Source organism: Salarias fasciatus, chromosome 12 (assembly GCF_902148845.1).
Source record: "Salarias fasciatus chromosome 12, fSalaFa1.1, whole genome shotgun sequence".
NCBI lineage: Eukaryota > Metazoa > Chordata > Actinopteri > Blenniiformes > Blenniidae > Salarias > Salarias fasciatus.
The window spans coordinates 4,329,217-4,436,986 of record NC_043756.1 but is presented as its reverse complement, the minus strand read 5'-3'; the positions used below and the strand labels follow the sequence as shown (position 1 = coordinate 4,436,986).

At 46.4% G+C, this 107,770-nt stretch overlaps 1 pseudogene; it reads left to right on the top strand.

The window, feature by feature from the left end:
• Positions 1 to 11,682: 11,682 nt before the first annotated feature.
• LOC115398340 (armadillo repeat protein deleted in velo-cardio-facial syndrome homolog) lies at positions 11,683 to 104,971 on the top strand (annotated as a pseudogene).
• Positions 104,972 to 107,770: the final 2,799 nt, after the last annotated feature.

Sequence of the window (107,770 nt, the reverse complement as noted above, 5' to 3'; positions counted from 1 at the left end):
TGAATTATTTTCGGGTTTGCGGACAAAAGACAAGCTGTAAACACTTGTGCATAACTAACTTGCAAATATGTAAGGACAAAGTTTCTTATCTTTAAAAAAAAAAAAGCAAAGCACTTCTTCTGCTTTCTACTCTCGCCTGTGGGCGGGATTATCTTGCTCTTTTTGCTGCTTAATTGCAAACAATATTAACCTGGCTAATCATGAACTGAGTCTCTCTGTGTTCGCTGCCGGCCAAACTGAGTGCAGTGTGAAGGATGTTTCTCAAGTGGTTGAATGGGATGTTTAGAACAAATATGGAGGAAACAAAAGCAGCAAATACAGCAGGAAAATCAAAATGGCAACGGTGTGGGTACTCATTTAATCGGTTCAACTGAATAATCCAGGCAGCCGAAGCCAATCTTAGCTGTTTAACCTCAAAATCATATTTTTAGCATGTGGAGAAAATGGAAATACATGTGCGTGCTCAGGGTTAACATGCAAACTCTCCTTAGAAAAACATTCAAGCTCCACTTGAACACGAAGCCACAGTGCGAAACACCACAGTTAGTTCTTTATCTCTACATTTTCTTTATTTTGCACAAAATGAGATTAAAATTGCTTCAGTGCAGTTGCCTAGGAAGTGTTTCCATCCTAGGGTCTATCTTTCTGTGAGTTCTGTAATTGTCATGCGCGGCCTCGTCTCCGGCGAGGTTCATGTCCACCTTCACCAGGCTTTGCTCATCTCCCAGATATTAATTGCGGCTCCCAAATCGTCTGCCTGCCTCGTCCCAGTACGGCCGAGGAAGCTCTGTTTAATCACCCAGATAGTGCTGAGAGATTCTTTTGGGCTTTGCACAGATTAAGAGGACATTACCTAGAAATGGGAGAGAGAAAATGGTCTATGGGTTTTTAAATACTCGCTGGAGAGCCTCGGACTTAATGGCCTTTTATTTAGGTGATTTTCCTTTTGCCCATATTTATCCATGCTTTGGGTTTGCAGATTCCTTTTCATGACAAAATGTTGACTAGTATTCATGCCTTTGCATGTATTGACACCGGGGATCTCCTGTGCGTTTGAGGTTTAATGCCTTGCTCGAAGGCGTCGCGATGCTGGGTGCTCCTGTTAAATACTTTCAGATGTCAGTATCGTGTCAAAGACACTACAGTGTGCAGTTTTTGATCTTCTGCACCGGCAGACTCCCCTGATGCACGTCTCCTCGTCGTCATGTCGGGGTGTTTTTGTTGACAGGTGTTGAATTCAGGATGAATTTATGTCACGCAGCGAAGATTTTCCTCCTCCAGAGTGTTTCAGGTCTTTCCCCTGCTTTCCCCCACCCTTCCTCTCCACCTCTGGATCCCGTCCCCTCTATAATGATCGCTTGTTTACCGGCACTGATGCGTGTTTGTCACCTGATCGCTATCGCTCAGCAGCGGCCGCACTTTCCAATCCGGCCTGATAAAAGCCACAAAGCACCAGCTAGAACGAGCCACAAAGGAAGGATCCAGATCTTTACAAAGGCCACTCTTTCCAGTAAACACTGTCAACAATAGTCTTTTTGTAAATAAAATGGCCGGTAGTAGTTCTTCACCAGAAAAGGATGGTTTTTTTTTTCCCCTCCAGAGTAGTTAATGGTTCATTCGGGTAAACAGGGATTTAGTTGTCTCACTGGTGAGTCCGGTGTTCGAATCCCTGACGTCTGGTGTTAAATTATAGCTGTAAAACTCTGGGCAACGTTGAGTTGTGTTTTAGTGCCAAGCTGGCGAAGACTACCGGACCTGCTCAACTCGATCTGTACCGAGCCGAGCTGAGGGGTGACGGTTCTACTGATCGCAAAAGAGGTTTTGATTTATACAGAGATGGTTTCTACGTGTTCAGGTGAAAGATGTGAGCAGCTGCAGGTTTTGGTGTGAGACTCCTGTCTGCAGTAAAGGAGTGCAGCTCTACAGTGTAGAGACCTGAGGAGTGATAGATTGAGGTTCTTCGTCTGGAGGAGCGACGGCAGGCGCAGCTTCTGTTCCCCTTTCATCAGCCCAGCGCTCTCTAACCCGGCCTTCCCACTTCCTGCTCCGGCTCCGGCTCGCACATCGTGAAAGGATATCGATGAAATATAAATTACCTCGGCTTTGCCACAGTTTTCAATTCTCCTCCCCTCACTTAACGCCTCCTACCAGACGGAGCTCAGCTCTCCTCGCCGCTGATTCATTAAAGCTGGGAGCCACACTGGAACTGAAGCTGACAGGAGAAATACTGCTTTCAAACTTTAGGCCGCAGATTCTAAAAAGTACTGAATGTAAGACTTTAAACTTACAGAAATGAAATGTGCTTCACAAATGCAGGGACATTTAAGCTTCAGACAGCCTTTCACAGAGGAAATTTAATTAAACTGCAAATAAAAACTGACCTGCAGCTGTCACTTTCACTGCTGTTTGACCGATCTGCTGCCATAAATCAATACAGTCGTCTCAAATTCAACATATAATAATTAAGGTTGAAGAACAGTGTGGATGACAGACATGTTGTGATCTTTTAAAGACATTTTCCCCCAGTGTTTTCACCAAGAAGGTAAAGCGGACTCCAGTTTAATCGACTGGAGTAAAACGCACCTTAAAAAGTCACAGCAGTAGTTTCACTGTAGAAATTGTTCTGTTCATTGTTCTTACAGTGCATAAGGATTTATATCTAAGGTTTTCGGTGGATTACAGACAGAAATGTGCTCGTTACCATCCAGTTGAAAGTAATCCAAATGAAATCTCTGATAGCACCTAAGTTTTTATTAACTGCTGCTTTCTGGAAAAAAAATGTAACTTTGACTGTGAATTTGTGCCCCAAACTGGAAACAGATGGAGGAAGAAAAGCTGAATGGAAGACTTTGTGGATAAAAGTCTGCAGGTCTTATGAGTGGATTTTTCCTCTTTTGCAGGAATAAAAGACTGTTGTGGGTTAGCAGAGTAATCAAACGTGACTGAGAACGAGACAGAGGCCCCTTGTGGCGCGCTGTAGCCGTTGTACCGCCGTGTTCCTGAGGTCTCCAGTGGCCACTTCCACTCCCGTGTTTCTCTACCCAGTACAGGAAACTGGGCCGCGGAAACGTAATCCTAAAAATAGCTGCTTTTTTTTTCTCCCCCCCAAAACCATAATTCTGACGGAGGCTGCTACGATTCAGCTGGATTCCGTTTCCACCTTAATGTGCCGCCATTTCCGTGTTTTGATTGCTTTTGTGTCGGATATGAGAGACGCACGCCGCCAGAGACGGTCGCCATGTTTACAGGGACTGAAAGGAACTGGCTGAATCCATGATGGAGGAACGCCACGGTGAGCGCCGAGGCACCTGTGGTGACCTTCAATAAACACACACACACACACACACACACACACACACACACACACACACACACACAAACAAACACATGCTCATTCAAGCTTCACTTCACATGAATGACTGTGCTTCTCTTCACCAGTTAACTGCAATTAGACTTTGGATTGTCAACAATTAATCCGTTGTTCTCCCCTGGAGTTTTATTTATTTATTTATTTATTTTTTTAATTTGCTCACTACCTCTAACAATATGTCCATCCTAATTGTACGGTCATCTGCAGAGGCACAGTGTTTATTCTTGTGTAACAAACCGTCGCTGGAAGCAAAATAATAATTAAAAAAAAAACACATCAAGGGAAAGAAAAAGCTATCTGCAGGATTGGAGGATGGTGTTTAACCCTCTGAACTCTCACGTGACTCGACGCACGCTTTAATAAAGTAAGATTCATTTAATTTTGTTTTATATAATCTATCTCTTTCACAACTTTTACTCTTATTGATTTTAACAAAAGCCTCTTATCTAAAATTAATTCTTGTTCAAATTCTTTAAAAAAAATGTGTGTTTTAAGCAAGGCAAGACCATTTTAATTGCGTAGCGCTCTTCAGCAGCAGGGCAACGCAGAGTGCTTCGGGTCAACAAATGGTAATGAATGCAGAAAAATAACTTCAAATATGAATAAACACAATGAAATATGAAAATAAAAAAAGCTTCCATTATGCTTTTTGGTAACATTTTGCTCTCAAATTATTTCTTTTATGTTTCTGATGAAAACCAGAAAGAAAGTCATGATGGGAAAAGGCATTGCTGCCGCTCTGCAACCTGAAAACTGTTTCAAACTAAGCAGGGCAGTTTTCAGTCTTTTCCAATCAATACTGTCAGACTGTTATGATTCTTGACAGCATGAAGTCTGCAAAGAGAAGTCCAGTCTGTCAAAGTTGCCGCAAGAAAGGCGATCTTTATGATTATACTTTCAGAATTCATCTGCTTGTTTGATTTTGTCTGATGGTTTTTCTACTAATGTATCATCTTCAACATCCCAGAATATTGTTGGATCACTTCTCATCCTCTCGTACCCCTGATAACATCCTCTGCTGTGTTTGTGTACAGCCGACGCGAGGCGAGTGTTTCACCGGGCCGCAGCGCTGCGCGTTACATAATCGACACATGCAAGGTCGCCCCGGCCGTCAAATCCTCACATTGATCTTCGAGTCAAGCGAGCTGCGCGTTTAGCAGAAGAGGCTGATCCTCCGTGTGTCTCATACAGCGCTGAAGATGGTGGGCTTGAATTCTCAATCCTGCTCACCGCAGTGGACAAGCGCACACACACCTGAAAAATTCTAAAAATCCTTCCTTCCATCCATCCATCCGTCAGTCCAGCTTTAATCAATCACCACTTGAATCTTATCCTTCAATCCTGCTGAAACTGAGATTATCCACGATGTCAGAGTGTTATCATTCAAGGGCTTAACGTAACCGACCGTTCATCAAACTGACAGGATTTGTTTTTCCTCGGTGCAATTAATCATGTTGAAGGGAAACTCGGCAGGTTTCCTTCTTTTTGAACACATTTATAACTGAGGCGGCATGACTTCATTTTCACTCCACCTTCAGCATCAGAATATTATTTTATCCAAGAGGAAAATGACGATGACTCACTTCCTGACTCTGCAGTCAGTCAATAGTCGCGATAAGAGAAGCGGGAACTCCTCCAGGTACCGGCGCTGTTATCACTGTGACTCCCACTCTGTGTCTTCAGTCACGTCTCATTCCAAAATACAGATCTTGAATTTTCTCCCACAGTCCAAAAACAAATGTTTGAGGTTAATTTGTGGCTTGTTTGAGTTTTCCCCGTGATGGACTGGTGATCAGATCGAGCACCCCGTGACCCTCACTGTATAAACGGGTCTACGTTTTTTTTTTTGATCCTGCTGGAAGCGAAAGTGCAAAATCTCACTATTCTAATCAGGCAGTTCAAACGATGGGTCTTTGTCTTTCAGCAGACAGAGTTGTAGCCGTTCCCGTCACAGCGGAGAGAAGTGATACGGTCCAGGTACTAACAGATCTCCTCCTCTGCCAGAAGTCTTATTAACCCTCCTGCACCGACTCCAGCGTCAGCGCTTACCCAGACAGGAAGCAGAGAGGCAGAAAGTTAGCTCTGTACATGGAAGGTTATATTACTTCTACTGCTTCTTTTGGTCACAGTAAGCTGAGCGTGAATTTCTAAGCATGAGGGGAACAGTGCTTTGCTCTATCACCTTCCCTGTTAGAAGACATGCGCTGGAATGAAAAGGTTGAAGAGTGAAAGGATTCAAGTGCACCGAGTGTTTATTGCCGTCTTTAGTGACAGAGTTCGTTGTGGCTAATAGTATGGAGCTGCACAGAAGTCAAAATGCAGAAAGCCAGCGATTAAAATGAGACGCCTGCTGCTGGGAATCTGGAGCGTCTGGAATTGTCGGTGATGTGTTGGCGCGATGCCTGCTCCTGTTGAGTCTCCCGAGTCCGCTAGGAGACTGAAGTGGGCCTTGCTGCAGCTTACAAGAGCAGCTCCGTTCGGGTGTCTACCACACAGAGTGGCTGTCAAACAGCATTCACGAGCAGCTGACGTTTTTATAGAAAAATACTTATTTTTCATTTTAACACGTTAAAGTTCCTGCGGATGTTTCACACGTGGTTACGTTACAAAGGCCGGTCTGCAACATGCTGTGCTCTCAGTTTTTTTTTCTTTGTTTTACTCCTGAAATGCTTGTATGAATTTTCCTCATGAGAATTTTAAGTAGAAAGAATCCAGTAGGGTCTGAAATACAGCTGCGTTTTCTGCCGTTTGGATTTTTTGATGGGTCAGTCTTCATGACAGCTTGATGATCTCCGTAGTGCCGTCAGTCTGCAAGTAATTAAACTCTATCAAATTCAGCTTGGACAGAAACTTGCTGATTTATGTAAGAAATCCTAAAACTGCAGACTCCAAACATGCCTGTCAGTTTCTTCTCCCTCTCTCGATATTCGCCTTCAAAGTTCTGGGCAAGTGCATTCACTTTGTTTCGACAGGAAATCAATTTTCACTGTGAGAGGCTAGTTTTTTTTTTTTTTTTTTTTTTTTTAGTAACTTCTGAAACGCTCTCAGTTTTGATGAGTTAAAATAAGTTTTCGTGCTTTACGCAGGTTCAGCTCTTTTATTTTGGGCCCTAAAACCATAAGTCGTCTTCATTTTTACATAATGCAAGCCTTCCTGTTTGTCCAGATTAACAGTGATGGACCCTGATTTCCATATGGAATACTTAATTAGCTGCTGCTCTTTGCGAACAGTGTATGCGCGCGCGCACACACACACACACACACACACACTGGCAGCACAAAGTGTCTGAGCTCTGCTTTCTGCCAAACAATGTCCTTTGCAATACACAACAGTCCAGGGATTCTGAGGACAGAACCTGAACTCTGAACCAGCAGCGACGCATCGCAGGTTTTCCTCTCTGATGTCTCACAGAAAAATGAAGACGACCTGGAGTACAGACCCCTCCGAACCAGGGGGGCGATGGCAGCCTGGACCCCGGTCTAATCTGCACATTGGGACTTTTCAGTTCACCTAATTCAGCTTTATTTCTAAAGCTGCATTTGCAACGCGGACCTGTCAAAGTGCTGGGAGTCGCATGCAGAATATGCTGGCGGCAGTTTTGTTGCCAGGTCGGTTTGGTCCCGTTGCACATCGGTTTGATGGAGAACCTTCATGCTCAGTGCAATGCATTCAGCATTCTGAACCTGAAAAGATGTCACTTTCCATTTTTAATTCCCTGTTTGTGCCTCGTTGTTATTGTTAACTTTGCTCAGAGCTTTGTCGCTTCCTTCATGCTTTGGGCTTAACTTTCCTCTGTGCGCAGCGTCATACTTTCCCCTCACAGTGCGGCCGCATGAATACAAATCTTTGTTTTGACTGCTCATTCATTTGAATTGTGAAATATTCTGAGTTTGTGCATCTCTTTTCTTTTAACCCAGGCAGAAAATTTGACAACTTTTAGTCATGTTTATTTCATTGAGTTGCTCCTATCCACCCATTATTCCTCTGTACCAATACACCCAGCTCATCACGGACCGTCATACACACTCCTGCAGTTTCAGTGTCAGTTTCTCCACCTAATCTTAAACTCTTGTCTTCGAACTGCGGAAGCAAACCAGAGAAAAATGAGTAAACGACACACAGATAGTAGCCAAGACCAGACTTTAGGGGTCCACTGAAAATAGTTTAGAAATCACTGAGACTTTATTAAACACTGTCTCTTTGAAGATACGAGCCATGCCCAGAATTATCTAAGAACCCGCTTGTGTCAGCTACGATATTTTAAATATTGAGTATCCAAGTATTCAGCGACATTACAGAATAATCCACAGTTACAATAGTGAGACACTATAAATGCTTCTATTTACATTTCAGTTTTCATATTCATGGTTATCAGTCTATAAACATGGCAGCTGTTCACTGCATTTGCAAACAATCTGTACATAGCACTGCAGTTCCTCTGCGTCGCTGCACAAAGGAGCTGGAGCAGCTGAGATAAAGCCTTGATCAGTGCAGACAGACAGACGGACGGACCCTCGCTCCGGCAGGCAGCTCGCCTGCTAACCCTCACTCCACATTCATTATTAATCACAGAATTAGACTGGGGCACTCTCCAAATGATGTGGGTTGAAAGGGACAAGCCGTGATAGAATATGCGATTGTCTGCATAATGCACGGCAGGTGAGATATCAGGTGCAGATATGAGAACTGCGCTCTTATGACTGTCCAGCGGTGGCGGTTGCATCAGGGACAACTGTCCTCATGTTCCACTCTGATTGGGTGTGCTCATTTGGGAGCGTGAGATGTTGTCTTTACTCCTTAGTGCAGCTCACTCCAGACTTTTCCAACCTACAGTACTTGAGTCGGATGTGAGCATTATGTCAAATTTATCCATTTACCAACATCTCTTTATCTGCAGGAGCCCCCAGCCGCCACCCCGGGTGATGGCGGTCTGCCTCGATTAACCTCTGGTCGGCTCCGCAGGATTGGGTGGGAGGTTAAGCATCGTTAGTCGAGGTGCATCAGAAGCGTCGTTCGTTTATTTGTCATCACGGACCGATCAATCTTCCCTTTCCTAAATGAGCTTGTTGTGCCGCTGACCTGCCGCTTACACCGGCGCTGCAGCACACAAGAATCATAAAATGCGTATTAATCAGAGCGATACTGCGAGCTGTGACTGCGCGTGGAGATAATCTCCATTCAGGAGCGTTGTAAGGCCTCCTCCGGAATCCGCAGAGAGAAACGGAGAGAGACGAGGTGATAACTAATGCGGCTGGGCTTAGCTTCACCTTTGATGTTTGTACCAGAAATCCAAGGTGCTCAGAGCCTATCTGTCCTTGAAGTGAACACACCCAGAAATCCCTGGAGAGGGGCAGATATTCTAATCCCACACAGCTAAAACCTAAGGAGGAAAGTTGGCTTTCTATTGATTTTTTTTTTTCTGCATCTCTGAGTCTTCTGATCTTAGTTAATGAAACATTGCATGGCTTCAAAACTCATAAATGCACATTTGCCTGCAGTCACAGCTGCATCTGGAGATACTTAGCATGTGGAAGTCTGGTTCTCTGCCTTTGCATTAAAAGCTTAAAGCACGAGTTCAAATTTCAAATTTTAAGCATGAATTCATGCGGTTTAAACTCATGAGACCTGAGCTGACACTATTTGCTGCTCCAGCTTTTCTCGAGAGTTTTTTTTTTCCCCCCCCGAGTATGGAAAAACTAATCAAACCCTCCAAAAATGCGCTTTTAAATTCTCTATGAAAATAAAGATGTTGCATCAAAACAGCTTTTATTCTTGTACATTTTGTCTACTTTATAGACAGGTTACTCTTTTTCTTTAAATGTGTTTTTTAAGAGTTTATCTGAACCACGCTTGCTTCTGCACACCAGCTATTATTTTAGATGATCTGCTGATGAACTCATTTTGGGAATTGTATTTATTTAAAAGAAATATGCCGATCCAAGTGGAGAGTTTCTTGAAATATGAGGCAATTTTTAAGGAACCATTACATCCTATTAAAGCCGTAGTCTTGTGGTGAATGTGAGCGTGTGTGTGCGTGTGTGTGTGTGTGTGTGTGTGTGTGTGTGTGTTTGGGCACGTTTGATTTCATCATCGGTGGCATCTTCAAGGCTGCAGTCGATCCAGCGGTTCTGCTGCCAGCCTTTTGTTTCCCCGGCCATCAAAGGCAGCGCGGCCCGTGCTCAGGTTGGCGTGTATGGCAGAGTGATTCATCCCTCGGTATGAAGCATCAAATCCAATTTGCAGCGCGGTCTCGGACGCTTGGCCTTTTCCTTTTCTGCGCCTGTGATGTCTCTGTTTCCCCGGCAGTACAGTGTGAATACTAAGGTCAGGCTGACATATTGGTTTGTTGAAAATATTGAGTAAGTGTTGCCTCATTATTAAGAATCAGATAAAGGCCAGGCAGCTGTGTGCCTCAAATATTAAGTGTACAATTGATCATTAGTCAAGTTCTTCATGAGAAGATCCTATCCCACTTGGAGTCCTTCTAATTTCACATTTGCATCATTATTACCCCGTTGTGGTTGTTGTTTATTTTCAGCAAGAATATTTGCGTTCAGATAAATATTGATGACTCTGTTATTATTGGAAAAAGAGCGATGTGTAGCCTCAGCATCTCCGATCCAGAGTTACCAAAATATAGCGCCTCTGGAAAAGAAACAGGACTGCACAGTTATAAGTGATTAAGCCTTAATGGTCATTAGTAAAACTTTGTGTCTAAGAGTGAACAAGTAATCAGCAGAGCATGGCCAAGGTCGCAGCGACCCTGCTTCAATGAGCTGCTGCTGCAGTGTTTTCATGGCAGAACTCTCAGACTGATGTATCCTCTGGTGTTGATGTTTGAATGGAACAGATTCAAACTGTGCTGTTTTTTCATCATGCATTTTCATTCTAATGACGTTTATTGAGGCAACACTAGAGAGGAACCTTGACGCCAGAAGGGTCTAAAACACCAGGAGAGCTTCAGTCTGAACCACAAAACCCAAAAAATGAAGGAAAACAGGTCAACTTACTGTGGTGGTCCTTGAGGAAGTGTCAGTGGCCAGAATGCAGGTTTGAACTTTGCTGCTGAGGTTGTGAAAGAAAACTCTTGAGTAAGGAGGTGTGGGGCTGCGTGTCTTGGAGGAATTGCGGTGGCCTTCCGGAGGTCAGTGTGGAATTGTTGCAGTCCAGAAAGCTGAGGTTGTGAAGAAACTCGCTTGTCTTGGCTCACAGGTCACAAAGCAGAGGTCAGTCAACAAGTCGCCCTCAACCACGGAGTGATGGATCGTTGTGATGAAGGCTGTGCGACGCCTGCAGTATCGCAGAAGAGCTGAAGTCCATTTTTTCTACCCATTTGAAATAAATGTGAGACTTTACACGTGTGAAACTTGGACCCTGACGGACGGGCTGAGCTGATGAAGGAGTCGTTGTCTCAGCCTCGCCTTCCCTCCGGTGCGTCTTCCGGGGCTGATGACAGGACCGTATGTGCTCGACAGGGTGGGAATGGGAACGCCACCTGCCTGATCCTTGAGTGACAGCTCCACTTCCACGGCCATATGATGCAATTCCCCCGCTGGGGAATCCGACCGGCTGGATCGTGAATGCCAACAACCACGAGGGGGTTTCAGGCACCGAAAGGGCAGATCTCTGCGTCATGGTAGCTCACCGCGCATTCAGAGAGACGTTCCAGCCCCCCGCCGGCCGGGGCATCTTCTACCAGGGAGAGCTTGATGAAGAGAGGCATGACCCAACCTTTCAGCACAATGGTTCTCAACCTGGGTCTCTACAGTGGGGCCCATTCTCAGACTGTCAAGATTACATTTGCATGTCAAAAAAGACAAACCAGAAACCTTCCCATGGATTCTGTTGGAAAGATTCTTGCTGTTGTATCTTTGTTAGACTGGATGCGTTTCATGTGGGTTTTGGTGAATTACAGATCAGAGTAGCCTCTCATTGCACTTTCAGGATTACTTCACATCGTCGGACTTTCAGTTTCTATTCTCAGCATGACAGTTGAAAGGATTCCTATTATTGGAGCGTTATTATTTCACAATCGTTGAAATGACAGTTGCATCGTTAAATAATGATAATTCCATGTCCGTATGTGAAAGAATAAACAAAGAGAAAACACACTGATGTGAAACGCCCACCAGGAGGGAGTCTCAGAGGAACTTCTTGGTAGTTTGGCATGAAAAGAGAGTAAAGATGTGTACAGTAAACACGCTTGCATATACAGTGTGTCCATATTGCATAAGAGCCCTTCGTTAACAATGCTCCGTCAGCAGGTTGGATGAATACTAATGCTGCTTGTTGTTTGTTCGCCCCTCAGATTTCCCCTGGCGGACTGAACAAACGAGCCGACGCCGACGGAGACATCCTCACGCTACTTGTGGTCTGACGGCGCTCACCGACATCAAAGGTACTTCCGCCCGTCCCTCTCCACCTCCAGCCTCCTTTAATCACTTTGTTCACTTCATCATTGCAGTAATTACATTCCCTGACAGTCTTTTTTTTCTTTTTTTTTTTTTTACTCGCAAATCCAAGACTTCACTTTCTCTGTTATCTCACCTTAAGGGAGCTTCGCTTCACTTTGTCGCTGCGGTCCCCGGTATGATTTTTATTTCAATACGTTCCCATGACTTTTTTTCTTCTTCTTTTCTTTCTTATTCTTCAGGACATGTGCTCTCATTTCAATAATTCACACAGTTGAATCAGCCGAGGTAAATGTCTGGGAAAAAAAAAAGCAATTTTAGCTCTCTTCACAGATTTCAGAGAGGAAGGTTTTATTCCGGTCCGGTCTGAAGACAGAGTCCACTGTGTAATTGGATGCTTGAAGTGATCCACCTGTTGTTGGATACAACCTGAGACACTTTAATTGCAATTTAGATTTCTGCGAGGAACACGCTCACTTATCCATGCCCTAACTTAAACATCTTTCTTTAAGGGGAAGTTCACAGTGTATTAGAGCTGATTGAAATGCTGACTGATGTTCTTCTCTGTACTTTTTCTCAATCGTTCAGAACAGCCTCGTCGATGCTTCAATAATTCATCTGTTCGCTTTAAATCGCATTAGATTCTAAAGTGCTCGACTCAGATTCTGACACAGCTGGCTTAATGCTCGGAGTGAAGGTCTGCGTGAAGAATCCGATGCAGTGAATCGGCTCAAAAAAACATAGACAAACATTTGAGACAAAAACAAAAATTCTAAACATGTCATTTTCAGTGTTCTGTACAAGAAAGCTTTGGAGACACAACACACATTTCATTGAACTACTTATTGAATCATCTTTAGTACTTTATGCTTCCTCTTGTTTTCTTCTCAGCTGTCAAAATAGAAAATTGAATTAAATACTCAAATGTGTGAGATAATAGTTTTGCCATTCATTGTAGTTGTTGTTAATTATCCAGTTTTTAAGCCCACTTTTATTAAGAAACAGTGAAGTTTATGCAATCCTTGCTCATCTTTTATCGCTTTGATTCTATATTTGGTGCAAACTGGTGCAGAATGGTGTATGACAGATTTGTATGTGTAGAAGCATTAAACAACACCTCAGTCTTCTCTGAAGGGTGAAAGACTAACCAACAAAACATGCATTTCTCTGTATTTTTTACTGTGTTTATGCATTTATCATTGTCTTCAAGCCTGAAATCCTTGACATGGCAAAACTGTTGAAATTAAAAATCTTTAAAACACTGTATGGCTGTTCAACAGCAGCTGGGTTTATATTCATGCATTCATATGTGCCGTTATACAGTCTCCAGTGAACCTCAGATGGATGTTTTGAGGGACGCAGAGGGAGAACATGCAAACACTGAACAGAGCGGTCCTCAGGTGTCTCTGAGCAGAACGAATCGAAGCTGCCGTTATTTCCTCAAAGAGAACTGGACTCGTGGGTCACGGACTGGTAGAAACGGTTTGCTTGGCTGGGTTTTTCCTGAGGAGTCGGCCTGTTTGGAGTGGACTTTAATGGTCTCCAGCAGCAGTTCTGAAGAGTCACAAAACTTACAAAGCTCTCACGTCGGCGAGCAAAAACACTCAGCGCAGCCGATAAATATCTGTCATTATGATGAATCATTTAACGGTCCGTCACTCTCCGTAAGTGCTTTGACATATTGCTCAGTGTAGTGAACGAGGAAAAAAAAAAAAATCTCTTAAGAGAGTGAAAGTAGAGGGTCTGAAGACAGTTTAAGGATGAGCTTTACTCCTGCGTTGCATAATTTGTCTTCTGACTGTATACTCAGAATATATTAACATAAACAGCAGAATGAGATGAAAGACTGCTTCTGCTACTGCTGCCCACACACACACACACACACACACACACACACACACACACACGGTCGGAGGAGGAGCAGGTGTTTTTGAGTACCCAATTGTGCATCTGAGCGCTGCCTCCTCTGTGGGTATCAGATGGGTTTTGGCAAGAAATTAATTTGCGCTGCCTCTGGTACGGGGCAAATTGACGTTCGGGGCAGCAGAGCGACCTCACAACCAGGGAAGGCCCTAATCAGGTGAATGTTTTGAACTCCATGTTGGGCACCAGTGGTCACACTCAATTACTCTCATTGTTTACTTCCCAACCTTCCCCCCATGCGCCCCTGATAGCCCCCCCCCCCCCCCGGCCCAGCTCAGCTCCCTGAAGAGATGCCAGCTTCACAGTCCTCATCCTTCCTGGTAGCTGCAGATCCCATCTGTTTCTGGTTTGATACTCGAAGCATGACGGAAGTTAAATTAAAGCAATATTTGTTGTAACTTTTCAACACAGTATCCATAGAAAGAGCCATTAAATTAGCTGTTAGCTAATTACACGTGACTGTAATCCCAGACTGTGAAATCTGAAACATAAAGGTACATTTATGGATGGCTTTCTTTGCAGAGTGTTTTCTTGTTTGGCTCTTGCTATTATAGTGGAAGGCTGCAGAGCAGGGGGAGGTTAACATCGGGTCCTTGGGTCCATGGAGTTAAATGATAGGCACTTTTTGCAGATGCACTTGGCACTTTTCCACAATGGCTGCCTGAAATGGCATTCACAGATAACTGCTGGAATACGACATCGGCAGCCATAAATCCTGCTCTAAAGTCGTTTGAAGGCCCGGTCATGCCAGCTCAGTTTGACGATGCTTTTCACCCGAGTGAACCCAAGGAGCCAGAGAGACCAAAAGCTGGTCACCCCGGCCTGCCCTGGTCAAGACGTCAAGTCTTTTACAAAGGGAGATTTTAATTTTCATTATCAAAGTTTTTGAGCTAGAAAAAACTATTCAAAATGTCAATCAAACATAAGCAACTCCTTTTAAAACATGTTACAATTCTACAATCTAACCAAAACATGTGAGTTACAAGTTGTACGCCCCCGCCCCCATGCAACATCGTCCGATGCCCTAAACTGTCGTGTCTTTTCGCTGACATCAGCTGAAACGCACGCCGGTTTACGGCAAGTTGCATAATGGGGGTGAGCTTTGTCATTGCAAGATTCCTTTGAGGGGAGTTCGAACTCGGTGCCAAAGATTTATTACCGGATTCTTCTGCAAGCCTTTGAAGCGAGCCGCCACCGCCGCCGCCGCCGCTCTCCTGCCTATCCACACTGAAAATTGAAGCAGCGTGGATGTATTTATTTCCGGGCTATTTTTAGTCCAGAGGGGTTTTTGTGCAGAAATGTGTTTATTGTTGAGGAGGAAAAAAACTGTTCCCACCCCCCAACAAGTGATGCTTCAGTTCCACACATGTAGCAGAGCCTGCTTTTTTTTTTCTTCTTTTAATTAAGGATCCATTCATCTTCCATACTGCGTTATCTAACTTGGGGTCATGAGAGGGCTGGAGCCAATCCCAGCTCACTATAGTGAGGGCAGGGGTCACTCACAGGGCAAACACACAAACAATCACACACGCACACACACTTCTATCGGCAAGTCTGAGGTACCAATCATCCTCTCGTACATGTTTCTGGAGAAAACTCCCTCGTGCACTGACAGAACAGGTAAACTTCACATGGAAAGTCAGTCCCCACATTTCTTTATGGTTCTTAATAAACATTTTATCTGTATTGCTGAATCAGTTTGCCCCGCCGCCCCACGCAAACGTGCAGTTGCATCCTCTGACGGCTCTCCTGCCCTTGGTCTTGTACTGTCTGATGTTTCCGCCACAGACGCGACAGTAACCAGGGCCTGTGTAATTGCAGAGAGGGTTAAACCTGCAGACCTTGACTGTGTTTTCATCCCCTCTGACCCTGGCCATTAGCAAACATCTGCTCAACCCGAGCTTTAAAAAAAAAAAATAAAAAAAACCTGAGCTGTCATGGTGGCAGAGGGGAATTCTTCAGATGCCCCTCCCTGTGCATTCTGGGTTATTTTAAGCAGGGCCAGAAGTTGGTGTTTAATGATAAGCTGCTGGGCGTAGCTGACATGCCTGCCATGTTATTCCCTTTATGACTCAGGAAGCAATGGCTGCGTTGCCCTCGCGACCCTCCGGGGTGTGAATCATTAGGGTCTGTCGGCGGGTTTGTCCAATCAGCACGGCTTATGGAGCGCCACCGCTGTCACTTATCTCAAGTAGCAGATAGCTTTTGAAAATAGAACCAGGTTGCTATTTCGTTCAGAGGTGGTCATTACGTGAAGCACTATTTCCACTGATGATTCACTCTGAACTCACACCAGCCTAAAAGAGCAGCATTTCTCAAAAAGATGAATTGGTTTTTTTTTTTTTTTTGGGAAAAAAAAATAGCATTTGAAAGATTAAATGTTTGAAAAAAAATACAAAAAAAGCTTTCTTTGAAAATGAAAAAAAAAAAAAAAAATCAGGAGTATGGAGTTTACTTTGGGAACAGGCTCCTCGGCGTATCTTGCTTTGAGAGGAAAACTCAGACGAGACTACGGATAAATAAATGATCACCGTGCCGCTAACATCAAAGAGGGATTGTGCGCTTCAAAGGGAATAAGGGCCTCACTCTCACCAGGTCCTGTAAAGACTGAGCAGTTTTCACACACACACACAGACATGTAGACACACACACACACACACGTGTGTGTGTTTCCGTAACGCGATCTGTTTGTGATTCCAGTGGCTCCATCAGCATTGATCACCCCCTGCTGAGCCAAAGCACCTCCTCATTCTCAGTTTCCGCAACACGAACAACAGCAAAATGCTTTGATGCAACTTAAAACCCAATTTAGTGCCATCTCTTGGTTTTGGAGCGGTTGCTTCTTGTTTACATTGCGTAAATGGGCGCATATATCTTCAATTTTATCTAAACTGCCCTGAGGAAAACAGGTTGACCCCTATTTTGTGCCTTTTTTTTTTTTTTTAGCTGACTGTTCGACAAAGCATGTTTTCACGCTCTCACTCTGCAGCGCAGTCCAAGGCCGAAACGTTGCGTTATAACCTCACACAAAGGGACACATTTCCCGTGATGTGTCAATGAAAAGCGTTGCTTGTAAAATGGATTAAAAATGAAAAGTTTTGTCACCGCTTCATGGCCTGACTTCACCTTATGAGGACCTTGGACTTAAAATCCACACCGACACCCAGCTGAACTCTCTGCTCCACCTTTTGTGTGTGTGAAATATTCGACCTTGTACAGGTACATTAAATGCTTACGTATTGACTAACGTACTCCATATAAGTTACAGAAGGTCTCTAAATATGTGTTTGCTGTCTTCTGAACTGTGTGAGCTGCGAGAGGCCAAAGTTTCTGGACGATGGCCAGGGCGACAGAGCAGTGATGTTCTGCTGTAAATGCATTCTAAGTGTAGCCGCGGCACTGTGAGTGCCATGTGCTTATAGGGCAACGCAGGGGAAGGTGATACAGCAGCGCAGAGACACAGCTGCTACACAACACCCCTGTGAGATTCTTCCCATTAGAGGAGGAATACATCACTTTGTACCATTAAATCAAACTTGAGAGACGAACTGGGCCGCGTTCTGTTGGATGCTCGCTGGACGCACTTCACCCAGATATACTGTGTCATGATTATTTCCAGCACGCACACTGAATTTGGACTGTTTCATTACAAGATCATTTCTAACCAAGTTTTATTCTTAGGAATGTTGAAGACTAGGCTGCCCTCACAATGCCTGTTCTGCTGCACAACCCCACAGTCACAGATGACCTCTGTCGAACTGCAGGAAAAACACAACACAGTCGACTGCATAGTTTTTATTCCAATGTATGGCATGTTTGTGTATGTTTTTTGTTGCGCATTACAGTGGAATTCCTTTGTCAGTCCTAAGATCTTGACCTCCATCTCGTGTTAGACGCTTTACTGTCTCACAATCTGAACTGTTTTTAAAATTAAGCTCCAGCTATGCTTCAACCTGACGGACATAAACAGGATGCTTTCTCTGTATTATTGTTTCCCAGTTCTGAATACATTTATTTGAGGTGAACACTTTGAATTATACAACCGAACTATTTTCTTTACTTAATACTTAATTAGTAAAGACAAATGAAGTCCACTAATTGCCCATAGCATTACTGCACAATCCTGTCATTAAACACTATTAACAAGCAGTTTCGGTAGTTTTTGATGTTACTAAAGATACCAGATCAGCCTCATTATTTAATATTGTCACATCTCCACAGTGAACTTGTTTGTCACTTGGCTCATTGAGCCACACTTAAAATAGGCATGTGCTATGAAAATGTGTATTTTTTAAAAGATTTCAAATGGTTATGAATAACTCAACACGAATCCTCTGAATTAATTTTTAATGCAACCATGCCCTGTTTGTTACTTTTGGTTCTGCTTTAATCTCCTTAATTTTCTCTTTTGTCTTCCCCTCTTTTGAATTCCCCTCTCTCCCAGCCTCTCAGTTCTTCTTGCGGTTTCATCCTTCTGCTTCTGTTAGCGTTGGGGGATGTCTGTTTTCTAACACCTCTCAGCCTGCTTATCTCATAGGTCTGTATTGCCATGGATCTGTCTTTTCCAGCCCCATTTGTCTGTGTCGTCGACCCCCTTGATATCACGCCACCATCAGTTATGGATATCAGGGTGTGTGTGTGTGTGTGTGTGTGTGACAGTGGCTGGCTCTGGCTTGCGAATGCAATCTGGAAATCACGATTGTTTATGATCGACACGTGTGTGGGGGGCTGTGGGAGTCTTGCATGTGTTGGAGTTGTGCCTGCAAACAGTGCTTGTGTGTCAGGAGGCATTCTGGCTCCGTGCATGACGCTGAGTGACAGCGCTGCTCCTCCATGCTGGCTGTCGTCGTTCATCTGTGACGCTCATTTGTTTCCATCTCTTCGATTGTCCAGAAACAAAACCTTTGTTTTTTTTTTGTAAGTCTGCACTGTGCTGCTTCATTCCCTTCCGTTGTCTTTTGGAATTTGTGGGTGAAGTTTACGTTTTGCTGCACTGATATTCTTGCAAAACTGTGATGAACTTCATCTGTGGTGCCGGGATGGCATTAATTACAAGAAAGACCTAAACGTCTGAAAGCAAATGCATAATTGGAACCCTGCAGTGTTTCTTCATTGGTCTATTTGCTGTGCTGGACTGGATGATCACACACTTCTCCATGTGCTCACCTCTTTTTTGGGGGGGAGGGCGTTGTGTCCCTCCAGGGCATTGGCTGAAGAAACCACAGTCAGAGTTAAACAGATCTGTCAGACACTGATCGACTCTCTCGCTGTGACAGCGCCCCCCTTCAGTTATCCAGTCAACCACAGTAATCATTCTATCGGAATGTGTCATGTTGGTTTCCGCTAATCAGACTCAGAGTCATTCAGTCCGACGCTTCACGCCAAATCACCAGCATCTCATCTCGGCTTGTGAAGAAGTCCTGTATTTGTCTTTGAACTTGAGGCATGTGTCGGCCTGTTGATGCCGCTCGTCCAGCCCGGCGGCGCAGGGCTGCTTTTATTGATCTGGTGCCCCCTCCTCCTCCTCCTCCTCCTCCTCCTCCTTCCCCCCTTCTCTCCCCTCCCTTCCTCACTCGGAAGATCTGTACGACCTTGACCGACAGTGGACATGGAGGACTATGACGTTCGCTCCGCTGCCAGCATCCTGGCCTCAGTGAAAGAGCAGGAGGCCCGTTTTGAGCAGCTGACCCGGGCCCTGGAGGAGGAGCGTCGCAACGTCACCCTGCAGCTCGAGCGCGCCAACCTGCCTCCCAACCCCCCCCACCAGCCAACCACTGGCATGGCAGCAAGTGGTGATGCAGGTAAACGTTGCCAGCCTGCTGGCTCATCGCCCCCCCGCCTCCCGCCATGTGCCCCTCCAGCCTCCAGCCCCGTCGTTCTCCAGTGACACCGGTCCCTCCTGCTCCCTTACCTTCCATCTGAGCAAACTCATCTCATCGCCATGTTTGCTCACGGTCATTGCTTTTCATCACTGGTGGAACTCGGTAATCTCTCTGTTCAATTTCTCTGTGATTTGGGACACTTGTTCCCATTGTCTGAACCCACTGTCCTGGATGTTGTGCAATAATCTGCTCCGTGGTGACTCATCTTTTAAAAGCCAACTGATGAGATTCAACCTCTCATTCCGCCTTGCTTCGCCCTCTCCGTCTACGCCGCTGCCTGCCATCCAATTCCATCTCCTTTCGCCCACTGGTCTTTCATATCGTCTGGTGGTGCTGCTGATTGGATGTGGCCTTTCGCCCGGCTCTGGCCAGCATCTGGGCCACATTAGAGCCCTGGCCAGGACTTCTATCTGTGCTGGCTGACTCTGCAGGAGCAGGACTGTAAGATGTATAAACGAGGCCGCTGTAATCCCTTAAAAATGTCAGCAGTCACAACAACCACACTGATTTGCATACTTCAGTCTGCTTGCTGCTGAGAGAGCCTTCTCTGTTAATAACTACCATGGTCAGGGAAAACAAATTCTTATTATTTTTGTTATTTTCAATCTTTGAAGGTTTGAGTAATGCGTGTTTTTCTATTGTGCTGGTCCTCTAATGGCACCCCTATCTTGTCTTGTTTTCACTTTTGGGATCACATCTTTGAAGAAACTCTTTCAGACTGTGCACACATTTTTTTGGTTAACTTGTATTCGAAAGCAAAATTCGGAGATTTATCACCTGCGGTGCTGGAATACACTGCCTTTAATCATGATAAAGAAGGCAGTCTTTTGTGAAAATGGCGGACGTGAAGTTTCTCTGCCTCCGTTTGCATTAGCTTGCAGTCACGTTTCGCAAACAGCCAGTGCCAGTGTTCATTTTCAAAGGGCTGGCTGTCAATTTGGCCTCATGAAGCAATAATGAAGAGGATGCAGGAAATGTAAAGCAGGGTGAAATAAACCTGTCAGCCCGTCACCCACTACAAAGGTAATCTACTGCCTTGGGATGTTTGTGTGTAGGAGCGTAATGCCCTCCTCTCCTTGATTTCTCCTGATTTACTGGACGATGTCTAACATGACAGGCCGTGAATTAACATCCAGATATTCTCCTGCCTCGGTTGTTTTGTAAAGTGGGGGGGTCAATTTGTTGTAATGGGGTAGCAGTCGTAGCCACGTCTGTCTTCACGTCAATTTAAAATGTCATTTACGCACTTCGAATTGGACTGTCTGCTTTATTACAAACACCTAAATACCAAATCAGTTTGGATGTGAGCGTTGGAGGACGGGAGGAAGAGTTGATCGCCACGCGAGTCGCTGCCAGCGCCTTTCCCCCTGTCTCATCACACAATATGGACGCCTGTGTGTGTGTCATGAGATCCACTTCCAGGTCATTCTCATCTCCAGACTGCCTTCCCCTCACACACTCACGTGAAATCCTCAGGGTGTGTGATGGATTAAAATGGAGCATGGATCAGTAACAGAATGTTCAGATTCGCAGCCTCAGGGCCGGACTCAGTGAGGCCTGCCATTATTTCAGACTGAGGTCACGAAGGAAAAAACGTGGAGCATGCTTGATTAATGAAATCAGATCCAAGCAGACACCTAATGAGTGTGATAAGCTCCCGATCTCGAACGCAGGCCTCTTCAGGACTCTCACCTTGAAGCAGACTGCGTCTGAACATCAGTGGGCAGCGAGCTCTTTTTCCTGTCTCCATCGTTATTGTGGATATTTTCTCGCAGAGGGCTCAGTAAACATGAGGCAAATTATCATCTGCTCACAGAAATGACTCGGGTAATTTTCAGTGTATCAGAGGAGCACTTTATGATTTCAGACTTCAAACAGTGCAGTGGGATATTCTGCCGATGATTATTTCCTCAAGCACCTAAATCTAGTTTGTAGGCAGGCCTGTTTGAAAACCCAAAGACTTAGAGGAGTCAGGATGATGGTCCGACATCCAACCATCCATCTTCTGTCGCTCTATTCAGCTCCGGGCTGCGGTTTGGGTGAAGCCAGGGTGCAACTTAGGTCGGTCTCAGGTCAAGTTACAGTGACCTGTTGACCTCACATGCAGGGTTTTGGACAGTGGAAGGAAACTAGGAAAACATTCCACACATGGGGAAGCATTCAAACTTCACAAAGAAAGACTGGAATCAGACTCACGTTTAGCTCATGATCTGACATTGATATGTGAAACAAAGGAGGCGCATCCTCTTCAAATGCACAGTCGATGAGTTGATGTTCTGAAAACTTTGGATTACTTTTATTTATTGCCACGAGGTGAGATGTTATTCAGAGTGAGGAAACATGCACACTGACCCAAAGTTCATTACTTTGGAAATCAGCCTTGGCGGCACTATGTTGGCATGCTAACACTGCTACACATTGCTTGAATAGAGTTTATTCTCATTGTAACACTAGAATTAGAAACATTGTTAGCAAGACTATAGACCGCTGACTTTATAGACCCTTTATATTTTCTATTTTAAAAGGAAATGTCAGACTAAACTTATTCAAGAATTCATTGTCATTTTCGTGGCTTAAGATGTGTCCTCTCACTGTTATGTATGATTTATTCATTTCCTACAGAGCATTTAGACGGAATAATAGTCCCAGCGGCCTGCTTTGTAGGAAGCGCGCGCCACTGAATGGAACTGGAGAATATTCTGGTTCAGCTTGTCATCATTTTTCTTTCTTTTTTTTTTTTTCAGCACTGCATGGAATTAACCAAAATGGATTATAAAAAGGTAGATCATCACAAGATGCTTTAACCATTGTATTTTAACAGTAAGTGAGGGAGAGAAACAGCACTGCCCTGTGTCCTAATTGAATTTTAATCCCCGTTCGCCTCAGTGTGACACTTTATGAGGAAGAGAATTGAAGTGTTTAATCCATCCTGTGGTGAAAAAATAATAAAAAATAAAACAACTGAACAATACAGTGGGACACTCCATTCACATGTCTGATGATATTATCAGTGGAGACTCAGTGACACGGAGCAAAATGTGATCCCTCACATGCTAAGACCACACTTGCTTTATTCGGCGCCATGTTTGCCTGTGGTAATTGATTTTGGCCTGAAGGGGCGTTTTGGCCGCGGCTCTGAAAGGTCAAGTGGTGCGCGGCGACAGTCCTCCGATGTTTGTCTGGAGATGAGGGAGGAGGCGACCTCATTTCAGCGAGTATCGCTCCGGCACAAGCGTAGATCCCGTCCTGAGGTGCCTACAGTACCCGGCTTCATTTAAAAGAAAACCCGCTGTAATTTTTTTTGCACCGTGTGGATATCATAAAATGCTGGTGTTTGGTATTCAGATGTTATATTCAGTGGGCTTCTCGCGTTGCAGAGGCATATCATCCCTTTGTGCAAATGTTGTGGGAAGTTTTCAAAGGCTTGTGAGCTTTAGAGAGAGGGAACAGTGCAGCCTTTGATCTGCGCTGCTGTCTGAGCTGAAGATGTACAGACCCTGGCCCTGCGACGGCACCGCGGCTCTCAACCAACAATCACTCCAGCCTCCCTCCACCCACTTTCATCCCCGCAGCCCCCCAGCCCTGTCGAGCCACAATGGATACAAAGGGCTGAGGGTGCTATAGCGACAGAAGATCTATCCTCGCGCTGGCAGGGCCCGGGAGCCCCTGTACCCTCGTAAATCACCTGCCTAACAATGAGGCTCGGTTTGCCCCCTCCCCTCCTCTGTCTTCTTCCCTCGCCGTGCCATCAAGAAACCTTCTTGCCTCCCATAAACAGCCTAATTACCTTGGTGTGAAAGTGCCTCCTTTGTTTATTTTTGTATACCGCACTGTTCCTGTATCCCTCCTACAACACTTTCCTCTCATTACGGGGCAGCCTGCAGAAAAGTCACATTGAAATTCTAACGAGGCCGCCGCTCGTCTCCCCTCGTTTCATATGGAACGCCTGATCATGCTTCACCAGAGTTTAAAGGTAATCTCATCTTCTGGATATGACAGGCGTGAGCTGCAAATGTTATCCTTTCTGTTTTGAATGACATTTTAAGACAGTTGTGAGAGAGACAAAGGTTAATTCATCTGCAGTCTCTCTGCTCGTGGCGCCGTTCCTCCTTACAGCTCTTTAAAGTAGGAAGCACTCACTCTCAAGCTGTGTTCGGTTTCTCAGATGCTTAGCAGCATGACTCCAGAGGGGGGAAAATCTCCAAGCATAACCTGCACAGCAACTAAAATAGTATTTGATAAATGAATCGTCATGAAACCTGACTTGTTTGATGCCGACTGACCTGATCTGATGGTGATTTAGTTTACTAGCAGTGCTTTATATTGTTTGTCCCAGACACCGGAGTTGCTCAACCTTTGTGGGCACCAGTGTCTTTAGTGGCTCTGGGTGAAGCCGCCTGCTGCCACCTGTGAACCTGTGTCAGAAGTTTGAGGAGGAGAGAGTCTGTCTCATCGTGATGCATAACCCCAAGATAAAATTCAGAGTGCGTGTGCCATTAGTGCTCAAGATAATCTTTTATTCACCCCCGCTTCCACATTAGGAGTCAGGTTTGCAGGACTGGCCCATGAATCACGATGCTAACTGCTCAAGGAGGCCGGGTCAGCTCTTTTTGTGTCTCGTCTCGATACAGGAGCTGACATGGAAGGACAGGGATTTTCACTCAAGGTTGGAGGTCGAGCATATTCCTCCTGTTAAGACTATCGGGGAGAGAGAGGCTTGGGGAGGGGGAAATGGAAAAAGCCTTTTGTACTGTGCGCTATTTATATTCCTCTGGGCCGGCTCAAACCGTCATCCTTCAAATCAGCCCCAGCGTTGGTGGACTTAATGCCCGTCCTGGTGCTCCTCCCTGCCATTTGATCACAATCCATTAAACCATTATGCTCCCTAAAAGCACTGAGAGGGGTATCTGAAAACCTGCTCCCATTTCCTTTACCACACGTCTTCACTTTGTGCCACATAGGTGAGCCAACTAAATATATCTGAAGGACACAGCCGAGTCCAAAAGTTCCGGGCGGCGTGTGAGTGTCTACTTATGCACTTGAAGATGTCTAAAGACGGGCTGGCCGGGGCTCGGCCCTCGCATTCAGAGAGTAAACTGTGGCCCATGTGTTTGAAATAAAGCTCTTCCCCTTCGCAGGACCCTGGTGCCATGTGTGGAATGTGACCTTCCCCTTCGCAGTGTCCAGCAGAATAACCAAACAAGGCTGCGACATTGACCTCCTCCACCTGACAACAACAAAATTGAAAACAGCCACAGGACTTTATAGTCGGGCTGTTGGTTCTCTTCAAAGTCCTGATTTAATTATCCCCATGAGTTTACCATACCGATGCGACATTTTTACGACATGAGTTACAAGCATGTAAATGCTGCTCCAACGAGGAACAGAAGTAACGCAGAGTCTTGTTTTGGGAGGTGTGCGGGAGTAAATCCACTCTTTATTGGTCGGAGCAGCCCTCAATGCAAACGGATGGCTTAATGGGCCGGGGACTCGGAGTATCACCCTGCATTCTTTAATAAACGCTGTGAATATTCAGGTTCACTGCCAGAGCAACTGATTTCAGCGAGGCCCCCCGTGGTGTAAACTGCAAACCTGCGCCTCTCGAACTATTTCCACTTTTCAGATCCATACAATTGTACAAACTGCCCCCAGGAGCCAATATTAATTAAACATACAAACGTTGGAATGCCGCAGTTTCCTTGAAAAGCTGTAGAGAGTGGCTTAATCCCTGCATTTAAAAACACAGCCGAAGCAGACAGATCAGCTAATGAAAAAAACACCCGCAAGACCCAGCGACTAAATAGCAGATGAATCCGCTCAGAAGAGGCAAACTTTAACTCTCGGCTGGGTAATTTACCTTGTGTCTGACTGAAACCTCGGCTCCATTTAACGCTAACTGGCACAATCCTCTTGGTATTTTTCTCCTCCCTGCAAAATCATCACTTTTCCACCTGAGTTGTGTGCATCGGAGTCGTCGTCGGCGTGAGGATTCCTCTCGAACGGCGTGCAGAAACCGTTTCGTATAACATCAGATAATAGAATAGCGTCGCAGCTGCCTGTCGCTGCGGTGCACTGAGTGAAGCCAAGGCTCTGCACACATCTGGACGGACCGTGAAACGACTGGACATCGCGGGGATTTGCAGAGCTCCGCTGTCTTCTGTCACAGGTTTACACTCACACGCCTGATCTGAAGCCTATACTTAGTTCTGGAGTCGGACCGGAGGAACCTCTTTATGCGCCACATGCAGGAATGTCAGCTCTCACACCACACGTCCTTTCTCACGCGAAGCTGCACCTCGTGGCTGGAACTTCCACAGTTTCACATTAAATGATGACGTTTTGACTCCTATTAGAGATCCTGAGGCAAACCAACGCTTTATTACAGGTATTCGCACTCACCTCCGATCACATCGTTTTGCACTGTAGCTTTTTAATTTGTCCTTGTTGCTTTTACTTTAAACACTCCAGCAGAGTGTTTATAGAAATTTGACTCTTAAGACTTATTTCATGTGATTTCTCATGAAAATCTACACGAAAGAAATGGGCAAACACTACTCTGTCGGCTCAAACAAACTTTCAGTGAATTTCTCCTCGTTGATTTATTTTTTTGGGCGTGCTGATGTTTCCATCTTGAATGATAAATCTGCATTCACACTGAGTTGTGGATGAAACGTTTGTCTCAACACTTGCTTTTTATTTTAAACCACCTGTTAAAGAGCATCACGTCATTATTCCTAAACCATCTCAGCTTCCCTGTCGGCAACATGAAAGCGCTCCAACTCTAATATCCCATATCCGCAGCCGCTGCGATGCCTTCGCCACTCTAAATATACATTAGCTTTCCTTATCAAGAGCTGTCGCCATCTTTATTTTGTCTCAGCTGTTTTGTTACTGCTGCTGCTGCTTGTTGTCATTAGTTCATAAATCTGTTTATTTCAGGAACAGGCGCTGTGACAAATTCTGCTCGACTGCCGACAAAGCGCATCCCCTTCACAGGAACGCGTGCAGCGGAATACTTATCGAGTTACTCAGAGACACACAGAAAAGCGTGTACAGCAACAGTTGCCTTTCAACTAAATTCATCGTGATTCAATGCGTGGCTCCGTCATGAGAGGGATCAGGAATAATGTGTCACAGTGTAGGTTTCAAAGGTAATGCACGAGTTGCTTTCCCAAGTATCTGGTTATGTTTGTGTTGAATTTTCTTTGATCAAGTATTGATTTTCAGTCGCACAGGTTGAGGCTGCTGATAAATGCACTTTATTTATATAGTAGTGCATTTGGTTTGTACTGCTAGTCCCGTTCATTCACACACCAGTGGTGACGGCTCCAACTCAAGGTGATCGTATTCCTCTAAGAGCAGCTTTAGTTCGGCTCCGTTTACATGAAAATGTTTGAAGTGAAAAGCTGTTCAGGGGGTCTGTTTACACGACGAACAGAGTCGCTGAAAATACAACTTTTTGAAAACCACTCCAGGGTGGAACTTTTCAAAAACGTTTTGACACTGTCTCCGTGTAAACGGGGAAAACACAACTTTACTGAACCGCTGCGACTGTGCATGCGCACCACGGCCATCGTCAATAGCTCCTCTGCACATGTGTGAGTAGAAACCAGGCCTCCATCCAGAGTCTCCTGATTTGGTAGTTTTATAGGACAGAGTCGCTAGTCACAACACTCCAACATGGTCGTCTGTCAATACGAATGTCCGTGTTCTCCTGTTGTTTATGTTTATAGTGATAGTGTGATTTTTTTTTTTTACAAAAACAGACAGCCTCAACTAATAGCTTTGTATTTGTTTCGGCATGAGGAAAATTTGAAGTAGTTTGTGTAATGTCCAGTCCTCTTTCTTCACAGATCCTATTCTGTGCTAAACTAACCTCGTGTTCTAGACGGCTTCATCTCATCTTCGTCTTATCTGCTGTTTCGCAATGAGCAGAATTATGTTGTCTAATGCACCACTGGAAAATATCTCTATCACTGTGGATAATGGGACAACATATATAACATAACGAACACAACCTGTTGTTTATGAAAAGAATCATATATTAATAAATCAAATAACTTTGAAAAGTGACCCCTTTGTGAAAAGATGCGACGGTAGAGGAATCTGCTGGTGAGTCGTGGACTCTGATAGACTGCTTACCTGTCCAGGTGTATCTGAATCCAGCCCTCTCGAGACCCTCCAGCTGCAGCAGACGGATGGGATTCTGGCAGAAAACGGTCAAAAGGACACTGAGCGCGGATTCCCCTGCATCATGTGTAGAGACTCCTTTGAGCAGCCATTATAACGGCTCCCAAACATACACACAAGGCGTTTTCAAACCGCATGAAGACGACGGGGGGGGGGGGGATGTTTTTAGGTGTAAAAGTTGATTAGCGGCATCCTAACCTCCCACTGGTTTAGATTCTGATGTTTGTGCCTCATTCTGTGTCCCAATTACGCACGGCAAGATAGAAACAAGGAAAAAGCCTAATCCTGTTATAGTTGTATTGCACATCTTTCCGTGCAATTACACTATTCCAACAAAAAAAGCAAAGAAGCAAACAGAAAATAGAACCTTTTGATCTGAAGTGATGTCATTTAAGCAGAGCTTTATTTTCCCCAAATGAAGGGAAAATTGCCTTTTTGCAAGACAAAAGCCCCCAATAGATTGGACTCTAATCCTCTGCATCGCTGACTCGCCATTTTTCAAGGGGGAAATAAAACATGGTAGTAAAAGTCATTAGATAAGGATTTTTTTGCAAGCCGTGCATTGTCAGAGTAAACAGCCGCCTGCCTTTGGCAGAGCAGACTCTCACGCATACGCTTCCCTTCGTCGTCACGACCCAGACACGGGCACGCGATCGCAACGAGGAACGCAGGGCAGCCCAGCAGGATTATTTTTAATAATCACTTAAAAAAAGAAGAAGAAGAAGAAGAAGAAAAGAGAACCTGCTTTGTACGGAGTCGAATATTTAGTTGAACTCACTCACCTCTCCAGTAAATTTTGAAGGTCAAGTACTGTTTTTCCATGAAAGTATCCTTGGCTGCATACAAAAGAACTCAAAATTAATATCATTAAAATCTCCTTTGAAACCGAAGACTGTGAAAACACAATTTTTTCCTAATGAAGCATGACATATACCCCCCCCCCCCCCCACCCCCCCCTTCACTCCCACCCCCAGCCTCTCTACTGTATCTGGTTCTCCTCCTCCACTGTTCCCCGTGTTCCTTCCACGCCTGCCATCGTGAATAGACGCGAAAAGCGTGATTTTTACAGATGCAGCGTCGTCGGAGGCGTCTGGCTGTCAAAGCGCGCCTTGCTCGCTGTACATTAACCTTTCTACACCATCTGTTTCGCAGCCGTGCGTCCTGACAGACTGAAGCTGACTCCAGGAGCTTTGATTACAACTCGTGGATTATTCAACACCTTGTACATTTATTCTAAAAGGCCTGAGTGTGGGCTGCCGGGCCCGGGAGAATATGGCCTTTGTGCTGACAGTAGCAGAAATTCCTGAGACGCCGCACTCCAACACTGAACACATCCCAGGATTTTTTTTTTATTTAAGTAGAAAAAGTCAAGATGAGTATTAATCATTGCAGATCTGACACATTTAGCACATATTCCCAAACAGAAATCTCAACACTGACTCCCCAATTTTATTAAATTTTGTGCAAATTCAAAGATAACTTCTTCTATACTCAATGAAAGTCAGCAATGTATTTGTTAGAGCTTTAATCTATTTACTAGAAGTTACTAGATGTAATCCTGCAGTCATCACTGTGAGAAATAATCCTCACACAGCAGCAGACGTGGAGAAAAACTCTCCTTTTTCTCCAATGGCTACAAAAACATCACTTATGTTTCGCATTTAAATGTTAAGGGGAAACAATTTCATACTTCTCGACGTCGCTGAACAGTCTCTCTTCTCACAGCATGAAGAACCATGCTTGCAGGAGTTACGTGAACACTCAGGTGCAAGAAAGATTCAGCAGTTCAGACGACGATTTCTTGGTTTGGGACCTGATCCCAGCTGACAGTGAGAACGAGGCAACGGCCCACAAACACTTTCAGAAACACCAATTGACAAGCGTGTTTTAGGATTGTAGGAGAAAACTCTGCGGACGGAGGAGAAAATGAATGAAATCAATGAAACCGCACACACACACACACACGCACAGAGAAAAATATTCCTAAGATGGTATGTTTCAGGTATTTTAAGCGAATCAGGATCTGAGGACACATCATCGGGTCTTCGTGGGCCTCAGTGACGCTCCGCTGTGAAAAGACGGATCATCCTGTTTGAGTTTAGCTGGTATGTAAATCTGGCGAAATTCCCCAAAAACAATAAACACAACTTAAGAAATAAACGGAGCTCAGGCGCAGCACACATGTAGAGATTTATAGAGTATGCAGTAAAGGCTTCTTCTTCTTCTTCTTCTTCTGTTTTTTTTTGTATCCTCATCTGTTCCCGTGAGCGTTGCACTTAATGGATTTTTAAACAGGGTTATGAAACTCACTCAGGGCTTTAAATGGCTTAAATGGAATGTGATATTGCAAATCACATAAGAGGGAGGAATGATGTTACGAGACTTGTTTTTTGAAAGCACTTTTTAAAGGGTAACGCCGCCTGGACGAATTCTTAATGGTTTTGTTGAAAGTAAAATAGATCTAAATGTAATGGCGCATGGTGGGCCAGGTCTTTCATTAAGAACAAATGGAGCAGTAACTTTCTGGGACATGAAATAGCGCTGCCAAGCCGGTGGAATGTAAAACCTCAGCCATTTCCCCCCTCCGCTCCCGATTTCTCCTCCTTTCGTCTTTTCGTCAGTCATCCTTTTTTCTCCCCCCCCTTCCCCCCGTTTTATTTCTTTCTCCTGTCTTCTCCTCTCCAAGTTGTCTTTCGTTAAGCTTTTTTTTTTCTTCCTTTTTTCACGTTATTAGATTAACATTCCTGCTCAGCCTCGGTCACAGTCATAGATATTTGAATGTGAATTCTTTCACGTACGTCCCACCCCTCCCTTACATCAAGTGCAGTGAGAGGAGAAGCACAAAGAGCTGGAGAAAAGGAGCTGTGTGTGTGAGAGAGGGAGAGAGAGGAGTCGGGTGTGTGGTGTGTGTGTGTGAGAGAGAGAGAGAGTCGGGTGTAAAATTTGCAGAGCATGGGCTGCCTTCGCCTCAATAGCAGCAACTTTTTTGTTTTGTGTGTGGAGCCCCTCTCCCTCCTCCTCCTCCTCCTCCTCCTCCTCCTATTTTTCCTCCTCTCCCTCGCTCTGTGCCAGCCAGGGGGAGGGGTCGGCGGCTTGACGGACAGACGCAGCTGGAGAGCTCGGAGGAGGCTGCTCCCACCCCACCAAGATGCCAGAGCCGGAGACATGGACCCGATGAGAGGAGAGAGGACTGAGCTGCTGCGTTTCCAGCTCCGTCTGGGAAACCTCCTCTATTAACACACCTCCTCCCTCCACCCCCCGTTCCCTCAGCCCTGGAGGGTTTTGTTCTCTTGCTCTGCCTAACTTTTGTGTGTGTGTGTGTGTGTGTGTGTGTGTGTGTGTGTGTGTGTGTGTGCAGACATGCAGAGCTTGGCTCAGTTTAGTTCCCTTTCTTTGGCTCCAGCTTCCGTTGCACCGGCAGGAATCTGCCTCTGCCCTCTTGTTGCTCACCATTTCATGCATAAATGCAGCATCTCTGCAAAGGAGAAGATTCTTTTTTCTTTTTTTTTCTTCTGTATTTTGCTCTGTCAAACCATCCTCAGACAGAAATATACTGGATGTGAGGTTCTTTCAAAATAAAAGCATGATTCATTTGAATAACTGCAGAAAAAAAAGATATTTTTATGGAGTTTATGCAGAGGGGAATTATAAATTGTTTGCAGTTATGAATGACAAAAAAAGACAAAAGACAAAGGAATAAATAAATTTAATAAATTTCCAATCAATCAATGTAATGTAGTGATTTCATTCCTGTATCGTCATTTGTTATTTCACCTTAACTGTATTTGTTAATTTTTTAAACACATGTATTTGTTTGAAAAAGAACAAGGTAGACAACCACACACACACACACATTCATGCCCAGAGACATTTCAGGGTCACCGCTTAACCTCACATGCATGTTTCTGGACTGTGAGAGGAAACCGGAGTTCATGAAGGAAACACACACACACACACGGCGAGAACATGCAAACTCCATACTGACTACTGCGCCCCACACGCGGACTTATTTCAAAATCTATGTATGTATTTGAAGAAGAACAACAATGAAAAATTAAACCTCGATTTGTGGGTGAATTAATTTCAACACAGTAAAGCATGTTGATTGTTCAGTGAAGTGACGGTTTTGCTTCACAGGTTGTCTGTTGCATTCTGGGACTCAGCAGTAGCAATAAGTGCATGAATCCATGTAGAATGTCTAAATTGGCCCTTTTCTTTTAATTCATTTGTTTTTGTCATACTTTAGTTTATTTGGACTGTTAATTTTTCTCCAGTTTAGTATTTACTGGAACATGTGCAGCACATGATACTGTTGTGATTATTAAAAAAACCAACAACCTAGATTTAACTTATGTAGCATTTTTCCAATGCCTGTCAGTCTTTAAAGAACTTCACACTGTTAATCACACTCACCTATTCTCACACACACTCTCACATGCTCAGTGAAGGCAGCTGCCAAGGCGCTCCATCCATTCATTGGGAGCAGGTTGGGGTTCAGTGTCTTGCTCAAGGACACTTTGACATATGGACACAGGGAAATGAAGAATCTAACCTGTGATGACCCGCTCTACCAACTGAACCACCACAGCCATGTGAATGAATGAAATGCAAATAAATCAAAGCAAAGGAAGTTTCAAACTTGAGGTTTATTTGTACATCAGAAACATGTTTTCCTGCACGATGAAATTCTTGCTCTAACTCACCAATACAAATACAGTATAACGTACTAATGAGTGTCACAGTAGGACTTTAAGTTCCCTTTGCGAAATCAGCGCCCCACCTCTTGTCTTTCCGACCAAATTCTACTCTTTTGGGATTTCGCTTAAAAAACACATGAATGCCAGAAGGGTGAGGGCTGCGTTCAAGTGTCGCTCGTTACACTTATGGCGTTTTACTCTTGTGCATTCAGGACGACTCACCAATATCGTGGGCTGTGATTCTGTTTTCGTTTTCCTCCTGCAATCAACACTCAGCAAACTTCATGTTGTGTAGCAAGCTGTGAACCGAGAAAATTGTTAAAATCACATTTAGTAACCGGGTTTTTCTGTTTTTGCTTTATTTTAACTTTTTTTTAACCACTTTTCATCAAAGAATCTCCTTCTGAGATCAATACTAACATTTTTATTTTATTGCAAATCTAAAAATCACATTTACTCTTTTTGTTACATTTTTCGGCTTGAATTTATTTATTTTTTTAATTTTCATTGGTTCTTCACATTCCCAATGTTCAGTTTGTGCGCTCGTGCGGGGGATACGCGCGGCGGGTGGGGGGGAAGCGCGCGTCCGCCGGCTCGGGCGCGTGCGCAGTGGTTTTACTGTGAAGGGCTGGGTGTGTGCGTGCTGAGTGTGTGCGCGTCGACGGCTCGGAGCAGACGGAGGATGGCTGGATGCGTCTGAGCCGCTCTGCCTCTGCGCTCACAGAGGAGAACTGCGCGTGAATAAACAAGGGGAGCGCGAGGAGACCGGAGGAGGAGAACTTTTTGAGGAAATAGCCGCCGCGCGCTTATCTCCCCGGGAGTTTTTATTTTTATTTTTTTAATTTTTTTTTTTTTTTTTGTTTTTCGGGCTCGCGTGCGGGGGGATTTTGGACCATGCCTGCTGAAGTGAAACAGGTTAGTGTCTCTCCTCTCATTCAGCTTCTCTCAACCTCCTCGTGCCGCCAAAACGACTCCCGCTTTTCTCCGGTTTTGTTTCTTTTCTCTCGCAGCATCACTCTCTGTGCCTCTCAGGTTGTTTTTTCTCTCTCTCGCGGTTACCGTCGTGCGCGTGAAGGCTGTCAGATTTCCCGATGCCCTTCAAGATGTGTGCGCGTCGTGTGTGTGTATGTGTGTATGTTCATGCGCGTGCACTCTGTTGACATCAGATCCACTCAGGAGTGTGTACTTACACCACTTACTGTCCATTCTGTCTGTAAACAGTCCTGACCGTGAGATCCTCTGCTGTGTGTTGATTGCTGAAGCAGCGCAGTGACTTATGGGTCCTCTGACATGTTGATGGGCTCAGATGTGTCACTACCAGCCGGGAATGAATGCTGCGATCCGGCTGTGAAGTATTGAAAGTTTGTCCCTGGTCATCGCCTTTAAGGCTCTGAAATGAGCCCGAGCCGGGATTTATAGCCCGGCCGCTGGAGTGAGAGTCCCGGCATTAAACGCTTTTGTCTTTCGCTTGCACAGATACTGCAGGAATGTGCTTTTGTTAGCTCATGCAAGTGTGTTACCGTGTCTGTGTGGGCTGTGTGTGTGTGTGTGTGTGTGTGTGTGTGTGCACCATGATGTGCATACATTACTGGAAGAGCTCCCTGTGTTTCAAGCAGCCTACACCATCACAACACTCTTCCCCGCCAAGCCTGGCAGCGCTCGTATGCACAGAAATAAAAAGAGGAAGACAGACATCCAGAACGAGAGAAAGTGGAGAAATGAGGTCCACTTTCCATCAGTGCTGATTTTCTGCTCTGGGCTGTGAGGGGTGGAGCCGCCAACCCCCCCCCCCCCACCCCCCCGCCTGTCACCTCTGTACGCTGGTCTGATCAGAATACGCTGACAGTCGCCCCCGTGGACGAGGGCCGCCTGATAACCAGCCGCCGACTGGCCTCGTGCCTTTGGTCTTTCCATCTCCCGGGTCGTGATAAGCTGACAGTCTCTGCTCAAGTGTGAGCCGATTGATCAAAAGCAGCACAGCAGTCGGATAAAATGAGTCAGGCGGAATGCAGTGTATCCCCGAACAGGTCCGGGTCCGGGGCGGCGCTTCTCCGTGCCCGTGACCCCTGTACCACCGAGGATGGTCGGCATGCTTAAGGGCCAGGCTAAAGTCGTGACCTTCTCAGCTCGGATAGAAATTCCTCAGCAGGGAAAAGCACCTGCTGCAGCAGAACTTTGGTTACCGCGCGTCCGAGTCACACTTCGGCCATAAAAGGCCCAACGCCAGAGTCCGAGCTGTTCTTATGATCAGGATTTTTCTTGCTTTTACCACTCTGCCTTAAGAAACGTGTTCTTCAGTCTTTTTTCTTTGGTGGTTGCGCTGTGCAGCGCACGCTATATTTCCCTCAAGATGTCCAGTGGATTAAAATCTGTTGTTATACTCAGAAGAATATAGATAGCAGGGATGAAAGGGAGAGCCGCCGCTCTGCCGTGACCCCATCTTAATGCTGCGGAAGGGCTTACAGTAATGAGTTTTTTGCCCATTGAAGATTACTGCATAGGCCACAATTAGTGGGGGAGCCTGCACCAGACCACGTCTGAGTTAAATATAAACCGGGCTTTATTTTTGAAGCGCTCCAGCGGGGTGGCGCCCAAATTCTCCGAATTAAGCTGAAGCAGCCGCAGCATCTTCTGCTCATGAAAAATTGATGTGGAGATTTGTCGCGAAGGAGAAAAGAAAACATGATGAATAATCCAGCAGTCATCATTTTGCCAAGGTTTATGAAAACCTGACTTACTTTGCTCTGCGAGTCACAAGGATTCGACTGAATAGGAAAATAATTCATCAGTGATTCAGCCAGAGACTAAAGGAGGTCTTGTCTTCAGACTGTGGGTTTCTGCCAGATTCCTGACAGCATGCAGCGTTTTTCTTTTTTTTTTCCAGATGCAGCAGCTGAGCGTTTTCTCCCTCTCCAGTGCCGTTTGATTTCTTACTGAAATTAAAAAGCTGTCAAACTTTTTTTTAAAAGCCCTCGCGTGTCTTCTTTCCTCTTTCCTCCCCCCCCCTTTCGTGACTGCGAAGGATGTCGTGCAGATCAATATTTGAAGACATGTAGAGCATGAGGAGCAGCGTTGTTTAGAGAGCGGAGGTCATCCAGGAATAATGCCAATGACCGGAAAACATACGAGTGTTCAATAGCTCCTGAGAGTCCATCAGTGCAGGACGCGGGGGTGGGGGGCGGGGCGGGGTCGGGCGCAGGACGGAAATGGAGGAGGGGATCGTCGCGAGGGCCTTTGTGTTTGGCAGCCGAGATGATTTGGAGGCCTGATCATATGGTGGCGTGCGCCTGGCGACTGGTGCTGCCAGATGGCCGTCCCGTCACACAGCCTGTCCATACTGGCCATACTCCCCATGTTTCCCATACCGTTCCCATGGCTGCTCTTATCGCATGACCCATCACACAGCGTGTCACAGTATCTGGCACCCCGCCCATCCACACCATCTTCCTCTGTCACTTGGGGGCCCGTTTTTGGTTTGAAGTAACCTGACGTAATTTACAAGAGGGAGAGCCGACACCATATATGTCCGTCCATCGGATCTCCCCGACTCGTTTATCAGCCGCTGAAGAGCACAGTGGAACACTCCGGCATTTTAACTTGCTCTGCATTCCAAACCCCAAATGAAGCTTTTTTTTTTTTTTAGCTTAGCATTGCTATAAATCCTCCTATTAGCCTCAGATCCTCTCTATTTTTGCAATTGAATTAATCTATCCATTTGGTATGTTGGACATTCGGTTGCTTCAGCAGTTTAAATGTGATGCTTTAAACTATTAGAATTTCAGTATCATGTATTTTATTTTCATGCAGTAATTCGGTCTAAAGACATAACTGCAGCCAGTTGATGTTTAGAACCATTGTTGTCACAATATTCACATTTTGCAATTTCCATATAACAAAAGGCCGACTGCTATCTTCGTTTCCATGCAGTGTGTCTTCACGCTCTGCATGTCAACACATTTGAGCAGTCAGACAAAGCCCGACTATTTTAACATTATTTCCCACCTGGTGGAAACGGGCCTGAATTTAAAAGCACAAAAGAACAAAAATCAAGGAGAAAAAAAATGACAAAAAGCAACAAAGTCACACAGCTTCTCCACGTCTGGAATGCTGCTGGTGGGAGCTGCCAGACGCGCACGTGATCGAGCAAAAAAACTAAGAGGGTGCAGCTGCATTCGGTCCAAATCTCAAAGCACAAAGGTGCCAACATGTTCTGCTTAATTGTGTTTGTTTATCACAAGTCATATTGCGATTGCACACCCGGCATGTGAGCTGATATTATACAGCTGTAGTTATCGCAGCTATTTCTTGGTTTGCGTTATCTAAATTCACTCGATGCAACATGGTGCTCGACATCTGGTCCAGCGAATGGGTTTCAGCAAACACTGAAAAATATGTGCAAATGCTGTTTGACCCCAGTGAGTGTTGCACACTCTATGCATAGCACAGGTTTATGTCCGGTGGAGGACCGGGGGACTGTGCCACTCAGCCGCTGGCACCGCTCGGCTCCCCCTCTGCAGCCCGCCCCCCCCCCCCCCCCCCCCCCCCCCCTGCTTCTGTCTGTCCTAACCCATTTGGCTGGCTGACAGTGTGACCGATGCAGGCCTGCTCCGGCTCGCTCGCTCACTGTCTGACCGCTGGCGAGAGCCGTAATGCCCGCTCAGCTTTCATCATCACGCTGATGGAATTAAAAAAAGGTGAGTGGCAGTAAATTGGAAGGCTGGAGAGGAGGTGGTGGAGTGGAGGTGTCGAGGCGCGCCGGAGATGGATGCCTTCATGCCGGCACCTCTGGAAACAGTGTCGAGGAGAAGAAGGAGTGTGCATTAATGAGACCTCAGCTCCAGCCTGGCTGTTTTTTTTTTCTATCCAGCTCCACAACCCGTCTGCATACAATGCATTTATTTATGCACATCTTGAAAACATTACGTTTTACACCACTCGGTTCTGGATTATTTGATTATTTTTCACTCACTTGTTAATGATTGTTTGGCTGATTGAGAGTTTCTCTGAGATCCTCCTTCTGTCAAACACAGTAAATCTTCTCCAGGTGAATTGTGGACTCTGCCAGCCCACTCTCACTCCAGCAGACAAGTGCACACATACCCACACACCGACAGAGACACAAGAGGAGCATCAATTGGATCCCTGGCTTATTTACTCAGTGTTTGTCTGCAGGGTATGGACAGGGCAGCCTTGTTTATAAGGGAGTAGGGCTCATGGTTTTTTCTTGACTGTGTCCAATAAACACCTTCCTATCTGTGCTGCTGGGAGCCAGCAACAGGACTCATGTTTTCGATCAGGCAGATAAGAAAGCTGCTTGCCCTCGAGAAAGCAGAAGAAGCTCGGTCACGTTGTAATGGAGGCAGAGCAGAAATCCGGGATAAGTAGAGCTCCTCTCATATTAATGGAAATCGTGCTTCTAGAAGCAGCAGGGCTGATTTTTCTCAAGTAATTTACAGCAGTGCTTCATTTTCTTCCATAATTTCATAACTGCCTGTACATGCTCTCATTGAAGATGTATCAACACCACCTTCCTGAGCGGGTGAAGCTTGTGGTCTTGCTTAACTTTTCTTCTTAATAAACCAATCTGCTTTCATGCCGTCCTGCACTGCCTGTATATCTGTTTGCATGTTTCACTGCTTTAAGTGGCGTTTTTTTAGTCGGGAGTGCAGTTCGGGTTGCAGACGTGACGATTCTTTTGGGGAGCGCCGCGCGTGATCCTTAAAGCTGGTGATTGATGAGACCGTGAACGACAAATTCCCCTTCCTCAGCATCTCCCATATCGAACACACAGAGGCTGGGTTTTACCCTGATTGCCACCCAGACAGTATTGTAGCTGTCTCAAAACATTGATGCCAAAAATGTAATACTCCCTAATCAAGCGCATGCATGTAAACAGAACAAGAGGCATCAGTGCATTCATTTGCATGACCTGCGCTATTAATCTAATGTAACCTAAGTGCTAAAAGGCTGCACACTAGAGACTCCTTTTTATTCTTCCCCACTATTCATGCGCTCTGTGCTGGGAATGCTGCTGCCTCCCAGAACCATTAATTGAAAAACAGTCTGGTTCTGGGGTCCTTTCAAAAGAACTGGGGCTTCTTTGACAGTTATGTATAGTTGGTATAGGCTCCTCCCCCTCCGTCCTGCAGCTGGGGACCTCTTAGAGGGGCCCTGAGGGGGAAGGTCAAAGTCCTCATAAAGCTTCCCTCAACCAGAAACGCAGGAACAAACACCTCCCTGCTTCTCCCTTTCTCCCTTTAACCCCCTCCAGCACGGACCACATTGTACGAGGCGGTACATGCGGCGCGGCCACGGGGGCCGGGGAGCGGCGGAGATGGCTCGAGCTTCTCTTGCATGTTTAGTCTGGAACTTTCTTTGAGGGATTAACCCACTTCCTGCCTCCGGGTCGGCCGCTGGAAGCAGTCGGGATGGCGAGGAGTGCATTGATCCTCCATCATCGTACCATCTGTCTCTTGCTGCCTTTTGGGATTAATGGTTCCCTCTGACAGCTCTTTAGCAGAGCTCCATCAGCGCCGGCTGACCATCCAGATTACCCTGTCATGTGGCAGTGCGAGGAGCTCGCTTGCTGCTTCCTCGGTTTATTTTGATGCTGTAAGGAGACGTTTCGGTTTCTGTATTTTTTTTGACAGCTAATTTGAGACAGACTTTCTCCGTTCAGAATGCCGGCTACATAAATCTAATGTAGCGGTGATGCATTTTACTGACAAAATGAAATATAAATTGATCGGATTTACATTTCGTTTACTTGACTAGATGCCGGCAAACACACTGCTGTCAGATGCTGATGGGCTTAATAAGACACACACCTGTGCAGCTCGGTCTGAGCACAAACGACGCGCCGCACATCTGCTCGCAGTGTTCATCAGCACACTAATTTCATCACGGAATGAAATATAGTCCACTGTGCAGACGATACTGATCGCTACGCAGCAGATCTGTGACAGGATCGTCTAAACTCTGCTTGCTGCGTCGCAAACTTCAAAACTGAACCTTTCAATGTGACTCAAGGGTGTTCTGATAGTCTGTAACTGTCTCTGTCACCTGCTTTAGTTGTGTTATTTAGATAATCTCTGCATTGCGGTCCATATTGACATGACTTTCAGAAGTGACAGCAGCAGTTTGTGTTGTACTTAACACCGTTAATCCATTAAACACACTGTAATCAGACCGGACGCCGGCGTGTGATCCATATGGACTGAATGGTTTATGGATCAGTGGATCTCGGATTATTCCATCAACCCACCAGTATGAAGTCTGCAAGGTTACCACATTTTCTTGTTTACGCATAATATATCATTTATTAGCAACTGCAGTATTTTGAAATGGACATCTTTCCTACTCAGAGCTCAGACACACTGCCCGTTGGGTATCTGGAGGGAAGACTGACCGTTACTGCCCCGCTGGCGGTTGGAGTGGGCTGATGAGGTCCGCCGCTTCATTACAATGCTGCTCTGAACTCTCGCAACGCACAATAGTTGCTGTAACTGCTCGTGGCTCGGGTCCAGTGAATGAAATGAAAGGGGGAAGACAAGAGCAAGAACGAGGGGAAGTCCAAACCGCTGTAAGCTGACCGGCTTCGAGGCCACAACAGGACTTGCAGCGGCCTTTGGTCCCAACACCGCCGTGCACAAACATTGTTCTAACCAGTGGCAGGAGTTCAGCCAAACCAGGAGCAGAACCTCTGAGAATAGAAGAGATAAATGAGTTACTGGCATTCGCGGCGCTGGCGCTTCTCCATGCAGACGCCTCGTACAGTTCACTCCTTTCTACAATAGAGGCATCAGACAGTGGGCTGCCTGTCCAGTGCCGTTGCATGTGAAAGCACGGCACGGTTACGCATCTACTCACCGTCTCTTGATATGTGCTCGTCTCATTCCCAGAGGAGCCGCCGGTGAACAATGGCGCGATGTGCCTCCTCGCACATTCCACGAGCGTCTATTGAGCCGTCTAATGAACCTCCGCTGCATGCGTGGCCTGCGCCGGCGGCCGGGGCTCCACGAAAATGCCATTGCGCCCCATCACACCCCCTCATATTTAATTTGTTTGGAATGTGTAATAGGCTGTGAAGTGGAGCGTGGTGCAGTGTTGATCTGTGCCAACCAGGTCTGCGGGTACGGAGGGACAGGTGCCAGCCGTCCGTGGAAGGTGCTGTACTTAACACTCTGCACCGGGTTGGAGAGCGTACAATCCTGGCCCCCGTGGCGTGGCGCTCGCAGAGCTGCCAGTATCCTGTTGCTCCCGCCAAGCAGGCTTTTAGTTGAGTTATAGGACATGGTGCCTGTGTGTTCTTACTTTGAAGAGGGGGCAGCTGAAAGTTGGAATTGAGTTGCAGGCCAGAAGAGCCACAGTGGACATGAAATGCAGCCTGCCTCGCTTTCTGCCCGCTGAAGCTCAGCATTGCATGATAAGTGGGCAAATCATACCCAGGGACGCACGGAGAAAGCAAAGCGAAAATAAACCCGTTTTCTCGGTAGTGGTCCTCATTTAAACAGCCTCAGTCTGATATCAGATGTTTTTTTCCGAACGACATGTTGATGCGATGTGATACATGTCACTGCTTTAAAATACATTTCTGCTTTATAGCGAGAGGGCGGTCACGGTCAGGCGGCACAGGGAGTTTTACAACTGAAGCGGTAAAGCGCCTTGCTTTTTACATGTCATTATGTGCGCTTTCACAGTGGCATAAACAGCTTCAGCCTCCGTATTTACACCAGCCTGTTCTTATCTGGACTCGCAGATTTTTTTTTGAGAGAAAATATGCTGCTCTGAAGATTGATGCTGCCTTTAAAATATTACAGTACTTCAGAGCCTAAATTTTCCTAACTGGACCTTTGACTGCCATCACTATTATTCACATGCGTGTTTATGCCTCAGTGGCTTTCTTTTTTGTTTTAATTTTTCAAACTGCCGGCGGTAAACTGCTTTCTTGGCTCCTTGGCCATTGAAGGAGGGTTTAGTAGTTTAACACCCTGGTTGGTCAGCAGCTGGAGGAAGCCATGTTTGCTTTAGTCGTTTTTGCCTCCTCAAATTTAAGATGTGTGGAAAAAAAGTGCGTAAAACCCTGCAAGGTTTTCAAAGTCAAGCAAACACAGCCTGTTGACACAGACCTCCTCGAGTTCCCAAATTCTTTCCACCATATTCTAGTACAGTTAAGAGAGGCTTAATCCAATAAAACCCACTCTTTCACTGTTTTGGGCTTTGTCTCTCTCAGGTCTGAGTGTGTGTGTGTGTGTGTGTGTGTGTGTGTGTGTATGCGTGCATGTGTATTTGGGCTGGTGGGAGGGGTTGGTGTGTGTGAGCGAGTTCCTCTTCAGGAGTGGCCAGCTGCAGCCTCTGTTTTTCGGGCCACAGGGGAACACAGGGAGTGTTTTTGGGGTCACGGAGCAGCTACATTCCAGACTGGAATTCTCAGATGGGAGCACTCATGCCTCGGTCTGCTCCGAGCCACAACCTGCCTCCCGCTATTTTCCATGTGCCACTTATCCTCAGCCCTTCAAGCATAATGTCCCCGAAACACTGGCGCTAATTAAGGCTGCCCGTGTCTGTATCTGGCCGGCGGAACACGTATCAATGCCCTCCTTGTGCTGCACGCAGCCGTCACTTCCCGGTGAGCCGCCGAGCGCGCCCTTTCCTCCGCGCCTCATGTTCTCACGCCTCTCATATAGTGACTTTTGTGTGGCCCTGTTAAAATCTTGTGCTGCTAATGGTGATGAAAGTGATGTGTGCTGAGTGCTTTACGACTTCTATAATTACCTGCGCAAATGATTTCAGATCTTCGGTTCTTCTCACAGACGGAAAGCTTTTAGAGGAAATGAAAATGACTTTACTACTTTACTTTTGTGTGTCGTATTATTGGACACACTGTGCCGTACGGTAGCTGCAGGGTTTTGGTAGTACCTGTGCTTAAATCTGGTTTGATGCTTTATGCACTTTGTGCTTTATCAGAAGAGTCGATGCTCGATACCAACGTTGTGTGACCCTTTGTTTATAACTATACAAGTTCAGCCAACCACAGCATTCCACTTATCAACACATGACAAAGTGAGCAAAAAGCTTTGCTTATTACCTGACAGATCAATACACATCACCTCATCGATGCCGTGTTATTGCCATTGAGTGGAATATTGATTGCCTCCTTGTCTTCAGGGATTTCACCACAATCAGGGTTATGAAAGGGAAGGCAACCTCCAGCAGGAAAAGTTATGAGTGTCTCGTGTTATACAATGAACTGACATCTAGGCTGACCGTACTAACTATGAGGTTTCATCTCCTGTATTGAAGCAGGCTTCGTTCACATGTCAAGTTTCATAAAATTACTAATTAATTACTTCCAAAACTACATTCTGGCAGCTGCGAAACTAGTATGGTTAAAACTTAAGCACATGAGACTTTGCTGTTCTCCCTGTGGAGGGTGAACCTCAGATCAGCTGTGACTCGCTTTGGGCTAAGCGTGAAAAATGTGGCACTTCTAGAATTTCGTCTGTAGACTCAAAGAAACCCCCAATGTGGATTCCAGCTTTATGTAATGCGTCATTACAGTACTTTCTGTAATGCTACAGTTTTGCTAATGATCAATATGCAAATCTGCTCATGTTCTGCTGTATTAGTGATGACAAATGGGCGGCATTCTCCAAAGGCTCTTGAATTATTCCAACCAATCTTCCTGAAATATGGTCGCTGCAGCAGTGGCTGAGAGTTGGACACTAAATCACTGGGACTGCCTTCAAAGGGAAGGCCATTGTGTCCCTCGCCACGTTGTGGTGTGGAAATCACAGTGGGCACGTGCACAGAGACCGATATGAAATTACTGGCGTCCGTCCTCTCTGTGCAATCTGAGGCTTGCAGGCAGCAGGACTGGCATGGCGTCTGCAGGCCGCCGAACTCGGAGCTCCGACGCCTCGAGCTGCTGCCGTTGCTCTCTACTTGAGTCTTTGTGGCGAACAAGCCCCCTGTCTTTTCTTTCCAACAAACCTAATTAGCTTTCCCTCCTGGCCAAACTCTTTGGCGTTTTTCTTTTCTACCACAGATGTGCATTTTGGAAAAGTCCTCACTGCTTTGAATGGCGTTGGCTGTTTTGTGCCAGGTGGCTGCACGTGATCTGAAGGAGATTTGCTTCAAAATCAAACTGTAACAGCATTGTGTTGATTATTCAGTTTTGAGGTTGGAGGGGTGCACGCTGCTCCAGATGAGCACTTCCCCTCGTCTTTTCCACTGCAGATAATGTCCCCAGGGAGGAGCTGAAGTTTGCAGGTGGAAGTTAGAAACTAGGTTTGTGTGTGGTGTGTTTACTACACCGAGGCATTGTCTCTGCGTTGGGGCGCAGTGTGGATGCTGAGCTCATGTTACAGGCCTGTGAGTCCTGCGTACTGTGTGTATCTGGCAGCGTGTGTGAACTCTGCGAGCAGCGGCGCTGCAGCATTGTGCGGCGAGGTTGAGAAGTGGGTCACAGTCTCTGTGGTGCTGATGCTCTCAGAGGAGCACGTCTGATATGTATAGCCATGAGAACCGGGCTGCTGGTGGAGTTTACCATCACTGTGACGAGATGCATCTGCTTCCTACGTGGATATGTAAAATCTACGAAGAAAAACAAACAAGATACAGAAATACTGCAATGAAATTCTCCTGGTAATGCACCAAGGACCTTTATATATCTGTCTTCGCCTTGTACATACAAATGTATTTCTTCACTGCCTCTCACAGTTGGTCCAATTTGTTCAAGTGCAGCTTTGTTTCCACTGCAATTAGAAGATTGTTTTTGGGTCGCGTTTCGTAATGAAGCAATTGCACGAATGCAGCAGAATCAGTGTCGTCAATATGATCTTTTGTTTCCCAGTTATTTTTCTCTGAAGAAGTTACATCTCTTGGCGTGAGGCTTCGGCTTGGCTGCTTTGAATGATGAGCGTTTGGCTGCTCGTGGATCTCTCGGTCCTCGCTGGCAGGCTGAGCTGCCTTAATTGTTGCATGCCTCTGGAACGTGCCTCGCTAATGGGGCTGTTGCACTTCCAATCAGTCAGTGCTGTGATTTTTTTTTTTTCCCCTTCTTTCCTCTAATATCGCAGCTTGAACAAGCAGGGCAGCCTTGATGATGCAACCGTTTCCCGCGGTTTTGGTGACACTGCTCAGTGGGCTGTGGCCTGGAGGAACGCTATCTGTTTCATGCCTTTTCCAGGCCGTCTGATGCCGCTTGGATCCAGCGGAGATTACGTTGAATGTTGATGTCAGCCGGGGCCGTTTTTGCGGTTGAGGCAGGGCTGATCGCGGGCCTGAGGAACAACAGGCGTGATGAGATGTGACAGCCGTGCACTCACAGACAGTTACAGAGGCTAATTTCTCAGACTGTGACAACCTCATTGGAGCTAGATGAGCTGTGAATCTTTTTTTGATGTTACTTCAGAAAGGCCTCGACAGTGGGGGGTTTGTTTTGTTGCTGCCATTACAGATGCTGTAACTCTGCAGAAGTAGCGCACGGTGAACACTTGATCATCGCCGCTAATCCTCTTTGACGTAGCGGAGCATTCGCGCAGGTGACGGCCTCTGATGGGGCTTTTCCTGTAAAACCCCAGCGATTCTCACACTCCCTGCTCCCTCTGTGGGCTCATTGTTGGTTTAACCGGGAATGCCACCAGCTTTTCATTGAGAGTGACCAAGGGCTGACTCAGTCCTGTGTTCCCCCCACAACTCTATAGAGCTCATTTGGGAAACTGGAACAGCAGTGGTCTAATACCGCAAATGAGTCATGATCCATGTGATGGGCCCCTCCTCCTTGGCCCTCTCTGCCCTCCTTTACCTCCTTTGCAGTCCAGGCCTTGGTCGATGAGAGGGGGCTTAGCCATTCAGGCCAAAATGAGCATTATTTTGCTCAGTGTTTTCTATCCGTCTCATTGCTCCCCTCTGTTGCTTAATCTTTATTTTGGCTTCAGAACAAGTGCTACAACTCCTGGCAAGGAAGAGGAACCTCTAACAGGCGGAGACGTGAGCACCTTGTCACCATATGGGGCTCGGAATTCCACAGAATTGCTTTCTAATCTCCACAACATGTTAGGAATTTGAAGCCCTTGTTTTTTAGGAGAAAATAGCGGTCCGCTCACCACGTGCCTCGTCTGTTGGCGTGCGGCGTGAAGGCAGCATTCGTAGCACCCCTGAAGCACGCCTGACTTTTGAAACACGAACACGCACTTGCATCGGGAATGCACGGCGTTTATGTTGCTGGCATCGGGCCTCGTCCGCTTTATGTTTTGTAATTGAATCTGCTTCTCAGTTGTTATTTTAGGCACGATATGCATTGCAGTTGCAGCCGTAAAAAGTTATGACAGTGGAACTAAACCATTATGTTACACCTGTGGGGAGGATCGTGCCGAAACTGATTGAGGACCTATCGACGCTCGAATGAAGTCACCATGTGACAAATATCATTCACACGTTCCTGTGCAGTTCAGCAGCTTTCCTCTTGTTCAGGGAAGTCCCTGATTGACTCCCGATATGGCTGCTGGTGAATCAAGGCCGTCTGCTATCCAGAGTAAGCGATGCTCTCATCCCTCATTTGGCTTCCGTCGGCAGCGGGTGACTGCAGGTTTAGGTGGGGCGGAATAGATGAAAAACAACAATCCATCCATTTTCTGTGCCGCTTGATCCGGTTCAGGGTTGCAGGGGTGGTGAAGCCAATCCCAACTAATAACAGGTTTACACCCCGGACAGGTCGCCAATCCATCACCGCAAGGCAATCACACACTCACACACTCAGGGGCAATTTGGGGTCGCCAATTAGTCTTGAATGCCATTTTTCTTTGGACTGAAAATCGACACTTGAATACTTTCAAAAAGTGAAATAAAAAAGCTATAAAACGAGAGTGTGTCCTCCTGCACCACCATGTGGCCTTTGTATTAGATCAAAATGTTTATTTGTACAGGGAGCAGAAATTAATGCCATACACTATTTGTGGTATTTTCAGCCTAAGCTGGTTTGCATCGATCGTCCCTGGCAAAGCCTCAAACAGGACTCAAAGGGACTGCAACAAAGAAACGCAACGTTTCCGTGGAAAATACAAACAAAATACTAACTGTGACTCAACAAAAACTAACCGTAAACCATGAAAAAACTGGTGATTGAGCATCATGATTTTGGAAAGATGAAATTATTCATGATTTAAATGACTGATTTCTCATCAAAAAACAATTTCAGGATTGTTTTTTTTTTTTTAAATTTAGTTCACTTCCAGTTAATCCCCATTTGACATCTTGGTTTAGTTTATTTTTGGTCTCTGGAGACGTTAATTCCCCTCACTATTACACCTTGATGAAACTAAACATATACATGATTAGAATTTTGCGGTGATTAAAATTTACTTTTGAAAAGAAGCATATTCCCCATTTGTGACGCTGACTGTGCTTTTGGATTCCCATCAGCTTTAGTTGGTTGTGAAGTGAATAGTTTGTGGGGCACCGCTCTCGCTGCGAGACGCTGCTAATCCCGTGGGCATCGGATCTGGAAGAAAGATTTCTCAGAGTTGTCTTTTTGGGGCATTTGTGGTTTGTGGTGCTTTGGCTTCATATTTCACGGCATATGCGTAAACTTCAATAGTCATCGTTTTCTTTGCGAGCGTGTGGAGAATCACTTGTGGTGTTTTTTTTTTATTTTTTACATCCTTGAATGATAATCTAGAACAGGCTGTTCCCCGTCTGATATGGTTTAGCTCGGGTCTTCGGTTATCATCCCTCCTTAGTCTTTGTTCACTGCATCACTGGCTGTAAAAAAAGTTGTTTTCATCATTTTGAGATATTCCCTGGTTTCTTCCTGAGGCCAGCGGGCTAATGGGCTTTGGTCTGTGGAATCCACTCCAGCGTTTTCTCCCTCATTGGGCCATTTGCTGAGGCCCCAGTGGGGCGGACAACAATGGGCTTCATATGAAATATTCACCATGACCAGGGCATTCCAGCAAGCAGTTGATCTGCTCACAACAGTTGAGTGGCTGGATAGAAATCTGCTTCCATTGAGGAGAAAAACACGATGCTTCTAGGGATCCAGAATGAGATTTGAGTGTGTTTTTATTTTATTACTGGTTGGTGCCCGCCTGCTATCTGTCTAAACGCTCTCTGGCATGCGATACTTACGGCCCTGTCTCGTTTGCCTTTGTCCCAGTCAAACATTTTAGACTAATCCAATGAGGGCGAATTCAGAGTATAGAATTAGAAGCTAAACAATTGTTCCACATCTGATTTGTTTGCTGAAATTGCCGTGGCAGTGGGATTGCGCTGGCAGCGCTCGGCGAGGAGACGCCGCTGCGCGGTGCTCAGGTGGGTTTAGCCGGGGTGGTGAGCAGATGCTCTGAGTAATTGCAGTGAAATCTGGGGATGTCTCAGATACAGGCGGGGTGGTGTGTGTCCTTTTTAAGGGCAGGCTTGTTTCCGTGTTGCACCCTCAGCTGTCAGACTTGAAATCCTTCTGATTAAGGAACGGCCTGCACGGCTGCAGACCAGAGTCAGGTGTTCAGCCGCTGCATATCAATGCCTTAACATCGCTGCCTTCCAGCTCTAATAACATTTTTATTACTCACTAGGAACTGTCTTGAGGAGAAGTGGCATGTGGGCAAATACAAACACACAAAACAATGTGTACAGAAAGGATAAGAATTATGGAGTATTATGGACTTCCATAGCTTTCACAGAACTATAAAGCGCTATAAAGTTGTAGAGGTGCCACTTTTATGGGCGAACTGCTGAGTAGGAGCTTTAAAGATGTACAAAGGAGTCGAAATGGCGCCAGAAACACTTCCATTACACACACACACACACACACCAACAAGATATGCTGCAAGGACACAGCCTATGTTTGGTCTCGGGAGGTATTTTTAGTCCGTGCTGCATTTACGTCAAACTTGAGTCGAGTTTGTTTGAAAGCAGTCAAAAGAATCCTTGAAGAGCCGGTTTCCATCTGCTTTGCCGCACGTTCAAGTTTGGATGGAAACTTTCACACTTTCACAAACAAACCGCAGCAGCAGAACGTCTACGTCACGTTTCTCCCCTCCAAACCGAACCCGCCAAGGGTTACCACAGCCCCGGGAACGGTAGCTTATATAACGGGATTTCACCACTTGTGGCAGACGCAAAACATTTTGTATTGTTCGTCACGTTTGTTCATTCACACACTCACACACACACACACACACACAGTGCCCACTGAGCTTCCATGGGAAATACTCTCCTGTTGGATTCAGCGGGGTTTAGCGTATAGCTCAAACGTCTGATTTAACACAGGACCGCTCGATCATCTGAGTCTCAGAAGATAGACGAGAGAGGGTTTATTTTTTTCATGTCTACAGTTTAAACATTTTCAAGTTATAAAGCAAAACTTACTGCGTTTTGAGGGTCAGTTTACATGACAGTGGTGCTCAGAGCCGCTGAAAATGCAACGGCTTCTGAAATGCTGCCACCACACCACGGCCGGAGCAAATAGTTCCTCTGCACATGTGCAAGTAGATGGACAGTAATAACAACAGTCACCTCCAGAGTCGTGACTCCCAGTCTGTATTCTCCTGGACGTGGTAGTTTTACAGCTGGCACTTACCATATAATCCAACTCCGTCCTCTGTCCTTTCAAACGTCCATATTCCTGCCTTTGTTGAGAGTGTATTGTTCTCTGTGCTCAGGTGTGACCCAGGTTTCTTACCACCTTTTGCCAGAAAAGCATGAATCACACAAATCTAGACAGTTTACACGTAAATATCACATTTAAAACTGGTCCCACGTTCAGTAATGGTGACCACTGCAAATGTCTGGCAAGTGCTGATGTTATGTGATTATTGCATCTTCAGTCGTACAGAACATTTCATGTGCATTTTGAGAGGAAATTACTGTTTGCCCAACCATTCAGTGTGTCAGCAGGCAAGTTATTTCCTAGTCAGTTTGCAGTTTGTCACAGAGCACCTTTGTGTATGAATGCTCACATTCCAGCCGCGGCATAAAGGAAGTGGACAATGCCAAAGCCTCCAAAGCACAGGATGTTAGCGTGTATTGTAGTTAATGCTGCTGGTGTGGGTCCAACCCTCCAAGTCAATTCCTACGCAGTGCTTTTGTAACCTCTGCAATCCTGTGTGAAAAGCTGACTAGGATCTTTTGAGAAAACTTGCATATCTGCCTCTTTTTTTTTTCTAGTTGTGTAAAGCTGACAAAAAGCCCTGTGGTTATGTTGCATTTTCCCAGAGAAAGATTTGCTTTCGATTGTGTGCCTGCTTTTCTTTTGCTAAAAGCTGGCTCCTTACAGCTCTTTCTCATGGAGGATTATCGGAGAAGCCTGTCACTGTCCACTATTTCTTTTTCTATAATCGCAAATAAAAGTATTGTGGCTCAGGTGGTTGTGTGTGTGTGTGTGATTCAGACGTGCCTGGGTCCACAGTGTGTTTACAAGAACGGAGAGCTGCCCTGCTGTTTGGCTACTGCTCACAAAAACATGTGAGAAAGCGAGATACTTGGTATAGATCTTGGGTTATGACCACAACAACTGATTTCTATGATTGTTACAATAATCATAAAGAGCCCGTGTCTTTGCAGATGATTCCACAGTGGCGGTGATTTGTTCAGCAGCTTGAGGAGTCCCGGGCTGTAAAACCTCCAACAAAGCTGCTCGAACTTCCCCTTTAACAGGGTGCTAATGCACCTTAAATAATTTCACAATCCTCGCTTTATTAGACGATTTAATGTGTCATTCTGTAAATGAACCATTTCCAGCCCACCTTTCTCCCACCGTAAAGTCTCCCCGGTGTGTGTGTGTCGGGATCCAACGTTGTTCAGTTATTTTTGGGCAACAGTTACATGCTGCAGAACTCGTTGCGCACCACTGAGAGTTGTTGAATGCAGCGCCCCCGCCCTCTCCACGCCGTCGGCCTGGCTGCAGTCATCTCACACCCTGCTCTCTATTTTAAGCCTTCAGACAGAGGCCCACTCCCCCCTCGAGTGGACCCCAGTCTCACTGTGTGGGCTGAAGCCGGGGCCTCAGCTCGCCCGAGACATTTGCACGCACGCACACACACACACACACACACACACACAACCAAAGCAGCTCCTGCCAGCTGGTGCAAAGGTAACAGCGAGAGGTGGTGTCCCAGATGGTGCAGCCTCACTAAGCCTCTGCCCTGGCTACACACTAAGTCTGTGGAGGATGCTCATTAAAGTTTACTTTTCTTCCAGGAGAGCTGAGGTGTTTGTCAGGCCCCTCCCGCTGGGTCGGCACAGACACTCGACGCTCTGAAGAGTTTACTTTCCTCCTTCGAGCCCTCGAGTTCAACCTAAACAAGGTGACTGAAGGTTTTCCTCCGGACTTGTTTTGACTCTGTTTAGACACTGAACCCGAGACGGTAACAATCCATCGGCTCCTGCTGGAGCTGCCACAGCGGCAGCCCTGCACCAGGGAGCCTCTCCGGGAGCCTGCCAGGGTGGGGTCAAATTCCACAGTGGGCAGACGGCAGGAAAATGACGAGCGCCCGTTGTTTCCTCTCGGTCTGTGTCCAGTTTGCCCCGCTCTCACGTTACTTTTAATGCCGTTCCTGTTAACACTGCCTCTTACTATCTCAATACGCCGAGCAGGCGCCCAAGGCTGACGACAGCTTATGTCTTGGACTTGTCTCAGCGTCTTGACTTCCAGTTACAACTGGTATTTAAGATAAAATGGCATTAGGGAGCGTTGCTTGCTGAAGTCTAAAGACTCTTCAATGGTAAAAACCTTTGAGGGACTGAAATATTTTATACAGATTTGAGGTTTCCTCCAAGTTTGTTCAGCAGTCTTGGTCGCAGCGTCTGGGAAATACCGATGTTTTGGTTAATTAGGAGGAGGAGATGAGGCTAAACAGATTTAGCGGAGCGGCTGCACGGCATCAGAATTGTGGGTAATCAGATGGCCGGTGCACACCGGACATCCTCCGTCTGACACAGGCAGAAACACACAGGCCTCGCAGTGTTCCTGATAATCAGAGCGGTAGACAGGGCGGCGCAGCGGCTGCTCAGGCTCTTCTTCAGCCCGAAGCGCCGCTCACCGACGTGTCCGCTGACAACTGTTGTTCTTTGCATAATTGCTTTTAGATTGCCCCAGTTGAAACAGTTGTCGAGCGCGTCTGCAACAGAGTGCAGCCTGGACTGGAGGTCCTGGAGGAGGCGCTCGCCTGGAGGACGAGTGACACTTTAATGTTTTCATCACTCTCTTCAAATTAGCCTCACAAGAGTTTCTGTGAGTGCAACTGATATTATCACGTCCTTTTTGTTTTACTATCATCCTCTAATAGGCAGCATAAAAACCTTTCATATTAGAGGAGATGGAATATATCAAATCTTTGATTCCCTCCTCAACATTGCAAGACTTTAAAATGGAGTTAAATGCAAATCTCAGGTTATGTACCTCTATTAACCAACTCTCGTCTCTTCTGCTTTAGCCTTTTTATCCTTTTAATGACTTGAATGCTGGAAGGGGAGAAGTTTGAAAAACACTTGTTATCCTTAAGTAGATAATTCCAGTCTATTACAACTTTGTGGTTATTTTTGCAGTTAAGTCCATCATTCCTGCCATTCGCGCCCCCGTAATTGCTTGGATTTGGGAGGATAAGCCACCAGACCCACTAAAACACTTTATTTGAAGGCAAATTTAGGTGTTTTCTGTATCCGCAGTGTTTTCTAATATTCCTACGTTTCATGAGAAACCTGTGCACAATTAAAGCAAGTACAGTAAATCCAACACGAACCATTAAGTTTGTCTGAAAACCATAATAGATGTTTATTTACGGTTTTGGCCATAATTGCACTGTTGTTTTTGAATTTTGCGTCGTTCCTTTTGGATTAGTCTCTGTAACAACCTTGCAGCAGCAAAATCTGTAAAGGAATCGCACTTTAGTGGAGTGTAAATCCAGAGCGAGTGAGCGATATCGGGAGGCTAAACGAGCAGTTTTTGTGCAGTTGTGTGGGTTCAGCAGCCGGAGCAGCTTTGGCTCTTGTCCCAGAAGACTTTAAAGGGTTGGGTTAATATTTCCTTCCTGTAGGGAGTCGTGTCTTCAGTGAAGTTCGGATGATATCTGTCATCCAAACTGGCCTTAATAAGACAGTTTGTGGAATCTGAGAGCCGCCGTCGCCCCTCTTCCCGCTAACGGCTATTTTGGGTCAAGATCCTGTTTACTGAATACCTAAATCTTAAGAAGTCAGCATTTCCTGTTGCTTGGAACAGCAGCAGCAGACGATGCAGGGGGGGGGGGCGGTTTGATCACGGGGGTGGACAGATAGAGATGTTTGTGTGTGTGCGCCTGGTTGATTAAAGGCAGGGCGGAGGGTTAGCAGCCAGATGCTGGGACTGCAGCCGGCTGGATGGGTGGGAGGGGAGCTACACCGAAAAGCAGCGGTGCCAGCAAAGTGGGGCTTATCCTGACACTGAGAGGAGATGAGCCATATTTCATCTGCATCCTCCCAAACACCTGCGGAGCGACACAACGCACACCCAAAACAGGAATACTGCAGGAAATGTGAGAAATTTAAACGATATAGTGGTCTGTCGGAGCATCGATGCTCAATAATGTTTGCACTCCAAGTCATCCCACCTACCAAACTCAAAAAATACAAATTCCTCCTCCGCCCACTCAATCTCCACTCATTCTTCAGCAGCTGTGAACCAAGCACCTTTTCAGATTGAGCCAGGAGACTCAGTATTCTCTCAGTGCACTCCTTATCTTTAAAAAAAAAAAAAAAAAAAAAAAAAGAAGCAGTTTTTCTGATATTTTTAATTCATCCAACAAATGTTTCCAGTGAAAACCACACTTCACAGCCAATGCACCACAGCTTCAAAGACCATATTTATTTTTATACCACAGCTCAAAATGTACTCGCTGCTAATTTAGCATGCGGGAAAAAAGGCACGCTACCAAAGCTATATTTCACATATCTGCCTTGTTTTAAATATTCATGATCAGCTTGCAGCTTTGAAAGTGAGCTTAAAGGACTGTTTTGCGTGCTAAGCCTCACACACACACACACACACACACAGCGCCAGGACGAACGCCGTGTCTATTGTCTCTCTGCATTTTTTTTTTTCCTACCTACTCAATATTCAGAGGAAATCAGGTAAACTTGTTTCCATTAACTTGTAAATGAGCTGTTGTTTTTGTGGCACTATTAATCTCTGATTAAAAATCTTAACTGCAACACAGTGTCATCTGTAGAAACCTGTAATACTGATCCTGTTCAGATCCAATTTAGCCCTGTTTACCTCTTCTCGAGGAAGCGGAATACGTTTAATCCCGGCACGGCGGCCTCTCTTTCCTCTCGGCTGACTCTCTATTACGAGCCTTTTTATGAAAAATGCTCTTTGTGAGAGACTCACGCTCGAGTGTTTTTCACTTCCAACGCGATGAGATGAGAGGGAGCTCAGTCTTTGTTTTGGAGTGATGCGGAGGGTATCGTGTCCGCGTACTCTGGTTGACCCGCCGATTTCAGATCTGCGGTCGTGTTCAACCGTGAGCTCTCTGGCTGAACTTCTCGCTCACAAAGGACTGTTTCAACCCGCCGTCATTATATCAATACAGCTTGTGTGTTTTAACATCCAGCTAACCTTTACCGTTCCAAACCCGACAGACTGATCCCATCAATAAAATGAAGGCTCTGTGAGTGGATGACAAGGCAACAAATGTTTATTTAATTGGAGATATGTAATGACAAAATGCAAAATGTTACGTGAAAGATTTCATGCATCAATTGGGTAGTGTCAGACTTGTGGGCAGGAATTTCTGGAAAATTTCAAACATTTTGATTCTCTTGAAATGACTTTTCCGACTCTCTTGGATTTCCTCCATCTAACAAAACTGACAGTATAAAAGAAGCTCTTTATATATTATATGTGGTTTTGGGCTATTGGCTAGAAATAATGATTAAGATTATGCGGCTTCGGGAGATTTTGACACTGTATAGTAATATTTTAAACAGAGTTACAGTGCAGAGAGACGACAGTTATTAAGAGTGGTCTTTATTCTCGTCAGTAGACGTTTAGCGAGCGTCTCTAACCACACATTCTCTCCCTTTTGCACAGACCCTTTGGTTTGGAGGAGGGTGGAGACGGAGCGGTACCACATTTCTTTTGGTCAGACTAAAAGAAAACAATAAATAAAGTTACTAGGCTGTAGCTCAAGCTTCCTGATAGATTTACCCGGCCGCACAATGGCTCCTTTATAAGACGCATATACATCCAGCCTCGCCCTATCACTTGACCCGTTGAAGGTTAGCCGTAAATCGGCGGGGCTTTCTCCGTCGGCGGGCTCTCGCCGTCTGTCCTTTGCCTCTGGCTCGTACGCTCCGCCGTCGCCCTCGGAATCGGCCCCAATTCTTTACCAGACGGTTGGCACGGGGCCGTAAAGATATCCCCCGAGGGGGACTTAATCACGTTTGACCGAGTGCGTATTTGAAAAGCAGTCGCAGTTATTGTGATGGACCGCGTGAGCTTGGCGCTCGGTGTTATCTGTGCGTGCAACCTCGGCTTTTCGGAGCGAGGCTTAAGCACCGGTGGAGGTGCCTTCAGGTTACGGAGCTGCCTTTAAAAGGTTGCCGGGGGGGTGGTTCCTGTCAAGGTGAGGTGTGGTTTAATTTGCTTCAGAACGCCCTGCCTTGAAAATGCATTAGACTAACGGCAGTCACAAGTTTCCATCGCACCCCGCTTGATCTCCCTCAGGGAATTTATACAATTTGAAAGTGAATCAGTGAAAGCAGAAACAGGTTCACAGGGGGTGTTTTTGAAGTTCAGGAATTACGGCACTGTTTTGATGACCTCCTGGCCTCCTCTTGTTTAAAAAAAAAAAAGAAAAGTCTCACCAGAACCTACCAACAAAGTCCCTCAGGAAGACATTTAGTATCTTTCCTAAAACAGTGAGAGAATCCCGCGAAGCTCCATTAGAAAAGCCCCAGGCTCTGCTGTTTTCTACAGTAGAGAGACAGACAGAAAGCCAGCTATGCAGGGACGGGGGGCGGAGGCTGGGGTAAGTGTCTGTTAAGTAGGAGGCCCCGCAGCTGCACATACACACAGTTTTTGGAGAAAGGGTGTCGAGGGGACAATAAGTGTTGCTTGACAGGAAGTGGAGCATATGTCCCCTTTCCAACTCCCTAAATCTCCAGTAGACCTCACATGAACTGAGCTTCTGGCGGCGCTCGTCTCGGAGCCTCCTCCGCACGCTGCAGCACCCCCTCCGGTCAGCGATCCGGAGGCTGAGGGGAGGGGCGCCGCACACAAGCAGCCCTCCAACAAACCTCCAACAAACCCCGGCGTTGTGCCGTCGCAGCGAAGCCGCCATCCACCGCTGATCTTCATCTTCAGCGTTTCCCCTTCTCTCTTGCTCTCATTGCTGCGCCCCTTATCCAAACAATCCAACCTCGGCTGTGAGCAGCGACCCCTCTGCGAGGCTCGTTGTTTGAGTTTGCTCTGATCGAGCTCTCTTCATTTTGTCTTTTATTTATCATCATCTCCATTTACTTTGTCTCCTCAGCTGCTGACTGGAAATCACTGGAATGTATTTACCTTTCTGCTGCTTTTCTTACTCCCTTGATTTATTATTTATTTTTTATTTTTTCCATTCTGTGACTTTCTGGGTGTTTGACTCCTGATCTGACTCCAGGCCATGAATTACCAGGAAAAAGCTTTTGGAATGTGATTCCATGTGTGCGAGTGTGTTTATGCGTACGGTGAATAATTGATGGCATATGTAAGAAATTATCCAAGGTTTCAAAACACCCCCCTGGCCAATTTACATAATCTCTTTTGAGAGATTAAGATGGTGTCAAATGTTGCCGGAGGTTGCGCCGGGGTTTCCATCTGTCACCGGATAGGTGGTTCGGAGTGGAAAAGCATGGCGGTGATGCCCTGTCGTGAAGTAATCAAGTCTGAGTCTGTCAGGCAGCCTATGCTTTTTTTTTTTTTTTTTTCATCCCGTTTCCAAGGCACTGGTGCAAAAAGAACAAAAGGGCACATAGACGGCGGGTGGTGGGGGCGGGAGTCGTCGAGGGGGCTTCTGGGAAACAGTAGAAAAAGCAGGGTTTGGGTGGGAAATGATGGAGGCGTCTGAAACCAGGAGACCAAGCGTGAAAAAGATGAGAAAGGAAGTTAAGTACAGATTTGGCCAAGGATCAGTCACCAGGGAAGAAGAGATTAAGGTCCCATCATTCCCAGCGAGATCCTGAGGACTTTGGCCCTCTCCTTTAAGTTATTTGCGCATTCGTTTCCCCTTTAAATAGTTGGAGGGTTTTCAGAGCAGAGGCTTGCACTCAGATGCACTTCCAGTGATCAGTTCTGCGCTCGCCGGCAGCGGGTCGGCTGGTCCTCAGAATGTTGCGGGGAGTGGAGACCTCTGCCCCGGCTGCAGCTGAGATGAAGGCTGCCTGATTGACCTTGGATGTGACTGAACTCCCTTTTCTTTTCCTTATTTTTCTTGTCCCCCGGGGAGAGGAATGCTGTTTTGGGCCATTGCCACGCATTGTCAGCTTCTGCAGTTCCCCTTCCTCTACTTGACTTCCCCTCAGCCTCGGTCTCATCCCCCGGACGAGCCCTGTTTTCGCTGGATGTTTGGCTCGCGAAGCCCACACTTGCCTTTTCACCCCGCTGCACTCAGCTCCCGCTCACTCCCCCTTTATCACTTGTTCTGTTTTTTTAGACTCTATTTGATTATTCTATTTATTTCTTTATTTATTTTTTCCTTCATCGGGCAGAGCTGCCGAGAGGGCAGGTGGTACAAACAGAAGGGGCTGATGGGAAATTGGACGACCCAAGGTTAGCTCGGCGATCTTTGCTAGAGGATTAATTGTGTAAGAGCCATGTAATGATTGCTGGCATGTCTCTGGAGTGAAATCCTGTTAGTCACTGCACAGGGGTCAGACTAAGACTGAGCATGTGCGTGCGTGTGTGTGTGTGTGTGTGTGTGTGTGTGTGTGTGTGTGTGTGTGTGCGTGTGTGTGTGTGCTCGTGTGTGTGTGTGTCAGGAGGGAAGGTGACTCTAATCACACCACTATGCATGACCAGGTGGTGATCTGACACGGTGGAAGATCTTTAACCGGAGGAAAAAGCGGAGACGTCCCTCCCACTGTGTTCAGATCAAGACACGCAGACCTAATTCCTCCTTGACTTCGGGAGCCACATGCTCCTCATGCGGACCTACAAAACACACAACACAATAATTAACAGTCATTGATTGTTGATAAGATTTTTGTCTCTTTCTTCTAATGAGATGTGAGCAGGTCGCAGGCTGCGTTTGTCCTGCTTTACTTTTCTTTGCGACCTGCCAGCCATTTTCCACAAAGCGAAGTAATGATCAAAGTCCAAGGATTTTTTTCTAAAAAACTTAGTTTGTGATTTAACTCTGTTGAAGTTCTTCCCTCAAAGAAAACGTGAAGCTGGATTCAGCATCACAGCTGCAGCACGGAGTTCACTTGTGTGTCAGTAAGTCAACAGGAAGTTCATCGATCGCTATTTTTGACTGCAATTTTATTTAGGAAGTTATTTCTGATTTCCACACACTGCATGAGAACATTTTCGACTTCCTCATGTCAGATTTTTTTTTTTTTCCGCCCTTTATGGAGTTAACTGTCATGACAAAAATGACATTTTCACTGAGGTTTTTGTAGAAGCATAACCTCTCTTTCATCATTAGTGCCAACTTTACTCAAGTGAATCAGGCATTCAAGGCTAACTTATCAGAAAGCAGAGAGGGACGAGCAGCTCATGGTGATATGTGGAAATGCAGCAGCATATGGCAGGAGTGGCGTCAGGTGAAAGACCTGCCACAAGAATGGACTCGCTTTGGTTTGTGTGGGTTTGAACCATACTTTACTCTGGCTAAGTTGTGAAAAATAATGCTGTTTAATTTATATTAGGAAATTACTTGACACATCCAAACCACTCCCTGTAACAGCAGTGATGGAAGATTGATAAGGAAAAACATTTTATTCATGAAAAAAATGGTCGACAATAATTATCAACCTGGCTCCTGCCCAGGTTCCATGTGACTGCAAACTGAAAGCATGCAGGTAAAACACAAACGTATCCAGAAACTGCAGAGACAAAAACAAGCATAAACAAAACAAACGAAAATGTCATGCTGTGACTGAAATGTTTCTGTGACTCCTTAAAGTCTTCAGAGTGCATTAAAGTGTTTGTTTACTGTGCTTACTGCCTCTCTAAAGTGATTTACAAGCGTCAGCGATGTTGCTGTGAGGTGTAAAGACTCCGCCCTGCTCAATCCATAACCTGCACTGTGGGACAGGGACAGATTGAGCGTATCCTCGGCTGAGGACCTCAGGCCTTTGTCTGGGAATACCAGACGAATCTTTATGCTGCAATTATTACTACTTTTACTGCAGAATCGGTCAAACGGACGCACTATCCAATGTGCAAAGTTACACACGTACTACTCCACCGACCAATATCTGAACTTCATCTCAAGTGCTCTCTGGATTGTATCTGTTGGTGAAAGATGGCCTTTCATCTGCATGCAGTCCCTCCTTCTTCCTCTATCTTTCCATCCTCAGACAGCACAGAGCAGAAATGATGAATGGGTGTGGATTGACGGCAGATAACAGGCCACTGCTAATTGACACTGCTGTATCACTTAATCTCCTGCCTTTGTATTTCTAGTCCTCCCCCCTCTTCTCTTTTCTTTTTATTTTTTTTTTTGTTCCACACAGCAATCCATTGCAGTGTGCTCAGAGCCACGCCGGCCTGAAGAAAGCGTGAGTTGTACAAATCCTCAGCCCTCTCCCTGAGCCAAATCCCAGTCTGTTTGACGCTCCAGCCCCTCTTCGACTCCTGGCTGAACAGAAGTGATTTAACTGGCACGGCTCTCCTCCCCTCATCAGGAGGGAGGACCAGCCTTCGCCGAGGCCTTTTTAGGACAGAGGACGATGTCTTCTTGTTGTTTACTTGTACTCAGAAGCTGCAAGGTGCTTTTTGTCTGTCCGGTTAAATCCAATCCGCAACAGAAGGACTTTCTTGGACTTATAAAAGTTTGTGTTTTGTATGATTTATGACATTTTTTATGTTTTTTTTTTTTTCTTTATCTGCTTTGTTCAGGGAGGACTTCTGCTGACACACACCATCAAATTTTCATGGCACCGTGTTCCGTACGGTTTTCGCAGAGGTGCCTGAAAGTCCTTTTTTCTTTAATCAAATGTTTCCAGTTTGGAAGTTTCCCCCTAAAAAATTTTTCAGCTGGAAATGTGTTTCTCCAGGCTTGAAGTTACCAGTCATCCACTCGGTAATACCATCAATTCCTCCAAGATTTGCCCGTGCTTTTCCCGCCATCCTCATCACGTTTTTCCTGTCAAATCCTTCTGCCGCTTTATGCTTCCTCTCTCCGAGATCAGCCATTAACTCACTGTGCTTGGCTTCTCCCGCCCTCCACTAAAGGCTACGCTTTCCCAGGGCTCCTCGACTCAAAATCGTCTCATTTTCCCCCCGGGACCGGCAGAAAGCCACGCTAGCCCGCAGCCAGACGGCTTTTAATCATTTATTTAGTGCCTCTAATGTTGAGTTCAACTTCACTCTTTCACTTAGTGCGGGCAGAGATGGAGACGGAGCGAGAGCGTAAGCGAGGGCGAGCGCCGCCGCATTAAGCTCGGATCAAGGAGCCAGTTTGTCAGCGGATCGCCTCTCTTCCTGTTTGTCCCACGCTTTCGCCAAACAATGAGCGTTTTAGCTTCATGCAGTTAGACCTGGAATCAACTAAATGACATGGGAACAGATTGGAGCCTCTTGCAGGCCCGTTTTGGCCCAAAGGCCTTATATTTGACACCCCTGATTGAGAGGGACGGCTCATTTTGGACAGTTCGTTGGGGAATTGAGATAAACGAGGTAGAACTGGAGGTGTGAAAATCTGCTGAGGAAGGAAGGAAATCCTCGGCAGGACAAGAGGAGGAAACCAGTGTTCGTGTTCATGGAGGCGGTGAGGGAGGATCGCAGGATGCGGGACAGAAGAGCCAGCGAAGCAACGGCGAGAAGGAAAATACTGGAAGACAAAGACGATAACAATCAGGCAGCTGTAATCAAACTTCAGTCCAGTGGGAAATGTATCAGTGCTCCATCATGTTTTTATTGCCTTATCTGTGCAGCCTTAAATTCAAAAACCCAATCGTAATGATAACAATACACGACGCTTGGAAGGTGCTTGAAGATGAATGTATATTTGTTTTCAATGTTTCACATGTAATACTCTCAAAGGCGGCATTACCTTTAGCTGGAATTGATAGTCATTATTTTCTCAGCCCCGGTTTGATGGAGGCCTTGACTTCACTCGAGAGCTGCGCGGTGTAGTGGTTTACCGTCTGCCTCACAGTGAGGAAATGCTGCGTTTGAGCTCCGGCTTGTGTAGAAGATGGATGTGTGGACTTAATTTGACACTTCAGGATAATAAATGCCCCCCCACAGGGCATTTTCCTTTGTTTTTTTTCTTCAGTAATTAGTCAGTAAGGTGATTTGTTTACCGAGTTGCAGAGTGTAGGGATGTTTATAGTCGGTACTGACCTTTTCATTTTTTCAGACTCCAAAACAAAACCGTTATTTTCAGCAAAACTACTGTTTAGCCCGAGGTTAGTTAAGTAAAGCTGTTGTTTCATGAGCTTAGCAACGGCTGTCTCTGTATGTAACGTGTCTCTTTCCCAGTCATTAGCACATTGATAGGACTTGGGAACCTTTCTCCGATTATAATGATCGAACTTGGCTCAGTTCAGAGTGTTAATTGACTCTAAATTACTGGATGGAGGCGGTAAATAAAGATTTCTTTCTCTTTTTTTTTTTGCATACACCCAAAAGCAGCGCTCAGCAGGGACACGGAGGAGGGCTGTGGGATCAGGGAAAGAAATCCTTAACATAGAAAAATGCAAAACTTTTGACTGATCAGAAACGAGGCCCAGCGATCAATGGGGACTGTGTGGGGCTTTGAAGCCTGAGAGAAATTTCTCAATCAATGGAGAACTCTTCACTTATTAGAGTCTTCAAAGACGTGAAGAAAAGCAAGGCATCACTTCGCGAGTTTCAACAAAACGCAACTGGGAATAAGAGGAAAACTTTTCCTCTTGCCTGCACTTTGCCGCTCCTTCTCTTTATAGTTGGTGTAATTGGGTGGAGAGAAATAGTTTGTTTGATTTAGTTCGGGGTATTTTTTTCTCCAATCTGTATATGATGTAAGTATGCAAAAGGTTTGAGACAGAAGAATAAAAGTTAAAGAACTGGCTCAACTTTCTTTCTATAGCAAAAGTATAAAACTACAGTATCTGACAAGTGCTCAGGGGATTGATGAAACAATATGAAACAGGTCAAGGTCAGGTTTACATGTCCTGAATTGGTTTCCGTTGTGTTATAAATAGTTAAATTACCTTTCACCTGTTGAGGTGTGGACATGAGTTTTTTTTTTCAAAATGCAGCTTTAAAGCTCCAAGAAAAATCCTTCATCTCAGTGGCAGCTCTCTGGACTGAAGCAGCGTCCTGCTTCCTCTTCGCCCCTGTTCGGAGAGAGACTGGCTTCCGCTGCCCTCCCCTCTCCGCCCTCTCCATTACTTTCTGTTTCCGCCGCCTCTCTCGGTTCTGTGCTGTTTTGGTTATCCGTGATTGCCCCGAATGCCCTCCTTCCCCTCTCCGTCACGAGAGCTATAATTTTGCCACACTTGAGCAACAGCGGCGGGACAAGCCGGAGAGTTGCACCTCCGACCGCCGCCTTCGTATCGGCCTCCATCAGGAGGAAATGCAGCAGGAAGCACATTTCTCTCTCACGCCTTCACGCAGGGTCTGGTGGGGGGTGCTGGACTCCACACTCACTTTCATCCACAGCCTGTGGACATAGTTTTTATTCCCTGCTTCTTCTTTTTTTTTTTTTTTTTTTTTTTTTTTTTTTTTTTTTCAAATTCATGGCCTCCCAATAAAATATGAATCAAAAAAAAGTTCTCCGGGCGTTTGCTTGCCTTGAAAAATAAGCTTAAACTCAATTGGAAATCTGAAAAGGTGAGGAGGTGTTCACTGGCCTGCATTGCAGCGCTGGAATAGAGATCATGGAGTGTCAGGACTTTGCACAAATGAGGGTCTAAATAGCTCTCCTCTTGTGTAGCGTGCAAGTAGTCAAGTGTGAGTGTGTGTAAATATGTATAAACCTGTACCCACACTTTTTTACGGTCCTGTTTCCACTCATTTCTTTGTGCAATTGACGCACAAAGGCACAGGATGGAGGATGAACCGGAATTATGTTCAATATCTGTTCAATAAAACTATGTTTAACCAATAATTCTCTTCGACATCATCACATGTTTTAAATTCCAACCTTTCCTGCAGCTAGAAGAAGCTATTTCTCATATATTATTACAATGGTTTTTGGCAGGTTGGTTTTATAGTTACATGTTTTAAAACATAGTGTCCTATTCTTGTGCAGAAATAACACAAGAAATGATTGTATGTATGTGTCGGTATTGGTGATAATCTGAGGTTTGGGTAAAATTTTACATTATTGGCTTTCTGTGATGTGATCGGGAGATGAATGGTGTTGTGTTGTAGATGTGATTGCGTGCTGGTCCTGTGATTTTTACCATTTTCCCTACATCAGCTGGAGCCAGACCCAGCTCTTCATTCCTATGTTATATAAAAAGCACACTGAGGATGGATGTAGCTGATCAGTTGAGGCCCAGCGCTCCAGGTTGGAGTGGTGCTGCTGATAGGGCTTTTTTCAAGTTTAAGTGTGTGTGAGAAGGTAGCAGCCCCTTCTCATTGGAAACTGAGACTCTCTCACATGTGTGACAGTGAGGAGTGGCGTGGCTGCGGCTCGAGTGCAGGTAGTGAGGTACCCACTACCTCCTGAGGACACATGCAAGCAGAAACGCCACACAACTACTCACCACGCACATTTCCTCCTCTTTCACTCTGCCCAGCTGATACTAACGGAGCGCGCCCGCTGGTGAAGCTGTATTTCACCTGGCTGATGCAGGGAGGAGCAGTCCATTATGTGAGGGGGAGCACAATTGTGTGTTTATTGTAAATATTTATGTTCTGGGGAATGGATGTGTGGGGAAGGTCATCTTTGGTGTATGATGGAATTTATATTTTCATTTGTTTTTGATATACACTGGGGATCGGGTTAAAACCTTCTTGTAAATAATGTTAAGGCGATGAAACACCCCTCCTGAATTTTGGTTTGACCCAGACCAGGGATTGGTTAATTAGGTCTGGGCTGGACTTATTTAAGGAGGACCATGGTAAAGTCAGGGGGAGAACCTGTGAGGCTGCCAGTTTTGAGAAGCCTCTGTCAGCAGCCTGTTGTGAGGGTGTGGGACTTAAAGACTGCAAATAAACTGAAGGATTTGCACCGAACCTGTGAACCTCCACCTCATTTCTCTGCCAAACCTCTCCCAACGCGATCCAGGCGAGCTGATCCCGAGTCGGGGTGACCGCTCGGTCCCCCACATTTGGTGGCAGTGGTGGGATAAGCAACGCCGCCTGAGAAGCTGGAGGGGAGAGGAAAGAGAAGAGGACGAGCTGCCAGGCGAGGCCCCGAGGAGGAACAAGGTCAGATCTGGTGGGGCATGATGGACCCAAGGCTGGCCAGGCCAGAGGAGGGGGATTTTCCTGAGTGTGCGGAGCCGGTGGAGGCCGCTCGGGACACCCTCCCACCACCGTCCGAGAGCCCACCTGGGGTGAGTGAGCTGACCACCTTAAGGCAACTCCTGGAAAAGTCGCTGAGTACCCAGGAGGAGGAGGCCCACAGGCAGGAGCTGCGTTGGAGGAGTGTCCAGACCCAGCTGGACAGGCTCAAAGCAGATGTGGAGACCGGAAGGAGGTCATCAGGGATCCCTCCAGCAATGGCCGCTCCAGTGGCGGCGGTGGCAGCTCCAGCAGTGGTGGTGGCTACTACGGCGGCAGCAACTCCGGCAACGGTGGCTCCAGCAGTGGCGGCAGCTCCAGCAGTGGTGGTGGCTCCGGCGGCGGCAGCAACTCCGGCAGCAGCAACTCCGGCGACAGCAGCTCCAGCAGCGGAGGCGGTTCTGATGGTGGGAACCATGAGTGGACGCCACGGGCTCATTCCCAAACTCGAGGAGGGGGATGATGTTGAGCAATACCTCACCACCTTCGAGCGGCTGGCAGCGGCGTACCGCTGGCCCAGGGCAGAGTGGGCGGTGCTGTTGGTGCCCTATTTGACTGGGAAGGCCCGCAGTGCCTATGTGGCTATGGACATGACTGCTGCATTGAACTATGACCATGTAAAGGAGGCAATCCTTCAAAAATATGAGATTGACGAGGAGGTGTACCGCAGAAGGTTCAGGGAACCTGACATCCAGCCTGGGGAGACTCCCCGGGAGCTGTACACCCGTCTCAAGGACATGTTCTTCAAATGGATTAGGCCGGCAGAAAGGTCTGTCGCGGAAGTCTTCGAGGTCCTGATCACGGAGCAGTTTCTTCGCACCCTAGCACCAGAGATCCGGGTTTGGGTGAAGGAACATGGACCAGCCGATGGACTGAGGGCAGCGGAACTTGTGGAGACCTTCATGTCTGCACGGCGTCAGAAGAACTTCCGAGCAGAGCCCCGGCCAAGACCAGCAACAAGAGGTAGGTCTGAGGGTTTTGGTTATGTGAGTGATCCTAAGTTCGCTGAGCCCAGTAGGATGTCTGCTAGGAACCCAGTGGCCCCGGCAAGTACCAAACAGAGGTCAGAAAAGCCCGTAATCTGTTACTTGTGTAATGAGGAGGGTCATATCAAGCCAAACTGCCCCCAGAGAAAGCCTCAACATTCAGGACAGAGTTGTATCCCTAAACCTGATGGTAGCCCGGTAAATTCACTTGGCCAACTGCAAACTCTCACCGTCGTGGTCAATGGTAATCCGGTTACTGCTCTGTTGGACTCAGGAAGTACCCAAACCCTAGTTCAGCCCCACCTGGTGGAGAAAAGGGATGTCATTCCGGGTAGGCAGGTAAAAGTACTTTGCGTCAATGGAGATGAGCACGAGTACCCCATGGCCGGACTTTACATAAAAATACAGAGCCAAACATATCAGCTGATTGTGGGAGTGGTTGAGAAGCTGAGTCATCCCGTGGTTATAGGTCAGGACATTGTTATCCTCCCAGAGTTACTCCAGTCCTGTAAGCCCGTCAACGTGGTGGTCACACGGTCTCACCGTCAGCTGCAGTCCCCTGAGAAGCCGATAGATGAGTGCAGCGAGTCCACTCGCTGGAGGGAGCTAGCTTTTGCTGACAGCGAAATCACTCCCCCTGCCAGTGTGAGGATCAGGAAGACCCGCATGCAACGTAGGCAGGCTAAGCTTGTGGGCACGGTGGAAAAGGAATTACAGGGCAATCAGCCGGGGGACGTGTGGGGTGATGTCCCTGAAGACTTTGAGAAACTACAGCGAGATGATTCCACCCTTAGGCCAGCATTTCAAAGAGTGACACAGGTAGATGAGGTGTCTACTGGGGTGGCTCCGGCCTTGACAGGAGAAAGCTTTGTGGTGAGAGAGGGTCGGCTTTACCATCGGACAGCAGAGGGCGGAGTAGAACAGCTGGTTGTCCCAAAGCAGCTCAGGGACAAGGTGCTAGTCTTAGGGCATGAAATCCCTTGGTCAGGGCATTTAAGCACATCCAAAACCTACGAGAGGATAGCAGCCAGGTTTTATTGGCCAGGTCTCTTTAAAGAAGTGCAGGAGTTCTGTAGATCTTGCCCCAAGTGCCAGCTGACTAGTATCAGAAAGACGAGGCCTTATCCCCTGCAGCCACTGCCCATTATTGAGACCCCCTTCTCCCGCATAGCCATGGACTTGGTAGGACCCCTGGAGAGATCTCAGAACGGTTACAAATATATTCTCGTTGTATGTGACTATGCCACCAGATATCCGGAGGCCTTTCCCCTGCGGAGCATTTCAGCTCGCCCCATAGCTCATGCCCTGCTGCAGCTGTTTTCCCGGGTAGGGATACCTGAAGAAATCCTCACTGATCAGGGTACAGCTTTCCTATCCAAGACCCTTAAGCAGGTGTATAGTCTGTTAGGCATCCGGGGCTTGCGAACCACTCCATACCACCCTCAGACTGATGGTCTTGTTGAACGCTTCAATCAAACTCTAAAGAGCATGCTGAGGAAGTTTGTGGCAGCCAACGGAAGGGACTGGGATCGGTGGCTGCCCTACTTGCTCTTTGCCTATCGAGAGGTTCCTCAGGCTTCCACTGGCTTCTCACCGTTTGAACTGCTGTACGGAAGACGGGTGAGAGGTCCGCTGGATGTGCTGAAAGAAGTCTGGGAGGGACCCGGCACCCCCGAGACGCAGAGCATCGTGGCCCATGTCCTCAAGATACGGGATAAGATGGAGGAGATGGCGGAACTGGTGCGGGCTAACCTGGAGCAGGCGCAGTCGAACCAAAAGGCCTGGTACGACAGGGCTGCCAGGCAGCGCAATCTCCAGCCTGGGCAGAAGGTTCTGCTTCTCCTACCCACGTCAGAAAACAAGCTTCTGGCCCAGTGGCAGGGGCCCTACGAAGTGGTGCGGAAGATGGGTCCAGCTACCTATGAGGTGGACATGCCAGGGAGGAGGAAACAACGACAGACCTTCCATGTCAACCTTCTCAAAGAGTGGCATGAGCGGCAGCCAGGACTTCAGCTCCGGGTGCAGGCTGTGGTGGAGGAAGAGGAGTGTTCTGGGCAGTTTTTCCCAACCAGCACCAGCAGCAGCCGGCAAATGGCTGCCATGGACATGTCACATCTGTCCCCCCAACAGCAGAACGAGTTGGCTGAGGTCATTCCTCCGGGGCTGTTTAAGGAGGCTCCAGGATACACCACCGTCATAGAGCACACCATCCCCCTCAAGGACCTCACACCGGTTCGCCAGAGGATGTATCGGGTGCCAGAACGTCTGTTGCCGTGTCTGAAGGCGGAGGTGGAAGACATGCTCGCGCTGGGCGTAATTGAGAGGTCGACCAGTGAGTGGAGCAACCCCGTGGTGTTGGTGCCAAAGAAGGATGGGAAGATGCGCTTTTGCATTGACTTTCGCCGTGTGAATGCCCAGTCCCACTTTGATGCATATCCCATGCCTCGGCTCGAGGACTTGATTGAGAGGCTGGGTAAAGCATCCTTCATTACCACTTTGGACTTGTGCAAGGGCTACTGGCAGGTGCCCCTGGCTAAGGAGGTCAGGCCGTACACTGCCTTTCGTACGCCCCAAGGACTTTTTCAATTTATTGTTATGCCGTTTGGCCTGCAGGGGGCACCAGCCACATTTCAGAGACTAATGGACATTGTTCTGGCTGGTACAGACTCTTTTGCAGCGGCATACCTGGACGACATTGTGGTGTACAGCGCCACCTGGGAGGACCACCTACGCCACCTTGGGGAGGTGCTCCAACGCATCCATCAAGCGGGTCTGACCATCCATCCACTCAAGTGTGCCCTCGCCAAGGAGGAAGTGCGATACCTTGGCCATGTTTTAGGCCGGGGTGTGATCCGACCCCAGAAAGACAAGGTCCAGGCGGTACTGGACTGCCCAAGGCCCCAGACCAAGAAGGATGTCCGGTCGTTCCTGGGTCTGGTGGGCTGGTACCGCCGGTTTGTGCCGGATTTTGCCGGACGTGCAGCTCCCCTGTCGGACCTGACTCGGAAGTCAGGCACCCCTCAGATCCAGTGGGGGAAGGAGCAGGAGAGGGCATTCCAGGACCTGAAGGAGGCGCTGTGCAAAGACCCTGTGCTGCAGAGCCCGGACTTCGAACAGCCCTTCACCGTCCAGACCGATGCCTCCGGGATTGGTCTTGGGGCGGTGCTCCTCCAAGGGGATGGGGAGGACCAGAAGCCGGTGGCATATATAAGCCGCAAGCTGTTCCCTAGGGAGACTCGATACGCAGCAGTGGAACTGGAATGCTTGGCTGTCAAATGGGCCCTTGACAGTCTAAAATATTACTTGCTGGGCAGAGACTTCACCCTCGAAACTGATCACCGCGCCTTGCAGTGGCTAGGACGAATGAAGGACTCCAATGCCCGCATCACCCGCTGGTTCTTGGCTCTGCAGCCCTACCGCTTCTCAGTGCGGTACAGGGCTGGGAAACAGAACCAGGTTGCAGACTTTCTGTCTCGCCACCCTGTTGTCGAGACTCCAGAAGGGGTGGGAAATGTGAGAAGGTAGCAGCCCCTTCTCATTGGAAACTGAGACTCTCTCACATGTGTGACAGTGAGGAGTGGCGTGGCTGCGGCTCGAGTGCAGGTAGTGAGGTACCCACTACCTCCTGAGGACACATGCAAGCAGAAACGCCACACAACTACTCACCACGCACATTTCCTCCTCTTTCACTCTGCCCAGCTGATACTAACGGAGCGCGCCCGCTGGTGAAGCTGTATTTCACCTGGCTGATGCAGGGAGGAGCAGTCCATTATGTGAGGGGGAGCACAATTGTGTGTTTATTGTAAATATTTATGTTCTGGGGAATGGATGTGTGGGGAAGGTCATCTTTGGTGTATGATGGAATTTATATTTTCATTTATTTTTGATATACACTGGGGATCGGGTTAAAACCTTCTTGTAAATAATGTTAAGGCGATGAAACACCCCTCCTGAATTTTGGTTTGACCCAGACCAGGGATTGGTTAATTAGGTCTGGGCTGGACTTATTAAGGAGGACCATGGTAAAGTCAGGGGGAGAACCTGTGAGGCTGCCAGTTTTGAGAAGCCTCTGTCAGCAGCCTGTTGTGAGGGTGTGGGACTTAAAGACTGCAAATAAACTGAAGGATTTGCACCGAACCTGTGAACCTCCACCTCATTTCTCTGCCAAACCTCTCCCAACGCGATCCAGGCGAGCTGATCCCGAGTCGGGGTGACCGCTCGGTCCCCCACAGTGTGTTTTTCAGAATTTAGGGAGCATATGCGCATGTATCTAGCTAATAACTTGCCAGTGTTTGTCAAAAGAATTCTTATCACGCAGTGGAAAGTCATATTTTCTTACTTTTATTTATAAAAATCAACATTTTGTATTCATGTCCTGGTCCCAGTATGTTTTAGTGTTATTATTCATACATTCTGCTTCACACTTTGCATCTACTTCATGCTCGAGTGTTGTATTGCAAATTGCTGAGGGTATTATATTTAATACCCTTCATTTTCAGTGTTCCTATTTATGTACCCCAATTAAATTCTCATCCTGTCATATGTCTCAAAGAAGATTACATGGATGCCGTTTAGTTTTCCTCGTCCGTAATGTCGACAGACTTCTCATGGAAGTTTCTCCGATCCTAAAACGTGTCGTTGTTTTCGCCTGTGCACAGGAGCAGAGTCCCAGCAACGCCACATCCCTGGCCATGATGCAGGAGCCGCAGGAGGTGGTGGAGGAGACGGTCACCATAGAGGAGGACCCCGGCACCCCCACCTCCCACGTCTCGGTGGTCACCTCCGACGACGGGACCACGCGGCGCACGGAAACCAAGGTGAGACACTCTTCACAAGAGTGTGTGATTTTCTTTCAGACATGCTGTATGATAAGCCGTGTTCGCTGCTACTTTATCACACCGACAAAATACCACAGGAAAGTTAGATGTGAGCAGTAGAAACAGCGACCAACCTTAAAAACAGACTTATTGTGAATCCTGATTAACTCATAGAAACAACAATCTATGAAGTCCCTTTGATCCGTTTCTGTATAAGTTGAAGTCATTGTTATGGATTACGGCTCCAGTGCAGCGTACTGTACCTCCACTCCCAGACTCCCATTCTTAAGAAGTCTAAATCCCATAATCTTACAGCCCAAAGTGGATTCATTTCTCTCTCATGTCGTTTTCCTGATTATTTTTCTGCCGTTATGGACTGACTCCCGTGGTGTTCTGTGCTTCTTAAAAGCTCCTTTTGTTGATTCGTCCTCTGCTGTGTTCTGTTGTTTTTCTGTAAGGATGTGTCGTCTAACCTGAAGGTGAGTGGACCTTTTGTACCGGTACGGCTTTTTTTTTTTTTCCTCGCCACGCCACCATTTAACGCGGGCCCGCGCTGGCTGCTGCAGCGGTGCACAACACGCTCTGCGTCACCGCAAAAGCCAAACGCGACGACTTCTGTAATCTCAGTTTCTTTGCTGTAAAGTCACTGCTTGCTGCTTTCACTTCCTGGATTGATCTCGAGCAAATCTTTTTTTTTTTTTTTTAATTTCTGTTGCATGCTTCTTTTCTCCTTGTCTCTGTATCTCACTGCAGCTGATAACTGGAGAATCTTTCAAATTGGGACACAAGCTTCAAAGTCTTGAAAACCTTGAACTATCCACATGGAGGACATTCTTCATGAAAATCTGCATTACCTTTGGTAAAAAATGGCAGCAATATGTAACACTGGCTGCCAATTTGGCAACTGTATTTTTTTTTTCAATAGAAAAACCCTGGACGAGTTACAGTTTTAGCACTTTCATCAAAATTTGAAAGAGGTTTCCTTTTAAAACACCCGTCATTGATCCAGTAATCTTCTTTCTGCTCCATTCACGTCAGGTCAGGGGCGTCCAAACAGGGCAGAGACGGAGAGTTGAAGCACGGCTTGTTTCAGCTCTGCCATGGTCATAAATGAGGACAAATGAATTTGCTACCTTTAAAGATAATGTGCTGGAAAAAAAAAATGTTTAAAGCAGCTTCAGTAATCTGTAACCACAGGGTTTCATTCTCGGTGCTTTAGGAAATGTCATTTGTACGTCTGCATTCATCCCTCCCTGCACATGAAAAAAGAATTAGCAGCAGAATCCACAGCATAACAAACACACGTCTCCAGAAGTCAGGTGGAGGTCGGAAACGTCTTCTTTTCGCCGTTGCACATTGTGATACACACACTCGCAAAGATAAGCTCATACAGTGCAGCATCCATTCACATGTAAATGCGTCTCCAGTCAGCTGTGGTCGCTGGAAGCTTCCAGAACGAGCGGCGACTGCTGCGTTGGAGACCTCACTCCAGGGACTGTGAAACTGTAATTAAAAGGCCCGGTCTAATCCCTCATCGGGGAGGACCCGCTGCCCTGCAGCCTGTTTACTGCGAGGGGATCGGCCACACACACACTCCCTCACACACTCGTGCTTTCATGTGCCGGGACGCAGAAGTTGTGAGGACGTACGCACACTAAAACATCGCACTAATCAAGGGCTTTGCTGATGAGGATCGGAGACGACTGATGCAACGTCTGTGGGTGCGGCACCCTGCTGAGAGGAGAGAGTGCTCTTATTTTTCTCGAAGTCACTTTGAGAAGAAAAGTAGATTAATGTTGGGAATGAACTTCTGGAAGCTGGTATTTCTGTGGTAGCAAATGGATCCAGACGCAGCTGAGATTCACACAAAGAAGCTTGTCTTTCTCACATTTTCTTTTTTTTTTTGCTCCCTCCATCTCTTCTCTTCGACTCACTTTCATGTGTTTTTTTTTATTTACCCCTTCCTGCCTGTTTCTATTTCTCTCATCATTTTTTAGCAGCTTGTTTTATTTATGTGCGCATTAGTCCTTTTGAACGGAAGTCCTCCCGTACTATCCAACGCTAACACACTCGCCTCCATTGATGGTTATTCCCCGTCCGATTGTTAGGAGATGAAACGCAGAGGGTTCGATCGAATTCTTGATTGGCTGGCGAAAAAAAAAAGTTTCTCGGTGGTAAACACGTCTCTTCTGGGTCGGCGTCAGCATTATTACTTAGCAGGAATCCTGGGAAATGAGCAGCGAAGCGGCATCCAGGCAAAGCTTCTGTAACCGACAATGCCTACAAACAGGCTCAGAACAGATGAAGTGAATGAGCTCGGAGACCACGACAGGTTTTAGCTGACAGATTCACTTCATGCAGAAAGTTTTTCGTCAACCTGGAAAAACAACCACGAGCGGCCTCTCGGCGGCAGATTAACTGCTGCGTCTATTTATGCTTTCAATCAATTCAACTCAAAGCAAATTGGGCCGAACGCCGAATATGTGTGTGTGTACGAGTCCGAGCGCATGTACGTACTCAATTAGATCCACATTTGTTCTCCCGTCCCAGCATGCCGTGCGTTCCCCTGGCCATCATCCAGCTCTCTTTTCCTGCTGGCAGACTCTGCGAATGCAACACAAGTCATTTTAGAGAAAGAGCTCAGCCGGACCAATAAAAGAAGCCCCCCCCCCCCCCCCCCCCCCCCCCCGTTTCCCCTGGATATGAGCTAATGAGCGTCAAGGAAGGCCACACAAACAAATAATAGCATTTTAACTGCCCTGCACACGCTGGGGAGTCTACCTTCAGCGGCACGGAGTGTGTTATTAAGTGGTACTTACATCAGGGACAGCTGTTTTGACAAATGAAGTGTCAGTGTTCACCAGAAGCAGAAGCTGTTTTGAGGACATTGCAGAACATTCTAGAGCAGGGATGAGGGAAACATGAGGCCTGTGGGTCAGAATCAGCAAGATGCTCCGATCTGCGCCACCAAGAAAAATATACCGAAAAGAGAATGCTAACCACGAAGTCACTGTGCCGCTTCAGTTCTAGACACATATTTCTTGTATGTCTGTTGCTTTGGTGTGAACATCGTCGCTCTGTAACCTCGATCATTACCGAGCTCAAACTTAACCCCATGTGAAGAGCCGTGCTGCAGTTTGATGACAGGTCCTCCACCCATTCCTCCACCTCCAGGTCACCAAGGTGGTGAAAACCATCACTCGTCGAACGTACCTGCCGGTGATGGTGTCTGACGGCTTGTTAGCGGAGTCCAGGCCCGCCACCCGGACCCCCACTCCAGTCCCCGCCTCGACCCCCACCCCGCCCGACACAGACCCAGTAAAGGACGCCGAGCCTCGCGTGGTTTCGGCTGTTTTCTCTCCCTGCCAGCCGCCACCTCCCTTTAACATCAGGAGATTAAACATGCAGCCAATTTGACTTCAATCTAACACTGGAAGGAAACCAATTTCTTCCTCCTCCCTCCCTCGTCTTGACAGATGCTCTTCAGATTGGTTGAAAAATGAATCACAGGGTTTGAAATCACAGGCTGCCTAAAAACCTGAATTACTGCCTTGTGTGTTTTCCGGCTAACCCTTGATCATCGTGTCCATTTAGGCTCTCAATAAAGCGAATGCTGCGGAGGTTATGAAACCTCTTACAGTGTTGTAAAGTGGACAGTTTGACGCCTGCTGCCCCTTCCTACGATTTTAACAGCCATAGAGTGTGTCTAACTGCTTGTGGTTGTTTTTGTTTTGTTTTTTTTTTTTTAACACAAACATGACTTACTTGCTTGAGCAAACACACAGAAATCAGCAATATATCTACATGTTAACATAGTCGCACTCTGCACCCATTTAGCAATTCTCTTTCGGCGGTGTTTACCACGGTTCAGCATATTTCCGAGGCTCCTCTGAAACCCAGGTCCCTCGTCTCCTCTCGTTTCCCCTTGCGTGACGGTTTAACGCCCTGTGAACTTGAGCATACATCAAAGAGTGTTTGAAACCTGTGTGATGGCTCCCTTTTCCAGCCTTTTCCAGCAAATCGCCTAAAAAGCTGTGTTAGTACGAGGCGGCCGGATCTCTCAAGGCTGCAAAGGTCTGCTCTTTCAACCAAAAATCTTCAAGGTTTTGGATCTGCTGTCGAAACAACATCTTCCAGGAAAAATGTAATTAATAAAAAAGTGTATTTTTTAACCTCTTTTAATCACTTCTTGCTCAGTTTGACATTTAGCCTTGGCGTTTGTTGTCCGCTTCAGGCGACGCGTTAGCGCGAGGACCCCTGATATGAATACAGACCCGTCCGGGTCCTGCTATGGCCCGCCGCTGTGATCAGGAAGATAAGAAGCCAGCTTGTTACTCCCAAGGTCATACTAGTCTTTGAGCGGATGTGAATCCAGCAAACGAGCCCTTTATTTTTAACTGTGCAAATCCAAGGCGCAGTGGCATCAAAAACAAACGTGAACCACTCAGTAATTACTGGGAACATGGAAATGAACCTTGATGTTCCTGAAATAGGCTTTGTTATGTAGCTCACAGCCAGGGTGTAATCAAGAAACAAGGCCAGTGAAGATTTCTATTTGTTTCAAGCGAGTTAATGAGGATGCCGTGTTGAACAACTGATATGTGGTTTGCGCTCTTGCTCTTGGCGCCCTCCTCCGTAGTGTAGGTTAATGCGTCGCTGTGGTTTCTTGATACCGCTACATGGCCACGCTCGCCCCCGATTAAAATCCAAACTATGACGTTGCTGAGGGAAGAGAAAAACAAAGCGTTTTACAATTAAGAAGGTGGCTGGTGAAATGAGACCCTTCAGATGCAGGAATGAGTGTTTTTCCCCGTCGGAATGATTCTGCTCCCGTCAAGTGGGAGCGAACCTCTGCAACGCCTTGCGTGAGAGCAGAACCCCTGCAGATAACGATTAATTTTCATCAACCTCATTAATTTTCAAGATGAATTTATAGCTGCGGACGAAATAGCCAATTATCGGCCACAGCAGAATTCACTGGGTAGCAATTGGTTTCTGTTTGGAGAGAGAGAGAGAGAGGGCTCAGGGAGAGAGAGAGACTCGGTTTGCTGTCTGTCGCTCTCCGAGTAATTTAGCTCTGGGATGAAGTCGTCACGAGATACACCAGGTCCTGTTGTCACGATGCTCCCTCAGATAAAAGCGTGACGCCACAGCGTTCCACCGGGAGACTTAAAGGAGTCACGGTCCAGTAAACCTGCAGCCTGGTCCAGCAGACCGCCTCCTGAAGTCGCTCTCAGTTTCTGCAGTTTAGGGTCACATTTGGCTCAAAGTGTTTTTCTTTCAGAAGATTATTCAAGCTTGTGTAAACTATTTTCCTAACCAAAGTTTGCCACCGCTAATGAATTATATTTTTCAGCCGATTGATGTTTGCTCATACTTTCAAGGCATTTTAATGTCACTTTCAGCCAATTGAACTGGGCACTTAATTTCTTTTTTGTCAATGCTGTGTGTGTTTGTGTGCCACCTGACCGTAACGAGCTGACCCGCCTGTTGGATCCAAACAAGCTCTGTGCAGTAATATCCAGTCGGGTTGCCTGACTGGGTTTCCTGTTCCCCTCCTCAGGTGACGAAGATGGTGAAGACGGTGACGACCCGGACGGTGCGCCAGGTGCCGCTCGGCCCTGACGGATTGCCCCTGCCCGAAGGCTCGTCCCCGCTGGGCAGCTACACCGACTCCATCGACCGTCGGTACCTGAAGAATGGAAGCGACCGCTTCATCACGCCCCAGGCCACGTCCACCCTGACGCGCGGCTACAACAACTCCTACAACGACTCGTACGTGGAGACGCCCGAGAGTCAGTACATCCGCCACTACGGCCTGCACGACGGCTACGCCGACCTGACAGACAACTACGGCAGTCTGTCGCGCGGCGTCAACTTCCGGCCGCCGCGCTACCCCTACATGCCCAACAGCTACCGGCCGGAGAACAGCTACACGCTGCCCATTCGCAAGGACGACTACGGCCACATGGCGCAGCCCCAGGTGCCCATGGGCAGCAGCACTGTGGATTTGAACCGCTCTCAGCCGGAGCGCTTCCAGCCCGAGCCGTACGGCCTGGAGGACGATCGCCGCAGCCTGGGCCCGGACGAGGAGGAGCCGTATGAGCTGGAGCCCGACTACTCCACCGCCAACCGGCGCACCCTGCCGGGCGCCAACCGGGGCCGCACCCACCGGGAGCCGCTGCGTGACGGGCCTCGGGTCAGGTGAGGAGATCGGAATGTGGTTGTGGATTTCCTGTCACGCATTTCAGTTTCAAATGTCTGTTCTTCACATATCTTGCTTCATGGTTGTCATTCTCATGCTCTGGTTGCGCTTGAACACATGCCGTGGTCATCGTCTCTGCTGTGCAAAGTGTTTGGCTTTCAGCATTTTACAGTCTTTGAATTGTCACTCAGCGTCTTTATGAGTTCCCTGTTGTAATGCAGAACCTGCTATAACGACAGATTGATTCCTTTGGGTTTAATATTTCTCTGCATTTAGCCCATCTTAATCATAATTAACTAATTTGTACCAAGATGTTAATTGATTTATTTAGACATCAGTTTTGGTTTTTTTGAAGACGCACAAGTCCCGAAAGTTTCCTCGCCTTTGTTTTTGCCGTGGAATGTGTGTGAGTAACTTCTGTGCATGAACAGACTTTACCTTAAAACAAGCGGACATCAGGCTTGTTAAGGGAGAGAAAAACAAAGCTTGTTTTGTTCTTACCAGAAAAAAAGACTCCCTCACAGCAAACAGATGTCCCTTCTTCTTGAGTGACTTTCTTCAGAAGGTAACTCAACAAACGGCAAGGTTTTGATTGATATATTCCTGCAAATAGGCAGTGAACATGTGTTTATGTCAGACCTGTAAATATGGAAAAATGGGTAAATTAAAGAGGGAGGCAAGGTGTAGCGCTGTAATGGATGAGGCTATTGTCACTCCTCACTCAGCCTGTCCTTTTTTGATTAACCTTCATCGACTGGAGTTCAGCCTCATGTGTCCAGTGAACAGAAAGAAAAAAGCCTGATCCCAAAATGGAGTCTTGTTTCCTAATAGCTTTACAAGCTTTCCGTGCAACCCACTGGAGAGCCCTGGTGAAATTGTCCACCTTCGAGTTAATTAAAGCGAGGGTTTGAAGTTGAATTGGTGGGAAGTGTGCATTAAAGGCTTCTTTCCGATCAGTGATCTGTAGCAGATGGATACTTTAAACTTCTTCGCTCTTTTCCACCAAAAAGTTTTCGCCTGAAAATGGATCCAGAGGAGCAGAACGAACGAGGGAAGAGGCAGAGACAAGTATGAGTGTGCGCGTGTGTGTGTTTATCATTATCAGAGAAGGGACTCAGGTGTGGGAGTTTCTTCATTAAGCACACACACACACACACACACACACACACACACACAAACACGCCTGCATTTTCCACAGGATTGACTTTAAAGACTTGATGAGCATTGATGAACATACAGCTTGAAGGAGCAGATGTCTAATCAGACCCTGTGTCTTCACAGACTCTCTCTCTCTCTCTCTCTCTCTCTCTCTCCCTCAGTAAAAATCCCCGTCTTCAGAAAATGAGTCACTCCCCCGTCCGCCTGGTGAGAGGCGCTTGCTGTGACAGGCAATTTGTAGCCTGCCTTACATGTGTCACAACACAGCCCTAACAGCCACATGCAGCCCCACACACACACACACACACACACACACACACACACACACACACACACACACACACACACACACACACACACACACACGCACGCACTCATACGCTCACGTGAATGCCCAAACACAAACATGCGTATCTAAAGCGACTCTTGTCTGACTTCTCTCTAGTTAATTGCATCAAGAAACGGATTATTTCGTCACTGCATTCGCTGGACTCTGAAAACCAAAACACCTGTGCATCATGACAGATTTTTTTTTCTTTTTTTTTCGGTAGGAAGGATGACAGTCAGAAATGTCTGGTCCCTCCTGAACACTCACTCTGCGATTAGTATGCTTCTAAGACGGGACCGTCGACTCCAAAGTGCTGTAATGAATCTGGGAATTAAAGCGCTTTAATTACAGCTTATCATTGCATTGCAAGCCCTCAATTATGCACAGACAAAAAATGACGATGTTTAGCACTAAAACCGCTTTCCGCATCAGTGCTGAGCGCTCATTTTATCACCGTGGTGGAATCCGTGGGTTAGCAGGAGGGCAGGAATGGAACTGTCCCTGCTTGGACGTGTTTCTCTCTTAGGCTTTAAAGTTTGCATGTGCAGACGGTCGACACATCAAAGGGAAAGCTCCTCCATGTAGGTCATTTCATCACTGGCGTGGTGCATCTGCATAAAATTGACATTACCTGATGTGTAATGTCACCACGTTTGACGATGTACTCCTTCAAATCTCTCAAAAACACCCACTGCCCCATTTACACCTCGCTCTCCTGTGATTTCCATTCCCAGGAGGCCGCCGCCTCTTCTGCACCGCAGTGCAAACACAACGTAAGCTGAGCTCTATGTTGAAAAACTCTGACAAAAGATGAGCGTTTTATTGAAGCTGACCACTGCAGACCGGGACATGCCCTGACCCAGTGTTCCAGCCGCCACGGTTTGACCCCGGTCAGGCTCACTCACATTCTAGTCCTCACACACTTTCTCTGCTTCTAACACAACTTTGAGAAAAGAAAATATTAGCTTGCTTCAGAATACATCCCACCCACTGCAGTTATTCACCACACCTGGCCATGGCTATATTCTTATGGCTGATTGATGTGCATTTTAGAAAGTGAGAAGCACCATCACAACATTGCATTACTGCTTTGTTTTTCTTGTCTTTTACTGAGCTTTTCTTTCCCTTGTGTTACCGTCAAGTGGAATATGTGATTACTCCTCAGCAGTGAACGAGAAAACAATTAAGACACTTGTGGTAAATCAGAAGTAAGATATAAATCTGCTTGTGTTTCAGCCTCTTACTGTAAAACACTTGAGCAGACAGGAGGCACATAGTCATTAGTTCACTTTTTCTATGTGGAGTTAGAAAAGCTTGACAGCGTTCCTGCTGTTTTAACAGAATCTGGTGCTTTATCTATATATCTAGGAGGTTTTTTTTCTTCAGAGTATTGACCAGATTTAGTTTTGATTTTTTTCCTAGTTTAGACGCACTTTGAAAGTTTTCAGTTGGACAGTGATGCATCGGTGAGGGATTTTAGCGTTACGTTCAGTTTTTTGCTGAAATGTTGCCGCTAAGCGAGACAACAAGGAGATTTATTCCCCTTCATCACTCCTCAGGCTTTGCATATACGTCTGTCTCTTCTTTGCAGTCTGGGTATGAATGCACCTTACTCCCTTTCCCCCGCCATCTTAACCCATTCTTTATGCATGTGACGCAGTGTGTGTGTCCATGAACGCCTCTCCCTGGTGTGGGTGTGGGTGTCCTCCTGCCACTGTGATTAATAGGCACTTTTGAACCTTGCCAGACTGGAGGGGCGTATTTAAGCCAATCTCTAATGGCTCATCTCTCCTTGGGCGATCCACTCCGCTTCACCTGCCCACCTTCATCCAGGGGTCACACCACACACACAGACATAAACACATGCACACGTTCACTCTTTCCTTAATTGAGTCGGGAGGGGGTGTCTTAATCTAATCCAGTGGCGTCTGTGGGGAGCAGAGCCTGAAGGTGATGCGCTCAGCCCTCCTCCCAGAGCTCCAACCAGCTAAGAGGCTTTCACTGAAAGTCGCCGTACTGTGGGCGAATCCGCCTCTAAGTTTAGTGTTCATCAGCATCGTCAACTGAGTTATATAGGACATTTTTTTGATTCTAGAATTAGAAAATAGTGAAAATGATAACATTCGATCGGGTATTGGTGTTGGTGAGAAGTGTCATAAAGAGAGCTTGAGAAATGAAATGGGGCAAGACACAAACAAGCCTATTTGCTCCTCTTCTTTAAAGATTTTTTGCACAATAAAACAATTATTGCCTGCAATTGAAAATGAAATATACGCTCACCGGGGAGAGACGGTAAAAAGCTCGTAAACGCCGCAGAGATAATATGTGTGTACATATGAGATGAAAATACTTCCTCTGAGTCTTTAATCCTTTTTCAGTTCATCTCCTTTTATGGGCCTTCGGAAAAAAAAAAGAACAGGGTCAGGCATGGCTGTGTCTGAGAGATGATGAAAGTAATTGACAGGAGATGAAGGAAAGAAGGAATAGTGAGGATGTTCCAGGGTCGACATGAGAAGATGAGAGCTGGAATTGGAAGACACCTCACATCTCACTATACATGTGTAGCGCCTCTTTTTTTTGTCTTTGTGCCTCAGAACAAAGGGAACTCCCCCACGAATGCATAGATGAACGGTAAGATACGCGCAAATAGCCCGGACATTTAGCAGCTCCATTAACATGAGGAGAGTGATCCGCCGTAATCAGGCTTGGAGCATCGCGTCTGGCGGCGGCAAGCCCTTTCACATCCCGTGAATGCAGCCTTCCCTGTACACACAATGGCGCCAATTTAAATGCAAATCCTGACATTCCCATCACTCAGCCTCGCGATGGCTGCTTTACCACAAGCCCCGCCGCATCGGGCCGGATCTAAATGAGGCACGATATGCACAACTGTACATCTTATCAAGTGTGTTCAAGTGTGCATGAGGAAAAAAGGGGTAAGGGAAATGCAGTGTGATGAATAATGGGAGCGAAAGCCAAAACGTATCTGCATGACAGACGCCGTGGTTATGGATGCGAGGTGTTTGCGAACAGAACTGACGCAGGGATTGTGAGCTGCCCTTTAATTTAAGTTTGGTCATTCCTTCTTCCTCGTGCCCAGTGTTGCTGTGTTGCTCCTGAAAATGTGTGTGACAGTCTCCGGGTGTGTGTGTGTGTGTGTGTGTGTGTGTGTGTGTGTGTTCACATGTCACTGTATATTAAAGGAAAAGGTTAGCAAGCACCTGCACATGCTCACAAATGTAGCCTGGCTTGAAGCTCAGTGTTTTGGCCAAAGCTGTGTTGGTAAAGCATTGAGCTTGGTTGACTTTGACTGTTCAGAAACGGCCATAGTCGCTCTATTAATCCTCTTTCCCTCCATCTGAATGGGGGATTCAGGATCTTGTTAATACCGCTGGTGTAGGAGTTTTCCTCTCAGTTCATCTCATATCGATTTTCCTGGCTGTAAACGGCACAAAGTCAAGTCATAAAAGCCGATATGCCACTGTGAGGCTCGTGTAAAAAAAAATAAAAATAAAAAAGATTCAACAGAGGGCTACACCGGCGCTGTATTCCGAGATGGCACGCCGTTCCCCACACATGCCTGGGAAGAACTGTCAAAAAAACAAACCCACAACACATAATTAACATAAAACTCATTAAAATAAGAGCTCAGTTTGGGAGTCCTTGCCAAACACCAACGTTGGCCACCATTTTGTTGTACCACCAACCACCATACATCAAAGATGGTGAGAGAAGACCAGCTGGATTATGTAATGAGGGTAAACAAGTCTCAAGCTGTGGGGTGGGTGGATTGGGACAATAATGGCTGTGCATAAGTACACAACCCTAATTAAATTCCTCTTCCCATGTCTCACATTTGCCTGCCGAACATAATGCCATTTTATTAGCCAACGCAGACATATGTGCTCAAAGAGAAGTTTTTGAGCAGCAGATTTCAGAAATCGTCTTTTTTTTTTCCTGTCAGCTGGTCTGTTGGTGTTAAATAAAACTTCCCTCTGTGTCCTCGGAGAGGGCCCTCGCAAGTGAGAAATCTATCTTATGATTAAAGAGCCTCGGGTAAAAATAAGTAGCCTGCCGCAGCAACAAATGATCTGTCACTGGAACTGAGTGCCGATATTTTCACTGATGTTGTAATTGAGAATGGATGAGGCTGTCTCAGCAGTAAAGAGCCATAGAGACTGTAAGAGGCTTGGGAAATAGAGAATCGCGAAGGCAAACCTCCCCTGCGGACCGTCGGAACGCTCTGCCCTTTCGACACTTAATTTCATCACCAAAATACGTTGGACTCAGCTCTGTTTAAGTCAAGAGCCTTAATGGCGGTAATGCTAATGAGGCTAATGCTAGTGGAGACGTCCCGGAGTAGCGGCTATTAACATTTCTGCAGCTGCACGGTGGAGCTCAGAGCTGTGAGCAAAGGGAACGCTGGAGGCATCACAGGGGCACAGAATCCTCCCCGGGGGGACAGCGTCGCTCCTCTCTGTTCCCCGGGGGAAAATACATCAAATCCTGTCTCAGCTGTATATGGTGGCTTCTTCTTCTTCTTCTTCTTCTTTTTTTTTAAAAAGAAAAACTTCACAAGCCTAAACTTCAAAGCGTTTTCTTTGGTGTTGCCTTGTCTCCTTTTCTTTGTGAACTGCTTGGGGTTTTCTTTGTGCAATCTCTCCCCGTCGCTCAGTCACTCTCTCTCAGACTTTATGTTTGTTGAAGTCTGACACGTTTGTTGCTGCCACCTGACAGGGAGGAATAATAATAATAACGTTGCGCATCGTATCGCCCCTATTGCACGGGGTTGCCAGCGGAGTCCCTCTCACAGGCCTGAGATTAGAACATCCGAACCACCGATCACTGCTTCGCTCTTTGTGCTGCACCCTGTCCCCGTTCGCCATCGTTGCTCACTCCTCCTCACTCTGTCCTCTGCTTCACTTCCCCCTCATTAGTCAGAGCCTCTCACCTCGGTTGGCTTCTCGCTCAGTCTTTCCCCCGGCTGCCTAATTCTTCTTTCAGACGAATCCATGGGCGTCAGCCTCCATTTGCCTCGTCCGTCTTCTCTGTCCTGACCGTCCTCTCCTCTCTCGTCTCGTTGCAGAGGGTATCCGGACGACCCCATCGAGGCGGAGCTGATCGATGAGCGCCACCCTTACATCCACGGCATGTACTCGGCGCCGCTCGCGCAGCCCGAGAGGGGCAGCATGGCGAGTCTGGACCGCATGGGCGGCCGGCGCTCGCCCTCCATCGACAGCATCCGCAAGGACCCGCGCTGGCGCGACCCCGACCTGCCGGAGGTCATCGCCATGCTCGGCCACCCCATCGACCCCGTCAAGTCCAACGCCGCGGCCTACCTGCAGCACTTGTGCTACGAAAACGACAAGATCAAGAAGGACGTGCGCCAGCTGAAGGGAATCCCCGTTCTGGTGGGGCTTCTGGATCACCCCAAGTCCGAAGTCCACCGCAAAGCCTGCGGCGCTTTGCGCAACATCTCTTACGGGAAGGACAATGACAACAAAGTGGCCATCAAGAACTGTGACGGCATCCCAGCCCTGATCCGCCTGCTGAGGAAGACCAACGACATGGAGGTCCGAGAACTCATCACTGGTAAGATCTCGTGAAGTTACAACCTTTTTCTTTTTTTTTTTTGAAGAAATTCTAGTTCTGTTTGTCTAATTATTTGAAATTAGTGCTGCGGATATGTCTGATTGCGTTCCTACCGTCAGCCGTCGCTCACAGTCACCCTGCCGTAAGTGAAGTGATCCTCGTGCAGAAACCACCTGCTCAACGCCGCTGCCGTTTGAGCCTGTTGGATGCCAAACTGTGTGATTCCTCTTCCTGTCTGTTTAATTAGTCTCAACTCTCTGTCACATCCTGAGGAGCTGCTTTGAAGCCGATGTGACAGTACCTCGGTATACCAGTCCTCTCCAGTCACTGCCTGCATACCTTTCTTCACTCAGACACTGTTTGCTCCCATAATGCCGTTCTCTGCATAGCAATGCAGGGCTGATTGTCATGCTACATTTAGAAGCACATTCTTTGAATGTTTTCCTCGCATTTCTGCTTCAAAATATTCACGTCTTGGACCCCGTGCATTATGGGATGAGTTGGTTTCCCAGGCGTGCTTGTTTAATTAGCGCTGAATTGCCTAGCTAGCGACATGTCAGGAAGGCAGCGATAACGAAACGTTCTACACTGTAATTAGTCATTCTTTTAATTTTTTCGGGAGGTGTAGACTGCCTCGGAAAAACCCCGTCTTACAGTTTGCTTAAAGTAACGTATGTTAATGAGCAAACGGGTCGATCTGAGAGACATTTTCCTTCAGTTCGGAGATCTCAGCTCATTACGGCACATCGAAGGCAGATAAAACATGTACGGACGCTCTGTAGAGAAGTAGAACGCATTTCAACATTTTGTCTTTGCAGGGAAAGCTGCGAGCTTCACTGCGTGATGAAATGAGTTTTAATTCCTTTAAGAGGGCCTATCGATTCAGACGCCGCGATCGGGTTTCTTCTCCTTGACCTGGTAAATGTCAGCCGGGGAATACGGTTGTGCCTCCGTGTGTTCAGATAATCCCCAACACAATTGGCTTGACCTGACACACTTTTGCTGATATGCACACTTCAGCACCTGAGCAGGAGCTTTTGTTTTGCGTGTCCGCACGAGAAACCGGAGAGGCAGTTTAAAGTGTGTCACTTGACCCTTTTTGTGACTGCCAAGAGAATAGTTAACACACACACGCAACTCCCGACACACGCTGGGCGTTGCTTTCTGTGTAATTTTATGGTTTTGAGAGTGAAACTTGTCGTCACGATGGATTTTGGCAGCTGTCAGTGTTTTCATCTAGACGTCTTGTTGTGAATATGTGTGAGGTTGTGGCCTTGAGGTGTGAATCGGCAAAATATATTGCGATTGACAGCTTCGGTTTTGATCTGTTGGCAGTGATACAGGTTCTTAAATACCCCAAGCTTGTTGCGTGTGTGTGTATATGAGTGTGTGTGTGTGTGTGTGTGTGTGTGTGTGTGTGTGTGTGTGTGTGTGTGTGTGTGTGTGTGTTTCCTTTGCTGTGACGGAGATGTTGCAGTGAGCGATGACTGTGCCGCAGCAGAAATGATTGCCTTTACAGCACCGTGTTGCTCCCCATCGCAGCTAAAAATAACCCTGCACCACAAGACGAGGAGGACAGAATGGAAGGAGGATTTTTTTTTCCCCCCTCCGTCTCGTACTCATTATCCAACCCTCCCTCGCTCAATCTAATTCTTTCACTCCTTCATTCATTATCTACAGCCTTGTTGATTTTCTCCCTATAGCTGGTTTTCTCCCCTCTCCGGCTTCAGGTCTGCACCGCCAGTGAAAACGGGCCGGTTCACAATGCAAGCTCAGCTTACACCCTCGGCCCGCCTGGCTGGAATTGGCTCTGCTTTTCTACAATTATATATAATTGGGGGGTTTTAAAAATAGGCCCCTTTTCTTAGTCCAGGAGTTTTTGCTGTTGGAGTTTGTGCTATCCCTGTAAAACCACAGTCATGGTTTTCCTATCGGGGCGAGAGGAGGGTGACGTGGAAGGAACCAAGTGGTTTTATTTTATTTTCCAACACACCAGACAGAAACAGACAGACCAGTCCTTTATATTTTTAGAACTCTGTAGCATTCAGAGTAATTCTATTTTCCCTCCCGGTAGGCTCTGGGCTGTTTATGCCCTGCAGCTATTCCCACTCTGGAAATGTAGATTATTAAGCGGATTTGTCTCCCACTTTTCCTGCAGGAAATGTCTGGGTTCTGTCGGCTGACAGATAGGCAGGTGCTTGCCTTTCTTGTTTGCATGAAAAATGCATAAAGGCCAATTTGGCTGGTATGTTTGCACCACATATACACAGTACAGGTTGTTTAACGTTGGATTTAAAAACACCTAATTATAAATTGATCGTTGGTGTGATGCACATTCTTGTCGAACACAAATGATGCTTGTTAATCATTCTGAGATCTTTTCTTTGGAAAAATGTAACGTGTTTTGTTTTTATCTAGATCTTAATCAGCTTCTGTTGATCTTTTTCTCTTCCGCTAATAATCGCTCCGTTATCTTCACCGCCTAGTTTCTGACTTTTCCTTTAACCACATCAGAGCTTCCTGCTGAAAGCAGCAGCTGCTGCTGGTAGTAAATAGGCTGAACAGTGTTGGAAGTGAATCAAAGCAATGAGCTGAAAGACACCGAAACTCTTTGTAGTGCTGCAGATAAACACTAAACCAGGTAACAATTATCTGCACATTTGCCCCAAGTTGTTATTACCAGTCAGTTCATGTTTTGTTAAGATCAAATTAACTATGTTTAAACAGCTCACACACACACACACACACACACACACACTGTGCATTATTACATTTATGCTCCCATCATTCTTTTTTTAATCATCATTCTGTTTGGAGTCACGATGAAACTTCCCATTGATGTGTCACCGCTGTGAAAATGCAGGTGTAACTAATAGCCTGAATTAGTAATGAATCTGTCCCATTTAGCTGTCCCGCTGCATAAGTGCTGATATTTCGCTCGCAGGCTGGCTTGATTGGCTTCATGATGGTGGCACTTTCTGTGTGTTTTAATTACGCCTGGGCTGTTTTTCTCATGCTAATTCCAGCTGCCCACCGTGAAGCCGTGGATTCAGGTGAACGGCGGGAATGACGGCAACGCGTCTGACATTTGTCATTATGAAGAACGGAGTTCATTATGCTCAGAGCCGCTCGCGAAACTGGGACAGCAGACGAGCCCCTTTCTCATAAATAACCACTCAGCTGTTGACAGAGTTGGACAGTGAAGGACACTGAAGGACAGTAATTACTCCTCTGTGCTGTATTCAAGTCAAATCATGGGAAACTCGTCTGAAGAGAGCAAAAATCCAGAGTACACACTTTTAACTTGTCACTCTATGTCATGATTGAAGAAATAATAAGAGGCGTTCTGTTTATTCCAAATGCTCTATGCACTCATTCTTTATTTGAGACAGGTCTTGAATTCCACATAAACAAAGCGTTCACTCAGCAATGATGGAAATCCGTATAGATATGATAGCACAAAACAGTTTTACTTAAATATTAACGATTAGAGCATGAATTCTGAACCATTTCAGCACTTTTCCATAAATTTAGCTTCCTGCAAAGCACTTCGTATCGTTCACACACCATTCAGGTCTTCATCCACCTCCAGAGCTTTTCCCTTCTTCTGAACAGGGCCTCGCTCCCGCCTCGCCGCTGAGAGTGTGATGGATGGGACGAGGGCTGAGGTGGAGGAGGAGAGGAGGCAGAGGGACAGTAATGGGCAGAACTAAGTTAATAGGCCTGCTTGAGGAGCGACATGCCTGCCAGTAATGCCTGGAAAATTGAATTAGCCTGTGCTCCAGCCCCAGCCTCTTTCCCAGTGCTCGTCCCGGTCCCCGCAGCCTCACGTTCCAGGGATCGCCGTGTTTGGGAAGGGGAATGTCAGAGGTGGGAAGAGGAGTGGATGTACCAACACAAGGGGGGGTCATGGGGTCACGGCTCACAGCCTGCCTCCCGTCTCATCGTTTACACTGGCAGACGTGTCCGCTCTGTTTTGATCCCAGCGTTGTCGGGTCAGATTGCACTCTGATGAAATCTCTCGAGTCAAAACTCCTCTGTTTCTGGCAGTAAGTCGTGGACGAGGCAGGTAATAACGCATGTTATTCGTGGCCCGAGGCATGCAGAACAAAGGAAGCAGACAAATCTCAGGTTTATGAGGAAAAACTCCAAACATAGTGGAAAGTTCTTGCTCGCAGAGATTTGAGATAACAATGCTTCTCATAATAAACCTTTCCTACACATTTTCCTATTTATGGAAACCTCGGCATCGACGGATCTGGGGATATTTCTGTAGCTGAATGGTTCTGTTTACAGGGATTTACGTCGCAAGATATTTTACAACTTCTCTCGCACATTTATTTATTACAAGCAGCGTCTTTTGTAGAAACTCAGCCAGACTGTTTACCCCGTCAGAACTTTCCTCAGCAGATAAACAACATTAATAAACCACAGAGGAGAAGCTTTTTTGGATCTTGAAAGCAGCTTGACTCAGTTATGAAAGGTCACGGTGAAGTCTTGGAATCCTACAGTATATTGCATCCCTGCTGGGAATCCTGGATTTACTCGATAACAAACTTGAAAGAAATATGACGTCTGTATCGTTGAGATCATATTTCAGGATTTGAACCAGTGACTCCTTTTTTTTTTTTTTTTTTTTTTTTTTTTTTTTGTCAAACATCAGCACAGTGGAGGAATCTCAGCGCGAAGCTTCTCACCCGGTTACAGTGCACCGTCAGGCTGGAGTCAGGTGTTCAGATAAAACAGGAATCTCCCGTCAACAACACTGATAGCATGTATGATTTATTTGGAAATGTGGTGCAGTCGAGGCGTGGAGGTTAGCGAACCAAGCCCGTCACTGGAAAACTGCTGATTTGAGCCTCAGCATTGACAGGACGCCACTGTGGGTTCGATTTGCCTTACGGAGGGGATCCTGTCAATTTTTCTTCAGGGTTTCATAAACTCACTGACTCAGTCTGAAAATCCATAGAAGCTGATCATGATTAACATTTCATCTTCTTTAACTGTTGCATTGGCTGTTAGTAGAGCTACAAAAACCTTTTTTTTTTTTTTTTTTCTTAATTCAAATGGGGTCAAATAATCTATCCAGTCGTTTATCCACATCCAGCTAACTGTCTCCCATTTAGAATCACAGACCTTTTAATCCCAGTGGGATTGTGCAGATCTGATCTAAATGCAGCTTGAGTTAAAAAATAAACAATTTTAAATCATCCATCCATCCATCCATCCATCCATCCATCCATCCATCCATCCACCCTCACCCTCTGCACTGCGCTTTGATGTTATTGTACAGAAACCTCTGGAACGTTTCACAGAATTTGATTCTCCGTCCATTGGCAGGGCCGTGTCAGCACAAAGCCGCTGTTCCAACAGCTTTCAGGCGGAATTTTAAAACAAACAATTCCGCTGCGTTCAGCCAGCAGCAGCATTTCAGAGTATTGAATCACTGACACAATTTTGCTGAAATAGATGCAAATTGACTGGTTTCTGAGATCCGGAGTGCCTCTGCATCGTGTACTGATGCAGTAATCAACCAAAGCGCTTGGCTGTCATTTATCTTCTGTAGTTTCCCTCTGCAGTTTCTCTGCTGACAACACTGAGTTTAAAGGCCGTGGATTTCTGACAGATGACATCCCTCGCTGAAACAAACCGCGCCTGTGTTCTTTTGTGACGTGAGGATGACTGTTGTGGTGAATGTAGCGCCCACTCTTCCTGAAGCGGTCGGTAATGAAATCAGACCCGAACAGATGTACAGATCAGGTGTCACGATTCCCTCACAATTCCACGGTGTCTGCCTGGAGCCCGGCAGACGGCGGGACGTCAGCACGGCCACCCCCGACAGGCTGACGGAGGCCGGCAAATGGACTGAACCCGATCCAGAGGCGCCGGCCCGAGACGGCGGCAGGACGCGGGATGGAGATCGTCACTTCCACAGCGCTCTGTCGTCTTAAATAACATTCTGTCAATGGGCTGCGCGCCTGTCGCTCCTGATGGATCGCAGCTACAGCGACAGACATGCCGTTTCCTCCCCTCTGGCGTGTGTGATCGGTGCGGCGCTGACTGATTCCTCCAAACGAAGCTGCGACCCTGGAGGTGGTTTTGAAAACTGAAGTGAAAAAGTTTGCTTGATATTATTGACTGCATCGTACAGGCAGACGAGGTTCAGGCAGCTTTATCCTACTCTGAAGCACTCAGGTTTATCCGAAGCCCTTGTGTGTTTCTCTAAATTGTATTTCTGTTCCTGGCAAGCAAGATGGATGCTGGTCGGCTTATATATTTTATGCACACATACATTTCCCCACTAAAGTGGATATGGGCTGTTGGAGCTACTTTATAACAATGCCAAAGCACCCCCATTCAGCATGAGGCGTTACACACCATTAATCTCATCGGAGGACGACTGCAGGATGCTTGACTGTTAAACTTAACAGCAGGATTAATGAGAAATCATTAGTTTTTGGATTAATAATCATTGTTTCTTTCTCGTCTGTTGCGCTCAGATTAAAATATTCCCATTATTCGAGCCCAGGATACGACAGTTGGAGGTTCTAGTCGTCTTCCTGGCGCCGGCGTTGCTCATCGTGGGTTGACGGCACGTCGGATGTTGCCTGTCACGAGTGACGCTGATGCTAATGACACAACAGAGGAGGTGATCAAGTTGTCAGCCCGGCAGACAGCCATGAATGTTAGCTGGCTGTCATCTCGGCGGCGCGCGCACGCCACAAGTGCACATTCCTGTTTAATTTGATTCATGCCTGGATGCTGATAATTCCGCTGAAAGCACTCTCGTGTTTGGGTTTAGTGATAAAAACCTGTGACCCCGTGAAGAATGAAAGTGGGGAAAATTCTGCATCTGATGGAACGTCTGCAAGAAGTAGAAATGTGTTAAATAAATTGAAAAAGCAGCATGTTGCAGCGAAACGTTCTGTAGACACGAGCAGCCAAAAAGAAGAGTAAGGTGTAGAAGAAAAGACATTTCTGTGGATGCAAGCTCCCGTATTGTTCACACACATCAAGCTCACTGATAGATTGTGATATATTGCACAGAGAAGAGTTCAGTGTGAAACTTTGTGGTTTAATAAAAAAAAGAAAATAAATCCAGTACAGTGCTTGGTGACTGTGTTTTGCATGCACAGTACAGCATCATGTCCATGTAATTTGACACCAGCTTCATCATCTTACCAGCTGTTCTTTTAACAACATGATGATCATATTAAGCTTATCTTAGCAAACTGACGCCTAAAAGTCTTACCTGTCACTTTGGCCAAATCCAAAATGAATACACGACATTGCAAGAGGTTAGAGAAGCGGGAGCCGGACTGCTGACGAACCGAACACCGACGCACTGAAACAGACCTGAGAAATGAACGCGTCTGGCTGGAATACAGTAATCGATAAACACATAAAGCAAACATTTAAATATTACTAGTGTAAATTCTTCAATCAGACCCTCAATTATAAAGCAAGATGAACATCTAAACATTTAAATAACACCTCAGCTTGTTTGGACCAGGTTTAATGTACCATGAAAGTGCTCGTTGGGAAAAATCAATATTGTGTTTGTAGTGGTATGAAATTTACAGGTGTGTGCACAAAAGAGCAAAATTGAACCAGCCATCTTTCAATAATGTAATTAACTGGGTTTTTCTTTGTTTGGGGGTTTGGGTTGTTTTCTTTACTCAAAATTAGCCTTTCAGGCAATATTTACTCTCTGGAGGTTTTCTTGTTCCCAACAATGTATGATGGCATGGTTTCAGGTCGGATGGTTGTAGAGACACGTGTAAAAGAAGGGATGCTCATTAAGATTGCAGATTATTACTTGTTTTGACTGCAACAAATCATCCATTCATCTTCGATGCTGCTTTAGCCAGCGTATGTTTCCGGGTGCTGCGGTCGATCCCGGCTGAGTGTAGAGAGGCAGGATGACCGTGGACAGGACAAGGCAGATTGTGTCCTCTTCAGCACATCGTTTTCTAACAGCAGGACTTTGCAGGTTCTTCCTGTCGCAGCACTCACAGGTAACTTCAGACCGTCTTTGATCACCCTGGAGCTGATGTTGGCTAAATCTTCTCCATCCTTGCTATTCTTGAATCCCTTCCAATGGTAGTCTTGTCGCTTTTCTTCCACGTCGCTCTGGTTTGATTTCCATCTTCAGGCGCTCTTAGATCACTTTAGCAGAGCGGCCTGTCATTTTCTCAACTTTTCAGAGAGAACGAAAGGCCGTCTGCTATTGAAACTTGTTTTTTTGAGAATAAATGTCCTCACTGAGTGAATCCACACTGCAGTTAATTTGAATGCCCCGCTTTGAGTTATTTGATTAATCAAACTCATGAACGTTGGGTCTGTTGGTTTTCTATGTCTCCACTTCACCTACTGCTAAATGATCTGCCATGTTGCGAGAGAATTTCTACCAAAACAGTTATCATCTAGTCAGTCATGCTGGACTGCTATCATTTTGAACACAAACTGTACACTGACTTCAAGTAATCCTCACAAATCATGTCATCACAATGTGAAGCGTCGAAATCTTGTGCAGCCCTGCTCATGGCGGGTCTTTGCACGCAGACGCGTTTGCAGGTTTGGCTCTCGGCTTCGGGCTGCAGTGGAGACGGTGTGGGCACAGTAACGTTCCTGAGCGGCCTGAATGAATGTGGAGCCACACCACAGCTAATAGTTTCCCCCGTTAGATACTGTCGGCCTGGCTGTGCGTGACGCACGAGGAGTGCTTGCAAACACCGGGGGAGCGACTCGGTGTTTGCTCGCTGGTAGACGCTTCCATTTTTGTAGAGATGTGGTGAGAAAGCAATCTCCAATACAACAAAACCTCATATTGCAGGATAACAGTTAAATTGCTGGTAAAAAAAAAAAAAAAAAAAAGTTTATTTTTAGCTCAGGATTGTCCACAGAGACGGGGTTTTTTTTCGCTGTTGTGTGTGGAGAGCATGATTTAACAGAGGAAATATTGACCATCTGGAAAATGTACAGAAACGGTTTTAAAGAACGGGAGCAGGAAGCGTGACAGTTTCATTGCCCTGCTAAGGCCCTGTTAGCGTGGAGACAGAAGCACCCTCGCTCGGCGGGGATCTGTGAATATGTGCGTACGACTGCGCTCACCGGCGTTCGTCTGCGCGGAAGGCCTGATGCGTCTTTGAGCACGCCGCCGCCGTGTGTGAGTGTGTGGTCGTCTGATTCATTTTAATGCTCCCGCTCCCCAGCTGTTATTGCTCCGGATCAGAGCGGGGAGAGGCGCGCCGGGAGGGATGCAGGGTTTCTGTGAGAGGTGAAGAGGACAGGTGCGTGCCTGTTTCAAAACAAACAAATTAAATAAAAAAACAAAATAACAGAAAGTTTGTTGTTGTAGTTTGGCTCTCTGATTCAACCCACTGGTCACCACCTTTGTTTGTGTCTAAGAGATGCTTGTTGAGTCCAGGTAATCTGTGAAGTCAGTTTTTGGATGAGTGATTGTTGGCCTAAAACACATATAGACAAACGATCAGTCCAACCTTGACATTCACACCGTCAGCTGGAAAAAAACACAGTCTCCAGTTTCCAGGCAGGTCTGGAAGGTTTCTTCTCCATTGATATGTCTACAGTTATGCAGTACAATTTTAGTTTATGCATTCATGCATAGTAAACACGAATGAGGCGTTGCTTCGAGTTAATTGAGGATATTTTGCAATGTGTCAACAAATGGAAGGCAACAGAAAACAACAAGTCTGAGTGTAGCTGCGAGCACAGCTCGCTGGTCTCATGGGAACGCTTTACCCTCTGTTAACTCCCCCCTCATCAATTAGGACAAAGAAGAAACATGGTTCTAATCCAGTCGTCCATCAGTCGTCCAGGACCGGTTGGATGGAGATGATCGCCGCTAACAGTGTGTGAATCCAGGCTCAAACAGACTCGCACTGAGGGAAATACATCATCCCAGTGCTTCCCTCTGCGTGATATGATTTCAGTTTGACTTTCGAGCGCTGTGGAGGTTTGAGTCCCGCTTTAGTTACGGGGTATAAAACTTCTTGTTGAGTTTTTCAGATAAAGAAAGAGAGAGAGCCTGAAGAAAGTTATGAGAAAGGCAGAGAAGAGGCAAAACAAAACCGCGGAAACGTGTCAACATTGACTTGAGAGTGTTTTCCCTCTGTACATATGGTTTTGGTTGAGTGTTTGCTCTCCCCACACCTCCCATACACCTGAATGAAGGCCCACCTGAAGCCGCTGTTTAACAGAGATTTTCTTTTTTTTTTTTGGCTCGACTGCGCTGCCAGAGAAAAAAAGCCTCCTCTCTGCTTTGTCTGTCTGCCTCTTTTTACAAAAAGCTCAGGATGCACACAGCGAGCTCAATTTACCTTCTTCTGCCGAAATACATTACAGGCGGGCTGTTTCAGAGGTGTGCTGCCTGGCACGGAGAAAAAAACAAAACAAAACTCTCTTTCTTCCTGCTTGGACTGTTTGGGGAAGCAGATGGGATTCATACACGCTGATGCTGTGTGTGCTGATAGTGTGGTCAGAACACACTGATCCATATCGGCGCAGCACTGATGAAATTTCATGCAGGTTGAGTTTTCGGGGCTTCGTGGTCGTGTTGTGGATGATCTTCTCAACAGATTCAGGATAACTGTTGTGCTGCGCGTTAAAAACATCACGTCTATCAGTGACTTGCTGGAGGGTGAACGTGACAGTGAGGACTTTGAACCCGTCCAGACCGGGGTCCTGGAGTCCGGCTCCTCGCGACCCTCATTTGTGTGAAGCGGTTTGGAGGACGGATGAGTTCTGTTCGGTTCTTTAGCGTGCGCTCAGCAGTGCCTCTCATCGAGGCTGCAGCTGTGAACAGATAAGAAACCATTAAGATCGCTGTGACCTCTCCGCTGCAAAGGAAAAGATTACGAGAATATTGTAGAAAAGCAACACGGCTGCTAAACTGCTTATTGATTCCAGCATCCGTTCAAGATCTCAGGGGACAGTGATATCAGTGTACAGAGATTTTCTTCTTTAATACCTGCAGTGTGGCAGTTGTTTACTTGCTGGCAAATATTCAGCCATTTTTGTTGTTTCTGAATTCTCAGTTCAGCCCACCCTGCTCTTATTTTACTTTCTCATTTAAATCTTTGCTTCTCTTATTTGTTTATCACACTTTTAAAATCCTTGTTTCACCGTTTTATATGAAATACGACCTTCTCACAGTTCCTACTCTCTCTGTACTCTCCTCTTCCTCGTCTTATCTGCAGGAACTCTGTGGAATCTGTCATCCTACGAACCCCTGAAGATGGTGATCATCAACCACGGCCTGCAGACCATGACCAACGAAGTCATCATCCCCCATTCGGGCTGGGAGCACGAGCCCAACGAGGACTCGAAGCCGCGCGACGCCGAGTGGACCACGGTGTTCAAAACACCTCCGGCTGCCTCAGGTGAGGCTTTATTCCACAAATCGAGCCATTTTTTACCCACTCTGGTGTAGATGCTGCAGAAAGATGTGCTCAGTAATCAATCAGTGCTTTGATTCAGAACCTCTTGCCAACCAGTTTCCTCATCTTTTAAATAAAACCAGTGGAATACAGTCCGTCACATAGTCGAAACTTTACAGAGTTCTTCGTTAGGTATTTTAAACATTGTTCAATAAATCACGGTGTGCGCTGGAAGCCCTTTGAAGCTTTTAATCACAAACTTCTCCAACCGTATCAGATTTTAAATGCTTCTGAGGCCCGTGGCTCTTACACCGACACACTCGGCGTATTAACGTCCTGAAACGTCTTATTTCACCAAAGTCAACAGCAAGCAGAGCTGGCTGTGAGCTGCGAAGACTACCTCCGGGTTCCCTTTCTGCTGGTTTTAAAGTGCCTGGGCGTTGCTGCAGGGAGGATCACTGCTGCCCTATCTCTGAGGTCCAGTGGCAGGCAGGTGCATGATAACTCCTCCACCCTCGACCTTCCAGGTTGGAAACATTGGACTTTGATATAGAATGCAAAATGCCTCATAAAGAAGAAAAGAGGATGCTTAAAGGCGTTTGAGGTTACATTTCTGTGGCGGCTGAGGTTTGATGAGGCTCAACATCCCCGGACTGGAGCATTTGTTTTCAGAAATGGACAGGTGTGTTGTAGAGCTGGCCCGCTGACGCCAGGTCAGGGTCACGTTTTAAGCTGTTTGGTAGTAAAAGATACAGGATCCAGCAGAAGCTGCGCTCCTCCCCTCGGTTCTGTGTTTGTATGTGAAGTATGTTGGACGTCTGTCTGCTGGGGCCACTTTGATCTGTGACTTCAGGAAAACTTTAAATTATTTATGGCCTACTCCAAGCCTGCAGCACACAGAGTATGTATCACTTCGAGGGAGATTTATTCTTTTGTTTTGCGTCTGAAAATCGTGTGGTTGTTGTTCCGCGACCCCTTGGTCACCCCTCGTCATTGTAATTTCATCCCGGTAACTTTGTTACGGCCCCACTTTGACCACTCTGTTACCTCATCAGCTGCGAAGTTAACAAGTTCCAATTAAATAACTACACAAATGAAGTTAGTGTCAGGCGTTAGGGCTTTCTCTACTTTAAATTGAGTCCACAGTGCAAATAGTATAGCAGTTAAGTAAGTGAGTCTTTCATGAATATTTTTGAATTTTATTTCTTGTGTGGGATAAAAAAAAAACATGCAAACCTCATAAAAGTCTGACTTTGAAATGATGTAACCTTTATGAGCTGGAGTGTTTCGCCGCCACTGAGTCTCTCTTCAGTGCTTTCAGTGACTGCAGCACAAACCTTGAGCTCTCAGGTCGCGCATCCAAATGGTGTCAACTTCTCCGTTTCCACCGCCGCATACTTCGCCGCTAAATTGGCGTGACTCACGCCGACTTTCTGCCCGACCCTTTCTGCTCCATTTGCTTTAAAAATGAGGCCTTGCTGCAGCTCCTCGTCCTCCACGCTCGCGCTGTCAAGGCCTCCGTTGTCTCTGCGAACCTGTTCCTGCACATCTCTCCCCTGCTCGTGAGCCAGAGCTGCACGGCGGCTGTTCATCTCGAACCCGCCGGTCGGGAGGGAGCGGCCGCATTACGGCAGTTTGACCTCAGAGAGTTACAGTTACTCTGGGATTGTTGTGTGGAAGTTTGACGTCTGCAGTGAGACACCAGAAGTTACTTTATGGCGGTAATAACCACAACTGTACTTGAAATAAAACTGTGCTTATATGAACTTAATAAGTTTGTCAGTCACGACGGTGACTGTTGTGCTTTCGATAAATGTGCTTTTCCCATCATCCTCGAGGCGTCAGTCTCTCGCATTCTGATTGCTTTCTGCAGAAGAGAAATAGGTCAAACAGGAAAACAGACGTGCCCGACTGTCACCTTCCTGTCAGTGCAGACACTCCTAATGTCCTCATAAGGAGAATTATTACTCCTTGCTAACAAGTAACTAATAACAAAATTACAAAAAAATGTAATATATGCAGAAATAGAAACAAAATGTTGGCTCTTAAGACGTTGTTCTGTAGGTAAATCCCAAAAATCCAAACATGTGTTAATGGTCATTATCTTTAAAAAAAATCAATGATTTCCTTTATTTCATGGTGTAAATAGTCAAGATTTTCCAACTGGTAAATCATCTATGTTCTCCATTTTATTTTACTTGACCAACCAACCAACCACCAGCAAATGATAAATACACACATTAATACATAGATCCTCTAGAAATATTACAGAAGTACAATAGATGGACATAAATCACAAAAATCTTGGAAATCTGCTGTTGCCATGTTGACGTGTCACGATAAGTTGAAATAAAGAAAAAATTACAATATTCACATTTCTTGCATGTCTTCTTCAGAAAATCTGAAGCTTTGCGCTGATAAAAATAAATACACTCTTTTCAGTTCGTGTCCCCAAAAAAAAAAAAAAAAAAATAGAAAAACTAGCTGAAGAGCTGGAAGTGAAATTGAATGTCGTTGAAGTGTCACGTAAAAATGCTCGAAAGAGCCGTGGAGCGTCCTCTTTTTAAATGCCGTTATCAACTCAGTGTGACAACTTGAGTGCAGCGATCCGGAGTTCCTGTTATTAACTTCCAAGTAGCTTTCTTCCCTCCGTGCATCTCCTCTCTTCTACCTTCCCCGCTGAATCTGCCTCTTTGGCTGCGCCTCAGAGTGACAGACTGTAGTAAAGTGTGAAAGACAGAGTGTGTGTGTGTGTGTGTGTGTTACGGCGCTGCACGCCTGGCTGTGCTGCCTTCACCAGCCAGCCAGCCAAGCCTGTCTAGACTATAATCCAGATCTCCTCCTGCACGAGACGGCGCAGCGTGCTGGTGGACGTCTGTGACGAGACGCCATCCAAACCAGCACCACGCAATTCTACCAGCATGCATTTCACACATTACTGCACTGGATTAGACGCCTTGCACGTAGTTTTCACACTGCTCTCCACTACTTCATCTATAGACTATTTAAGGGAAAAAATCATGTAACTTTACCTAAAAAAAGAAAAATTCTATTATGATGATTTTCATAATGCAGAAAGATGGCATTCTGGGAAATACCCCTCTTCATCACCACCTCTGCTCCTCACTGCCCCCCCTCCCCTATCGCTCTTTTTTATTTTTCCGCAGATTGGACATTAATGCCACAAACTAATCTCACACATATCACCAAAATCTCTCAGTCGTCTGTCGCTCTTTGACCGTTGACGCGGACCCCCGCTGGCGAGGATGTGTCTCCATGGCAACAGCAACTCAGCCCGCCGTTGCCTGGACCGGGTTTGCGCCGATGCCGGGGAGAATCTGTTTACGCACGCCGGCGGAGACGGCTCCCGCCTCGATGAAACCGGGAGCAGTTTTGTTACAGGAGACTGTTGGTACATGTGCGTCATATAGCGTAAATCTCTCTCCCTTTTTTTTTTAAGAACTCGTGCCTCCTCGATCCCTCGAACCCAGCTCGCTCACAGAGTTTGCAGTCAAAAGTCTCCTGTCAAAACTTTCAGTCCGGTCCTCATTAATTTCAATATATTCACACCCTTTGTTTCCAGAATTCGCTCTGCTCACCTTCAGATGCTCCCAGCGGCTTTAGCACACGCCTCCGTCTTCCTGCTTCACCTGCCATCGCTGACTGACGGCTCGACAGCAAAGGCTCCGTCTCGTCGGCCACTTAGACATGCACACATGCAGAACCTCACAACATGTTCAGAGTGTTGATGTGTGGAGTTATAGGTCAGGGAGTGAGTGTTTATATGTTAATGTATAAAACTTTGCGGTAAAACTGTGCTGAGCAGCAACTTTCTACAGAGGACACATCCTGTATGTTATTGGAGTTATATATGATGGCGGTTTTTCAAGTTCTTTACTGAGGAGCCATTACTTTATGATCTACTGTACGTTTTAAAGCACTTACTGCACAAATAATAGTTAAACTCTATTAGAATGCAATAATGCGTCCCACGGTATTGATCGGTTGTGATGATTTTTGCATTTCGATGCCTCAGCAGCAACATTCTGAGGAGATTATCTGCAGCGAGCGCGAGCAGGAGGCTTTTCTTTCTGTTAAAAAAAGACTCGGTTTGGCAGTTTTTATGACACTGAGGAACTTGTTTTTAACAGTAAGAAACAATGAAATGCTCTACAAATAAAATGCATCATTAACGGTTATAATTGTTAAGTATGTCTACACTGAGCACTAAAACAAACAATTTAGGTGGATACATGGTGGATAGTGTTTAACACTCTAGCCATTTAAATGTTCTTCCTTTGTATACGTGTGTTTATTTGAGTTGAAGTGGTTCAGGCTGCATTCAGCCTATACGTTGTGATGATCAACCACTTTACAGATAACAGCGAACAGTCATCTCATTCTGCTCATTCTGCTTTCAGCTCTTCTTCCTTTTCCCATTCAGACGTAATGTCAGGAAATCCAAGAATGAGGAGGAGATTAGGAGCTGAGTGAGTGCACTGAATCTCAGAGTAGATCTGGAGTCAATAAGTGTTAAAGGACGGCCCACACCAGGAGATGCATGCGCTCTCATGACCTTGTGGGGCGATAGCAGAGGTCGGCCACATCTCCATCCATCTCCATCAGTCTGCTCCTCCCACCTGCTCCATTGTCCTCTAACGGCCGCATGGCTCACAGTGACCTTCACACCCACGCTTCATCTGATAAAGCAGACGCGCTACAGACACTTTGAGATCAGGGTGACGGGCTGCCGGCGTCTCGGCGGACAGCAGAAGACACAGATGGACATCTGAACGCACGCCCCTCTGCTCCTTCCAGCCTCTTTACATTTGACCCACTTTAACTAGAAAACAGAGATTACATTTTTCCTGAAAATAGATCTTGAGGAAGTGTCCCATTTTGTCTTTGTCACTAGAAAATGACAGAAATGATCCAAGTGACACTGAAAACTGGCTGGAAAATATTTTCCTGGGAACTCAGGAAGTTGTCATTTGGAATTACTTTCCATTCTAAAAACTTCGCAATTTAGTTAGGATTGTTTACAATAGAAATAGGAATTTTCCAACTTTTCATTTATTCATGGACTCACCGCACGTACGATTCAAATGTCATTATGAGTATTTAGTAAACTGCTCAAGCATCCATTTTCAGTCCAATATGTTCCTTTAAAATGACGATGTTCGTATCATTCAGTGATAAAGAGCTTTTCTTCATTTTCCTTCTGCCAAAAAACAAGAAGAAGAAAGTTTGTTCCATTTTAACGAGACAGAAAAGAAGCAGAGAAGCTCCACTGTTGCTGAAACTTCCAGTTTTCATGACCACTTTGACCACTAGGGGGAATACTCAGTCAGCAGCACCGTCGTTTTGACATTTCATTTGTTTTGAGTCTGCGTTTATTTGCTGTGTGAAAAATTACTTTTCTTGAAATAATAGTTGGTCTTTTTTAAATAAAGCCTATCTGTGGTGTGTATTCAAATACACATGACAACAAAAACAATTCAAAATGATATGTTTACCTGAATTGACGGGATAAGAACTAACAATATAACAGAAAGCTGCAATCCTTCATTATATCTGCACTTCATCATTTTGTATTAAAAGAACTGGCTTCACGGAATCATATTCAAACCCCAGCAGCAGCTAAACTGTCAGACGGTTCAATAAACAACAACAAACACAAACCTTTAGACCTGAAACCCTTGAAAGAACTAGTGTTGGAGCAGTGGAGGTTTTGTCCGGAGACAACGGCGGCTTCCTGTCCTGTCTCCGGTGACAGATGCCCGCCCGTAAACCTCCCGCAAGACAACTGCTCCCCGAAACGAGACAGCTGACAGTAAAACTCTGCTGTCTGTCTGCCCCCAAACTCACTCCTGTCAAATAAATCCGCGGCAGGCGCTTCGCTGGGTTGTTTACAAGGGAGGCGGGAACCGTTTTTTGATACTTTTAAAGATGGACGGGCTTGATTTATGAGCAGGTCCTGAACGTCAAGGACAAAAGCAGGCGATCACCAGCGAGCGCGGGAGTTAAATATAGTTTTGCAGCTGCCTCCTTTGTTGGTAAATTGAAACGTCCACATGTGCCGGGTGTTAGGCGCGTTTCGGTCCACGCAGCACTAAACAACGCCGCGGTTCTGCTTACCTCCGCAAGGCTGCCGCTCTTCCACAGGACTAACTGGGGGTCGACTAATGGGATTTGTGGGTTGGAAGCCCTCATAAACGAAGTCCCCAGTGAGGAGCGGGGAGCCCCGGCTATCCCTTAACCCTCTTTAAAGCCCAGCCTTTCACAGTCAGTCAGGCGGCGGCTCTAAGACGGCCCCAGCGCTGCCGCCGTCGTACCGGCAGGATGGAACAGACACGGCATTTTCCCTCCGGACCAACAATGAAATTCATATTCATCATTTTTCTTAGAGATTACTCCGGGAGCCATTTGGTTTTCGGACCGTGTGCCTTGAGGCAGGCAGGAAGGATGAAGGCCAGGGGTCACATGTGAACCTGCGGTATCGCGTATCTGCGTCACGCTCATATGAGCCTATTGAAGCTAAGCTTTGACTCGTCTGCTCTTCATTATCATCCACAGGCTACATTTATTGCCAATCTTCAAAACATGCATTTTCCTTCTACTCAGATCTCTGCAGACTTCATGCCTGCTTTTGAAGACTTGTAACATTTTGAATAATTTGCTGACACCGTTTTAGCGGATTTTACACCTTCTTGCTCCGTATCTCCGTGTGCGCTAAATATCTGTGTTGCTTTGCTTCTGTAGAAACGTGAGCTCGGACGGCGCCGAGGCTCGGCGCAGACTGCGGGAATGTGACGGACTGGTGGACGCTCTGCTGCACGCTCTTCAGTCCGCCGTGGGGAAGAAGGACATGGACAACAAGGTAGAACATGCAGACCGCTCAGTGAATTCATGAGTCCGCAGTCGGTTCGCATTCCTCACTTCCTCTCCTCTAGTATCACTTTAAATCCAGCCTAAAGCTGTAATGCAGCTATAATGTCAATAAAACTCCTCGTCTCCTCCTTCTTCCCAGTCTGTGGAGAACTGTGTTTGCATTATGAGGAACCTTTCCTACCACGTTCACAAAGAAGTGCCGGGGGCCGAGAAGTTCCAGGACCCGTCGGCGCCGCAGGCCCCCGGATCGGCGGGACTCCAGAGGAAGAAGAAGGACGACGCCGGCTGCTTCGGAGGCAAGAAAGCCAAAGGTGAGATGGAAGGCGGAGGGAGACCAGCAACCATAAACACTCATCAGAACCGTTCATGGAACGTCAGACCTGTGTGAAAATGGCTGTGATGGTACCAGATATCCGTCACGGCGCCGTCTGCAGCACGGGGAAGTTTTGGTGGTTAGAGCCTCGGCTGAGCAGATGTGCCGTGTGCGTCTGTGTTGTTAAAGATGTCTTAATCGGTGTTCTCCCGGGCTGCTCGCTAAATTACACCGTTATCTCCCCGCTGTACAACAATAACAGCCGCCATTAATCAGTCGGCCAATGAGGTGCGACGCGCGCGAGCCGCTGACCCCCCCCCCCGGCCCTAACGGCTCTGCGGCGAGTCCGTCGGTTCAGGGGTCAGAAAACACGGAGCTTACATGTAGTACGAAATATAGGAAAGCCAATTACCACACACACACACACACACACTCGAGAATAATGCTCAGTAGAGTGCTGCAGACCCTGAAGGTGTTCTGTGAGAGCAGACACTCAGGTGCAGCTGTAAAGCGTCACCGCGGCGACCCGTTCAGCAACACCGTCGGCAGAGCGCGGCGGTTTGTTCAGCTCCCTGTCACATTTGCTGTAATGTGTACTATTATGATGAGAAACGCCGCTTTGTTTCTCTTAATCAACAGTCTGATTCCTGGCTGTTGCTTCCGTCTCTGCTCCTCCACGCTGTGACTTTAATGAGCACTTAAACAAATTCTGCAGTTTACATATATATCTTCACAGTGACTCGCCGTCTGACACTCCTTTTTTTCCTTTTCGTCTTTGTCACTCGTGAGCTTCTCTCCGTTATCCTACCTTTTTATTTTTCTTCTTCACACTTAAATCATCATTTGACTGTTTCTCTCTCGCTGTAAAAAGCCACCCGACTGATGCCGGCTCTTTGAACATGCCTCCCAGAGAACACCTATAGACTGTTAATGGCTCTCTCGCTGCTTCTTCTCTTTTTTTTTTTTTTTGCCTCCTTGCTTTCTTCTTTCTGTATTTCAGCTTTTTTTTCCCTCCTTGTTCAGTTAGAAAAAAGACTTTGTTTTATGTGAAATGTATTGCTCTGCTTCTTTACACACACATCTTTTTCACCGTTCTTCTCCTCTTCTCCCTGCTTTGTGTTTTTTTGGCATTGCTGCTGCCTCCTTGGCTAACTATAGAGGAATGGTTTAATCAAGGTGAGTGCCCCCCCCCCAGCCCTCTGCTCCTCAGCTTCTCCATCCTCCTCCTCCTCACCCTTTCCCCCTGGTGGTAGAAAATAGTTAGAAGTAGTCTGGGCGTCCTCCAGAAACCTGAAAAACTTCCAAGGACTTTGTGAAATTGGGGCGTTTCATTCATTACACATGCGTTCCCTCGCCATGCCCCCCCCCTCCACTGTAGCAGCGAGTATCGTAGACGCCACCTGCCCCACGCTTAGTTCCATCAGTCTTTTAAAATGAGTGACAGCAGAAAGGAGAGCTGGGTAAACATGGTAAGTCCATCTGTTTCTGTCAGGTTGTTAAGCAGAGCTTGACTGATCAAAAGAATCGATGCTGGGATAAAATAACCGCCAATTAAACCGAGCTGGACGTCTTTTTTTTCTTCTTCTTCTTCTTTCAAGATGAAACTAATCCCAGTATCAACTGGGAAACTTCAGTCTGATTACTCTGGGTTCAATTTGAGCGTAAATGTCAAGCTCTGCTGCAGACCCTGTGTTTGTGTGTGTGTGTGTGTGTGTGTGTGTCAGCTTCAGACGATAACAGTGTTGATGTAGAATCCCCGTTTCTCCAGAAATTGTCGATATGAAGTCCCGTCTTTGGCACATCTTTAAGAATCGTCAGTTTTATGAATAAACATTCCTTTTCATTGACTGCAAAGCTTTGGAAGTTTCCCAGAGGAAACTTTCACTGCAGATGTGAGACTGTTCAAACGGCGGTTCTCAACAACCACAGTAAGGCTGTGGCTACAGAGTCATAAAAATGATTTTTTAGCTTATATTTTAATTCAAACAGCGAATTATCTGTAAGAATTGTTACGGCAAAGAAGTAATTTATCAATTGATTCATTTTCAAATTAGTATGCAACAAAAACATAGGTGATAAATCAGTTTAATTTGATATGAAAAAAAAAAAAAAAGAAAACAAGCAAACATCCTCATTTCAGCCTGTTTAAGAAACATTTTTATTCTTCCTCCTTGTGTTGAATAACGAGACACTAAAACTACTGTTATATGTATGAATTATAGATTTACTAAATAATTAAAATCTTAAATAGCTATAGCTATACATATATTTAAATTCATTTATTTAATAGTAATTTCAGCTCTAATTTCCGTTTCTGTTAATTGAAAGTGGAGCGTCTCCGATCAGTTTCTGTGTAAATAAACCTCAGATGTAAATCACAGATGCCCTCAGGTTAGTTCTTATCTCGTGTTCATGGGTTTACGTGAGCAGAACTATGAAGTGATTTCCTGAAGGGAAGCGGCGGCTCAGCCCGGACGGCGCACGTCAGGCCACGTGCACGGAAACTTTTACAGCCGCCCAGGAAGCGCCCGCTCGGTCCGTCTGCGTGTCTGTGACGTCCTGCGGGAATGTCCACGTGCACGTGAGCAGGGCATTGGCCGGCCGGGCTGTGATCTCACACACACACACACACACACACACACACACACACACACACACACACACACACACACACACACACACACACACACACTGCATCATTCATTGTTTATCTGGAGAGGAAATCAGGCTTTACTGAAGTAGATGAGTGTTCACGTGAGTGTGCATGAAGGAAGTGGTGTCGAGCTGTGTGTGTGTGTGTGTTCATACCTTGTGTTGTTTGTAAATGTGGGTGGAACTGATATGTACAGTTAACAGTCAGCTATAATCTTGACTTATTTGATCCATGCATCTTTCTTTGCATTGCCGTTTTTAGAGCCTTTAATAGCAGGAACCACCCATGTTTGACCTTTCACCTTTCAGTCCACTTCGTTCACTGACAGTACTCCTCCACCGCCGTGTCAGTTCCACCCCGTGTCTGATCGTTCTTCCTCTCCGTCCAGACGTCACGTGCTAATATCACTTTACCTCCTCTCTTCTTTTATCCAGGCAGGAAAAACGGTGAGAATGACAAAAACTTCGACACGCTGGATCTGCCCAAGCGTACCGAGCCCTCCAAAGGTAGGTGGCGCCGGGCCTGAGCAGCGCGGGGTCCTCCGGTTTGGTTGGAGGTCAGCCGTGTCGGTCGGCTGAAGCGGGGGAGGCCTTCCACGGACAAAGAGCCGCTCGGCTATTTAGCTGCTGATTTAGTTTTGTTTGATGCGCGCTGCTTCCAGAGAGACGGCCGATTGTTGGCAGTTTGTGAGAGCAACAATTCCATAAGCCCTCTTTTTGTTGAACTCGGCCGCAATGCACCGGGGCACCAGAGGCAATAATAAAACGGCCGGTTATTGTACGCTGAGCTCGACCAAGTCTGCTGCTGAACAGCGTCCATTGTGCGGCTGAATGCGGCTGCGTTATCGCTGCTGGCGGCTACTTAGCTCAGGACCGGGCGATATGGACATAATCCTGTCTTTCAGTGCGTTTGGAATTTCAGATTTGGATTCAAAACAAAAAACAAAAAAAGATTTTAATTAGGACAGAAACACATCAGAGGAAAGACTTTTCTGGAAGTGAATGTTTGACCCGTCAGAAGCGGGATCTGAAAGCCTCCATGTGAAGCTGTGTGAGCATCGAGGCTCCTGGTACAAACTGACACAGAAACTTTGAATTACATTGAGTCACATAACCTATTGCTCAGCAGAGATGGAGAAAATCATGTTGAATTCCACCAATTTCCAATGAGTCGATGGTTTGTACTCAGAAAGTTTCCCGCCTGCTGCAGCGCTAACCTCGCCGTGGAGCCCTCTTGATTTTAAACGGCATGAATATTTCAGTCTTAAAAAGATGTGATGTGATGAAGATGAAGGTTACGGCCCGATACACTTTCTGTTGAAATTATTTAATATTTTGAGTTGCACAATATGCTGCACTGTATTTGGTGTTTAGTGTCTGTTTTGCTTCCCCTGACGCTCCAGTCCTGTCTCAGTGAGATCCCACAACCTTTACAGAGCTTTTACAGAGTATTGATAAACAACATGTTTTTTTTTTGCAGTTTATATTTCTTGACCCCTTAAAATAGTTTGGAGCTTTCATATAAACATGGCTAAAAGTTGAAACAAATCATACTTGTAGCTGAACTGAGCCTTGGACTTGGACTCCAGAACATTTCCAGTCAATAACAAAGAAAACCTACATTTAAAAAATACATTTTTAAAAAAGCTGTTGTTGAAATGTTCTGTCTGAGGTCCTGATCTCTGCAGAGGCTTTTTCGACAAATGTTTTTATTCACATTAGGAGATTTTTCTGCCGCCTCCTCTTTCCTCCTTTCTCCTCATTATTTATTTTTTTTGATTAGAGGTTTCAAAGGTAGAGCAGCGAACAGCAGCAGAGGCTCATTCTCGCTATCATGTGTGATTCTCTGTGCACGTGCATCCACAGACTCTGTTTTTTTATTTTGTTTTTGTTTTTGGCGCCGACAGGCAGCCGCGCACATGAATTAGCATGCAGCGCACACATCGGTACAGCAGGACGGCAATGCGATGCATATTTGTTAGCGTATGGTTCGGTACAATGCTTTCCTCTGGTGTGTGTGTGTGTGTGTGTGTGTGTGTGTGTGTGTGTGTGTGTGTGTGTGTGTGAGGGCCGGCGTCCGTCTGCTGAGGAAAAGCCCTGCGCTTGTTGCACACTCATGTGGTATTTACACATCGGCACCTTCATCAATGTCTAGTGGAAGGCACTCAAAGTCAATACCACTTCCTGTTTGACTGTTAATTAGCCACATTAACGCTGCAAAGTGGGCTCCCATTAAACTAGATCACAATTAATTGCTGTGCTTTTCCAAGTTAAGCCGATTTGCCTCTTTTTTTTTCTCTTTCTGCATCACTCCTAAAGTAAAGGGAAGCAGATGAGCTCCAAGGATGATAATTAATATTTTCCACTTGCTGCGTTTTCATGGGTAAAAGCCAAGCGAGCACGCTTCAGCAAGAATCTGTAGCCGTTACAATCGGGCCGCGATTATGTTACACAATGTGCAAACAACACCCTTCGGGTTTTGCCTTCAGAGAAAGCAATTATCGTTATAGCCCTAAATGTCATGCACAGTCGAAATGAGTGGGTTCGCATTGTGGAGGGCCGGCTGGCATTTGGGTGTTTATTAGTTCGACTGGGATGGAAAAACCAGTGAGATGTGTGGATGCGAAGCGTAATGACCGGAGCGAAACCCGCACTGGCTTTAAAGCAGACGTATCGGCTGCGTCTGCAGGAAGCAGCGGAGGTGACAGGAGGCTGCAGGTGCGGCTGACCGTAAGTGCCTGCTTGTTTGGTTTGGAGCTCGGCCGCGTCCCGTGGTCGTCCGTGGAGCGCCGCATGCACGGAGAGAGCCGCTTTCATTCGGCGGCGATGGCTGCTGGAGATACGGGAGATTACATGTGTATCCCGGCCCTGATCTGCTGTCGGACAGAGAGAGGTCAACGCAGGGGGCAGCCTGGACCTGGCACTGGCCACCCATTAATCTCAATGTGTGTGTTTGTGTTTGTGTGTGTGTGTGTGTGTGTGTGTGTGGGGACAACCTGCGAGAAGAAGAGGGGAAAAAAAATCATGGCTAACTGGAATATGCAGCTTGACACCAGTTGCATGATGTGTTTTTCACTTTCAGAGCCTTTTTTAAGACGGAAGAGTCGCAGAAGAAGCACAACACTACTCATAGCCGCCGCTAAATGCTAACTTTGTGTGTGTGTGTGTGTGTGTGTGTGTGTCTGCCGCGTGATGCCGGGAAGGTAAAATAGAGGGAGTTTCTCAGGTTTGTTTACTCTGACATTAACTTCCTGCTGTGACTGAAGAGTTTGTTGGTTTAATCAGAGCAGATGAAAACAGAGAGGAACTAAAAAAACCAAAACAGA